General features: G+C 48.5%; 8 protein-coding genes across 10 annotated transcripts; 3 read left to right on the forward strand and 5 right to left on the reverse strand.

Annotated features, from left to right (window-relative positions):
• Positions 1–1,240: 1,240 nt before the first annotated feature.
• On the reverse strand, positions 1,241–17,387 carry usp49 (ubiquitin specific peptidase 49). Its single transcript, XM_088920709.1, has 7 exons — positions 16,812–17,387; positions 6,424–6,547; positions 4,767–6,235; positions 3,404–3,611; positions 3,036–3,144; positions 2,711–2,916; positions 1,241–2,425 (listed from the first exon to the last, which is right to left on the reverse strand). Exons 3-7 carry the CDS (start codon positions 6,189–6,191, stop codon positions 2,307–2,309), a joined length of 2,067 nt encoding a protein of 688 aa, XP_088776835.1. The 5' UTR covers positions 6,192–6,235; positions 6,424–6,547; positions 16,812–17,387; the 3' UTR covers positions 1,241–2,306.
• A 2,350-nt stretch (positions 17,388–19,737) lies between these two features.
• med20 (mediator complex subunit 20) lies at positions 19,738–22,371 on the reverse strand. 2 transcript variants are annotated; one of them, XM_088920712.1, is made up of 4 exons: positions 22,281–22,371; positions 20,947–21,101; positions 20,419–20,672; positions 19,738–20,317 (listed from the first exon to the last, which is right to left on the reverse strand). In XM_088920712.1, the coding sequence occupies exons 2-4, from the start codon at positions 21,047–21,049 to the stop codon at positions 20,093–20,095; spliced, it is 582 nt and encodes a 193-aa protein (XP_088776838.1). In that variant the 5' UTR covers positions 21,050–21,101; positions 22,281–22,371; the 3' UTR covers positions 19,738–20,092. The 2 variants fall into 2 exon arrangements, with proteins under 2 accessions (XP_088776838.1, XP_088776837.1); XM_088920711.1 differs by lacking the exon at positions 22,281–22,371 and adding an exon at positions 22,122–22,201.
• Positions 22,372–22,394: 23 nt separating this feature from the next.
• bysl (bystin like) lies at positions 22,395–26,852 on the forward strand. The gene is made up of 7 exons (XM_088920713.1): positions 22,395–22,829; positions 23,466–23,628; positions 24,149–24,287; positions 24,418–24,551; positions 25,077–25,237; positions 25,328–25,430; positions 25,720–26,852. The coding sequence occupies exons 1-7, from the start codon at positions 22,553–22,555 to the stop codon at positions 26,069–26,071; spliced, it is 1,329 nt and encodes a 442-aa protein (XP_088776839.1). The 5' UTR covers positions 22,395–22,552; the 3' UTR covers positions 26,072–26,852.
• A 657-nt stretch (positions 26,853–27,509) lies between these two features.
• On the reverse strand, positions 27,510–32,361 carry ccnd3 (cyclin D3). The gene is made up of 5 exons (XM_088920714.1): positions 31,724–32,361; positions 30,567–30,782; positions 29,192–29,354; positions 28,662–28,804; positions 27,510–28,427 (listed from the first exon to the last, which is right to left on the reverse strand). Exons 1-5 carry the CDS (start codon positions 31,967–31,969, stop codon positions 28,221–28,223), a joined length of 975 nt encoding a protein of 324 aa, XP_088776840.1. The 5' UTR covers positions 31,970–32,361; the 3' UTR covers positions 27,510–28,220.
• Positions 32,362–35,665: 3,304 nt separating this feature from the next.
• On the forward strand, positions 35,666–41,766 carry taf8 (TAF8 RNA polymerase II, TATA box binding protein (TBP)-associated factor). Its single transcript, XM_088921738.1, has 8 exons — positions 35,666–35,926; positions 37,630–37,789; positions 38,236–38,334; positions 39,021–39,083; positions 39,439–39,563; positions 39,849–39,996; positions 40,359–40,501; positions 40,743–41,766. The coding sequence occupies exons 1-8, from the start codon at positions 35,879–35,881 to the stop codon at positions 40,881–40,883; spliced, it is 927 nt and encodes a 308-aa protein (XP_088777864.1). The 5' UTR covers positions 35,666–35,878; the 3' UTR covers positions 40,884–41,766.
• Positions 41,767–41,945: 179 nt separating this feature from the next.
• On the reverse strand, positions 41,946–46,242 carry LOC148831099 (ciliary microtubule-associated protein 3). Of its 2 annotated transcripts, XM_088921602.1 has the most exons (6): positions 46,217–46,240; positions 45,543–45,685; positions 45,159–45,257; positions 44,436–44,569; positions 42,603–42,720; positions 41,946–42,333 (listed from the first exon to the last, which is right to left on the reverse strand). In XM_088921602.1, exons 1-6 carry the CDS (start codon positions 46,233–46,235, stop codon positions 42,265–42,267), a joined length of 582 nt encoding a protein of 193 aa, XP_088777728.1. In that variant the 5' UTR covers positions 46,236–46,240; the 3' UTR covers positions 41,946–42,264. The 2 variants fall into 2 exon arrangements, with proteins under 2 accessions (XP_088777728.1, XP_088777726.1); XM_088921600.1 differs by having other exon boundaries at positions 45,543–46,242.
• Positions 46,243–50,053: 3,811 nt separating this feature from the next.
• nuak2 (NUAK family, SNF1-like kinase, 2) lies at positions 50,054–63,597 on the forward strand. Its single transcript, XM_088921603.1, has 6 exons — positions 50,054–50,411; positions 56,506–56,626; positions 58,030–58,181; positions 58,654–58,719; positions 60,354–60,606; positions 60,733–63,597. Exons 1-6 carry the CDS (start codon positions 50,187–50,189, stop codon positions 61,782–61,784), a joined length of 1,869 nt encoding a protein of 622 aa, XP_088777729.1. The 5' UTR covers positions 50,054–50,186; the 3' UTR covers positions 61,785–63,597.
• Positions 63,598–86,671: 23,074 nt separating this feature from the next.
• tmcc2 (transmembrane and coiled-coil domain family 2) lies at positions 86,672–124,910 on the reverse strand. Its single transcript, XM_088922299.1, has 6 exons — positions 123,948–124,910; positions 121,098–121,625; positions 92,562–92,915; positions 91,690–92,282; positions 90,918–91,053; positions 86,672–89,837 (listed from the first exon to the last, which is right to left on the reverse strand). Exons 1-6 carry the CDS (start codon positions 124,134–124,136, stop codon positions 89,538–89,540), a joined length of 2,100 nt encoding a protein of 699 aa, XP_088778425.1. The 5' UTR covers positions 124,137–124,910; the 3' UTR covers positions 86,672–89,537.
• Positions 124,911–127,309: the final 2,399 nt, after the last annotated feature.

The following is a 127,309-nucleotide window of genomic DNA, read 5'->3' on the forward strand; positions in this document are numbered from 1 at the left end:
GGAAAATGTTATCTGTGCCTCTTCCACAAGGCACGGTGCAGCAGGCACAGCCCTGTGGTCTGTAATGGCTGCAGATACGAGGGGAAACACTGGTTGGTGCTCCTGAGAGGCAGAGCTGCTGGTACTTGAGCAGTGTAGCACAGCAGAAGTTTGTCAGCTGCACTTTGCCCAGAGTGGAGCTCTGCTGCGCTGGATGCTGATGGTGGCCACAACAGACGACAGAATGGCAAGTTAAGATGGGCCCAGTGTCAACCACAAACCGAAACACTAGGGGCTGGATTCCCACTCAGCACTGACCGAATTCACTATCTGGAACACTAATGGCAGGATGCCCAATCAACTATGATGGGATGCACCACCCTGAACACTAGGGGCAGGATGCCCACTCAACACTGACATGGTGCACCACCCTGAACACTAAGGGCAGGATGCCCACTCAACACTGACATGATGCAGCAGTTATCCCTGGAGCTCTGCATGTCAAGACTATTTAAAAAAACCCATCTCATTAAGCCCCACTGCCCCAGAAACAGAGAAACAGTCTAAAGAGTCAGTGGTGGCTAGGGCAAGCTGACAAGAGAAAAAACTTGCGATTTGTCATCCTGAAAATGGCAGGACTGTGTGAGAGAGCAGCAGAGGGAATGTCACACTTTCCAATGAACAGCCTGAAGCTCCGACTCGGCAAACTATACAAGTACACAGTCCTGTAAGAAAACAAACTGAGACTGCACTGCACTTAGAACTGGTATCCTGAGAGCCAGCAGAGCTAACAGCAGGTAAACGGGTACAGATGTACAGCCGTCAGAAAATGTATCAAGGAGAATTTGCTGCTTGGGTTAGAGAGGTTGCTGGGAAAAAATGCCAGCGACTAAACTCTTTAAACTGTGAGCCAGCCAGAGCGGAGGTGTGTAAACGAACGTCTACTGTTCTGTCAGCCACAGCGATCAGACTTTTGTTTACTCAGATTTGGAGTAAAAGCATGTGAAGATTGAGGTTCTGCGTTTTAACATTCCCATCGAGAGATAAAGGAGAGATGAGATAAATCACCTCTTTGTCAAGCACACACCCAGAGAAGAACACAGTAATGTAGAAAACATTGCAATAAAAATTTGCACAATTCCTGAATCTCGTTTTTCTGTCACAGTGCGTCACTAGGCTGCATGGTCACTCTTCTCCCCCACTCACATCTGGAGACTGTTGGAAAAACTATTCCTGCCAAAATAAAAGACAAACACAGACCTCCTCCCAGCTGCTTTAATCTCAAACCCATGAGGAAGAACTCTCCTCATCACCTATCAGTCTTCCTAACCCCCAGAGCCACCCATTTCCCAGTCTTTTCTCTGCACTCTTCATCTCATCAGTCTTCAGCTCCAGGAGCAGTCTCCTCAGCGCCTCACAACTTGTCGGCTCCTAACCGTTCAAGCCTCAAGCCTCTGTCTCCCCTTGGCCGAGGCCAGCAGCAACAGTCATACATCCAATCATGCACCCTGGAGACAGTCACGCCCTCCAGAGACAGTCACGTCTTCCCATCACTCCCCGCGGAGACACTCGCCCTCCGGAGACACTCACACCTTCCCATCACTCCCCACGGAGACATTCACGCCTTCCCATCACTCCCCACGGAGACACTCGCCCCCTGGAGACACTCACGCCTTCCCATCACTCCTCTCGGAGACACTCACGCCTTCCCATCACTCCTCTCGGAGACACCCACGCCTTCCCATCACTCCCAGCGGAGACACTCGCCCCCTGGAGACACTCACGCCTTCCCATCATTCACCGCGGAGACACTCGCCCCCCGGAGACACTCACGCCTTCCCATCACTCCCCACGGAGACACTCGCCCCCTGGAGACACTCACGCCTTCCCATCACTCCCAGCGGAGACACCCACGCCTTCCCATCACTCCCAGCGGAGACACTCGCCCCCTGGAGACACTCATGCCTTCCCATCATTCACCGCGGAGACACTCGCCCCCCGGAGACACTCATGCTTCCCATCACTCCTCTCGGAGACACCCACGCCTTCCCATCACTCCCAGCGGAGACACTCGCACCTTCCCATCACTCCTCGCGGAGACACGCTTTCCCATCAATCCCCACCTTCCCATGTCTCTAATTCTAGCTGACCCCCCCAGAGCGCCCCCAGTTGGCGAGATGACAGCGCAGGTGCCGGTGCTGGAGCAATCCGCTCGCTGACGGAGTCTGGCGTGCTGCTCTCCGCCCCAGGGGTGATGCTGTAGCAGGAGGGCCCCACAGCGAGTCAGTCCAGAGCGAGGTGGGGCAGGACAGACGCGGGTGAGAGGGTCAGGCCATGCTGGCCTCTGCGGATCGCTGAGTGTAGAACAGGATGTAGGCCTGAGTGTTGCACACCTCCTCCACGCTGCAGACGTTCATCTTGGAGTCATTGCAGTGAACCCAGAAACCTTGCAAGTCAAAAGATGGTAATTATGTTCAAATTCAGGGCATTTTCAACAATAATATAAACAACAATATAAACCAGCTAGCACAAGACCAATTAAGTTGTATCCTGCCATGATTTCAGAACTCACTGGCCTTTCTACCCCCGTCATGTCGCTGAGGATGGTGTGGGGTGTGTGCCGTGTGGCGGGGCAGTCTCTCTTGCTCTCATGACTCAGTGTCTGCCCTCTCCTTCCCCCCAGTATGCAGTTCAGTATGCAGTGTCTCGTTCCCCTCCCTCTCACACTCACCCCCCTCCGTGTTGTAGCAGTAAGCAGTGTAGTGTCCTGAGCCGAACCCCTTGCCGTGGTGCATGACAACAGCAGACAGGTCATAGGTGAAGCTCTCCCTGTGCAGAGAGGAGAGGGAGTCCTTGCAGCAGTAAGGCTCCATGTTCAAAACCTGGTCGAAGGTCACATGCACCCCAATCTTCTCTCTGTGATTGCGACCAGACCACCTGTAGTATGGAGGGTGACATCATGTATGTTGCACACCTGTGACCAACAGTGGCTGGGTGCCCCTCAGAGACGGAATGACACCCACAAACCTTGCCCTTCCCGCACCATATAGACTCACCTGAACCGTTTGAGGTGAAGCCGCAGGACCTGAGGTAGCCTGTAGATCAGTAACTGTTTACATGCTTCCGTGAGAACCAAGGGCTTTGGGGAGGATTTCCGCCTCTTACCTGAATCACAGTGAGAGGAAGCAGCCAGTCAGAAGCGTTATCTCTGGAAACGCGGAAAACATGCAAAGCAAAAGTCTACTAAAGGCTCATAAGGAAATACATAAGGACAGCGAGCGGCCGGCGCCCCGGTCCGTACGGTCCCGAACGGCGAGCGGCCGGCGCCCCGGTCCGTACGGTCCCGGCCGGCGAGCGGCCGGCTCCCCGGTCCGTACGGTCCCGGCCGGCGAGCGGCCGGCGCCCTGGAATCTATAGTACTGACTGTTGCACTGATCGCAGGCGTAGATCCTCCCCTCCAGAGCCTCCGTCTCGGTGAATTTGGCCAGCATCTCGGTGAGCGTGCAGTCGCTGTGGTAGGCCAGTGTGCCAGCACCCTTCTCCACACAGTGGTAGCGCTCCGGGAACTCTAGGGACAGGTCCCAGAAGGGCTCCACCGTGTTCGACTTGTAGTTGCAGGTCAGGCAGGTGACCTGCAGCACAGAGAAGCAGAGCAAGGATGAGTCCAGCTCTGCTGCTGGAGAGGGGGAGGAAGGGGAAGTCCAGTTCTGGATCTGCAACAGACGCCAGCAGCCACGGTGGTGCCGGTCCTCCCAGTTAAACAGCTCTAGTTCATCGCAGATGTCACACGATCACAAAACCCTGACTAAATCATACTTCCCTTTTACCTGAGAGATAACTGAGACCTTAAAACAGTGTTACTATTATTCTTATACTGTCTACATAGTTCAACCTTGTAGTGCAGACTACAGCTGTGCTTGTGTGCTTTTCTGGGGAGTGTTACATCATCGGTCATTTGGGTATGTAGCTGTGTACAGACGCAGTTTATAGTTTATCAGAAGAACAGAAACAGATTCCAAGTAGCTGCAGCTGCTTCAGGCAACACTGCAGACATCACTTCTTGTCTGGCGCAAAATTCATGGGTTCACCTTTTATTGAGTTAGGTTTTTAAAAAAACACCCTTCTAAATTTACAACTGTTCGTGTGAAGGGAACAACGGTGCCATCTGTTTGCAGGGACACAGCCCGCAGCGCTGTTGCACAGTGGTTTTGTGCGTGTGCTCCTTCAGCTCAGTCAGCAGAGTCAGATCTTCCCCACTATCTCTGACTAAGCAAATTACAAGGTATCACACAAAAGATTGCATTCCTCCAGAAACTCCAGGAGACATACAGCATCTTACTGTTCTCCGCTTTATCTAATTTGAGCTTCTAACCATGTCTTTCAGGGAAACGTTTCTCGGAAAACATCCTTAACTCTGCTTAACTGGCCCTTTAATTGCTCTCAAGGCTCTGCATGCAGTTACGATATGCGATACTCACATGCCAAAATGCCAGAAACACTTACAGCTGCAGAACGCAGTGCTTTACTATGTGGTTTTCTAACAACACTTCTTGTAATAACAACTACAGTTCTTGTGCACTGATCACTCACTAATCAGTGGGAACTAATGAAAGAATCTGCGTATGGCAATTCCTCACACCTGCTTATGCCTTCAGGACTTCACTTCACCTGAAAGTGAAACTAAAGGAACAGGGGAAGAAATAAAACACTGTGCTAACCTCCCTCAATCGAGGTTTGGATTCTTCCACTTAACCTGATGCCATCACAGACGCAGCCCGAAGCCCCACCTGACTGAGCAGCTGTCCATGGAAGATGGTGTTGACAACCTTGAGGACCTGCTTGGTGAGCTTCCTCTGGGAGATGGGGATGACAATCTTGCGCTTGGTGCCCTCGGACTCCAGCTCCTGCTGCACCTTGTCCAGCAGCTCGCAGAGGAACTCCTGGGCGTCCTGCTGGTCGTAGCCCCGGAACGCCGGGATCAGGTTCCAGACGGAGTGCAGCATGGCGAAGGGGGAGACCAGCGCCCAGCGGCCCGACCACATCACCCGGAACAGCGTGTGCAGCTCGTGACACAGCGACATCTGCTGGCGGGAGGAGGACCGCGGCTCCTTGGGCTGCACCAGCTCGGCCGCGTTCAGGCTGGGCAGGGGGCCCTGCTTGCCAGTGGCCGACAGGGCCCCGGCGGCGGGCTTGTCGTTCCGCCCGGAGACGGTGCCGGAGTGGGCCGTGCCGTTGACCACCTTGCCCGAAAGCCCCGCCCCGCCCCGGGGCCTGTTGGTCTTGGCCAGGAGCTCCTCGGTCTCGCACAGGTCCAGGGTGAGGAAGCACTCGCGGAACTTCTGCAGGTGGCTGAGCACCTGCAGGATGGAGTTCATGTAGCAGGTGTTGCCCAGATTGCGCAGCCCCGTCACGCCCGGAGCCACTTTCCGCCGGGACGTGGTGTAGGAGTAGTACTTCCGCAGCCGGGCGGCGTTCCCACTCCTCACGGACTTGCGGGGCAGCCCCAGCAAGGCGGGGGGCGCCTGCGGGGGCATGCGCTCCGGGGGGTCCCTGAACTTGCGGGGGATGAGGACGGGGTCCCGGGGCGCCTGCGTGAGCAGCCGGGCGCTCTTCCTGGGCGGGGAGCTGGCAAGCTCCTCCAGCAGGCGGCGCTTCACCTCGCGGCGCCGCCGGCGCAGCTCCTCCCTGCGGCGCTCCAGCTCCTCCTGCCGCCGCTGCTCCTCCTGCCGCTGCCGCCCGCGCGAGCTCCTGCGGAACCAGGCCCGCAGGGCCCGCCGCAGCAGGGCCTGCCGCCGGTGCCACAGCGCCGCCTGCATGCTGGGCCGCGGGCTGGCGGGCTCGCAGGAGGGGCTGTCCCCCGCGGCCAGGGAGCGCAGGCTGCGCCGGCCGGGGCACGAGGAGTCGCGCACCGTGGACAGCGCCCCCCGCAGGAGCTTCAGGTCGCCCTCGGCGTTGTCGTTCAGCACGTAGTCGTCGCAGACGTAGCAGAAGACGTCCAGCTCGCGCACCTCCATGGCCAGCGGGTGGCGCGACTCCCGGAAGTGCTGCAGCGCGTGCTCGTCCATGTAGCGCCCGCAGGCCACATGCGAGCACTTCAGGCAGGCCCACACCGACTCCGTGGTCCGGCAGGCCACACAGCGCCACTTCTGGGGGTTCAGGATGGAGTGGTCCTGGGACAGGCGCAGGCGGCCCACGTGCTTGCACCGGTCCATGGCTCAGTCAACGCTGCCGCCCGCCCGTGGCGCACAGGCTCATGCTGCAGGGGGGAGGAGAGCGGGACAGCACCGTCACTTCGAGCTGCCAGCTGGACACAGGCAGGGCAGAGACACTGAGCTCAAGCGGGCTGAGAGCTGGGAAGACTGAGGGAAAAAAAAACTTCCTCCGAGCTGTACTTGTGCAATTGCTTTTACGCAGAGGACAAAGAGGCTGCGACGCAGCACTTACTGGGACAGGGACCCGGTACGCTGAGACACCGGGGGCTGCCCCGTCAACATCGCACCCTCTCTGCAGCTTCAGGACGCGCTGGCTGGCAGGCCTGGCGCCCTCCTCATCATGCAGGAAAACCGCTCTGAAACACAGGCAAACAGGAGTCTCGTGAGAAATAAGGACCAGGACTTGCAAGTGAAGTTTAAAGGTCCACCAAGCACTATAAAAAAAAACTCAGGTATGAGCCCTAACCACTCCTTTCCTTGCTGGCATGAACATCTTGTGCCGTGATCCGCTGGGTCCAACGTCAAACACGCCCACCCCGATGGCCTGCAACGCCAGGCCTAGGAAACCTTGGCTAGCTCCACTAAATCACCCTGGCGACAGACCCAGGAGGGCAGGAGACCAGCCCTGGCCGATGCAGACACTGCACTTGATCTGTCCTAATGAATGGACTCCTAGCCTGTGACTGGGGGGGGGGGTTCCTCTCCTCCATGCTCAGTGGTCACCTGTTGCTGCATTAACTGCTGTCTATTCGATCAGGTGCACTGCAGCACGCTAGTGTGAAAGGCACAGAGGCAAATAAAGGATCCTGCTGCCATGCTCAGGCTTAGCTGCCATGTCCTCCAGGGCTGCAGCACGACCTCACAGCCGACCTGCAGACACCGCAGAGTGGAGCCCAGAGCAGCTCTCCATATTCCCACAGGGGAACGCCGAGATGAACCATGTTCAGCCAGGGAACACGGCGGTGCAGAGAGCGAGGGGGACAGACCACAGCGTTCTGAGAGATCAACCCCAGAGCCACTCGTGCATGATGGTGACAGCATGTGCTCCAGTATGCCTGCACAGATGTTGACTGCTCATATTTCCTCCACAGTGGTCAGTAGCCTCTGAGGCCTGGGGGTAAAGCAGGTTTACAGTCCCAGGGTCGGGAACACAGGCTCGGCCACACCTCACACCCTGAAGTCCAGAAAGGGCAGAACGAGCTTCTTGACTAATGTGACAGCAGCACACCAATGATGTAAACGGGGTGCCCTCAGTTTAGTTTGTAAAGACAGCCGGGTTAGTAAGAGTAAGTGCTGATGGTATTCCCCATCAAACAGGTTTACAAGTAGCTCTGCTGTCATACATTCCCGATACACCAAGGCACCCAGCCTCCCGCCTTCCACCATGTCCTGAGTGTGCAAGCGGGAAGAAACAGCCACGAAGCTGGATGGAAAAACCATAACTATAACAAAGTTTGGACGGATTTAAAAACCTGGATGAACTGCCGAGGAACAGTGTCCAGAGTGAAGCAATAAGATGAAATAACCCAGTTCTTCACACATCTTACTTAAAATTAAAACCAATCCGTAGTGTTCCTGTCTTCAGGGAGCAGGCATTCTCCCTCACATCTTCAGCACTATTTCCCCTCAGCGACTCCTTCACAAGTGTCTTGCCCGTGTAGTGAGAAAGAGGATCTCTTTCAGGCTCTACTGATTCTTCATGTTGAGGAAAATCTATTCTTTCCATGTTATGATATATATATATACAGTTTGTGTTTTGTTTTGTAAGATGGGTTTGAAAACTATTCGCACTTGTGATATGAAGCCACGACGGCCCAGCCCTGCTGTCCTACTGCGCGCGCATCAGTGTGCGCACGTGCTTGGGAGTGTGCTCAGGAAGGACCATGACCTCAGCCCCAGCCTCTGACACGGGGAGAGAAACCTGGAGAGTCCAGACAGAACACCTCTGAGTGGAATTCTCCTTCTGCCAGAAAGTTCTTTCCCATGCTGAACGAGGTGCACTCTCAGGCTTCCTGTTGCTAAGCAGATTTGAATTTAGCTCCTCCCTGATTTCTGGCCATTCAGCAGAGCAGCAACACTGAGGGAACAAGGGAACCAATCAGAGGGCTGGAAAGATCAGCCGCGCCACCCCCCTCTCCTCTCGGGCTGTGGAGAGCTTCTCTATTCTCACCCTTCGCTAACCTGCCCACAGCTGCCGGCTCCCCGGCAGCCATTGGGGAGAGCTCAGATCAAAGACTAGCTGGCTCCATGGGAACACTGTGACAGGCCATTTGCATAAAAGCAAGTTAATTACAAGGCCTCATTAGCATTTGGGATCCCATATTCCAGCCATAACCGGGCTCTTCATTTGAGCTCTTAATGCTCGGGCTCAAAAAATCAGAAAAACACCAATTTAAAATGATGGGTTTTTAACAAAATAAACCATTCAAGGAAAAACACATGAAATAGGGAAAAGGACCTAATTATGGCACAGTAAGAATCTGGAAATTATCAAATCCGACTTTTCACAGAATAGAACAAGAAAATACATCAAGCAATACAATAATAATAAAGTTCACTATAGTTACTGTTTACTTAAAATTCTGCATTTCCAACTTGACTAAGAAAACTGTACTTTTATTGTTATTATACATTTGGTTATTTCTGTTGGTATTACCAGCACTTGAATTAATAAAATGCTGCCCAGCAATTTCTTGATTTCAGATGCCCCTCCATCAGCAAATACAGATCATACCAGACTGTCACCGAACAGACCCTACAGACAACACACTGCTCCCTCCCGACACCGAACAGACCCTACAGACAACACACTGCTCCCTCCCGAGACCTAACAGACCCTACAGACCACACACTGCTCCCTCCCGACACCGAACAGACAACACACTGCTCCCACCCGACACCTAACAGACAACACACTGCTCCCACCCGACACCGAACAGACAACACACTGCTCCCACCCGACACCTAACAGACCCTACAGACAACACACTGCTCCCTCCCGAGACCTAACAGACCCTACAGACAACACACTGCTCCCTCCCGACACCGAACAGACCCTACAGACAACACACTGCTCCCTCCCGACACCGAACAGACCCTACAGACAACACACTGCTCCCTCCCGACACCGAACAGACAACACACTGCTCCCACCCGACACCTAACAGACAACACACTGCTCCCACCCGACACCTAACAGACAACACACTGCTCCCTCCTGACACCTAACAGACAACACACTGCTCCCACCCGACACCTAACAGACAACACACTGCTCCCACCCGACACCTAACAGACAACACACTGCTCCCACCCGACACCTAACAGACAACACACTGCTCCTTCCTGACACCTAACAGACAACACACTGCTCCCTCCCGACACCTAACAGACCCTACAGACAACACACTGCTCCCTCCCGACACCTAACAGACAACACACTGCTCCCTCCCGACACCTAACAGACCCTACAGACCACACACTGCTCCCACCCACCTAACAGACAACACACTGCTCCCTCCCGACACCTAACAGACCCTACAGACCACACACTGCTCCCTCCCGACACCTAACAGACAACACACTGCTCCCTCCCGACACCTAACAGACAACACACTGCTCCCTCCTGACACTTAACAGACCCTACAGACAACACACTGCTCCCACCCGACACCGAACAGACAACACACTGCTCCCACCCGACACCTAACAGACCCTACAGACCACACACTGCTCCCTCCTGACACCTAACAGACAACACACTGCTCCCACCCGACACCTAACAGACAACACACTGCTCCCTCCCGACACCGAACAGACCCTACAGACCACACACTGCTCCCTCCTGACACCTAACAGACAACACACTGCTCCCTCCTGACACCTAACAGACAACACACTGCTCCCACCCGACACCTAACAGACCCTACAGATGTCATACTGCTCCCTCCTGACACCTAACAGACCCTACAGACCACACACTGCTCCCTCCTGACACCTAACAGACCCTACAGACCACACACTGCTCCCTCCTGACACCTAACAGACCCTACAGACCACACACTGCTCCCTCCTGACACCGAACAGACCCTACAGACCACACACTGCTCCCACCCACCTAACAGACCCTACAGACCACACACTGCTCCCTCCTGACACCTAACAGACAACACACTGCTCCCTCCTGACACCTAACAGACCCTACAGACCACACACTGCTCCCACCCACCTAACAGACCCTACAGACCACACACTGCTCCCACCCGACACCTAACAGACCCTACAGATGTCATACTGCTCCTTCCCGACACCGAACAGACCCTACAGACGCCATATTGCTCCCTCCCGACACCGAACAGACCCTACAGACGCCATACTGCTCCCTCCCGACACCGAACAGACCCTACAGACAACACACTGCTCCCTCCTGACACCTAACAGACCCTACAGACCACACACTGCTCCCTCCTGACACCTAACAGACCCTACAGACCACACACTGCTCCCTCCTGACACCTAACAGACAACACACTGCTCCCTCCTGACACCTAACAGACAACACACTGCTCCCACCCGACACCTAACAGACAACACACTGCTCCCACCCGACACCTAACAGACCCTACAGATGTCACACTGCTCCCTCCTAACATGGAACGAGACTCTATGAGGTAATGCTTTTTTTTTTTTACACGCTACTTAGTTTGGCTTGCAAATTCAAGCTGGAACAAATCGCAGCCTGGCTGTGCAGGTCAGACTGCCTGCCTGCTCGCGCTGGGAGGGGCTGGGCTGTCCTGCTCCTCACCTGGACGGGTTCTGATCTCCGAGGAGATTCAATCTGTGCAGTACAGCCAGGAGCTGCAGGGAAGAGGAGAGCACGGGATATGTTGGGAATTCTCGGCGCGTCTCACTGCTGCTTGAGCACAGGAGGGTATTGATCACTGTCGGTGAAAACCCTGGGACAAGCAGGAGCAGCAAGGAGGGGCATGGAAGCAGAGCCTGTTGTTCATGGGATCACGAGTGAGATGATTTGAAATAAAATTTTACTGTAATGGATGTAATGGAACTTAAGGAGAAAGCCTGTGTTGTGATCTGCTCAGACTGTAAAAATTGCTCTGCACTTCCCTGGAATTAAAATACTCCCTGAACGCCCTCCTGTTCACGCTTATATGCTTTTGTTTCAACAAAGTCGCTTTGTGGTGGCCCTCAACTATAGTACAAATAAACAAGAATTAGACAAATGGAGCTAAAGATAATTTCTTCCGCTACAGACTCAGGAACTGCACAAGTGCGCTTGAAACACCTGCAATATTACAGACACCACATCAAGGCAATGAGCCGCCGATCTCCTCGCTGCTCTGAGCCCCCGGTTGAGAACTGAACACTGGTGTTAAAAAGCAGAGAAGGGAGCACTCTGCCTGACAGAAGGAGGGTTCTAGCCCAGGTCTGGTCCAAAAGGAAATTCCTGTCACACAAACATGGAGACTGTCTACATCTGTCCCACTGACACCCTGCACCTCGAGCCCTTCACCGCCACAGGTCCAGGATGCCGGGAAACAACCACACACCAGTAGTCCTAGCAGGTTCAAGCTGGATAATTTCGCACCAGAGTGACACTATCTGACTCCACTCCCTGTGCGGCCTGGGTACAAGGGGCTGCGCTGCCCTGCCTCTGCTTGGTCATGTACAGTACGTCGTAAAAATGAAGACTTCCTTGCAGAGAGATAAGAATCAGCCCAGCAGGCTCTGCTGTTCATTTCACGGCACCTCCATTCAGCACTGCCGGAGTAAATGGAGAAAGTCTTCTTACTTCTCAGATGAACTCACAGCTGGGGGAGGGGGGACTGGACACAGCGCTCACTCGCAGCTGAGGGAGGGGGGACTGGACACAGCGCTCACTCGCGGCTGAGGGAGGGGGGACTGGACACAGCGCTCACTCGCGGCTGAGGGAGGGGGGACTGGATCAGTGCACAAATAACACAGTTTAATTAAGGAGACTGAAATTTAAAAAAGGCATCCAACCCCACTTCATCTGTGTTGTCAAACAGCTGAGCAGTCTTTTCTTAAAGCTAAGAACACAAACCTTCCAGTGCTGAAGTATGGTCAATCCCACCCTGAAAATAACTAATTTGTTTGCCCCTGGGAGTAACATTTCAGGATTACTAACTACAATGTGGACAACATACACACTCTCTGTGGCCTGTGGCCTGTAGCTGAGCTGAGCTGTGTACAGTCACAGTGTTGTATTACACAGGCAGGACTCCTGCGCCCACTGTTGTCCACAGTCACAGTGCTGTATTACACAAGCAGGGCTGGTACCTGCTCCCACTGGTGTCCACACTCACGGTGCTCTATTACACAAGAGAGCAGGCAGGGCTACAGGTAAGAGTTCATTTCACCTACATGGCAGAGTAGCTGTCTGGTCTTCCTGCTGCTTTGTGAATGATCCCTCATGTCTCTGTGCCACTGGCAAGGTTGGACAGGCTGCTCCGCTCTCGGAACACGAAAGGTCCCCTACTTTCTTTCCAGAGTAGGCTGGGTTCTGTCATAATGTACTGCACACCCCTGTAAGCTACAGTTTAGGATCAAGAATGTAGGTTGTAGGTACTGACATGAGAACCATTTTATTTCTGGCTGGCTTTGCTTAAGTAATATTATCTTTCTGAACAGAGGAAACTCGGTCAGCTCTGGGTATCCCCCACACCTGGCGGGCACAGACCGCTCAGCAAAAAAACTAGCCCAGGTCTGGTCCAAAAGACAATTCCTGTCACACAAGCATGGAGACTGTCTGTGCTCTACTGACACTCCCACTGACACCCTGCACCTCAAGCCTTTCTCCGTCACAGGTCTAGGATGCCGGGAAACACCCACACACCGGTAGTCCCAGCAGGTTCAAGCTGGATAATTTCACTCCAGAGCGACACCATCAGACTCCACTCCCTGTACGGCTCAGCAAAAAACTCTCTGAAAAGACCGGCTGTACCATACAAACCCAGGAAGGAGGAAAACGCTTTGATTTTCATTGCCACGTGCCTGAACCTTTGCACAAGCTCAGAAAACAGTAAAGAAAAATGCCTGAAATATTATCTCTGGAAAAATGAAAGGAATGTTGTGGGATGAGGCTGTGTTCTGGGCACTTGTAGCTTCAAGACCACCAATATGCTGAATTCCATGATTCTGACTCAGGTCAGACAGACAGTAGGTGTTTTAAAGTTACAGCACATGTGTCAGAGGATGCACACACACGCACACCAACATGTGCATTTTATCTGAAGGTTCACAGCCTGGGCAACACTGCAACAAGGAGGAACAGACCAGGCTAAACACTAGAAACCAGGTGTACAGGTCTACAGCTGTGCAGGCTGAACAGAGCACACACTGGAAAATTTGAGCTGCCAACTCTGCTGGCAAGAGACAGAAGCAAGAAATCTGGACTTCTAGCTTCCAAAGAGTATTCTGCTCGCGCATCCTGAAAAATGATTTCATGCCCTGATGAGAAGAAACTTCGGATGCAGAGATTGCATAGCGCCAGCAAGAAAAATCACACTTCACTCCTCTTCACAGAAATGAAGACAGATCTCGTGTCAGTGCTGGTTTCTCAAGCAAATCTCCAGCTTCCATTAACAAAAATATAAATTATTTCACAGATATTCTCATGGACTTGCCAAGTAAAGGTCACATCACAGTTTGTCAGGGGCGTAGCACCAATTAGCACCAAGCCCTTCAGAGAGGCTGTTTTTGAGAGGAACGTGGTCCCCAGCCACTTACTCTGGGGATCACAGTCGAAGACTCAGCTCCCTCATGGAGGAACGAGAGCGCACAGCTAATAAACTCCACACAAGAAAAGAACAGATCCTTCGGTAAGATGAAGAATCTGCGTCTACCATACTTAGTCTGCTTATCGGCTTAAGGAGACGAGTGAAGAGAAAATGGATTACAGTCAGACCAGGCAAGGGTTTTCGCGGGATAGTGCAGATCCATGCCACAGTACAGGAACCCATATTCAAAATCTGAGGAACTCTCGAGAATTTCTTCTCTAACTCTAGCAGGCAAGGACTTTGTAGACTTTTTCTGGGACATGGTTCTGTCCCAGATCCAGTCAGACCTCACTGGTGCTGACTGGAAGACAGGATAGACCTCTGTGACCACACGGGCTTATGGAAACACAAATTCACAGCCACCCCAGTCAGCAGACAGGTAAATGCATCACATTAAACCACATTAGCAACCTGCCTCCTCCAGTCCTGGACTGTCCCAGCTCTCCCCCCTGCTGACCGCCACGCTGACAGCGCCTCGCACCCAGGGCTGGCCAGAGCCTGACCCATGCAGGGGTATGGCCAGGGAGCCCCTACACTAAGCTGCAGCTTTGGGACTGAGCGCCCCCTCCACCTGTCCTGCCCAATTCCAGCTCCTCCCTGTAGCTCAGAAAGACAGGACAGGCGGCCCTGGAGTACAGCCTGATCCTCGTCCAGCTGTGGGGAAAGACAGGACAGGCGCCACTGGAGCAGCCTGATCCTCGTCCAGCTGCTGGGAAAGACAGGACAGGCGCCACTGGAGCAGCCTGATCCTCGTCCAGCTGTTGGGAAAGACAGGACAGGCGCCACTGGAGCAGCCTGATCCTCGTCCAGCTGTGGGGAAAGACAGGACAGGCGCCACTGGAGCAGCCTGATCCTCGTCCAGCTGTGGGGAAAGACAGGACAGGCGCCACTGGAGCAGCCTGATCCTCGTCCAGCTGTGGGGAAAGACAGGACAGGCGCCACTGGAGCAGCCTGATCCTCGTCCAGCTGTGGGGAAAGACAGGACAGGCGCCACTGGAGCAGCCTGATCCTCGTCCAGCTGTGGGGAAAGACAGGACAGGCGCCACTGGAGCAGCCTGATCCTCGTCCAGCTGTGGGGAAAGACAGGACAGGCGCCACTGGAGCAGCCTGATCCTCGTCCAGCTGTGGGGAAAGACAGGACAGGCGCCACTGGAGCAGCCTGATCCTCGTCCAGCTGTTGGGGAACACAGGACAGGCGCCACTGGAGCAGCCTGATCCTCATCCAGCTGTTGGGAAAGACAGGACAGGCGGCCCTGGAGTACAGCCTGATCCTCGTCCAGCTGTTGGGAAAGACAGGACAGGCGGCCCTGGAGCAGCCTGATCCTCGTCCAGCTGTTGGGAAAGACAGGACAGGCGGCCCTGGAGTACAGCCTGATCCTCGTCCAGCTGTGGGGAAAGACAGGACAGGCGCCACTGGAGCAGCCTGATCCTCGTCCAGCTGTGGGGAAAGACAGGACAGGCGCCACTGGAGCAGCCTGATCCTCGTCCAGCTGTGGGGAAAGACAGGACAGGCGCCACTGGAGCAGCCTGATCCTCGTCCAGCTGTCAACAAGAAAACACTGATGCGTGTTTTAGCTGAACACATGTTTGGGAAAATATTCTAAAATGTGTGAACAGGTCTGACATATCAAGCACCTGGAAGCAGGTGCATGCAAGACCCAACACGGACTATACTGCTGCGCACTGGGAGTCCCTATAGAGCCAGCCAGCAGCAAAGGCACCTTATTCAGCAGAGATCTGCAGTAAGATTTCTTTTTCAATATAAGGGTATATTCATTTTTAATAATGAAAGGTATTCCACTCATTCGTTTAAAAGATACTTCTAAAAACAAGTCTTTCTGACGGACTAAACTCTCCTGTCTTCAGAGAGGACAGGACCCTTTAATCACTCTACAGAAAGCGGAGTGAACGAGCGCTCTCTGCTCTGTCTAATCCCTCCACACAAAGAGCAGAGGGCCCCTCCGTGGGCAGAGGTCCTGAACCCCAGAGACAGGGGTCACCCACACACCCAGCAACAGGCAGCCGGCAGCAGAAAGGGGCTGTTCGGGCTGACCAGGCTGGCCACGGCCACGGACCCACACAGCCCGGTCCTGCGCGAAGCAGGAAGACAAACCCGCAGAGACACCTCGACTGTAGACTGGGGAGGTCTGTAAGAGACGATAAAACATGTCACAGTAATCCACGTGGCGAGTCAGCAATGTCCACTGCCCCGAATCACGAAAACGCACCAGCCGTCCATATATCAAAAGTATATGAAGCACGCTTCTGTTTAAACATGGATGAAGAGAGGGCACCGAGCACAGGCGACCCCCAGCCTTGCCTCCTGATTTCCAGTTCGCCCGGGCTCTGCTGACAGCCACCGAGACAAAGCAAGGGTTCAGCGACAAAATGCCACAGTTAGCGAGCTCTCGGGCCCAGCGGCATCGCCACTTTGCCCACAACCAGCACACAACTGCGTGCCCATCCCGAGACCCACTTCCGTACGGCTGTCCCGACCGCCAGGACACGTTTACAAACAACGGCAGGGACTCGGCCAGCTGCTCGCCAAGTTCCGCTGTGGGAAACTAAAGTTTCTCCGGCTCACTGCAGCCCAGGCTCCGCGCACGACAATAAACTTTCTCTGTATGGGAAACGCGCTTCTCTTTCCCAGCTTTCACCTCAGTTTTTGCCATTTGTCTCCGCTTTTTTTTTTGTCCGTGTAAACAATTCCGGCGAACACGTCTAGGGGAAACTCGGGGCACGAGAGCTCCGCTGCCCGCTCCGGCTCGCGTGTTCGTCCCCGTCACGAGCTCGGCTCACTTACCCAGAACAAAGACCGCAGACCCGAGACGCGAGTCGCGAGACCCGGACTCCCCGGCTCCTGCGAGACAACTTCGCCCGGCAGCGCGAGGGACACGGGGCGCCGGGGCACTGCAGATCGCCAAAGGCAAATGCGCTTCCAGCAAGAAGGAAAGGGAAAAAAACTACAAGCACACGACCCAAAAACAACAGGAGGTCGGTCTCCCCCAAATTAAAAACCCCAGCCTCCCAAAACAAGAAAAAAAGATTTTTTAAATCGCCTCAAACTTTAAGAGGCTGTAAAAGTCGTACTGGAAATGAATGTGGTTAGGATTAGGTTTTCCGCTGTAAACCGTTGTTGCAGTGTTCCTTTTAAAGAGATACGTTTCTTTTTTAAGAAATCCTTGTTTTTTTTGTATATGTCTGTGTGGAGCTTTTATTTACCGCCATCATCTGCACGCGCGAGCTGTCACCGACCGCGAGACAACCGAACAGGAAGAGTCCCGCCCCCCTCTGGCGCGCTGATTGGACAGAAGTGGATCCATCGACTGGCAGGCTCGGTTCTCCATTGGCGGCTGGGACATCCATCAACCGGAAAGCCCTTAAAAAGCCGATTCACAGATGGCCCTACGTGAGACTACTCGATTTCTTCCGTAAGAAGGAAGGAAGTTACGACGAATACGTAAGCATGCGGCTGGGAATCCTCGGCTTCTCTACGGGAATTTATATTCCCAAACACTTACGCAATGCGCTGACTTCTTTACTAGCGCTAGTGGGTTTATATCGAGACGTACGCACCTTGCGCAGCTCTCCCCAGTAAGTTCGGTTGGACGGAAAGGGTAGTAAGTAAGGTATTCACGCACAGACAAAGAGAATTTATAAAGGCATAAACGTTTCGTTTTTTATTATTATTATCATTCCTTAGAGACTTGTTTTGATGCTCATCTTGCTACAATCCCCAAGGCCCGGGTGAGAAAATAAAGCCAGTGCCGAAGACGTTAATAAAATATTAGGACCGAATTAAAATATATGTAAATTAAAATACCATTGCTTGGGCATAATAGAAGTGGCCAAAATTGCTGGTTTCCGCTTTTCAAAGACGCAACCTTAATTTAGCTATATTTTACGACATTATTCTAACGGCGATTATACTGAAGGGAAGAAAAAGCACTTTTTGGCGTCACTATGTCTCGCATTTCAACAAGTTGCGGCTCATTGCTAGGGGCCGGAGCCGGGTACAGTCTGGCCCGATGGGCATTTCTTTCGACAGTTCACACCCGGCTGCGCGTCGTTACACTGAGCGGTCGATCGAAACTGAAGTACCTGCTGCATTTTTAGGGGTGTCCTAAAGGATTTCGTTTTCATTTAAAAATACAAATAGAAATCGTTTAGGGCACACTCTAAATATCCTATTTGTATTTTAGATATCCTACGATACATTTTTATATATTTCAGTCATGACGTTGCGCCATGATAAGGAATGATGATATTAAAACTTTCCAATTTGTCACGTCAGCTTCACCTGTTTCAGCGGACCTTATATTAAAAAAATAACTACTTTTCTACTCTGTTGTAAAACGACCGCATTTTTTCAATTTCAAAATAAACACCCACCTAAAAAGCCGGCGTGTTTTACTAGGTCGAAGTAAGGAACAAAACCCATACATTCTTTCTTCAGACATGCATTCCGTTGACAGACCGGCACCTTCAAAGGGTAGGAACAGATGCAGTTAAGCAACAGGCAAATTTTGCTCGGAAGCAAAAAACCCTCCGGGGAATTTTTCCCACATCGTCACCTCCACAGTCCCCACGGCGCCACGCTGGGGAACACGGAAGCAGAACAACGTGCTTCAGCTTCAGCTCATCCTTGGGAAAGTGTTTTCCCTAGAATCCTGCAGAACTCCTTTAGGAGACTAACACGGATTCACTCCACAAAACCTGTAAGGAGGCTAATTCCCAGACTGCGGTACGTCCGGATCAGAGCCTAGCCAGTGCACGAAAACAGCACACAAATCGCCTCGCCGCCTGTAACTGCGAGCTGCTGCCCTGCCCTGCCGTGCACAGCGACATTTTCATTTCTCCCTGCAGCACTGCTTCTCGCTCAGACTCTCCAGGAGTCGCGCTTTGGCGATAACTGCAGAGTTCAAAGTCCTGTAGGTGATGTCGAGTGGAAAACGGCTTCCTCGGGAGCAAAGCTTTACTTATGCAGCAGACACCATGTGGATCACAAGAAGCAGGAGGTATCCGCATGACTCCTGCGCCCATGAAAGCTGGCCTGGTCTCCATTCTCAAACACCCCCCACTCCCAGTTTCACAGAAGGAAGCACCGTTTATACCCTGAGCACCTCTCCCACAGACCTGGCTGCTTCTGTTCAAACACAGCAGAACTCGCATGAGTAGTGAAGAAACAGAGGGGGTCCTTACAGTTGTGACGTACCTCGTCTTTACTCATTTTTGTTTAGCACGTTGCGCTCCCTACAGCTGTATCTGGAGGAGGGGACGCAGTTTATCCACTGCAGAAGTGTGGCATCAGTCACCCGAGTGACACGCAGCAGATAGGGTGAATTACTGAGAAGAATTTGCTTCACCAGTAGGATTACAGAAAATGTTATGGAAGCCAGACTGTACATATTCATAGTGGATTATAGTTATGACAGCAGGGTTAGCAGCCGTCCTTTTGGAAACAGTGCCCTGGGGTCTTCTAATGACCAAGTAGACAGGACTTCAATGTTTTAATGTCTGATTCAAAGGAAGTCACCTCCTATAGCACAGCGTCCCTTGTTACCTTGTTACCATACAGAGGCACAGGTTTGGAAATTCTGGCCTCCTCAGGGCCACTGCCTCCCACCCCAGAACTGACCAGACCCAGCCCAACATACAGGGTGGTTAGCACTGCTGTCACATTAGTATTAGTGCAGAAGTACTGGGAACCAAAACACCTGAAACCTGAAAACTGACCAAGTTTTTACTTAACTTGAAGAAGGAGGATCACATTATAAGAATCATTTTCCTTGCAAAGGAAACACTTGAAAAGTTCTTGCGGCCCCCTGGAACAAGTTCTAGCAGAGCGCACAAACACCTTTAACCTTCAGTATTTGTCATGGACAAACAGCACACTGGGACGATTCCCTTGCTATGAGCTGGAACAGGAGGAATGTTTCTCCGGGCGCCAGGAGCTTTCCAGCAGGCTGCTGTGCCTCTCGCTCAGGAAGTCCAGTGTCCCACTCGGACCCGCGCACACACAAGCACAGCTGGCTCAGGCTTGCGCAGGGGTGGGAACCTGTTCTGGAACTCGGGGGCCTCCTCTCAGCGCATGCTGCTCCCGGTCGCCACCTGCTGCTTGCGCACCTTGCCGAAGAGCTCCAGGTACTGCGCCATGGTGTCCGAGCAGTCGGAGGGGCTGTAGATGCCGTCAGGTTTGGCAGTGAAGACCGTGGGCAGTTCGGGGGTGTGGGGTCCCAGGAATCCCTGCATGAACTCCTTCATCAGATTCCAGCAGTCGTTGGGCACCCCACATGGGCAGTACTCCACCTGCACACACGGGTACACGCAATGTTAGCAGCCCTCCACCTCCTCACTCCTGCCCCTTTCCTACGTCCACTTCTCCCACTGGGTGCTTTCCTGCTCCTCACCTCCACAGAGATGCCTCTGGCGCTGGAGCCCATGGTGATAGTGCCAACCTTGACCAGGAAGTCGCAGTACTGGAAGCGCGTGCCACGGCTCTCCACCTTGTTACCCTTGGCGTTCTGGAAGTGGCCCTTCAGCTTGATCATCAGCACGTCGAAGTTGGGGTCGGCCACCAGGCAGGGCCCGCCCTCGAAGAGAGCGAAGCAGCTCAAAGGCATCTCCGAGTTGTGCATTACGTACAGGAACTTGGGGGGCTGCCCTGGGGGGAGAGAGGGAGAATGCACAGGCCTGCAGGGCGCTCACATTTGTACCATCTCAGCCTGCGTCTCTAACACAAACATTTTACTTCTGCATCAAGCCTCTGTGCACCAGGGGTATTATCTATCTGCATCTTTCCCCCTTTCCTTAATTGGCTTTCTTAATACCCTCTGTCTCCAGCTCTCAGTGCTATTTTGTGTTGGGCAGCTCTCTCCACCACAATCTACCTCTCTCTTTATCCAGAGTAACCAGGCTCCCTCGCTCAGCGCTCTCACCTGTAGTGCCCATGGCACTGGCCCCCGCATGGTAGGTCTCACAGTCCACGCAGAAACTGCCCTGTTTCACTGCTCCCAGCTGCTCCAGCTTCCTGTGCAGCATCTCCACTGTCTGCTGGACACTCTTCCCCTCCACCACTGGCACCTGGCACACACTGCCAGAGCACAGGGTTACTGCTAACACTCCACACACACACACACTGCCAGAGCACAGGGTTACTGCTAACACTCACACACACACACACACACACACACACACACACACACACACACTGCCAGAGCACAGGGTTACCACTAACGCTCCACACACACACTGCCAGAGCACAGGGTTACTGCTAACGCCACACACACACACACACTAATTTCAACTAATCACCTTCCTAACTGAACAAATTATGAGTTTAACTGGTGTTTTTAACATACTGTTGGACTGTGTCAAGTCAAGACTGGAGTTGAGCTCTTATAAAGCAGATAGTTTAAAAACAAAAAAGCAAAGCATCATATATCAATTAGACCGTTTAAATTATATTTTTTTAAATGCATAAAAGTTTTAAATAAATTGTGCTAGGAACCGAGCAAAACTATTGTGTTATTTTAAGAGTTGGTTCAAAAGTGTCATCTTGTGACACAACTGTGCATAAAGCTTTTTAAAACATACTACTAAATTGGAAAATGCAATCGGTTCTGGAATAACCTGCACTAGCCAGGCTGCAGTTACATAATTCAAAACAGCTCCTTCCTCCAAACCACCTTTCTCCTCCTGCAGCATGATCATACTGTAATTGTAACGATATACCGCCGGACCAGAGACTCCGCTAATATAGCACACCCTGTCCCTGCACGTAAACAAAGCACGCTGCCTCCTTTCGAACTGCAGACCATTTAGTTTCAAATGGCTTCTACAAGTCCGCAAACTCACAGCTGTTGCTGTCGGCGCAGCCCTACCAGGGTCAGGGTTAATCAGTTAAAAAACTTCTGTTATCGTATTATTTAATATTTGTGGTAGGGCTCTGGACCTGAGGAACCCAGCTGTGACTATGTTGTTGTACACGTAAGTATGCAACTCGCATTGCTCCAACACCATGTCCAGCCGTGTAAAACAATACGCTCCAGATCGCCATTGTCAATGAAATGACGTTTCTGCTGCAATAAAAGATTCAAATAACTAATCTTACCACGTTACGCCCATGTTCGCCTCTGATAGAACAAGACTCCTCTAACTTCACGTTACTTCAGACAAGAGCTTCCTGATATCAGGAAGAGGAAGTGACGCCACGATCAGAGGTTGACAATAACAAATTAGTACAACTAATTTATATTCATATTATTCTTACCGTGAAATTAAATGATCATTTTCAAGACTTCCTATAAAGACGTTTTTAAAAGTTATCTTCAATTTTATTTTGTGTGCTTCGAGTGTCGCCATGATCGTGCGGGGGGGAAGAGAGGGGCGGTGACATCATTTCCGGTGAGTGACAAAGGGTCACGCGTGCTTGCTGACTGGTGTCTCTCCACATGTGCGGGCAGAGTTCTAACTCTGTTTTACAGGTTTCAGCACACAAGACAAACAGAACTCTGACAGCAGAGCGAATCGGCGCCTACGGAGATGCCGAAAGTGAAGAAGACGAAAGGCGGAGGGAGAGCGGAGCTCAGCCGAGCCGCGATGGTTCCTCTGGCCGAGCAGATCATGCAGAGCAAAGAGGTGAAGAGCAGCGGCCGGGTGAAGAGCCGTGGCCGCCGGCAGGAGGCTGAGGACGAGTACGTGGACGAGCGGCTGTCCCGGAAGATCCTGGAGCAGGCTCGGATACAGCAGGAGGAGCTGGAGGCGGAGTGCGGGCTCGGAAAGACTTCGGAGAGTAAAAAGCAGCCCACGACCGTGCTGGGTGAGTGACTAGTGAGGGTGACAGGATGCGTACCGCTTGTCACGGGCTGGTCCTGCGTCCGGCACGGGTGCGACCTATCTCGGCTGTGCGTGCCGCGTCGTTTGTAAGGAGAGTGACATGAGTGAGGCGTCCTGTTTGTGAGCTGTTCGTACAAAAGAGGTGGAAATCAGACACCGCTTCTCTCTGCTGTGCTTCAGCTGCTTGGTCACACACGGCCACCGGCGCGACCCCTAGCGAGTGGCCACAATCCCATCACCCCCCTGGCCAGGTTTTCATGAAGCCAGCTGTAGTGCTGGCACTTTGAGAGCACGTAGCAAACATTGAACCCTCCTTTGGTGTCTAGTGTCCTGAGAGTTATGGGCAGGGGGGTTGTCACCGTCTCATACTGTATTGCTGTAGAGTATTGCGACTTGATTCAGAATCAACAGTGAAAACTACTGGGAAGAGTTCTTAAAAAATGAGAGCAGGAGATACTTCTATACACAGAGGGTGGTGGAGGTCTGGAACAAGTGGCCCAGCCATGTTGTTGGAGTTCATTCCCTGGGCCCTTTCCAGAAGGATCTGGGTGAGATGCTGGGATCAGCTAGCTCCTAACAGCCCTGATGGGGTTTTCTGACTGTTCCTGTTGCCCTGCAGGCTCTGGCTCCAGGGACTCGGACTCGGAGGAGGAGGAATGGCCAGCGCTGGGGCAGGGGGGAGATGGAGAGGATGGGGAGGGGGCGGCAGGGGCAGAGGTGGAGGTGGACCCGGAGGATGAGAAGGCCATCCAGATGTTCATGAACAAGAACCCGCCGCTCAGGTACTGACCCGGACCGACCTGCCTCACAGAGCCAGGCTCTGGCAATGCAACAGCAAACCTGCTAGAATTCCAGCAGCGCAGCCGAGAGTTTACTCAGTGTTTCTCAACCACAATCCACAAATCGTGTGCAGTGCTCTCTTCCACACATACGGAACTTTGCTGGAAAAACTGCCTTGAATATCTGTTTACATCTAGAAATCCTTGAGATGGGAGCATCTTTTCTCTGGCAATGAAAAGACCCCACATCACTTCCAGCAGCAGAGTCCCTGCGTGTCCAGTAATAGTCAATGTTCAGGAGTGGTACAGGCAGGAGTCCAGCAGTCCAGACTGTTGAGGCACTCGGGAGTTCTGGGGCCTGTCTGCCAGGGTTTGATGTGGCCAACAGCAGACAAATGACTGTCTCCTTAAGCCCTGCATAGTTCCGGCCTGGAATGTTCTGCCCCCATGTGCGGAGTGCGTGGTTGCTATCCTCTGGCCTCAGTGTGTCAGGCTGCGTTCGCGACTGTGCTTCTTCCCCCAGGAGGACTCTGGCGGACATCATCATGGAGAAGATCACAGAGAAGCAGACGGAGGTGGAGACGGTGATGTCGGAGGTGTCGGGGCACCCCATGCCCCAGCTGGACCCCCGAGTCATTGAGGTGTACAGGGGGGTGAAGGAGGTGAGCGTCCTCTGCTGAGCCACGGTGTGGGCGGGGACACCCTCTCTCTCAGTCTGCCTTTCCTGCTCCTCGTCTGTGTGCTGCCATTCCCTGTCTCTCCCTCACTGTCCTTTCTGATGCACTCTCCCAGGTTCTGTCCAAGTACCGCAGCGGAAAGCTGCCCAAGGCCTTCAAGATCGTGCCTGCTCTGTCCAACTGGGAGCAGGTGCTGTACATCACAGAGCCGGAGACCTGGACAGCGGCAGCGATGTACCAGGCCACACGGTGAGATCAACACCCCCCTCACAGCTCCTGAAACGCTTGGCCGGCAGACCGCACTGCTGTTCTTTTGGTTTATAGCGCTGACATTGTGAAAACGGACAGAGGAGAGGCTTTCCTGTCGTCTCTGTAAAGTGGTTCTCTTTTTTAAACCAAGAAAACATTCTCTCATAAACCACTTCAGCCCCAAACTCTTTACGTGTTCGTAGGGCTATGCGTCCAAGAACATGAGAGCACCCATTGCGCAGCATTCTGATCCACTTATAGTTTTACAAACTGCAGGCTTTTATTCAGCTGGTAGCAGCTTTTGAATTTGTGATGGGAATTCATATGTGCCTCAATATGCACAGAAGAGCGTGTAAAGATAATTGCTACTGTTATGCTTAATCGGTGCAATGTATACAGTACAACCTGGTTAAACTCAGCCAGGTCAAGCAACAGCTGTCGGATGTGTCCTGTGTGAATTATTGTCCGTGTGCAGGTGTCCTTTTTCTACACCTCATCTTTCTTTCCCCCTGTTGCTACCTGCAGGATCTTCTCCTCCAATCTGAAGGAGAGGATGGCTCAGCGCTTCTATAACCTGGTCCTGCTGCCGCGGATTCGAGATGACATCGCGGAGTATAAACGGCTCAACTTCCACCTGTACAGTGCGCTGAAGAAGGCGCTTTTCAAGCCTGGGGCCTGGTTCAAGGGTGAGGGTCTAAGGCTTTATAATGGCCGTCCCTGGCAGCGTGGGAGATGAGCCGCATCGCTAACATCTCTCCCCCCTCTTTCTCGCTCAGGAATCCTGATCCCCCTGTGCGAGTCGGGGACCTGCACGCTGAGAGAGGCCATCATCGTCGGCAGCATCATCACCAAGTGCTCCATCCCTGTCCTGCACTCCAGGTACACAAGCAGGAGGGAGGGCTGGCAATATTATTTCGTTATTTGGCAGGCGCTTTTATCTAGCACAACCTCCAGAAGTTACAATTGCAGCACCTCTTTTTTTCCCCATGTTCACATGTTGGTGTCCATTTCCAGAGGTGTGTTGTCTTACTCTGGGGTAAGCAGCAGAGGCCCCACCTGGGATTCAAACCCACAGCCCTTTGGGCAGGGGCTCAGAGGTCCCCTCCATGCTGCAGGGGTGCAGGCAAGCTCTGCACACTGAATGGTCCCTGTCTTTCCCCTCCTCCAGCGCGGCCATGCTGAAGCTGGCGGAGATGGAGTACACCGGCGCCAACAGCATCTTCCTGCGCCTGCTCCTGGACAAGAAGTACGCGCTGCCCTTCCGCGTGCTGGACGCGCTGGTCTTCCACTTCCTGCGCTTCCGCAGCGACCGCCGCGCGCTGCCCGTCCTGTGGCACCAGAGCCTGCTGACGCTGGCGCAGCGCTACAAGGAGGACCTGTCGTCCGAGCAGAAGGGGGCGCTCCTGGAGCTGCTCAGGGTGCACTGCCACCCCCAGATCTCCGCCGAGGTGCGCCGGGAGCTGCAGCACTCTAAGTCCCGCGACGAGGAGACCGCCGCCCCCGCCATGGCCCTGGACTAGACGCCCTCCGACCCCGGCCCCCCGCCTTCCTTCCTCATCATGTTCTAGAGAAATCGCGTCGCTTCCCTGTTCCAGGGCAAACGGCAGAACGTCGTGCTTCCTCTTGATTTCAACAAAACGCAATGGCGCCTTTCTTCTCTTCTTTCCTGGAGCAGAAGCAAATGTTTCCCTGCGGGGGGAATGGGCTGGCTCAGTCCTGCCCTGGACTCAGCTCGACTGTGCGACTCGGGACGCATGGGATTGGCAGGGTCTGGGGAATGAAAAGGGGACGAGGTTTCTGACTGGGAGAGGACGTCCTGTCTTCACAGCTGGAGGCACCCTTCTCTGATAAACACACCGTCACGAGGGGAGTCACCCCGGCTGCCAGCAAGCAAGCGTTCAAGTAGTTGTCAGAGAGTGCTGTGGCATGTTGTGCACGCTCAGTGCATGCTGCTCTTACTGAGGAAAAAAGCTGGGAGTTGTGTAGAGCCAGTTAGCAGAGCTGGGAGGGCAAGGGGTGTTTAGGTCCGGAGACCGCTGCTGTGTGGAGCTGTCAGCTTTCTAAAACTGGCCATAGACGTTCCCAAAAAGCTGTCTAGACTCGTGAAGGAGCCCAAGTGGAAAACTGAAATTGAAAAGACAGCAACTGCAGAACCACACTGTTTGTTTACTGAACTTCTCGCCCACCAGAGCGGGCATACTCTGACTCTGACTCACAGGCTGCTGGGTGAGTTTCTGCCAATCAGAATAAACAATGAGGAAGTTTAATGTGAGCTTGCAGCATTAAACGTACTTGGTTGGTATTTGTGTGCATTGTTTTGAGTTCATGGATGTAATCCAACCTGAGTGTCAGGAACTGAACTCGAAAGGTTGAGGATCTTCATGAGGGGTTTTCACTGCGTATAGCACTTATTGAACTGGAATAACATTTTAAAAGTATTGATCACTGCATGCTTAATGTTTTATATACCGAGTAATTTACGGTGGCTCTGCTGCTTTAGTGGCTTCTTTCTCGTATTAGGATTGAACAGATCCAGCTTCACTAAAATAGACTTCATTTCTGATCAGCCATCACATGCTCCCAGTTTAATCAAAATGATCAATTTCTATAATTTTGTGTTTTACTCAGCTACGCATTTTCAAATTGAGATCCAGGCCTGGTATAGGCCCTTTTCCTATACTAAGTTCATAATTTGTATTTGGGACTTTGGTGCTTGTAATTTGGGTTTGTAGAACTACATGTTCTAGTTTAAATATTTTTAAAAACATCTGTGGAGTACAACATACTTCTTATAGCTAGAACATCAGTGAGAATGCGTGATCTTCCAGTGACCATCAAAGATAAACTGTCCTCAGTGTGTTTCTGCAACAGACAAGAGCTATTTGTGCACAATGACACATTCCAGCTGCCCCCAAGACCAGAAATGAGACATCAACACCACTGAACAGCCACAAAATACAATTCAATACTTTAATTTTCATCGTTTAAAAATCTTTTAACAGCAGCAGTTTTGTATTTCATTTGAAAAGGTGACATTTTAAACTCTCCAACCAGGAGCGGTTAGTGATACTGTTGGCTTGTTGACAAACACTCACCCCTGCAGATGCAGTCTTTGACACAGCAGTCATGCTTCTGGGACAAACAGGCTTAGAAAAAATAATTCTCAAAATTCTCAAACAAAACTGTTGAACAGATGGGAGGAAAGGGATCCATATCCGTTCTTTCTCCATCAGAACAGGGCTACTCGGCTTGCATCCTCTCTAGTAAGATGCAGTGCAGAATTCTGCTACATTTATTTTACTGAAAATTAGCAGGATGAATACAACAGTCGTGGTGCTGTATCCAGTTTGGCTGCTGCAGTGAAATGTACTGGAAGGGCTACAGGTTAGGCTCTCCAGCCCACTGGAACAAACAGGGTGCTTTCAGCCATAATTGAAACAAAACTGCACAAAACAGATGTGCAACAAGGAACAAACAGTTGATCGAATGCATTTTTTTTGGAATGTTTTAAATACATTTCAATAAAAAACAGTATTATGAGACTGAACAGCTGGAACCCAAAATGGAAGGCTGAGAGCTGAGCTGAGCTATGTGTCCGTGCTTACGGCAGAGTCTCAACACAGAGCTCAGCTTGGGGTACGTCCATGCCGGGATGGGTCTCCCTTCTCCTCAGTGACCGTCCACTCCTCCCCCAGCTGATCTCTTCGGTGGGCTGTGGGGTGACAGGAGGGAGCCGGATGCAGTCAGGTGGACATCGTGGATATCTGTGGGGGTGCCAACGGGACTAGGCTCGGGAGTCCTGGGTTGGCAGGATGATTTAGGCAGGTGGCGCTGCAACATATCCTCCATCTGCTCCAAGCAGGATCGCAGACAGTCCTGCCAGGACAGAGAGGGAGGAGGGGGAGCGACAGAGGAGGGGAACAGGAATAGGAGATTAGCGCAGAAGCACCACTGCAGAACAGGAGTAAAAAAAGAACTGTACTCTTGTACAGGACTGCCCTTAAATTAACAAATCTGTAGGACGAGCACTCTGTACTTCGTGCAAGAGCAAAGGGAAGCCACTTCACAGACAGCCAGACGGAAACACTACACAACAGGACACACACTCACCACATCAGTGGCAGTGATTTTGGCAAGCTGCTCCATGAGGGAACTGCTGGAGAGGGCAGGATCTGGCACCATCAGGCCACGGATGGCAGCTCCCACGCTGGCCGTCGCGATCATGGAGGGCGGGTACATAGAGAACTTCAGATCTGAAACCAGAACTGGCAGACTGAGTGCCCCGTACCTCAGACCACACCAAAACACAGGTCAGCTCATAAAACCAATCCCAACTGTTCATGTATTTATACATTATAAGGACTGAGAAATACTAAGTAGTTTTATATACCCAACCCACTTGGAATCAGTCATGCCTTTACTTTGCAACTCTTGCAACGTAGAGGAACCCTGTACCCACTTGGGGGAGTGAGGACTCTCTGCCCGCACTACTGTCAGGCTCTGCCTCACCAACGCCACCTTGGGCCTGGAGCTCCAGGGAACGTGCAGGGGTCACTTTCACCTGGAGTTCAGCTACAGATCACTGTCAATCCCAGCCCCCGTGTCTGGCGCCGCCGGTGTGCGCGCGCGGCGGCCCGTACCTAAGGCACACAGCGCCATGAAGAGCTGAGTGTGCTTGCGCACCAGGTCCCGGCCGCCGCAGGGCAGGCAGGGCAGCCGCTCCAGGATCAGCTCCAGGAAGTCGGAGGGCAGCACCACCGCCAGCTCCCAGCGCAGCCTCGACGCCACCACCAGCTCCCAGTCCTGCAACACAGCACCCTGTCACCACAGCACCGAACCCCTAGTGCCCCCCCACCCCATGATACAGCCCCCAGTATATGCCTGCCCCCCCGAAGTTCAATCTCCTATTTAATCCAGTTCCAGTCCTTAGTACAGTCCACTACAGGCCACCAAGGAGCTGCAATACACCCCAAGCTTGGTACAGAAAAGTGTGTGAATGTTAACTGCAAACCTGTTATTGCAAAGACACACAATGCACCTGTCTTTCCTTGGCAACTTAACCAAAGACACGGGAGCTAAAAAGACTAACGAGCTGGACACAGATGAAAGCAGGCGCAAATTAAGTTATAGATGATAAATATATAGACATTAATGGGGCACGTGGTTAAATAAACTAAATGATCTCAGTTAAGAGAAAAATATGTTCTAAGGCAGGGCATTCTTTATAGCTGAAACAAGCCAAATGCTCAGCCCAGGTCAATATTGGTAGGCGTCTATTGTCTCTTCAGACATCCCTGAGTGATGCCACAGTTCTCCAGAGGCAGTGAATGAGCCCAACTTTAAAGGTCATAGAGAGGTTTTATCACAGTAACCAACATGACAGGATAACTTGAGTGATCAGAAAGTCTGTGGTGCCACACTTTGACCAGCCAGAAATGAAGACTATAAAGCTAAAAGTAGGACAGGAACAACTGAAGGAAGGAAAGGGACAGATTTGGTGAATCTTTAATACAACAAATTCAGCCCACCTTCCCACAGATCAGGTTGATCAGGTGTGTGACCCTCAGCAGGGATACCTCACCTGCACAGCTTCAGCTCCCCCTGCTCTGTCTGTCATTCGCTACAAACATGACAGCTTCCTGAGAGAGTGACATTGACTGCAGTGTGCTGGTCAATACTGGAATAGTAGTGGTGTTGGTGGGCCAGTAGGTGGAGCTCTTAATTTCACACCAGAATTTTCAAACCAACCAGTATGGTGATCAGGGACCCTGTCGAATAGAGGTGTCAACCCCACTGTCCTGGATAAATTCCACCTTGTGAGCAGTTTCTCTCTCCTCCCCTGCTCTGCATCACCCAGGTGGGGCTGCTGGAACTGGGTCTCCTCTTACAAATCAAGTGCTTTGGATTTCTTTTGGATGAAAAACTATACTGATATAAGCAATTATTTGAGTATTAGAGACAGCGAGTCTTGGAATGGGATAATTACTGGTAATTGCCCCAGCCCAGTGTAGTTACCAGCAGCTCGGAGGTGGTGATGGAGTTGTCAGTGTAGATGCAGAGTTTCCTGGCACTCAGAGGGACGGTCTCGCGCAGCTTGGAGGCCAGGAACATGCAGACGGAGCCCAGCAGCTGCAGGTGGGATCTCTGCACAGGGACTCCGGACAGGTAGCGGTCGAGGTAGTGCATAGCCAGAGGGAAGACCTCCTCCTCACACTTCTGCTCCTCACACACCTGGGCCGTGACAGCAGAGGCAGATATTTCACACACCACGCTGCCCACACAGGACACGGCCACGTTCCACACACCAACTTGATCTACACACTCAATGGATAATTTCTAGTCCGCCTGGAAACCAATGGCCCTTGTGCAATTGGAGTGTGTACCAGCAGGGGGCAGTGTTGTGCTTCCATACTTGAGCCCTTCAGCGGGTGGGGGGCAGCAGAGGATTAATGAACAGTGACTGATAAAGATAAAAACCTAAATATAAACACAGTCAGATGCACATTCCTTCCTCTCTATTACTGTATCATCCCCAATGTTCAGCCTTGTGGTTTCTGATTTATCCGGTGTAACAAGTGCAAAAAATAGGCTGAAGACCTAACTTTTTACATAATACAAATTATCTGTAAACTGTAAAACTATAAACTATCCAACTGGAAAATATTTACCCACATCGCCTATTAAAAGTTAAAGGTTCGGTGTGGAAGGCAGACAGCGGCGAACAGTGAAACCTGTTACCTACAGACCGGGTCTAACAGCACACACAACCCTTACGAAGTGCAATGCCACCAACCCCGCCCGTGCAAGCCTGACAACGACAGGCTAGCTTCTCCGGGACACCGGCTCAATCCTGTTGCAGTGAAAACGCGAAAACGAAACGAAAACTTGGAGTAACTTAAGAGGCTGCTCTGGCAAACGGAAACTGAAGTGTCACCTTACAGTCAGAGGGGAAGCGTGGGCAGTTCAGGAGAACTTTTGGGATATTTACTTTTTCTTTGTGTGGGGGGAAAAAAAGGCAAAAAAAAGTTGTTGTTGTTGTTTTCCCACACGATACAGAAGCTCTTACCCGCACGAACTTAACAAAAGAGAAATGACCCGAAGCAGTCCCGTCCCGGGTTCAGGGACAGAGCGGGCCAGTCCTTCCAGCCCAGAGCAGAACATGGGCCGCTTACCTGGAGCATCCACTCGGCCAGGATCTCCCGCATGTAGGGCTGCAGGTCCGTCTGCACGGTGCCGAAGTAAGGCCGGCACGGCGGCATCTTTTCCTCCAGCCACAGGAGGTTCTGCAGGACCCGGTCGTCCCTGGTCAGCGTCGGGTCGGTTCGGGCCCGGGCGACGGACACGCCGCGGGGGAGGGACGCCGGTTTCGGGGAGCGGCTCGTTCCGAAGCGCAGGTCCTCCAGGCACAGAAGCTCCATTCGGGTGCAGGACCGCCGAAAGGGAGAGAGTCATCAAGCGGAGCAAGCCCACAGCCCACGGCGGCGCGCTCCTTGTGTGCGGGACTTCCACTCCGAGTGACACTGGCGTGGGCAGCGTGGGTATACTCCGTTACTGCTGGCGTTAGGAGCGGTAAGACGGCTTGTCGTGGTAAAAGTACTCAGGGTGGCAGGCACTCCAAAATCAAGAGATCCGGACTCTTTTGTGTAGGAGCTGGGAGGTAGGTGGTTCGGGTATTCCCACGACTGCCCAGTCTGGAGTTACTTGTCTTGGCTATTTCAGATGGAAAAACTCCAAGCGCCAATGGGTCAGTTCGTGTGCGCCTGAACACCTCACCCCGTACCTACCGCCACCGAGCCCGGCCACCGCTGACAGCCCGCCGCTGGCATCTAGACGCTATATACGCCTGTGACGTCAGCTGTCGCTGCACCAATGAAGGAAGCCGCCGCGGCCATCTTTGTGCGGGGCAGAGAAAGCTAGTTTGGGCGGTAGATGTGACGCTGCAGGAAGACAGTTCAGGTTAAAATAAAAAAAATAAAGCTGCTGTCCTTTCTCCAACATATCGTTATGTTTTTCCTATACTCAAATAAAATATGATATAAAGAAAACCTCTAGAGTTAAATGATTCCTCTTTATTGTGCAGCGGTAGATGAAATCTGTGACAGACATACTCAAACACCAGGCCAGGATTCATGCAAATTAAATGAGCTGTGTTTAGATCAGAGATCAGAGGAAAACTAGAATGTGAAACTAATAAATGTTCTATAATGTAATGTTTTTATGTTACATTTTATTTAACTGAAAATATACATTAACACAAGATGAATTGCATAATACCATTAGGAAATAAAGTTAACAAAGAATGATTAAAGTACTTATGCTGCAAGGGCCTAAACAGTTAAATACATAAAGCATGTTGACTGATTAGTAACAAACTTGAAAATGTGTCTTAACATTAGGAAAAAAAAGTCACTTGAAGTTGACCTTTTATATAGAAATCAAATTAATGAAGTGCCCCACTTAGAGATGGCAGAGTACTGCAAGTACTGCTCTTAGTGCCACACACAGACACAGCACACACATTCTCACTGACACACTGAGTCCAGTACTGCTCTCTCACTGTTGCACACACTTCACACACACTGAGTCCAGTACTGCTCTCTCACTGCTACACACACTGAGTCCAGTACTGCTCTCTCACTGTTGCACACACACTCCATTCCGAGTACAGTACTGCTGTACATCACAGCACCAGAGATCAGAGCTGACTCTCTTGTTTTTAGTTGTTTTTGTCATCTGAAGTTGAGTGTAAAAGCCATTTCCTGCAGGAGCGGGTACAGTAGAGCTGTGAACTGAAGCCCCAGACAACATTTTCTGAGACACCTGGCAAAGACATTTTGTTTTATTTTTATCATTCTGTTTTAATGGATGTGGTCTCAACTGTCAGCCCCACTTCACTCCACTGCACACCAGTGTGTGCACACACAAGTATACACTCAGCACACATACACACACCACACATACACTCCACACACACTGCGTACAGTACGGCTCTCTCACTGTCAACATACACGCTGTCTGTGCCACACACACACTCACTGGCACACACACAAGTACACTCTTGTCACACACGCACAGATAGACTCTCACTACTACACACAGTCAACACAATCCTCCTGCCCCACTGACCTGGCACTGGGGATAAAGACACCTGCACCCCCAGGTGAGACGGTGACAGGGCAAGCACAGCAGCAGGAGCTTATAGTACGGCCAATTATTTAATGTTTCCTGTTAGCTTAACACATCAAGCCACAGATGCCCACAGTACAGGCCTGACTCTCTACTGATGATATTTAAACTGTGCCTGAGTAGAAGCTGCCTTATCTAAACCCATAGTTCACAAGGGGGTACCTTTACATGCTATTAGTTTACCATAGTACTGTCCGATGGTACCAGTAAACTCAGGACATAACATAACTTCGTGTGGCCACAGGGGAGAGAGGCAATGAGACAGGTAGATGAGCTGCCTTCCTTGTGGGAAGAAACCCTAGTGGGACAAGTTATTTTAACATTGTGAGTATCTTAGTGAGGAAACTGCAGCACCAGGACAAATCAGGAGTGAAAGAGATGGTCATGCAAAAGCAAATGTACATCTGAAGCCCTGTAGCTCTGAAATTCTCTCTATTCTTCCAACCAATCTGCTGAGTCAGGGTGGAGTGGCAATGCCCAGGCTGCTGAGTCAGGGTGCAGTGGGGATTCCCAGGCTGCTGAGTTGGGGAGCAGTGGGGATGTCCCCTGCAGCTTCATGCAAATTCACCCTGACCACACAGCCTGTCTTTTCCTTCTTTCAGTTTCTTTACTGCAATACAGGTGAAGAACCGAATAGAAATACTGCTCTCCAAAACTTTTTTGGGAGTGAAGCTTTATACTCATTACTTGTGCATCTCCTTGCATCTTGGGCTTTATCACTCCAGCAGAAGGGAGTTGAGATGCCCTCCAGCACACTTCAGCATGTGCACACCCAAGCGGGACGGTGTGAGATAGCATGGACTCGCTCCAGCGAAAGTGTGAGACAGCAAACACACAATCCAGCACCACAGAGTGAGACACCCCAATCACTCTCCAGCATGAGTGTGAGACAGCTCGCACACACTCCAGCGTGAGGGTGGGAGACAACACGCACACACTCCAGCGTGAGGGTGGGAGACAGCATCCTCTTGCTCTTTATCTTGCTCCATCAGTGAAAATGAAGAACGTTTTTTACAGAGCAGCTCTATATGTTAGTGTTTATTTCTTATATTTGCTATTTGATTACCTTTGACAAGGTAAAAATTCAGTAGCATAAAACCTGTCATGCAGCTCTTTCACATCAGTCGCCTAACGAATGATGGAACATGCTGTAGCAGAACTGGGCCCTACAGCACTTACCAAAGCAAGCAGCTTGCTGTACAGCTTCTCTCTGTGCTGTAAACCCATCTGTGTGCATGGAGAGGAACTGGGACTGCATTGCTGAGTCAGAGAGCGACAGAGCAGCTCCGTATGGCGGCCTGTGACACTGACAGACATACTGCGCCACTGTGCTTCCTGGCACCAACCTGACCCCAGCTGAGCACCTGAGTGCGAAACCACACTGAGCACGCTCGCTCTCGCACCCATGCCGCTGGCACACCGCCCAGGCTTCCTCTCTGAGCGTGTCAGCAGCAACCGCATCGCAGACTTTCTTATATTCATCTTCTCAGCTTTGCAATTGAAATGTGTTCTCAGTGTCAAGGCAGATGTGTTGATATGCGTTATAAACTATTTTGTCATGTTATGAGCTGCATGGTCTTTTCTGTGTTTATATGGCCTCTTTATATTTTCCATCTTTTAGCATCTATTAACTTTGAAACCTGAGGTCATAACTGATGTCTTCAGAAGCTCAGGTTTGATTCCAGCCAGAGCCACCTATAAGTGTGGAGTTTGCATCATCCAGGTGGGGCTGCACAGTGGTGGTTGTGGAGGGGAGTCCCCATTACCTGTAAAGCGCTTTGAGTGGAGTGTCCAGAAAAAGGTCTATATAAGTTATTATTATTATTATTATTATTATTATTATTATCTCCCTGTGTGCTCTATACACCTCTTGCACGAGTTTGATCTCAAGGACATGCACGTCACGTGTCATTGGCAATGCTGAATTGAGCCACTGGAGTGTCTGCCCCATACAGGAAACAAGCAGGTCTCTCCACGTCAATAACCCTTTCATTCTTCCGGATACGAGACCGACAGGTACTTCCACCTACTTGTTTTATTTAAATTCGCACGGATTAGGGCTGCTTTCACAAGGGAATAAACTTCTCCCAGCCTCCCTTTCGACAGCCGTGCATGCGCACTGTGGCCAGTCTGGCCTGAAGATGGCGGATCCTAGTGTTGTGGGCAGCGGATCGTTGGGCTCCGTGACGGTAAGTATAATAAATTATGCGAGTAGGACTTCATTTAAAAAGAAAAATCGTGAGAAATGCTTGTAATATGTGAGTCCGGACCATTTACACTACAGCGTGGAATCGCTTTGCCCTGGACGAGGAGCTTAGCTCAGCGCTCGTGCGCTGGGTCGCTGTTGTTAGCATTTCTGTATGTCCCACCTACTAGCTGCGGTGATTAGCGGAGGCATGGAAAGCTTCTCACTCATTGGCTGCCTTTTTTAAGATTCGTTTCCAACGCTGCTAGAAATGTAAAAAAAAAGTTTGTGAAAATGAAACATAGAACCTTACTTTTTTTGTGTGAAATACAAGTAAAATTTGTATGCAGTAATGCAACAGTACTTTTGCTAGCCTGAACATGTAATTGTATCAGATATCCCAGGGTTAAAGCGGAAATACGATTTCGAATGATAATCTATTTGATTGTCCGCATACAGTGGAAAATTTCCGTGGCCTCAGTGAAACAATAATCAAAACACTGTATTTACAGAGTACATTCCGTGGATTTTACAGATGTGCACAGTGTTATAATACATGACAAAAACATAAGACTCAAGCTGCAGGCATGTACTGGACATGCTGTCAATGCAATGCTGTGATGGGATTAATGAGATTTAAAAGAGTAAGAGCACTCAGAATGAATGATTTAAATGTGTTTTGATACTCTAAAATGTCTTCCAAATGCTAATTTTTCAAATTGTAAATGTAGTGGATCTGAGGCATCATTTACTATTAACATTGCTTTCCTGTAAACACTCCTGGTATACATGTGGTTCAGCGTGGTCTGTTTCTGGCCATTGATTTTGCTGCCCATGTGTAAAATCCTGTTTATAAACAAGTGGAGATGATACAAGAGAGCACACTCTACCAGCTCTAGAGCGAGTCTGTTTACAGAAGAGCTCCTGAACCTTCTCAAGAGAAGTCGGGGCCTTTTTAAAAACATACGCCGTGCTGTCTGAGAGGTTTAGTTTATCAACAATGTATGTACCCAGATATTTAAAATAAGGAACAGTCTTCACATGCTGGCCATTTAAGTGTGGATGGCTCGATTCTTCCGGAGTGTAGCATTTTGCAATTTAGAATTGCAAGTTGTTTTATTAAAATTGAAATGGGAAAAAAACCAGCTACATTAGAAGAAGACATTCTCATTTTTAAATCATTACAAATGTCACTCAGTTATTTTCATTGGCAGAAAAACTAACTTTTAAAAAGAAGAATATAAGTTGGGTATAATTTTACTGAGGTTATTGTTTCTTTCTGTTTGTGGACGTGGGAGGTTTTTGTGTATTTACAGAGCATGTGAGTTTCTCTCAGAGCTGAGTAAAATGGTCTCAAGAGTTTGACCAGGGCCAGCCTGTACATCAGAGGAGTGCGAGTTTGGCCAAAATAAAAATGGTTCCCAAGATTAGCACAGCCAGGGAGCAATAGGTGTGATTTCTTCACCAGTGAGTCTCAGGTGAGCATAGCAGTGAGTGAAGCCAGCAGTGTGGAGGTGCGCGGGGCAGGTCTGTAGGTACACCTGGTAATCAGTCAGTGCCCTGGAGCAGCTGGGAGACTGGGAGCAGGGTTATTGTACACTCCTGCTCCAAGTGGGGCATTCGGCCTCAGACAGGGTGACGGAAGTGAAGCGTGCGAGATCAGTGTCCTCAGTCCAGTTTGTGAATGATCCCCGTCTGTCTCCCCAGCGCTCCTCCGGGGGCAAGACCTCCACCAGCCCCGCGGAGAACTACTACCTCGCTCGGCGGCGCACCCTGCAGGTGGTGGTCAGCTCGCTACTGACCGAGTCCGGGTTCGAAGCCGCAGAGAAGGCTGCTGTGGAGTCTTTGACAGAGATGATCCAGAGCTGTATGTACATCAGGGAAACACCCTTCTCATTCTCCTTGTGCTTTTTACAACAAAACTCTTGTGGTTCTGTGTGAGGGAGCTGTTTATTTAAGCTCTGCACCCCAGGTCTGCCCAAGCATTGGATTACATGCATTTCTATGAGAGCTTGTTCAAACCCTGAAAATCCCTAGCTAAAATTACAAGTAAAGAAAAATAGTACCCCTGAAAGATTAATTTGTTCTGCTTCTGGTAAATTCAGATGTGCAATGAGGGACAAGGGGAAACTTTATTTTAGTTTGTTTTTCATTCTTGCTTGAAATTCCTAGTTGCCTTTCTTTAGCAGGGTGTGAGTGGGAATAGAGCTCTTCAGGATGAATGGTTGAAGAACGCTGGTGCCAGCGCTCTTCTTGGACTTTACTGCTGCAGGGGGAGCTGATGTGAGTGGCTCTCTCTCTGTCTCTGAGCAGATATCTCGGAAGTGGGCCGCTGTGCCAGGGCGTACTGCGAGCACACTGCCAGGACGCAGCCCACACTGTCTGACGTGGTGGTCACTCTGGTGGAAATGGGTAAGGCCCGGGGCAAGGGGACATATGCAGGCCATGGGGGTGTAGAGGTAGTGACAATGGTGTTGCTCACCTGAAGAGACCCGTTGGGGAGGGTGACTGGCTCCAGATTGATTGCTGACTCCTCCCTGACACTTTGTTCTCTAACCAGTGTGAACTGCCTGGTGTCTTGACACTGTGCATCATGAAAACCAAGTGAGCTCCTCTCCCTTACCTCAACAGTTTGGGTGAAAGGCGCTATATAAATGCAAGAAATGTAATTCTGGATGAACGCTGCAGTGCAAGGGTGTGCGAATTTACATATACTTCAGCCTTGTGCTCATGAGTAACTAACTGGGTCACAGTCAGTGGATCTGAGGAACACTGTGAATGTGAAGAGCACGATTCTGAGTCAGTCTGGAACAAGCTGCCCAGCCATGTTGTTGAAGCCGATGCCCTTGCTTCTTTCAAGAAACGTCTGGATGATCTGTGGATTAATTTGCTACTAACTGGCTAAGTGGGACAAATGGCCTCCTCTTATCTGTAACTTTTTTAATGTTGTTCTCTTTTTATGGCTATTTTTGAATGTTAGAATTCTATTAATGTTGGTCATTTTGCACCTGACTGTGTGAAAGTTCAGTTTCAGAAGGCTGTCGAACAGTTTGAACCTTGAGGCTGACCTGTCCTGTATCTGCGCTCTCATGCCACAGGCTTCAACGTGGACACGCTGCCCATCTATGCCAAGCGGTCGCAGAGGATGGTCATCACTGCACGTGAGTGCCTGGGAGCGAGAGGGCAGGCCAGGGGAGACCAGGAGCACCCAGTCAAGATAGTAATCGCCTGGCGTGAGGCGAACTTAACCACATTGCGGAGAGCTTGGGCATTTCCTTTGCTTGGTGCTTAATTCGGTTACCCCAAAAACATTTTGTTGGTTCTGATGTTATTGTACAAGCACACTGAAAGTTGTAGAGTTCGTACCTATCATCTTTGCAAAAAAAAAAGGTTTTCCAGCCCCTCAGCAATGCAGAGTCTTAATCTTTCGTTTGCTGTTGTGTTCCTACTCCAGTCTCGTGTTATTTTGGCTTTTGCTGTGCATTGATGCGTGACCTTCTTCTTTCGTCTTGGCAGCTCCTGTGACGAACCCTCCGGTCATCCCCAAGGCGCTGACAGCCGGGCAGAAACGTTTGCATCCATCCCACATCCCCGGCTACTTCCCTGACTTCCCCGACCCCCATACTTACATCAAGACACCGGTGAGTTCCTGGGCCAGAGCACACTGGCACGTGGCAATGCAGACCTGATGCGTTTGCTAAGAGAGAGGTCCCAGGTTGTCATCCTGAAAAGTTCACACTTCATCTCACACTCACAAGTGCAGGAATCCCAGTAACACTAACCTACCTCCGAGGGTTTCGGCAGCTTTTGAGCAGAGTTCTGTAAAACTTGGGGTGGCGGTGATTGTGGGGGATCCGGACTCTCGTTCCTGTCCTCTCCTGTGTGTGTAACAGCGCTGTTGCTCTTTCTGTCTTGCATGCGTGCAGACTTTCCGGGAGCCGGTGTCGGATTACCAGGTGGTACGGGAGAAGGCGGCATCACAGCGCCGGGATGTGGAACGTGCTCTCACGCGCTTCATGGCCAAGACTGGAGAGACGCAGAGCCTCTTCAAGGACGACATTTCCACCTTCCCCTGTAAGTGCCTACCCTAGTTCCAAGGATGTCATCAGTGGCAGCCTCACTGCTCCTGGTTTTAAGCTGCTGGGTCTGTTCAAGTTATAGGATCTGTGCACTTTTCTAAGTGAGCATGCATGTTTATATGTAGAATAAATACTCTGAGGCCTTGATTGATGTTGTTCTTATTCAATATGAGATGCTATACTTAGACACATTCAGCACCTGGTGTTGATGTGAATATGTACTGTAAATGTCTATATAGAGTGTATCAAGCTGATAGACAAGTAGGGTCAGTTACTGTGGTCAGGGCAAGAAGTCCACCTCCCTGTGTGTTAATCTGTGCTGTGGAGTGGTAATGCCACCTCTCTCCCTCGGTGTAGTGATCGCTGCCCGGCCCAGCTCCATCCCCTACCTGAACGCCCTGCTCCCCTCCGAACTGGAGCTGCAGCAGCTGGAAGAGACAGACTCCTCCGAACAGGATGAGCAGACAGACAATGAGAATGCCTCTGTCAATATCAGCAACGTGAGTGTCTGTGCCAGTTTGCGTTTCATACATGTCCTACGTGTCCACTATCTGCACATCAAGGCTACGCAGTGTTAAGTGACAGGACCTGCAAAAAAATAACAGTATCCAGAAGTCTTTGCAGAAATGTAATTCTCTAAAAACATCTAAGTCATTCTTTATGTATATTATAACTCTTGCATTAACAGAACGCTAAAAGATTCCTTTGTTTTAAACTCCCATTTAAACTTTTCTGCGGCAGGACGAGTCGGGGGCAGACAAGGAAAACTCAGTGCTGCCACAGGGAGGCGCTCTGCCCACGGTGAAGGCTAGTGAGGAGAATGTAATCGACAACCCTTACCTGCGACCTGTCAAGAAGCCAAAAGTGCGGAGAAAGAAGTAAGGCCAGGCACGATACTGAGAGCCAGAGACCTCGACAGCACTCCTGCCGCAGGGCCCGCTGAGCCAAGGACAGGGAGCAGTGGGGTGAGAGGCAGCACTTCGCCCATCCCCAGTCCTGATGTTCGGAAACAACCTCCATCATGTTGCGTTACTGAAGAAGGGTTAAACATGCCCCAGAAATAATTTATGAAACCCTTTTTTATTTAAATGAAGCACATCACTCATTTGTAGCCCCTTTAAAAAGAAACGGAGTTCAGGTTTCAGTAATTTTGGTTTTACACATGAAATGCTACTGAGGAAACCCCTGGGGAGCAGCCCGGCATTCTTTCTCAGAGCTTTAACTTAAGTAGTGTGTCCTCACAGCACATGGGTGTCCCTAGGCACCGAAGCTTAGAAGCCTCAGCTTTCTCCATCAGCAACAGTTCTTGCAGTGCTGCTGCAGTTGTATTTTTATTCAACTGCTGTGTGATGGCATTTGGATTTGAATTCTCCTTGGATTTGAATTCTCTCTTGGTGTGTTTTTGCGGAGAACCCTGGTTGTGAACAGTGGTGGGAGTTGGGAGAGAGGACTGTGCTGTGCCGCCACGTTTGTGTGACTGTAGAAAACAAGGGCGGCGGTGCCCCGCTCGGGATCAGGGCGAGATGTGCAGTTTCACTTCTTTGTAACTACAGGAAGAAACAGGCAGCCACTTTAATCACTTACATGGAACAGTCCGGCTCAGTAGTGAAGCTCTCAAGCTTCTTGTTTCTGCCAAAATCTTAACTTGTGTTAAGTTTTGTCTTTTCAGAACTGTGTAAATATATATTTCTTGTGTTATTTTTTTCTGATTTGAAAATGTCATTTTTTTGGTAATTTGATTAAAAAGCTAAATATTTGTACAAAAGTTTTATGACTTACATTTACTCACAGTTCTGAGCATTAGTCACAATTTGCGGTGTGTATACACTGGGAACACTGTGTTAAAAGGGATCAAAGTGTAAGAAAATTAAAAAGGAGTCTCCTAGAACTGGAGAGCTCTTCATTACAGGAGTCTCACTGCACAATGATGACAAATGCAAATGAATCTAAAATTTATTTTGTCCCTTTAAGCAAAAAACAACTGTGAAATAAGACATGTTAAGAGGTGTTATAGAAGGAAAGCAGATGCCTGGAGACATAGGTGGAAACTGGACATCATGTGAGCTGATCAGCATGCAGAGTGTGGTGGGACAGATCAGGAGGCGACAGTCCATTGGCAATATATTACACAGGAGACTGGAGAGGAATGCGAAAGGAAAGGCAATGCCGAATCTGTTTTCCCTGTGAACATGTATATGATGTTCCACACTCTGTGATCTGAGCGAGTGACAGACGGTGCTGACCACAGCCCAGGCACAGAGGCTCAGCTATAGAACAGGCTGAAGTAAGCAATCCTATTCCTGTGTTTTCGGAATTCTTTGTCACAGAGAAGCTAGAAGAAAAAGACAAAGTATGTACTGTAAGTAGTATGCAGAGCACCTCTTTTACTTCATAACGATAATAATAATAATAATCTTTATCAATGATGGCCCAGAATGCATTTGATGTTGTTCTGTTTCCTGGAATATACTTTAAAATGCAAATGGTAAACATTACTTGACAAACATCCATTCATCCATTTGCTTAATGGACTCTTAATTGTAACTATACCAAATTACAGAGCCCTGGTCTCTTACGTCTGGCACTGTGATAGACACTCACCTCTGTCCTCAGGGACCTTTTCTCCAGGGATGGCACTTGACTCCAGTCTGGAGAGCCAAACTTCATTGGCCAGGACACCTTCCTGTTCTGAGCAGTATCATGAGCATAAGCTCCTGGTCTGGACCAATCAGAAAGAAAGTGCCCTTTAGTACTATATTTATCTTCAAACTATCACAGCCTGCGACTCTGCCCTGCAGTGTTCCCTCTAATTTTTAATGGCCTGTGTGTGCAAAAATTTCAAGTTGCGCAAATATTTTCCCCGGTGACAAAAACTTGTAAACCTGAAATTACTTTTTGTTAATAGTCATTCTCATAGAAGCACAGAGATCCAAAAGACCAGGACAGTGATTCAACAAGCCCAGTCATAGAGACCGAGTGTCGAGCGAGCATGAGCTGTGAGGTGTGAGACTACGAGAGCATAGATATCGATTATCGAGTAGCACACAGCCATTGTCTCGTGGTCAATTTAGCATTTCTCAATTGACGACCGTGTTTGTTTTATTATTTTTTTTGGAATTTAATTTATTGGGCACAGTTCAATTTCCTCTGTGCTCAGATTTCATAACCTGTGTGCGCGCACAGCTTAGAGGGAACATTGCTGTCATGCCCTGTTTTGTGCTCTTGAGTTGTAGATTTCATCTCCTTGCCTTTTAATAATCCTTCTACTGAATGCTTTCTTACATTGGTATAGCACTCTTACTCTTCATCCCAAATGATCCCAAAGCACTCTACCAACGGGATACAACCCACTTTATCCACCCCCAAAATGTAGTCCCCGCCAGTGAAAAACTGCTGCACTGATGAAATAAGGGAAAACTTTTAGCTTGAATAACTCACAAATGGAATTTAATTAGGTGTACAGCACAGGAGGTATGAATGGTTACAAACAGTGCCATGGGATCTTTAAAGACCAAGTATTTAGGATCTCATTTTAATGTCTCATCGAAAGGACAGGAGCTTGTCCCCGTCACCATACTGGGACATTAGATTGAAAATTGTTTGCCCAGAGGGAACACACCCCTCCTGCTAGTCCACCAATATCACTTACAGCTGCAACTAAAAAAAAAGAGCAGAGCGGTTGCACTGCAGCTAAGGATCTGCGCCTGTGGCTAAAATTTTGCTGGTTCAAATCCCACAGCCAGCATAGGAATCCTACTCCGTTGGGCTCCTGAGCAAGGCCCTTAACCCCAACTACTCCAGGGGCGCTGTACAATGGCTGACCCTGTGCTCTGACCCCAAGCTTCTCTTTGTCTGTGTGTCTCATGAAGAGCAAGCTGGGGTATGCGAAAAGACAAATTCCTAATTCAAGAAATTGTATATAGCTAATAAAGTGATCTTATCTTATCTTAACCTGTTTCCTTTAGAGGTCTTGTATTCCACTACTAACCAGGGCTGACCTTGCTCAGCCCCTAAAATCCAGCAACATCAGGCTACAAGAATGTAATGATGCTGTTAAGTGATTTTAATCAGCAAAAGGGGTGTTCTTAAAGTAGGTTTCAGAAAAACTTGTGTCAAAGTACCACATCACTGTGTTGTATTAAGAAAAGGAAAAAAAATGTAGAAATGTAGCATAGTGATTTACCAGTAGACTCCTGTTTCACAATAGGTGCAACTGTGAGTCTTATCCAGTATAAGCAAACAAAAGGCACTTGAAACTGTATTACAGTTACCTTATTTTGAGTACATGTGTTCTAACATACCGTATACGTGGATTAAAATAACATTGTGTATTCTACGTCTTCCTTTCAGCAGGCTGTTTTCCAGTGAGAGACTCCTGGTGTGTGTGTGGCCCAGAGCAGCGAGAGCTCTGCAAAGGCTGTGCTGTCCTCTTACCCAGGATGGGAGTCGCACAGGGCATGCCAGCTCTGGAACCTCTGTGCGCTAGAGCAGAAGGGCGCAGCACTGGGCAGGAGGGGGCGCTGGCGGGTCCAGTCTTTCTGGTAATGCTGTGGTGAGGGAGTCACAGCCTGGCCACAGAGAAACAATACCAACATGTAACTCGGCACAATGACACCAGGGTTGAGGAGGCTTTGCTACAGCCTGATGAACTCGGCACCAGGGTGGCCCAGCTGTTGGTTCATTTTCACTTGCAGAAGGGAACCACAGCTCAGTTTGAGGAAGGAAATGTGAAGGGTGTATCAGTATGTTGAAGGGTATCATAAATGAGAAGTTAACCGCTTTATCTTATACAAGGTCAAAGGGGAGCTGGAGCTTATTCCAGCACACATAATCATACCAGGGCCAATTTACCCAGAAGCTAATTAACCGACCAGTATGTCTTTGGACTGGGAGAGGAAACCCATGTGAATATGAGGGAATATACAAACTCCACACAGACAGCACCCCAGGTCTGGAATTGAACTCGGGGCTCCAGCGCTGCAAGGCAGCAATACTAACCACTGAGCCCTCCACCCACACATCCATTTGTTTTAATCTATTCCAGATCTATAATTATTCATGTGTTTGTTTCTAATATTGATGTACTGGATCTAGAAGATAATTCACTATGCCATAAAGGCAAGAGCACCCCCCCTGCTCAGCCTGAGGCTGTGGTACCTGTGCAGTGGGCAGGAGGCGGGGGGCAGTCCGTGCAGCCAGGGTGTACCCCTTCCTGCTCTCCGGTTTCCTTTCCAGCTCGTAGACGATGGTGCCCACCTTCAGACAAGAGAAAGAGGCAGAGCGACAGTGAGGCAGGAGCAGGGAAAACACTGCCTTTATTACATTTCCTGTTGGCATTAACAGGCTGTTAGAAACGTGTGCAAAAAGGATGACGTGTCTGTGAAAGCTGGCCAGCTATGCCAGGGAGCCACCATCACCACTTCTTGCTGTACTCTGAGCAGCTGCCCCTGGTGGGGTGCCCGGGGGGAGTCACGCGGAGGGTTCTGTTCTGTCGTGTGTTTGTACAAGGGGAGCCCTTGCCCAGCCCGCCCAGCGACTCACGGTGTGGTTGTCGTAGCAGCCGGGGCCGAGGTGCGAGCCCCCCCGCAGGGGCGTCAGCTCGTTGCCCAGCCGATCGGGAGCGCAGTGGGACGGGAACAGCTTGCGCTCCTGGGAACTTCCGAAACACACATTCCTCAGGGGTGCTGAGACGGAGAAGCCCATTAATACTGTTGCCATCAATTCAGGTATATAGGTATGACTGCAGACTTTCTGTGTATGTGTACATGTATGATGATGATGATGAAGATGAATGATGTGACGGCAGCCATAGTGCGCCAGTCCGCTCACCACACACTAGCTATCAGTGGGGAGGAGAACAGAGGGATGAAGCCAGTTCATAGATGGGGATTATTATTAGTCCATGATTGCTAAAAGCCAGGTGGAAATTTGGTCAGGACACCAGGGTAACACCCCTACTCTTTTTGCTTTACTGGGGCATTAGGACCCACACAGACTGCAGGGTGAGCGCTCCTTTCTGATCCCACTAGCACCTCTTCCAGCAGTAAACTGGAGGTCTCCCATCCTGCTTACTGCTTAGCTTCAGCTGCTTCATCTGCCTGTTTATACCGTGTTTCTAAAGTGCCCGAGGAATACTATATTTGTATTATTCTTCACAAAATTCTGTGATAAAAATGCAGGAAAGTGAAGGGAAATATCGGTGTCTCAGTACTTACCCATCTCCGGAGCGGCCATGTGGCCCAACTCGGTAAGCGAGAGGGAATGTTTACCTCAGGTTGCCGTAGAGACGACGTACTGCGACGGTCGACCTTCACGAGTCCTTCCGCTAGCGTTCCTTATGACGTCACTGCGCCAATGCTACTGCATGAATTCGACCGCGTCTTGAGGTCCAGCAGTGAATAGCCAATATAAAACGCAGATTTGTTTGACTTCTAAAATTTTTTCTTACAGTTTTACATCTTTTGTGAGGAAGCATTGCGGATATATCGCCATTTGTACCTGATTAAAAAGCGTTCGTTGTCATTTTTGATTGAAACACTGTCTTTCCGAAATTCAGTGCATTTAAACGGTTCTTTAAGGGCTAAGGAAGCAATAAAACAGCGGCACTTAAACACCAGGGGGCGCCATCCCCTCGTGTACGATAGATACGGCGCGGGAGTCAGCAGGCCAGCGCGTTCCAGACCTGAGCATTGTTTAACTGTTGCTACTCAGAACAGAGAAAGCTCAGCACAGTTGACCGTTGCTCGGTTTAAAGCAGTTGCCTTGGTTTTCATAACCCTGATCAAATAAAAGGGCCTTACCCCATCAAACACACAAGCTCAACAGCACCTTGCCTCCTGGGCTTTGCAGGCTTCTTGCTTTGTGTTTGCATGCACTTTGTGTTACAAGGAGGTGAATTGTTATTCTGTGATTTGAAGTTCTCGGCATGCTCTACCCAGACTCTCATTAATGTGAGACACAGAGCGCAGCATAGCTCAGGCCTGGTGCACATTAAGCATGTGTGGTCTAGGGTTCGAGTAGAGGGGAGCTTTCAGGCTAAGGTGTGGTGTTTCACAGTGTGGGCGTTTCGACAAGGATGGATGTCCTGTGGCTCTGATTCCTCATTCCTGTTGATCTCCGATGTCTCCAGGGAAACACACCTGGCACATATCTGCACATTTCAAAGGGAACGGCACAGGGCCAGAATAATGGTCTTTCAATTTCAAGGTGTATTGAATTTCTGCGGAGCCCTAAAAACACAATCCAAAGTGGGAATTATGTTCCCCGTTGTCACCTCTCCCCTCTGCGCCGTGCTGCCCTACTCCCACCACCTCGTTTCCTGTAATTTCCCCTTTCTGTCAAAGCACTAGGTGTTCCTCCACCTGCCCTCCAGCCTCAAGCAGAAGAGGCCCAGAAACTGCCTCATTGTCGGGCCGAGTTCCTGCAATGTGACCCCTCTCCACGCACCAGCACGGGTGGGACAGTTCATCCTGAGGCTCATCGGATAGGCCCAGACGCCCCCTCACAGTCGTCACACAGAAGCACACACACACCGCCTCACGAATGTGTGTCCAACCCAAGACATTCTGCAGGGGACCTGGTCACGCCGAGAAGGCCGCATAGTGTCATGCAAACCAGCAGTGGCATCTGCCCAGCAGCGCTCTGTAATAATTGAATCGTTACACTTTTATTGTTACGTCCTGCGTGATTGCTGTGGAAAGCCACATCTGGCTTAACAAGATTCGTTCCTTTATCAGGACGAGCTGATCTGTACACAATAGGCATGCCACACTGTTCACCAGAACCTCCAGTTATGTAAACGAGTTTAAAATCCTATCTGCCAAGGCAGTTTAGAAAAAAAACAGTAAAATTCTGTCTAAAACTTTTATATAGAAAAAATCAGGCACTACGGGTTTCAGAATGGCCTTCTGTACACTCCATTCATCACAACCCAGCTCTTAGTTAATTAAAACAATTACTGTCACAGCTGGTCAAGGTCCAGCTACTTGAAAATAACTGCCAGCTGGAATGAGCCTCCACAGGACCAGGGCTGCAGATCAGCGTCCTGATCAATGCACAACCCCAGCAGTTCACACGTACTGTACACCCGTCCACTGCTGCACCAGGGCCTGAGGGAGGAAAAGGACATTTTCACTGGCCTTGGTACGTTTTGCTCTATCAGGCTGTTTTGCCAGGATGTGTCTTAACCTGAGATCTACTTATGTGATAGTAGATTGCACCGATAAGTTGTTTAGAAAGCCTTTTCCCTCCTCCTAGCTGATCTTTTCCCGCCTTGTCTCTCATCAAGAGTGTTTCCTTTGCGGCAGGACGTTGGCGAGTAGAGAACACAAGCGCTGCCAACAGGCTAGAGCGGCTGGCTTAGCCAAGGAAGCTAAAAACATAGCCCCAGCCGCATTCCTCAGGCCTGCAGGGCGCCGATCGTCACCGCCCAGGCTTCTCGCTGGCTGCTGGCGGGGGGGCGCCCAGCTCTGCTACCCCGGCTGAAATCCCGCCGAGCTGAGAAGGGGGGTCAGGGGTCGAGCGGCTCAGGGCGAGCCCTGCTGCAGTCTGCGGGCCCAGGTGTCTGAGCTGTCTGAGGGCGCTGGCGTGTGTGTGAGTAAGAGCTGGAGAGCTGTCCGTCTGAATACCTCGCCAGCTAGGTCAGCGCGCGTGCCAGCCCAGGCAGCTCCTCACCTGCGCGGCTTCACCACAGAAATGCTTTGCTCGTTGCCTACGGTTTATATCTGCCTTCCCGGGACGACGCACTCCAGAGCGAGGGCGGCCGAAAAGAGCAGTAAAAAGGTTTTAACTGACTGGATTTTTACGTGCAGCATGAAAATCACGTTCTGTCGGATGTTCGCGAGGTGGTGTCTCTTCCACGCACTCAGCTCTGCCGTGTCGCGGCGGCCTCGAGCCTGTGTCGCAGCGCCGAGGGAGCGCGAGCCCCGAGAGACTTCCTCGCGGGCTCGGTTCCGCTCCGCTCCCGGTTGCTCGCGAGCGAACAAAGGCGATGTGGAGAATTTTCACGTCATTCACTTCCTGCTCTTCCTTGAACCGCACTGTCCGGCTCGCCTTCATACTCAACTGAGCTAAAGGTGTTAATTTTTAATGCGACAAGTTTGTTAATGTTTTGCATACTGCTATGAAACCCAGCTTGACACTTCTTAAATCCAACAAACCTGCAAAGATAGTTTTTAGGTCACTAGCAATGGCACTGCGCTGTCCTACAGACTCGTGCAGAAGCGCAAGAGCAAATAATAATAATTTAATAATAATAATAATTGCTTACACGTATATAGCGCTTTTCTGGACACTCCACTCAGAGCACTTTACAGGTAATGGACTCCCCTCCACCACCACCAAATGACCAAATGACTGCTAAATAGCCAAGTTGCAGTTCCTTCAGCAAATCACCCGTAATGGCTACACGGACATACAGTTTTCACTGTATTCGGCATAGTGCACTACTTGGACATAATGTATTGCACCCTGGACACATCGCAGCTCTATTTATATTGAGCTCTGAGTTTATTTTATTCAATTTCTATTGCACTATTATGTATTATTATGTAACCTTATTTTGTAACTTTGATTTTGTGATTTTTACCGCCCCCGGTGAGCTCGCAGAAAATACATTTCATTGCCAGCAACTACTGCTGCACGCTGTATTGTTGTGCATTTGATAAATAAACTTTGATCGACATGCTGTGTGTGTAATTTACAGCGATTTCTTCCAGATCCGAGCTCGTTTTTGAACACAGATGGTTAAACCATTAATATCCGGTATCACTGATTTTACAACATAAAACATAAAATGTGGTTTTGAGTATGATAATTAAACATCAGCAATAATCAACACCGAGGACAGATTTATTAATGATCAAGTCCAAATCCGCAAGACCACCAATAGAAAAACCGAGGTTTCAGCACATTCCAAGAACACGGCCCAACAAGTAAGACACGTGGTGTGAGCTGGCCAATCACAGCGTTCCGCAGCCAGGGCTACTGAATTATTCATGAGGGGGCGGGGACTTACCTGCCAGGTTGCTATAGTTCGCTGAACCACAAGTAGAGAAACTTAGTAGAGTACAGTGAAGCCTTGAGAAATGTTGTTCTTGTGAAAAATAGATTTTAGCGCTTATAGTTCAGTCATTCATTTCAGTTATTCTTTTAATTTAATATTTATTAACGGCTCGCAATCCCGCGATGGATCAGTGCACTTTAAGAAGCAGCGGTCGGTCTCTCTCGGCTCTGCCGGCCGAGGGCTCTCTGTCAGCCGGCCAGGCTGCCGTGCAGGTCTCGCTCAGACGCCACGCTGTGAAGAGGCATCACCACAAACACAACCTCAAGCACAGATACGAGTTTTTAGAGACTCTGGGGAAAGGCACGTACGGTACAGTGAAGAAAGCAGTGGAGCGATCAGGACGAGTGGTAAGTGCGCCCTTCTACTTCTCATTACTATAGCTCGTCTGTGACGGACTACGGAGCAGGACGACGCGCGGTTTCTGTGACTACCTGGTTTAAAAGGGTGCTTATCCCGGTACTCCACAGTCCAGCTGCGACACTTGCCTGCAGTTTCTGTCTCGGGCTGTGGAGGTTCGCTCGAGGGTGTCGCTCATACGGTGTTTGTCTTTCAGCTGGACGGTTTACAGGACTAGTGAGACGAGAATATGTTTAGTCATCTAAGCAATTGTTTTTTACCAACATGCTTCCACGTGTATGAGACATTTGGGGCGTACTCTAAACGTTGTGTGTCGCTCACACACTGTAGAAATGTACGCGTATGAATTTTGGAGATCTAGATGCGAAACATTTATATTATTAACAGAATACTCTTGTAGCTTGTAGCTTCAATTCGTAAAGAGCACACAATTTGAACATTTATATGCATATAATATACACTGTATATTCGGGGTGAACTCTGCTTCTTATCGGCTCCGCTCAAGTTTTGTGCGCTAATATTTTCATTATCTTTCCGTAGTAGTTAGCGCTCATTGTTTTTATTTGTAAATGAAACAAAACATTCGTGACGGCGGAAAAACCCGGGCTCTTCCCGGCAGGTGTTGATAGGTGAGTGAGTGCGGGAAGCGAAAGTAACAACAACAATAGAAACGACAGTAAAAACCTGTCTGAGTCACCGGTCAGACGACCAGAACTCACACGAGAAGTGTGTTTGCGCTTTAGTCCCGGAGACGAGCCTGTTTCAGAGTCATTCCCTCTTGAGAGCTGGTCTTCGCCCACTCGAAAATACTGCACGAGGCCACCACCTGCCAGCAGCACGAGTTTTATTTTTTTTCTGGGGCTTCACACGAACTGCTGTAGATAGTAGCAAACGTGCGGAAAGCCAAAGGGGACGTTGAAAAAAAGATACGCCGCACTGCCAGATCTTCCTAACCACGACCTTAGAATGACGTTGTGTATTTAAAAGGCAAATCAGCTGAGATCGTGTTTAGCATCCCGTTTGCCTCTGTAAAAGGACTGACCCGCTCAGTGCCGCGGTGTTGCATAAAGGGGTCGCTCCGTGCAGAACCCCTCCGGTCCCCCACCGCCAATCCCCCCCGTCAGGGAAGAGAAAGCTCTGTCCTTCCTGGTCAGCCCCGGGCTCTTAGATTTATATCACCAGAGCGGGCTGCTGGAACAAAATCAACCCACAGAGCTCGGAAAGAGTTCGAAATGACTTTTGAAGCTGTCGGGGCGGTGTTGCGTGCCAGGAAAGCGGGTGGAGGGGTAGAGCCGAGAGCTAGCCGTGGTCTCTTCTATTCTGAATCGTGGAGATGGAGAAGGCACCACTTGCATAACAATCGTGACTGCTGGATGAATTAGTTCCACTTCATCAAGTAATTTCTGGCTAATTAAGCTCCGACTCCCAGGACATAGCTCTTTGTGAAAAGCATTGAAAATGTTAGGCAACGACCCCCCCCCCCCCCCCCCCACCTATCCAAGACAAAATCCTGGCAGCAACAGGGACAGCTCAGTGCACGAAGTACAGAACCCCAGCAGGGCACTTGTTGATAAATATACAGTTCTCTAAGGAGGCAGGGTGGTGGAGTTTTAAAAGGGACAGCTCTCTGCAGGGGGGGGGGTTCTGTTGCCAGTTCAGCTGAGCAAGAGAGTTGCCAGGGAGATCTGCTCTGAACCTGCTGGCTGATTCCTGGACATGCAGGATAAAAGCAACATGGCTGCCTAGTGTGTTACAGAGTTCATCCTGTCAGATGGCTGTGAACGCCTCATGCGAGTCCATGGTAAAATCACAATACACGAACTCTTGCTCTGCGATTGTCAGTGCGGCCACTGTGGACGTTCAAGACTCTGGTCAGGCGGTTTGCATTGTGGATGCGTGTCTGTGGGCTGTAGCAGTTGCAGCCTGGGGTTGTGCTGCAGCCGAACAGGAGGCTCTTGTGTCGAGAGGAGCCCGTTTCCTCAGCTGTGCAGCTCCGTGTCCGGGTCAGGTGAATGGCAGTGCAGCTCGTCAATCATCAGCCAGTGGTTCCCTGAGCCGTGCTTGTCCTGACCGCTGACGCCATCCTGGGCCAGCGATGAGGAAAGCCAGCGCCTCGAAAAGCTCTGTTGCACATAATTCGATCACAAAACAAAATTCTTAGGAATTGCTGGGTCACCTCCAAAGGACTGGTGTTGAAAAGAATTTGAAAAATCAGCTTTGGTGTCCCCTAGCTCCATGTAGGTGCCACTTTCCAAGTGCTTGATAACGTTGGTGAAAGGTATCGGTAATGACCGGCTTGAGGCAGGTGGAGGAAGGCCATAGACAAGCAGGTACACTGTGTAACTCGTGCAGCTGTATATTATCGTACAGTTGAACCAGTAAGTGTCTGGAATGCCAGCCTGATCACATGGGCGAGGTGTGTCTTCGTCTTGCCTGGCAGACACGGGAGTCTGTTCCTCTGGTGTCTGATCATCTCTCAGTCCACAGAGGGAGCTGCCTGGAAAACCTTTCAGAATGGCAGGAGCGCTGCTGGGCCTGCTGTTTCCCAGCAGTGTGGCGGAGGTCCCCAGCCTCCTCTCGGAAACGCTCACAGTGCTTAGAGCTCTGGGATCTTTGCTTCACGTACACACAGCTTTTGTTGTGGAAAAAGCAGTCTGACCGGGAGACTACTAATGTAAAGGACAGATCTGCGGTTTATGAGCTTTATGAGACCGTACCATGCACATAGTTGCTTATTCAACATCCACAATTTTTCCTTAAAGCCAGAAAACGTAGAAAGGGAGATTCTGTGTTACATATGAGCCATATTACTGTTTGTAGCTCTACAGTCCAATTAGCTGTGAAAGCTGGATTTCGTACTAATGACAAATTTAAAACTTGTGTTTACATTTAAATTGCTTAAACAATATTGCAAATAACACTTAATGAATCTTCTGTGAGCCACGGCTTTAACTATTGCATATGTTGTATAAAGGGTTATGTTTTTTTGGCTTTTCCACGTAACCACAGCCCCCACTGTGGCCTGGTCTTGTGCTTCGTGTGCTTCTGCGGCTGTGGGCGTTTCTCCTCCTGCTGCTCCCTGTGCTCCGCGTCGGCTGCCGGCGTTTCCCACCGGTCGGGCTCTTTGTTTGCGGGAGTGTTACCAGGTGCCATGGGAGAGGGCCCGCTTCCTGAAGCGGGGCCAGTTGGAATTCCTTTCCTGGCCGCGCTCCCTTGTACCTGCCAGTTCTTGCTTCTCCCTGTGGGAGCTGGGCCTGAGCTACACTTGACCCTTTGAACCTCTCGGGGAGTTTAAACAAAGCCAGCCGTGCTCTGTGCACGTCGCTGCCTCTCGGGAGACACTCCTGGGACACTGGGGCAGCAGAGCTGAGCCGTCACGCGGGTGAAGGTTTAAGCAGGACAATAGATGGGCAGAGAGAGCAGCACAGAAACCCACAATGTTTCCAGAGTGAATAAGCTTCCCTTCTTAGCCCTGGTGTGTTCAGGGCTGAACCTGTTCTGGTATTATTGTCTCTTGAGCACACCAGTGCTAAAAATAAACTACAGATCTTATGCATGATAGAAGAATGAGATGTTTTTACAATGTCTTGATCTGTGTAATAAAAGAAAACACAACGACAATAACAGCACTATGTTGACCTGTGTGATTTCAAAGTGAGAGGAAAGGGTTCAGTTTTCACTTGTGGTCTTATTTTTCCCCGCATAACAAGATGTGAGCTGTTGAAAAAAGTAACTTTTAATGTTGGTGTTTAAATACAACAGCGTTTTAACCTGTGGCCTTCAGTGTGAGGCATCGGGAGGAGGCTCTCTGTTTTGGGCTCTGATAACGGTGTGTCGAGATGCCCGGTGTGCTGTGTGACAGAATTACCGGCCAGCGTATCTCGTCATGGCGAGACTGTCGGAAGTTTTCTGAAAAGCTGATGTAACGAAGGGAAAAAGCCCGATGGAGCGGTGAAAAGCGGTGAAGGAGTCCGTGTGCGCAGGCGGGCTTCATGGAATCTCCTGTGCTGCTTGTTTTCGAATCGGCAGTGGAAACAGCCCCGCGCTGTTTCCACAGCACCAGCACAGCGATCAGTGATATGTTAATGAGGCAGCTGGCACTGCGTGTTGAAGGTGACCCAGAGAGGCGCAGGCTGACAGAATTCCACAGGCTGCCTGTCTCCACTCCCTCCCTCCCTGCCCCGGAGGTCCCGGATCAAAGAGCACGGAGATGGAGATGAAGATGGCGCGGCTGCACGCGGGCGAGGGGTCAGCCTGACGGGCACCTCTGCCCCTCTCGTTCCCGGAGGGGTGCTCGTGACTCAACAGCTGGCTCCCGAGCGTGGCTGGCAGGGATCAGAGCAGGGCTTTTGGTCTGTACTGGTCTGCCTCCTGATAGGGGGGCTTCACAGGCTTCATGTGAGTGAGAGTGAGACTGGCGCCGAGCGCCGAGGTGCTGCAGCTGTAAGATCACATGGGCAGGGAGCGCTGTGTATTTACACGCGTGTCCCTGAGCACAGAGGTGAACACTCGGCACTATGTCTTTTTGGAAAGCAGTGATGACGAGCGCTTCTAGCCCATGTTCTCTGTGCTGTGTGGGCGTCTCCCTGGTCTCTCCCCCCCAGCTCTCTTGAAAATGAAGCGGAGGTTTATGTGCAGGGACTGATCAATCATCTCGGCTCTGTGCCAACGTCGCTGCAGTAACTCTAAGCCAGCGAGCCACAACCCAGCTCTCCCTGAATGTTTTATACTAAACAGTACTTCTTATCTCTAAATCATTAGTTTGGAGTTTGGAGACTAACCAAGGCTGGCAAATTCAAATCATAACAGGAGTCACTATAGGCAGACAAAGAAGATTTTTTATTTTCAAATGGCAATAATAAACATGCAATAAAACACAGGAATCTGAAGTATAAATAATATGAATTAAAGTCTGCCTGCAGTATTTTTGGAACTGTTTCCTATGCATTGTGATTATTCTATAGTGGAAATGTTAATCAAACAAAACAACCTTTAAGCAAAGTCTGTCCCAGGCATTGTAGGCTATATTTCTAAAACATCTTTCTACATTGTTGAGATCAGTTGCTTTGGAAAATGGGAAAAAATACTGTTAACATAACAGATGTTTACACTGCCTTCAGGGTCCTTCAATTTTCATTGTCAATTTCCATTTAAAGAAACAGCTATAAAGATAGTGTGGTGGTAAATGTTTTATGAACATGCTGAATACAGCTCCAGCCTCTCCAGTTACATCAGCACGGTCTGACATCAGGGGTGTGCTTATTTTTGGAGAACAATAACAGAGGTCTGTAGAATGAACCCGAGCCGCACGTCTCCTACGGGAGCTCTCTGCTGGCAAGGTAGAATATCCACACGGGCTGTTCCTGCAGTTCCTGAAAATAGCCGCAAAACGTTTGAAGGTGCATATTAGATAATCATTGTTGCCAAACAGGTTTTCCTCCTGCCAGGAGTGGCTGTGGGTAAATGGGCTGCAGACTTATTTTGAAAGTTGGATTGGTTTTGCTCTTGTCCTGGAGCACTTCTGTGAAACCGGGCTTCACGGTTCAGGAAACCTCTGCAAACGCCCACCAGCTTCTCTCACCTGGATGAAAGAAACAGCCTGAATGATGGACGGATTCCTGTTAACAAAATATTCCTCCTGCCCCACCTCTCGACCCTCTGCCCCCTTCCCTGCTCACTGTCCGTGTTGGACAGCCTATGCCAGTGTCCCCAGTGACGGTGATAGTCTGTCCCACTGGGATTCCCGGGAATCCTTCTGGCATGCAGGCACCTGTCCGGGTCCTGGTGCAGAGAACTGGTGGGGCCTGACCTGGCCTGGGACTCACCTGCAGTATTCTGGGTGAATCATCAGTTATTCCTCACTGAAGAACTTTCAGGTAAACAGGAAAGTTCTTTAATGCCACATGCTTGAGTTATTTGGGGGGGAAAAAACTCTAGCTAATTTATAAATACAGGCTCCTCATATTGCAGAAATGCTTTTAAAAAAGTACTGCAGGTAAAGTACTTTGAAATTGAAATAAAGGTGATGCATATGATTCTGTTTCTGGGAGCTCATTTAAGATTTATTTATTATTTTTTTACCAGGTTGCCATCAAGTCCATTCGGAAGGATAAGATAAAGGACGAGCAAGACCTCATACACATCCGCCGAGAGATCGAGATCATGTCTTCCCTCAATCACCCCCACATCATCACTATCTATGAAGGTATTCCCCAACTCTCCAAACACTAACTGAACACCCTGCAGCCCTGAGCTACTGAACACCCTGCAGCCCTGCACTGTAGCACTGAGCAGCTCCAATTGCAGCAAAACTGATTGTTCAATAAGGTCATTACAATTTTCTGCAGTGTGTTTGTGCAGAGAACAGACTGGAGACGTAATCAGTTTACTCTGGGAACATACAGGATCCTGTTAGGAGTTCTGGCTTCAAACAGAACAAGCTGGGTCCTGTTGTTTACCTTCATCTGTGACTCAGCACCAGACATGCCAGTTTGTCAAGGAGCAGAAAACCTCAAAAAACAAAAAGACTGACTGCTGAATGAAGCTGTAATTGCTGGCAAAAAAGGGCTTGCGTGCAGGAAAACAGAGCAGGGTGGAGGAGCCAATCCCTGGACACTGCGTCAGAGGTGCACGGGCTCTTGTGTGCAGCTGCATGATTGTCTTCTCATGTTTGCCTCTTCCATGCGTGTGTGTCATTTCATTTAATTTCATTTCAACACTCCGTTTCACCACAGCAATCACAACTGCTCTTGCACAGATCTAGCAATCACTTCCTGGCGGGGTGCTGCACAAAAACTCTTTTTTTTACTTTCCTCAAGTAAACCCATGATGGAAAACTTGAAGCAGACGTGTCCGTGAGTAGTATATAGTTCCAGAGCAGTGTGTGATGTTGCACAGTGTACTGCAGTGAACTGCCCAGTAGAAGGCAAAGCTAGTCAAACCTGAAAGGAATTGTGCACATGGACACGAACTGGGTGGAGAAAAAAAAACAAATGCTCTTCCTCTGTGTCCAAAAGAACATGAAGTTCATATAGTAAAAGCAGAAGAACTTTTTAGTTAAAAAATGGCTCTTCAGTCCAAATCTGAACAGTTACTCACCCTTTGTCTATCAACCTACATAAGAGTGAGCATTAAAAAAAATCAGAAAGCAGCAAGCATATTAAAGATCCATGTCAAATAGTTTTACACACAAAAGATTATAACAGAAATCCATTTTTAAAATTTTGACTTAAGTCATTCTACGGTGGTTTAGCTCAGTGAAGGAACAGTGAGCCTCCAAGCTGTGCTGGCACCAGCTGGCTCGCTGTGCTTGAGGCTGTTTGTCAGTTTAATTTCCAGTCCCGTACTTGTGACAGCTCTCTGTTCTGCTCTGTTCTTGCTTCTGTGTCTGTAACAGTCTCCTAACAGTGCTGCAGTTGTTTCAGCTCGTAGAGGTGATGTGAAATAACACAAAGAACCTCACACTCGATCAGCTTATGTAACCTGGCTTGCTCCAGCGAATTATGCAACGAGTGCCCATGGGCTCCAGCCCTGTGCCAGGCTGCAGCTCGGGCAGAGGGCACACACAGCCCTGCCCACCCTCAATGACCTGTCCCTGTGCGCCCGCAGTGTTCGAGAACAAGGACAAGATCGTGATCGTGATGGAGTACGCCAGCCGCGGGGACCTGTATGACTTCATCAGCGACGGGCGCACACTGACGGAGAGGGAGGGGCGGCACTTCTTCAGGCAGATCGTCTCTGCCGTGCTCTACTGCCACCGGGTAAGACACAAAGCAGAGTCCCCAGCACAGTTACACAAGTGACACCCCCGTTATAGAACAGCGTTCTTTGAGAAACATCTCAGGGGCAAAATAACAGGGTCCTGGCTTGGTCAATGGCTGGGACCCAGACTGCAGCACTGCAGAGCTTCTGCAACAAGATGTAGGCCTGTACCTTCATCATTTCAGGTCCTGGAGTGGACAGGAAGCAACTGCTGCCAGCCCGAGCAAGATATCAAAAACCAAAATGTATTTCCCTGTCTGAAGTAGGATGATTTCTGCTACTCTGCAAGAAGTACTAACTGATCTGAGTTGACCTTGAAGTGCACAGTCACGTTACGTGGGCAGAATGGTCTCCTTTCGTTTGAGACAAGTTCTCTGGTCTGCTACAATAGCACAGAGGGTTCTGGTGAAGCTTGGTGCACGCTGGACCACAGTGCTCTTATCAACACTGCTCTCGTGTTGTTCTCTCTAGAACGGGATTGTGCACCGGGACCTGAAACTGGAGAACATCCTGCTGGATGCCAACGGCAACGTGAAGGTGAGTAATGAGGGGTGCATCTGAAAGTGGGGTGCTCTCTGCACACACTGAAGCTCCTTCCATTGTCACAAGAGCTGCCTACAGTAAAAAGCGAGTGTGGAGTCTAGTTTGTCTGGAAGCTGTTACGGGAAAGAGAAAGTAAAGGTGTGGAGCCGTCGCTCGCTTGCACAGCCAGTGCGTCTGGGTTTCCAGACGTTAATGGCAAAGGAGAAGCAGGATGTCCTGAGGGAGGCCAGACTGTGGCTCTGTGTAACTGTTTAACCCGCCAGTTCAGATTGCAGTTGCTACAGATCCTTTATTGCCCTACATGCTGGCTGCTGATAATGGAGTTTCTGTGGAACAGCATTGAGGCAGCCTGCCAGTGCCTCTCGCACAGTTACTCACGCACACACATTTGCTCTCACTCTCCAGCTCTGCCTGCCTGTCAGCAGCCCCTGAAGATACAGTTCCCACATTTTCACTAGATCAGGCTGAAAAATGGAAGATTTTGACATGGTTCTTAGAAGAGCCTAATTGACCATTTAAAAGGAGTGAGCATCTCCTCACAGGAGCAGCCCCCAGTTCCCCGAGAGTCCTGAACTCTTGTTGGAGTTAACAATGTACCAGTACCAGTTTAAAACTTCAGTCCATCCTGCAGGGTGTCAAGAGAATTATTGTATTTTTAATCCATTATCTTGGCTCCACACCATGGAGTCTGTTAGGAGTCTTATTAGAGAATGGAGCTTGGAGTGATTTTGCCAGAAAAAGAAGAGAAAATATAATTATAAGTCTTAATCAGTTTCTGTCCAGGATGCTTCTGGTGTAAATTCCAGTGATATTTTGAAGGTTACTCCACTGAATCTCTCTTGGCATGAGATTCATGAAACTGGTTCCCAATTTGTCTTTGCCCGCCTAGAGACGGAGCTGCAAATATACCAGATGTCAGGAGCTGCTGGTCTGATCTACTGTCAGGTGTACTTTGCAAACCCACCCTCTCACGAACTGCATGCCATTGTGCTCTGTGCTGTGGGACGGCTCTGATAGCACACCTGGCATGCAGCAGATGGCCACTTATCAGCTCGCATTTTCTGTAATTTAGATAAGGCGACCTGGGAGGGGTGGGGGACTTAAATAAGACCTTTTTTGTTCATTGTCTGGCAAAAAGATGACACATTATTGCTTTATTATTGCAAGATCCTGTACTTTAGTCAATACAGCTCAGTTCCTCAACCGCTGTCACAGTTGAGGTTTTAACCCTCTTTCTGAAAGCCATTGTATTTGGCCGACAGTTTTTCCTGCCCAGTAACTCAAACGAGCAGCTGCCGATAGCTGGTGTGAGCAAGGGGAAGACAGACTGTTGGATGGGACTGAAGTGCCTGTTGTTCAATCCAATACTGTCATACATCGGCAAAACGTTTTACAGAATTCTACCGCATTCCACCTCATCTCTGTGCATTTTTATAATTTGATTTGAGGGCTGAATACTGTCATTTCCATTAGAATCCAGAATTTCCAGAATGCAAAACCGGCTGCTATAAATGGGCGCGTTCTTTCAGCTTCATTGCTCAAAAGGCCAAGCTTTTCCCTTCTCACCTAGGTAGTTGCAGTGATGAAGCGTCTGCTAACGATGCCTACATCTGCTTGTTTCTCCCCAGATTGCTGATTTTGGGCTCTCCAATGCGTACCGGCACGACACTTACCTGCAGACGTTCTGTGGCAGTCCGCTCTACGCGTCTCCAGAGATAGTGAACGGGCGTCCGTACCGCGGGCCGGAGGTGGACAGCTGGTCTCTGGGCGTGCTGCTCTACACGCTGGTCTATGGCGCGATGCCCTTCGATGGCCAGGACTACAAGAACCTGGTGCGGCAGATCACCAGCGGGCAGTACCGTGAGCCGTCCAAGCCATCTGGTAAGACTCTGCTCAGAGCCAAATTTAATGAAAGAAGTCACGGATTGAAGGTCATCATGTAGACTGTGTAACTGCTGCACTGATAGTGCTGGTGAGCCTCTCTGACTCTTCCCCTTTGCTCCCCAGACGCCTGCGGGCTGATCCGCTGGATGCTGATGGTGAACCCGGAGCGCAGGGCCACAGTGGAGGAGATTGCAGGGCACTGGTGGCTGAACTGGGGGTACCGCTGCCCCCTGGTGCCTGAGGGAGAGGCTGCGAGGGGCAAGCAGGGTGCAGAACCAGCCCCAGAGGGGGACTCATCCGCAGGGGGCCTGACGGGCCTCACCGACTGGCTGCGCCGCACCTCCCGCCCGCTCTTCGAGAACGGCTCCAAGGTGCGCTGCCTGCTGCGGCCACACGCCGGCGGCGGGGGCCCCGTGACACGCCAGCGATCGCTGCGGAGGTCGCGCAAGGAGAACGACGTCTCCCAGACCATGCAGGAGGGGGGCTCTAGCGCCAGCCGCCAGCCCAAGGGCATCCTCAAGAAGAGGGGCAGCCTGAAGCAGAAGCCTGCCAGCGAGCCCAGGAAGGAGGAGATCAGAAACGTGGCGCCGGACTCGGAAAAGCATGTCCCGCCCCCTCCGGCTGTGCCCAGGAAAGGCATTCTGAAGAAGCCGGCGAAGAGGGAGTCTGGCTACTACTCCTCCTCCCCGGAGAGCAGCGACTCTGCCACCTCCTCCCGCCCCCCGCCCCCCCACCCGCAGTGCCCCTCTTCGCACCACAAAAGCATCCTCAAGCCCAACGGCAAGTTCTCCTCCTGCGCCGCCGAGCCGTTCGGATCGCTGGACCAGCTGGCCTTCCGCGAGCGCGGAGCCCGGGCTCGTCCCAGTGGGGCCGTCAGTGAGGACAGCATCCTCTCCTCCGAGTCCTTTGACCGACTGGACCTGCCGGAGCGCGACAGGGCGGCGGCGGCGGCCCCTGTGGGTGAGCCTGCAGCCCTGATGAGAGGGTGCGTTTCTGCGGATGATCTCCTGGGCCTAGGAGACGGAGAGCTGGAGGGCCGGGGCAGGAGGCCTCTGCTGTGGGACATGAGGTGCTACCAGCACAGGGTCGGCGACAGCACCTTCTCCCTCACCGACTGCGAGAACGTCACCGAGGTCTACAAGCGCACAGCGGGCATCTGCAGCCCAGCCAGATGAGGTCCTGCTTCTGGGACATGGGGAAGTTTTGTACTGGAGAGGAAAAGCCCGGATCTGCGGCTTCCTTAAAGGAGAGCTGAAGATGACTTTGAGACTGGAACTGCCTGCCAGGCAGGCACATTGACGGGACAGAGGGATGTTTGTCGGAGAGGGGCGAGCTGTTGAGCTCAGAGATTGCAGTGATTGCTGCTGGATACAGGAAGGGTTAGGATTTTGCCGTGTATGAACTGACTCCAGAGTTCATGTTGCAGTGTACAAAGCTGAGTTCCTGGGTTTAACTGGATCAGAACAGTCCCTTGACCAGAGACTGCTTTGCAAACCCCCTGTATATGTAGAGTAAGAGGTTTTCTCAACTGTAAACATTTTCTGTAAACCACACCCCGAGCACTGAATGTGGCAATAGAGGAAGCAGGCTTCTGTACTAACAAGCCGTCCTCGTTGATGTCTGTTTGTTCTGTTTAGTGTTGTATAGGGAGGCTGGGGTCTCCCCTGAACACTGGGCCTAGTGATAAGGGTCACTGGCTCGCACACAGGTGCCACACCAGTGCAGGATGGTGGGATACAGAAAGAGGATATGGATTCTCAAGGGAGATCGAGATTACTTCGAAAGCAGAAAGGAAGGATTTAGAAAAAAATAAGGAAGACAAGTGTTGGAAAGCAAGGCAAGCATGACAGGAGGTTTAACGAGGAAGGTCGGGTTGCATAGGTTGAGTGCCCCCCAGTACCAATGCAGGCTGCGGCTGTATGCACTGTTACGACGGGCATTGCGGCCCTGTCATTCTGGCAGTGAGCACTGGCACCTCAGCCCAGCCCCATGTGGACATGAGCATGATGCCAGCCTGCAGTTACACAGCCTGTTTCTCTGGCACGGGGTGGAAGGGACAGGGTCATGGTGGTTCATGGTATGTTGCCAATAGATGGCCAGAGAATGGATATTTGTACTTTGTACCACAATACGCTATTAAATAATGGGTCTGTGCCTAGACTACTGATGATAGAAGTAATACAAACCTGTATCAGGTTGCTTGAGTTGTAGCATGTCTTGTATTCCTTGTCTGGATTGAAATGGTACGAATGAACACTTCAGTGCAAACTACTGTATTTGCAAAACCTACTGCTGAGTAAAATGCCTCATGAAACATTTCAAAGACTGGAAGAGAACAAAAATGTCATATTAAACTGGATTAAAGTACTACGTCCAAGTACTGAATCCTGGGACTGCTGGACAGCAGAGGGACAGGATCCCCCATCCCTGCAGTGACACTCGTGTGCCAGACTCTGTCCAAGTCAGCGCGGGCATCCTGTGTGGCAGCTGAGCGCAGCGCCTGACGGCCTCTTGGCCAAGCCTGGACGGTGCTGCTATGAATCGGGAATTGTGGATCTCGGAGAGAAGGACACGCGTGCACCATGTTAGCTGGGCCTGGGTTCGCCACACAGGGTACCGACGCAATGTCACTGACCAGCAGCTGCAGGCAGGTCCTACTGCAGTTACAAAAGGGGCAAGCTTTAGGGATGAGCAGTTTAAATCGATTATTATTCAAGCATAAATAAGAGGAAGAATCATGAATATGTTGCAGACAGGAACAGTTCTTCATCTTCAAGCTAGATATGCCGTCTTTCTTTTCTGTTTCATCCCCAGCTGCCCTGTTACTGTACCAATTGCTGTGAGTCAGCAGGCAAAGGCTGACTGTAACACTTTTTGAGCAAATAAGCGGGTGTGTTAAGTGCCTAAATTATTTTGTGCTTTGTTTTTAAATCCCTTGTTTGAGTTTGATCTACAATGGGTCACTTAATAAATACAAGCAAATGAAAACTGGCTTGATCCTTCTTGTTGTTCTTGATTGTTTACGTTGTCCTTTGTCCCTGCAAGCTAACGTTGTGAGAAGCAGCCATCTGCCGCTCAATTTTTAAGCAATGCAAACAAACCCGTTTGTATTCCTATGCTGGTGAGGCCCTCCCATTGACTCTCATTCTATGCTTATTGTGCTCTGCCAATTTTTATAAGAAAACCTACAAAGGCTGAAATTAGACCCTGACGTTTTGGCACTGTCAATGAACAAAACACCATGTTGTTTAGAAACAAAAGTAATTTCTTGAAGCCATGGGAGAGGTAGCTCACCTATAAAAGATAACCTCTGTTTCTCAGGCACTTCTTAATTTTTTCATAGTTGGTCCTTACTAATACAGACACGTAGAAACTCCAAGCGCCACAGAAGGCACGATCCCAAACAGATCTCAATCCGAGACTCAGGCAGACCTTAAGAGTCTCTCCCGTTTCTGAGATGTGGAGGCCAGGGCTGAGAGATCTCTGAGAGCAGAGAATTTGGGGCGGGAGAGGAAGAGCTTTGGTGGCGTGTGGGTTGCAAAGGAAGGAGTGGAGATAAATACCACAGCAAAAAGTAAAACATAGTTTCATCTGCAGCAACATGCAGCGCATGTTGTAATCATTGTAAACACAGGGAAATTTCCTGCAAGCTGCTGGCCTTGAAACCGATGCAAGTTAATCAAGACACATTTTTTCTTTGTTTTTTTTTCAATATGCCATTATTGGACCCTTTTCTCTGTCCAGGCATGGGCCGGTACATCTCTATATTGTGGCACATTTGGTGTGTGGTACTGCCACAGACGTCCAGAACTGGGTCTGCAGATGGAACTGTAATTCAGGACAAGGAGGCAGGATGTGACAGAGTGGAAAGAAGTAGAATTTACTCTAATCACAGGTTTCTGGTGGCTTTGTGGTGACTGATAATCTCATTGTGAACTTCAGCTCCCCGAAGCGTTAATTATAATCGCACCATCAGAAATGCTGTCAGACCACGCATGATGAAGCCCGAGAGCTCAAGAGGAAAGAGCTGGCACAGACATGACTCCGGTGTGCAGAGGAGGGGGCTGGGCTGGCAGTCAGCCCACATTCACATTTCACTCTTCATGTCAGAAGCACGTTAGCAATTCTTGATGAAATCGCTTGGCACTCGCCAGTGAAAGCTGCCGGCCCCAGCGCTAAGCCATCTGCACCAGGAATCGTCAGTGCATTAACCATTGCAGCAGCAGCTGTTTGTGCAGGATAGGAGGGCTGCAGAGCTCTGAGATGTTTCATCAGCCAACTAAGGTCTAGCACCAGAGATCAAGAGATTCCTTCGATTTCTCCAGGAAAATAAAATCAAGTTTATCCTCACTTGATGAAACACTTGAAGACTGCATTTCACCAGTGGAATGCTTTGGCCTGATTTCCCCTCTCCAGGACTGTCCGCTGCGGCCACATCATGAAGAGCTGCTGCTGCACACAGACGCCTGCCTCCAGTATTCTGTGGCAGAGCCTCTGAGCCCAACTCCCGATCTTACCCAGGATTGGACCTGCCTACATATATCAGGCGGATGACTGAAAGAATTAGGTTCTTTTGTGTTGTGCACTAGGTTTAAATAAAAAAAATTCAGACAAAGATCCTTTTTCACCTTCTACAAATACATATTATTATAATACAATAACTCAATATAATCTCAAATATCCTGAAACAAATGATTTTTTAACCATTTAAACCTTGTATACAACTTAAAAGCTTCCTTTACCTACCTTCTAACCTTTGGCTTGGACAAAGCATTACAACATATATGAATATTACAATGCACACCATTTGCAGTCTTGGATCTGTAACTTTATTTCATCCTACTAAAATATTCTCTTGCTGTCATATTAATTCATACATGATGGACCATCAAAAATAGCAATAAAAAAAAGATTGATCATTTTGATATACTAGCCTTACTGACAATGCATGGATCTGGACTAAAAAATAACTGTGTCAAGGATTTGTTGACATCTCTAGTAACAACGTTAAGTCAACAATACAGTAAGAGATAACAGCTGCCCTGTCTGAAGATGAGGAATAAAGCTACCTTATCAGCAGAAGCAGGTTATTGGCAACACTGCTATCAACTCAAGCGCTGAGAGAGATCACGTAAATGAAGATTAGATTCTGCTCATGACTGCAATAAAATGGATTTGTTTTCTCCTATAAGACCCATTTTCAGTTAATTATTGCCAGGTGGAAAAGTTCAGTTTCGTACAAGTGTGGGAGAAATATGTACCATCGTCCCCTGGGTCACATTAAGACAACTGCATGATGGGATGAAGTCATAGTGGGACAGATAATAGACATGCAAATTCAACAGAAACACCAGGAGCAGAGAAAACACATATAACGTCAGAAGCCAAACTGTACAAATGTCATCTACTGTGCCATTTACTGTATAATCTAATGTTTATATGATATGAAAATCTGTACTGCACAGGTTTTATCTTTCTTCCAAACTGCCAAATGACAGTCCAGAAAACATTAACAGGAACATTTTATTCTAATGTTACAGTTAAAGTTTAATTAAAAATATATTATATTTCTCAAAGTTATCCATGTACTGTACTTATTTATACTCTGATGAGTGTTTGTGAGGAAGACAAGACCCAGTTTTCCAGACCGCTATAAATTCCAGTCAGCTTTGCTGTCCTGCAGCACTGCCCAGCAACCTCCTGGCAATAACTCCAGGTAGACTCCTTGGTCACACAGCCATCCTTAATCCCTGCAAACCAAGAGCTGCTGACCAGCAGCTAACTCTGAATCTGAGGACAAAAAGATCAAACTGGATGTAGCTTTAATTTCAATATATTTTAAAGCTCTGAGTTAATGCAGTCCGCACTCCAATCTCCTCCTCTTCGTCACGAGCCAACCAGCCCACACTCCTGTCTCCTCCTCTTCATCACGAGCCTATCAGCTTGTGTATTTCTGATGCCAAAAATACAGTACATGCAAGAAATCAACAATAACAGACAAGCAGAACAAAAGATAAAATCCTTGACTTGAACAGATTTGTTTAATATCAACCTTCAAACACAAAAGCAAACACTGGAAAGATAAGGATCCACTACAGAGAGAGCTCTACACATCCTCTTAATGCAGAAGCACACAGTGTTTTACAGGTAAAGATTCTTATGACCAGACTCGGTTATCTTAAAAAGTGACTCTGACCAGAGAAATCCTAAAGCTGCTCAGCAGACACATCTGACCCAGAATTCAATACACGTCCACAATTTCCACTACACACAAAGCCGCCTCATATCTTTCCCACTGTTGGTTTCTCTCTGCCTTATTTGCAGAGCTTCGAGCAACACCCTCAAATACCATTTTATCTGTTCCTGATACTACAAGGTTCTTGAGGGTTTTCTAAAAAAATCCACACGACAAAATCCCCCGAGACATGACGTGTTACAGGAAGAATGAAAATCAATTTTGATAAGGAAGGAAAGTTTTCAAAGCATCCAGTGTCCCTGAGAGCCAGCTTTGCCTTTTCATTCTTTTTTTTTCTTGGCTTGGAATAACGCCTGTAAGGAATCTTCAGGAATCTGCTTCGCTCGTTAGGGGATTTTGCGGTCAGGGAAATTATCTGGAGTGTTGAACTCAGGATTTGAAAAAAGGATTAAAAAAAACGTTTCCTTTTCACGTCCACACTTCTAGCCCAGTCCCCTGGTCGCTGCCTGTGAATTTCCAGTGGAGAGCTAATCACTCTGGACTCCTGCCAGGTGGCTTCCAGAGTACGTGACTCTGATGTTCAACCATCACTCTGCTCCTGCACATCCTGATACACTGACATCTCTGCCCTTTTCTTTTAATCAAAAGTCTACTGGGCCTACCTCTTCCTGGTAACAGCATAAACTTTGATATGTTCACTATGATCTGCAGTTTCTCCGTGATCTGACCACATGTAAGCCATGCATTTAAATTGCTTTCCCACACTGTCCTACAGTATGCCATGCACTGCTTTCCTGTGATTTGACTGCATGACTACACTCTCCTGTTTTACCTTGATTTGAAAGACAGAAGGATCAAATTGGATCTGGCTTCAATTTCATTATGTTTTAAAGCTCTGAGTTACTGCTACCCACCTTCCACCTTTTGTCACAGAAACCTTTTAAAAGGGCTGAGCTCTGGGACCAGGCATGGGGGCAGTACTGACTGTTGTAGGGGGAGGAAGGGGCGTGGGGGGCACAAAACAATTACAATGCTGACACTAATAATGAATTGTGAAGATCAACTGTGAAGAACAACAGACTAATAACAGGGCCACGACTCCCACAGCTCTGGCCAGAGCAGCGCCTGCCTGGCTGCAGACAGAGGAAATGGATGCTACTTCCCACCGCCTTTACAGTAAGAAACTGGACCAGGACTATAAACCGGTAAAGTGACGAATTCCTCTCCCAGGAACAGGACTCACACAGGCCTGCGAACTAGGTGGTGGTTGTTAGCAGGGAGACCACATCAACGTACATGGCGCCCGGGTGTGAAACTCACGACAGCACACACTCACTCACACGCTCACACTCCTGCTGCTGGACGCTTCCTGTTCGCAGATCGGCAGCAGCACGCGGGTCAGTCCTGCCAGCCAGTCTGCGCGCTTGCTTCTTCACTCCACTGCTTCTCTGCTCAGTGGCTTATTAACTTAATCTCTGTCCGTAATGACAATGTGTTAAACAGTGCGAAAACGACAAATACCAGTGCACTAGAGAAGAGGAAAGAACAGCGGGTCAGGCACAGCTCTGGTGGACCGGGCGGAAGGATGGGCGAGCCTCAGTAGAATCTGTAACCACCACTAGCAGGACGTGCGTATTTGGAGTGGCTGGTGTTCACTGAAGTGTGAAGGAGCAGGGAGACAGCAGCATTATCGGCTTCCCCTGTCAGCTTCCGGTCTGGCCGCAGTCTGGGCCCCGACCCCAGTGACCCCTGGACTGGAATGCGGTGGAGCTCTGAGCTGCCTGTCCGGTGACTCATACATTCCAGCACAAAGACCCCCCCAGACTCCCGCCACCCCGTCAGCACACTGCCTAAACCGCCGGCAGCCTCCACACTTATTCTGATCCTTTCATTCGCTGGTATCTACTTGAGTGTTTGTCAGTAAAATGTTATCAGATAATTACCTACTTGAAAAAACAATGTCATACAGACAGGATGCAACAAATATTGTTGCCACTGTTTTTTTATTTGAAAAAAATTAGAGTCCTTTAAGATGACCTGCGGCAATTTCTTTGAGAGGCATTTTGACTGAATATCATTTATAACTAGTTTATAAATTAGTTATAAGTGATATCTAGTGAAAAGAAAACGATGATGCACAACTGAAATGTTGAGCATAAAATGTAGAAATGTGGGGTATTTTTAACTTTCAATACAACAGTACAAGACAAAAACTACAAAGGAGCACAAACACAGGAGTGTTCGGTCTGGAATGACCAGTATTTACTTGTTTATCTAACTCTGTTAAGGTTAAAATGGAACAGGGTGGTGCAGCCCTGTAGAGCTAAAAGCATGCAGGGAAACAACTGTCTCATGTACATAAAAATACTCCAGATATATCATCTCTGCCTGGTCCTGCCACGCTATCGGCATGGCTGAGAACTATGACCTTGGGTCAGTCCTGAAAATATCACCGCATTCCAGATGGACAATTGCACGACAGTGAAAAAGGAAGAGCTGTTTCAGCATCCGCTGACGTTCAGGCAAGAAGAAGAAGTTCACCGAGTCAGAGTGGGCCTCACTTCCTATCAGGGTGAAGGTACTGCTCTCGCCTCACTCTCTGTGTGAGGAGGGACATGGCCTTGACTGCGTGCTTTCATCTCCTCAGCCCGTTAGCCTCCCAACGTCCAGCGGAAATCCTCAACCTGCAACCTGGGAGTGTGGGACAGGCCTTAGCTCTTCACTGCCAGACCTCCAGGAGTTCCGTCGAGCTCCTGGATTAGACCTGTCCCAGGCCATGCCCTCATCTAGCCCACAGAAAGCTCCTTTGAGCTGTGAGGGTTATTCCACAGAACAACCGAGGACAATAAGGTTCTCAGTCTTAAGCTGACTAAACATGTAAGTAAATCCAGTGCACACAAAATAGCAAAATGTAAAATATTTCCACCTGGCCTGGACAGAGCCCATAATCACTCAATTCAATAGGCTCTGGCCTCCTTGATAAATAAAGATGTGGCCTGTCCTGTTCTCCTGGTTATGCACTCAAAACAGTTAAAACCTCAAGGTATTATAAATTTATCTAATGCTTTTAGCCAAAGTGCCTCACATCTGTGTCCATTTATACTACTGGTGGTTTGTTGAAGGGTACAAAAGCCCTGGCCTTCTCTGGGTAATTGCCCCAGGTTAATTATTTTAAATTTTATTGGTTGTTGTTTTTTTCTTTTGAAGACACAACAACAGGATAACCCTGATAACCCGGGCCAGCCCAGACCAGTCTATTTAGTCTAAAAGGAAAAACCCACATGCCTCCGACATACCTCACTCACCAACATCACCCCAGCCCGTCCAATCACAAGGCTGCCTGGTCGCTGGCAGGAGACTGGAGGTGGGGTTGAGTCACACGACTGATCTGGGCATGTGCAGACATGCTCTCATTCTGCTACATCGCTCTCAGTTCTTATCTACGTATAGCTATTAAGTAAATAAAGCAAGATCAATAGAGAAGTGAGGAAAGTTTACCGCAATTTTCTCCATTTCCTTCTCAGTCTTAGACAAAACCATTCAAAATAGTCAACATGAAACAATGGAAAAAAGGCGGACGTTTTTTAGCTACCACATCTTTAGAGTTTCTCTTTCCAGCCTGAGGCCAGATTTCAATCTAATTACAGCGCAGGCAATGTCAAAGCTCCAACACTAACAAGGGAGGGCTCAGACTGGAAAGAGAAACATCCTTTGAAGAAATTAGTCGATTTAACAATGTGCCCTCTGGCACTTCAACAGTCTGAGAGGGGATTTTGCTGATTAAATTAAACCTCACACCCTTTCAATCCTGAAATTAATTTCGGGACTGAATTCCTGACTCAGAAGGTAATGGACTAAAATTACCTATATAACTATAAAATAACTGGGTTCTCAGGAAGTAGGTTACACCATCATAATCCTTACCGATGCAAGAAATAACTGAGATAGAGCTGTTCTAAATGATGATGATGAACTACCTACATGACGTGACTTCACAGCAGGGAACCAGCCTTATCCAACAAGAACAGCTGGTTAATTTTAGGTACAGAATTGCTCACATGAACTAATGTAAGAGCTTTCCTTCTGTCCCGTAATTCTGTCATCATCATTACGCAATTACACGCTCAAATAGTCACAGATCATAATGATGAAACAGCATTCACCTCTAGAGGGCTAAGGAATACATTGTTTTACTTCACCGGACGGCTAATTCAGTCTGAACAAGGCAGCCAGCTGAGACAGGAGATGGCTAGTTGGGTTCTGGAGTTTGATTTGCTACATCAGATCTGAATGTGTAAGGTCGGCTCAGTGGCCTCTTCTCATATTCTCGTCCCAGAGGACAGTCAGGGGTTGACTGTCGGAGTTCTGATGATCTGGGACACTGGTGTCATGTTCTTATTGTGCCACGTCAGCTCATGACATCATGGTACATCGAGCTCTTAAATGTACAGCTCAGAAGTCATTTAAGTCAGCTGAGACAGGCCCACTGGATTTTCTTTAGAACAATAGGGGAGTCCCTGTTATTAAAAAGCTTTGTGATCAGTAGAGTGTGCCCCAACATGCTTCCTTTCCCCCCAAAAAAATATAACCGCTACAATCATGCCAACCAATGAAAAGCTCAGTAAATCCCCCTCTGGTGAGGACAGGGTCAGGGTGAGGATGAAGCAGGGATCTGTCACAGGTCTGCCATGCTCAGCCATGTCAGAAGGCAGGACTCATCCCTTTAATCCGATGCCGTCATGACGACCAGCAGACACACGCCCATCTTTCACCTCCTGGCTGCACTCATATTCCCACCCCAGCTCACCTCTCAACCCCCAGCGCTCGGTCTGTCCCTTGTCTCCTGGAAAGCAACAGTCAGGCCCTGCAGAGGGTCTCTGGGCTGGAGGGGCTCTGTGACTGGCTCACCATTTCAGCCTCCCACACACCCCAGCGCCCCATCTCATTCAGACTGTGAGGCAGGACACTGCGGTAATAATAAAGAATGATCTTTGGACTCCATCCAAAGGCACCTGGTCTCAAAAACCACTATAAAAAGAACAGTTGATGTTTGAAGTGAATTGTTCGGGAATTAAGGGAAATAAACAAAACGTGTATAAATTCTTTCAGGTGCTTTACTGCATGAGTAATGTCTGGGTGCATACAAAGAAGACATTCAAAACATCACTGCACTGACTTCAAAGCTGCTGCTGACTGAGCTGGGTATGGAACTCACCTGAATCTCTACCTCTGCTCCCCATATCCCCATCTCCGACTCTCCCCCACTTCCCCACATACCCAGAATATGTACTAATGCGAATGTATTAATATCCCAACATCATATAAACTGTGAAAAAGTAGGAAAATGATCGCAATGAGTTGCCAGCTGTTCACTGAGACACAAGAGGTCTTAATCTGTGGAAATAACTGGTTTGGTCTACTTGTGCCGTGAGAAACTGGACACAGGGGCAGAGGGACAGAGAGACCCGCAGGCCTGGACACAGGGGTAGAGGGACAGAGAGACCCGCAGGCCTGGGCACGGGGGCAGAGGGACAGAGAGACTTGCAGGCCTGGACACGGGGGTAGAGGGAAAGAGACCCGCAGGCCTGGACACAGGGGGGCAGAGGGACAGAGAGACCCGCAGGCCTGGACACAGGGGGGCAGAGGGACAGAGAGACCCGCAGGCCTGGACACAGGGGGGCAGAGGGACAGAGAGACCCGCAGGCCTGGACACAGGGGGGCAGAGGGACAGAGAGACCCGCAGGCCTGGACACAGGGGGGCAGAGGGACAAAGAGACCCACAGGCCTGGACACAGGGGGGCAGAAGGACAGAGAGACCCGCAGGCCTGGACACAGGGGGCAGAAGGACAGAGAGACCCACAGGCCTGGACACAGGGGGCAGAAGGACAGAGAGACCCACAGGTCTGGACATGGAGGGGCAGAGGGACAGAGGGACAGAGGGACAGAGAGACAGAGAGACACACAGGAGTCCTGCCCCATCCCTTAGTGGTAACTGCTATGGTTCTTTCATCTGCTTCATGTCATGCCAAGCGCACACGTGGGAAAAACAGTTTCCCTGTGAATCAGCGCTGGGTTTCATTTTCCCCAGAAAAGGCAGCACAATGCTGGGAAGCTCTGCTGGAGGCAATCTGCAAACAGGGACTGCTTTAATTACTCATAGCTCACAACCTCAGATAAGAACTGCCTGTTGCAGAGAAGGTTAATAAAGATCTGTTAATATAACCGATAAGAAAACGTTTGTTTAAACCCTGTTATCTGCATTTTCAATTCACCTACCTGAGAACTACTTTAAAAAACTCAATAGCTTAAAATAGTCTTTGGAAAAAAATGTACTTCCAACATGCCAGGCCCAGGGCTGTGTGATCTGTTTTTGATACCTCAGATGATCTGTTGGAAAAACATGTCGGTAAATCTTTTCACTCATGCTTTGTATGAACTGGAATATTCTTTGTAATTATCATCATCTGCCCTGACAGCCCTGTTCGTGCTCAGAGTGTGAGTCGGCAGCCATGAGAGTGAGCTGTGGGATTCCCACACCAGTGGGGTCTGTGTGTGGGCTGTCTGTGGGCTTCGGAGCAATGGGGTAACAGAAGCTCCACTCATTCTGACTACCGAGGTCACGACCCTGTCTGCGGCTGTGCAGGTGCTTCACTCGGAGGATAAAAAATGCCAGCTATGCTCTTATTTCTTTTGTTCCACCTCTGCTCAAACAACAGTCCCACCAAGGGCAAGGAAGTGGTGCCAACAGCCAAAGAGACAAAAAGATTCCCAACCCCTGGAATTTTAAAACGCAACTCCGTGGGATTACGTGCAAGTGGAAATAAAAATGAAAATCATTCTCAATATCCATGTTTCTATCAAGCCCAGACAGGTATGCGGTAATGCAATCTGCCCTGTGATTGTTATCCATGTGAAACGGTGCTCTTCAAGGGAACTAGTGTGGAGAGGAAAAACGTAAATTACTACTGCACTATGACGTATTCGCGATTTAAATACTGGTGTTCCCCGGAGCTGTGATTTGTCTCCTTAACCATTTTCCAATGATATGAATGAAATGCAAGTGCAAGGCCCTTCTGTCAATCTATTAAAATACACAAATGATACGGCCCTAGTAGGATTGCTTACTGGGAATGATAGAGAAAAGGTGGAGAATTACTTTGAACAGACAAGTAAACTAGAAAGGTGGTGTCAGTCAAGCATGATTCATATTAATGTTGATAAAACCCAAGAACTGGCTACTTGTGATAGTAATACATCAGATTTTCAAACTCTCTCCCTTATTGATCAGCCTGTGGGGGTTGTTAGCTGTTTCAAATACTTAGGAACAGTAACAGGAGAACATTTAAACTTTGAAGAGAATACCAATTACATTTTTAAGCAGGTGAGGCAGCTTATATTTCAGATCAGGAAGCTGAAAGGGTTTGGGGTGAGTCGAAGCTTTTTAGAGAGGGTTTATAGAATGATAGTAAAAAGCTTCTTTACTTCTGGGGTCATGGTATGGTAGCCTGAGAATTAAAAGTAAGAGGAAATTGGCCAGAATTGTTAATATTGTCAACACCCTCTTCTTTCCCATTACCAACTGCTACCTTCAGGAAGGCGGTTTACAATGCCTGTGGCCAAGAAAAACGTGTCCCAGAAACTCTTTGTTCCCTTTGCAGTCTGCATATTAAATACAACTAAGTGACTGTTTCCTGTATGGAGCTATCAGGTTATGTGTAACGGTAGTGTAATATGGGCAGAGCGAGCCGTGTGTATATGTATTGTTGCATGTCTAAGACTATTGTTTGTCTAAACTGTATTTTGTGTTATTTGTTTTTTGTAGTTGTGTATGGTGAAACACACAACTACGCCAGGAGACAACCAGTGCATATCTGCAGTTAGGATCCCATTTAAATGTCCAGGTTGCCTCTGTCAGTTCCTTTTCACATTATGACTTTTTGGATGATATGAACTAATTTAAAAAACAAGAGATTAATCATTCCATGCAGAAAACACACAGAAAGAGAATGAAACAGACAATGTTTTAGCTTTAGAGCCTTCTTCAGGTGTTACCGTACATGTCTGTGGGCATTCTCTCTCGATAGGCTTCTTTTCTATTGTGCTTCACCAGAGAAAAGCATCTCTGTCTCGCTGCTTCCTGACCCCACAGTGACATCTGCTCAAGTCTCCGATCCCTCAGGGTGAGCATTACACATTTCCTATTTCACACAGATATTTCGGCCTCTGCTTCGGGATGACTCAAGGGTGAGAAGGCAAGTGGTCTCTGGTAAATAATGGTGTGTCTGCTCCCGACCTGCCTCCGTGAACACAGCCTATATGACACAGCGCGTCCCAGCACTCTTACTTCATCACTGCTGAGGGACACGACTGAGACTTACCTGCTGTGTGAGGCACAGGAAGTGCACTGTTAGGAAATGCAGTCTATCCTATTTTTGCCTTTTAGGTTTGACATATGCAGTCTCTTCCTGCTCCCCGCCACAGGGCAGCATTGTAAATACCCAGACGATTCTGCAACACCGGGGTGTCTGAACCAGGAGCATCCTGTTCTCCCAGCAGGAGATGATAAAGGTTATCTTCTACTGGTGTAGCTGTTTGACCTCATCCAACCAGGGTGTCAGCCTTAACAACATGGCTGTGTAGAGCACCGTGTAATTTTAATGTAAAATCCTCTGATTTAAATTCTACATTTTTAACTATATATCCTAATATTTGGTTTGCCTTTTAATCGATTCTGCACTTGTTCACTTTACAGGTCATCTGCAAGGCATTTGCTTGGTCTTTTAAGTTGTTCTAAAACTCCTTTGCAGTTTTTACACTGTTTGCTAATCCTCATCCATTTTTGGAAAAATCATCAGATTTAAGTAGTGTACCAGCTACACCATATTCTACCCTTTTCATTTAATAAAAAATTATGAGGAGCAGTTGTCCTCATATAAATCCTTCTGATCATAGAATAAATACCACATCTAGTTTTAAACATTTCTCCTCTTCATTTTCTAGCCATTAACCAATTCTTAATCCACAATTCTGAATGCCTGCTTCCTGCAATTTGAGAATTAAGATTTTATGATACTCATTAGAAAAAGAAACACATGCGTGACTGTATGCCTTGTCATATACCGTTTGTGATCATTATAGCTGTTGCTTGTTCAAAGTCTAACAACCTAGCTAAGCAAAATGTAGCTTTTCTAAATCTATGCAGACTGTCTGACTCAGCGCGGATGATCCTCTAACCTAGTTCTAATGATCATTTCCATAAAGTCACTTGTAATAGAATTGTACTTGTCTACAATTGCTTGCTTTTGTTATGTTGCCCTGAATGGATGGGTGATACATTATATCCATGAAAATTAAGACACCAATCAAATCCAGCCCTATATGGGACCTCAGACACCTTTCAATGGATCCTGGTAAAAAAAACAAACTGATGGAATGAATAGCAGAGTTATCCCTTCAACTTTTAGTCTTTCAGTTCTTGCTGTTTATAGACTAGCATGTGCTACAGCAGCTCCTTGACCGATCCTAACTCCCTTCTCAGGAAGAATTGTGCTGTGATTCCGTAGGAAAGGGAACCTCGCACACACATATTCGTGCTTAGTAAATAGAAAGTTTCCAAAGTCAGCTCTGATCCAGATCTTGTGCTTTAACAGCTGCCTTCTTTAGAGATGCTCATATAAGATAAGATCACTTTATTGGCCATATACAATTTACAATTGGTCTTTTTTTCCACATATTTGCAGATGCCAGCAGCTCAGGTCAACCTGGCTGATTAAATTAATCTGTTTCCACAGCTGTGCGCAGGACCCCAAGAGCCTCATGTGAGGAATTAGTGCTGTATTAAACCATCGTGTGATTACAGTGGTCTGTGAAGAGCGGGTTTACAAAGCAGGGGAGTGAAACCACATTAATGAACCGCACCTGTCCTCTGACACTCTTATCAATTCAATTGGGCTAAAACTGCTGGATGAGGCTGCTAAGGAATAGTGAAACTGATGGGCCTCCTGTTCATAGAAACATAGCAGACAACAGTCCAGAGTTCCAATACAAAGACATTACAGAAATGTCTTTTTATTGCAGCATACAAGGAAATAAGCACTTTATTGCACTTGTGCACATGACACATAAACTAAACAATTGGAGTAAACAAAAGTGAAAGAAATTTCAGGTCCTGAAACTGTTAATATGAAAATGTTACCATTAGTATTGAAGTTAGGTTAACACATTCCAAATACCTCGAATGGAAATTCCCCTTCTCATAAAATTTCTCGCTTGTTGTGTTTGAGGAAAGACAACACAATAGGAAATACAGTTGGAGAGGGGAAAGCCAGGACCTGCAAAACTGGATTTATCCTAGTGAATCACCCAGACCAGTACCAACCTGCCACACGGTGGGGGGCATGGGTGCTGGGGCGCACTGCGAGCCACACACTGGGCTGGCACACGGCACGGCGCAGGAGTGCCAATCAGACTGGCTTCGCTCACAGTCTGCACAAGAAGAAAGGGGCAGGAGATCTTCCTTCAGTTTCTTCGACCAGCAAGCCAGACTGGTGTGTGCAAGGTGTGCGGAGAGGATGTTGACAAGTCCCTCTTTTTCGGAAATTGAAAGAGCTAGCTAGAATGTCCTGTGAAAATTACTCTGCAGTGTGGAGCACTGTTTTCCCAGACAGGGCAGCAACACAAAATACAAGCCTGTTAACAAACACTTCCCGTGGAAAAGAACAAAAGTGCACAGGGGGGTTTCTGATGGTGTGACCTGAGCTACCATCTGCTTTTTTTAGATCCAGGCGTAATTACACGCGCAACTTTAAATCTAATCCAAGTATTTAAAATATGATCCTTTGTGACTGGTTTAATTAGAAGTTGAAGAACTATTCTTACAAAAATGCAGGGAAGGTCTGGTGTAAAACCAGTGATAACGTCACGTGTCCTGTAGGTACAGGATTTTACTTTTTATCTACAGCAGCAACAGGCCCAGCACTGAGCCACCAACACAGAACGAAGGCTCCGCATGGCTGACGAACCGAGACAAATCACTCACTGCTAACAGCGGCCCATAAAGCCAGCAGCTGAGTCTCAAGGTAAACTGCACGATAATCTGGCTGCATTATCTACAGCAAAGCTACTTGGCAACTGCATTCTCAGGTGCAAACATTATGCTGACCTCTGCATAATGTGCACTTGGCAACTAAGCACCAGTCCAAAGCTGACTTGGCCTCTGAGAGACATGTTCTTGTTTCCTGTTCGGTCTGATGAGGCCTGTGCTTACTGTCCACAGCCGGACGGCTCATATTCTGCGAGAACTCCGGGACTTCAGCACCCAGCACTCATTCCTGCGCCGTTCAGAGTGCAGACAATATGGCCGCAGAAGACTGAAGAAATGACGGCCAGCATGACTGACCAACAAAGAGAAGCTCTTGTCAGTACCCGGCCAGCCCTGTGGTCCTAGGATTGCCTTCCCTTGAGAGAGCTCACCACGGAAAATTCCCGTGGACTTTGGGACTCTGGCCTCTGCTGTGCGGGGGGGATTCACAGTAACAGCCTCTGAATGTGTGCGAGTCAGCTGTCGTTTAATGAATAACAACACCCCTGCAGGTCCGAATATAGGACCTCCGCGACACCGAACTGGCGCAGCACAGTGTGCAGCCAGAGCCGCACCGCCAGTCTGGGCCCTGGACACACTCTGTTACCCCAGTCAGTTCCACCCCATTCCCAGTCACTACCACAGGACAAGCAGAGACAGCGGCTTCTCACAGACCCCAGGGAGTGACTCTTGGATTTAGCTGCACACGCTGGCCTATTACATTATTCTGACACTTTTTTGTCATTTTTTTACCTTACTTCTGAGACTGGTCCCTGGGATCAGCGTCTGCCTGCATGCGTTATTGACAATAGAGGACAACACACGCCCGCCCTGGGTGCAGTTTTAATAACTCAGAATACAAACAAGAAAAGACAAAACATAAACACACATCCTAGGAGGTTTGTGCAGAACGCTGGCGTGTGCAGAAAGGGCAAAGCGTGACTCTGAACTTTGCTGCAGGCTGGTATCGCTTGTCCTGTAGCTGGTGGGATGCGGGCTGGGATCACACATGCAGGCAACACCAGAGCTCACACACACACGCACATACATACACACACAGACACACGTGCACACATACAGGCAGGAGGTCTGCCTGTCTGCTCTGTAAGGTTGACCCATTCCAGCAGGGACAGCGATGCAGGCAGGATATGGCCATTAGGTATTAATCGCCAATCAGGGATACAGTGCGCACAGCAGATCAGGGAAATAGAATCAGGGCTCTTTTGTGCCAGCTGTTTTACTACTATATCATAAGTGTAAAGGTAATATTTAGATCCCAATGGGTCTTGACCTGGGCAAATTCACAGGTACCCACATACCTGAGAGAAACAGCTTCTTGGCTGGTCATCACAGGTCGTGTTCTGTTTGCCTACAATCTTCTGCATTTTTATAAACAATTACATGCACGTTGTAAGATATATATAGTCTTTCAAAAAGGGCTACACACAAACGAGTGGCTGCCAAGGTCTCTCCTTGCTCCGTGGTTTATAAACCCTTTGTTAGTGCGCTAGGACCCTCCCTGATCTGGAACAAACTGTTCTCAAAGTACAGCCGGGATCTCGCCAGAAAACAAAATGGGACACCACTAGGCTGGGGAAACAAGGAATCACAGAGCCGCTTACATAAGACACCAATTAACCGCTGCGACAGTAATGAGGAAACAGAAGACACCAGTTTTTCGGGCATTTTTCCTGAATGTGTGACGTCAGGGCCCCCGCTGGGATGTGCACGCTGTACACAGCACTGGGCCCTGGCCCTCGTGGAGATCGGCAAATTAATTCCCTGCTTTCGTGCTGGTGCTGAGTGACTATCATTTCATCTCCTTTTTTAAGATGACACTTGACTATGTTTATGTGATGTAATCTTGATATGTAAACTCTGACCATGAATTTTAATTACCTTAAACCAACAACCGCTTCAGCCACGTCCGTCATCAGTTCCAAGTCAAATAATGGTGCCAAATGCGAACACAGACGTGATGTACATGCCTTAGTCACGCCCCGTTATCTTTTATGAGGCAGATTTAAATTTAAAATTATTCTCCTTCACAATCAGTAAAAAACAACACGATAACCAGGACCGCGGAGTACGTGTAGGTCTATACACGCTCGCCATCTGCCGTGAGTTTTCCATCTCTCAGGACTTACACTTGGGCTTGGCCTGCTCGTTTCCTCTCCGCCGGCATCCTATAACTGAATCCAGGATGTTTTTTTTTTAAAGCACACCGCCGACTTAGACAATTTCACCTGTTCATGCAAGTCGCTGTGGTCGCAAAACAAGACGGATGGTGCCCTCTGCCGGGAAGAAATATACTCAGCAGGCACCAGGTGAATCGAACAACTTCACGACAATGACAGCCAGGGAAATAATCATCGTATTTTCACAGGGCGCCTTCGATTGAATGGTCATATACATGCTAAATTGACAATCCCTGTTTGGAGCAATATTTGCAAAAATGCAAACTTGCATTAGAACTGGAAGACTGCATTCAAAAGCCAATGCAGCAACCCTATTTGTGGACGACACTGCTTGAATTTTAATCAAAATTGAAGAATTTAGTGGTGATATTTGTGCGTTTGTGTGAGCAGGAAAATTAAATTTGTCACGAATATCACATACCCTAATCAGAAGAGTTGTGGGTGTAGTCTCAAAAAGAGAACACTAGCAAACAATTGCATGTTCTTACCAAGAGGCTTTAACGAGCACGTCTTAATACTTCGTACCGGTGTACTTTTTAAAAAAATCTGAAGAAGTGATCAGTTTCTCACTGCCTCCTTAAATACACACATGCACCAAGGGACGTGTAAAGATTCGACCCGTCAGTCGAGCCACGCGTTCAAAAAGGCTTGAATTTGCAACTTTACGAACAACAAGACCACTGTTGCACTTTTTACGCAAAACACATTCGTTAACGTGAAAAAGAACCAGGGTGTTTTTTTAAGGGGCACTACGTACAAGGTTGTCGCGGGTAGTAAATAACACATCCGAGAAGCAACACTGGAAAGTCCACCGTCTCACACCTGCGACAATTTTGGAAACAACTTTTTTATTTTCACATAACAGAAGTCAACATATATCTGAATTCTTAAATAAACTGTCATTATTCGTGTGTTTATATTTACAGGGGTCTTATGCGCAAACATGAAGCGATTTACCTTTGTGTTTCCGGCCAGTCCTTGGTGTAGAATACAGCACACACACCCGCCCTCTGAAGACACCGGTATGGGTGCCTGTGTTAGATCCTCAGGTGAAGTCGAGTCTTCTGCAGTCTGCAATGTAATGACCCAGACATGTTTGCTTGTCCTGCACCATGAAGTTGCCCACCCGCCCGTCGAACAACACAAACGACGAAACGCACCGCAATCGTTAGTGCCGGTTTGTCGCTGTAAATAGCGTTTGTGCTGCTTTCGTTTCCGAGATATAGCGCCTGTTTTTTTCGGGTAATCAGGTGACTACAAAGAAGTTTACAGGTACCAACAAACTCGGTACTTGAACTCCTGTTTGTGATGAAAACAACTGGGTCTGTCTGGTCGGGTGGATGTTTCAATATATTTATATATATTACATTTAGGGAGGAGTTACTATGTTAGTTCATTCGGTTAGGTGTTTTCTTTTAATTTTTAACCAAGTTCTCGAAAATGTATTGCTTGTGTACTCCTTTCATTGGTGAAGAGACAAATTACCGCTGGTACAACACGAGAGCCCATATTCACATTTGTAGGTTTTAGTTTCAAGATCGATATAATTTAACATTAAAAAACAAAATTGAAAGCACGAGCATAATAATATAATGATCATAGACTTTACATTTCTATTCATTTTTGAAGTACAAAGAAGATGTTTCCCCTAACCTAAATATACGATTAAAATTGTTCAAATACAATGTATTCAAGCAGCGGAGACAGTTATATTGCAAATAAAAAATGTATTTATTTCGAAGAGCACGGGACATTGTGAATCAATAAAGACGTAAAAAAAAACAAGCCGATGTAGTTATTTTGCAAATAAGTAAAGCATTTCAAAAATAGGTTCTCATTGACAGCAAACAAGCCGATCCACCTGGCGCTGCTAGCTTGAACAGCTCTCAGACCCGTGATTGGCTAAACCCCCGAACAGCTCGGGTCGCGATTGGATGAAGAGTGAGAACCGACACTCTGATTGGGTAAAGCGTCACAGCGGAAGTTCAGAGAACATGTAGATACATAGGTGATGGATGTTCTTCTTTGTCCAAATACTATAGCCCCGGTTAACCGCGTGTGCTGTATGAGCACACTGGATATACAGTAACACATCCATTGGTTTCCAATTACTAATCAATCTAAGAGAAGTCGCACTGAGTTCAAAACTGAATAGCAGACAAAGAATGTCATGGCATCCACAGCGCGTTCACGACTCCAATAGCATGTCACGATAGGAGTGCGCGCATCACGGTCACACGGCGATACCCATTGCGACTGGCGCATCACTGTCATGGCGCCACTGTCGCGACATTAAGTCCATGTATTGCGATATGGCGTACCCCCGACACATGCCCACTACCATGTCGCAACATGGAGTCCACATATCGCGATATGACAAATGAACCCACGCCCATGTCACGACATGAAGCCCGCATATCGCGGTATGACATACCCCGGCAAAATGCCCCGCCCCCATGTCGCGATATGGAGCCCACATATCGCGATATGACAAACGACCCCACCCCCCCCCCCACGCCCATGTCGCGATATGAAGCCCGCATATCGCGATATGACATACCTCTGCAAAAATGCCCCGCCCCATGTCGCGACATGAAAGGCCCTATATCGCGATATGACATACCCCGACAAAATGCCCCGCCCCCACGTCGGGAAATGGAGTCCAGATGCTGTGATAAGACATACTCTGACAGGATATGCTGACCCCATGTCGCGACACAAAGTCCATATATCGTGACACGTCCTATCTGGGTAAACGATGTCCTGATATGAGACCTTTGTTGCGACAGCGGTGCCAGGGTGGCATGGAAGCAAGGCGCCAGTCGTGATATACACTGCCGTGATATACATGCGATATACATGGGGTCCCTATCATGACATGTGCGGAGGTCTTGTCGTGATCTGATCCCACAGTTACGCGTTTGGCAACAGCGTGTCAAGGTAGGGAAAGAAAAGGAAAACGCGCCTTAGAAAATAAAAACCATAGATCTTACAATCACGGTGATTTTACATACATTACAACCACAGGTTTATGTCATAAACGGTTAACTGGTTGGCATGCGTCATGTCTTAGTATTATTCACATCTAAGGAGGCTCATATGTTTATGGATATTGAATGTTAAGGGTACGAACTAAACTGTAACAGAGCGCTTGAACTCTGCAGACGGGGTCACTGGAGGTCAAAGTCACCATGCATGGTCACGTGATCACTGGAAAAACAAGGCGCTATATCTCGGGAACGAAAGCAGCAAACGTAGCACTAACGAATGAGACCGGATTGGTTTCCCTACGACATTGTAGGGGGGCTGAGTGACGTCTCGACCCCGAAAAAACAATGCGCTATATCTCGGAAACTAAAGCAGCACAGACGCTCTTTCAACGGCACAAACCGGCACAAACGTAGCACTAACGAACGAGGTTTCATCGTTTGTGCTGTCTGCAGTGGGGGGCAACTTCACGGAGCTTTTACCTTGCCTTTAAATATTGAGCGGACTTAAGCATAACATACCAGAAGAACGTGCTCGCACGTATGGGTTTCAGAGGCTGGAGTAAATGCATCGCCCTAAGGGTAATATCGAGTGAGGCGGCATGAGAATAAAAACTGCGAAGGTATTAAAATAGTAAGTTCTGAAGATCTTGTTTGATCCTTCATGATGCTTTTAAACTTGTATGAAATCCACGAAATTAGTATTCTATTTTCGATGTCAAAAGACACCTAATTTCGGCTCCACGGCCGAAACGTTGTGTTTTCTTTCTTCTTTTTTTGAGCATGGAATAAACCTATTACTTGTTCCTTTGCAGCCTACGCATGCTGACGCAGCTACCCACCTGAACTGTATCATAACAATAACACATTCTAATTTCTCTGTTTTTTTCTTTGTTGTTGTTTGTGTACTCGCCATTACTACACTCACCAGCAATATGCGATCATATCTCAGATCCCCCGAGACCTGGAAAGCTCTGTTCCGGGAATGTTGTGCTGCTGTGGCTGTGGGCAGGAAAAACTGGAGTCAGCGCTTTCGAGTGACACCCGGCAGAGAGCCAGAGCCAGCAGCAGATTTGGCGACCGAGATGAGGGAGAGCGCCAACGAAAGATGAAGAAATAACAGTGCGAAGCACACCAAGTCAGCTGAAGTGAGACCAGAACGTTAGTTTCCAGAGCAGCACTGAGCAGAAGGCGAGCCCACGGCAGTCCACGCGTGTAACAGCCGTTCCTGGGGGGACACTGACCGCTCTGCCTGCGGCCCCTGAGAGAGGAGGCTTCCCCCTGAAGATATTGTTATTGTATGATGTGTTCATTCCCTTCACTCTCTTATTTTTCAGTGTACCATGACAGTAACAAAGCTTATATTTGTGGTTTTAAAGTTAAAACACGCTGGGCTAATCTTCTCAGTAAAATCAGGGGCAGTGAGCGGGAAAGCCGCCAGCATACAGCACGTTTTTAAAGTCACGTTTACATCAGCGTTTTCTAAACACGCGGACAAATTTTGTTTTCACCACTTACAGTATGTAAGGAAGCTGATTAGAGATCCTTTGAAATTAAAATTGCACAGATTCTGCTGTACGGGCAAGCTGCCCCACCTCCAGACACGCGCTGGGAAGGAACACTGCGTGGACACAAACCAATTCACCTGTGTGTTCTGTTCCCATTTTAGCCTGTCTATATTCCAGATTTTCCTGCTGTCCTGTGTTGTTTTCTTCCAGAGTGTGGGTGATGGAGATGATTTGTTCCGGAATGGAATTCCAGGAATGCTCCGACTACATGCACTTAGTGTGCCGTGCTATTCTCGGGATGAGGGAGATTTTTATCAGCTGCAGCTCCAGGCGGCACAAGCACTGGGTTCCCACAGAGGAAGGGTGGGGGTGATAGCGGGGCGAAGGGACATCAGGACTCAATGTTCAGCTCCGTCCTGTGACAGTGTCACTTATTTCTTCACAAGGAAGCCACCTAGGGCTGAATCCCAATCACCTAATGCCCTTCCCAGCTGTGTTTGTGGAGAGTGAACATTATGGTGCTGTTCTCCCCCAGCAATCTGAGTACCCTTGAGGACCAGTCTGACCACATCACACGTCACCCAGGAGGCTATGTGTGTTTTATCAGTTTCTGAAAGTGTTGCCCACGGAGACAAATTTACGAACATTCTGTACCTTCCACACACTGTCTTCTTAAGTTATTTTTCCAGAGTATAGTCACATGTGCAGGGCTGTCAGATGGTTTTGTTGTTGTTGATAGGGGGGCATTACCCACGATTCTTAGAATTTAACGAGAACAAAGCGAGAGCAGATTCGGCGGCAGTTGTGGGAACAGGCCTCCATGAAATAAGAGACCATCTGACACAGCGATGTTCTGTGCTTTGACCCAGAGTCAACAGGCAGCCCCAGGCTGCTACAGCACAGAGCAGGAGAGGAGGCAGGGAGCGAGCAGGGGGACCTACAGTAAGGGGTGGAAGTACAGAGGATGGATGCAGGCCACTTGCATTTGCTACTACCTTGTAGCTAACCTGGTAATGATGGACACATCGCAGGGAGTGAATAATGAGCACGTCTCCTGTCTCTGTGAAGTCCTGACTGGCTGCCTGGCATGAGGCTCCAGTCAGGTTGCAGCACTCTGGGTCGGTGTGATTTGGACTGATTTGATTTGCATGCTATTGCGTTATTTCGTCTGTATTTTACTTGTAAAAGTAATTTTGCTTTGGATTAAAAAGGGTGTTTTCTTTGAGAGAGCATTGCTGTCAAACGGATCACCGTTCACATGGCCTGCTCTTCACAGACACACACAGATAGACAAGCGCTCACACGCTACCCACTCTCCCAGTGTGCTTCATTCCTTCCTGTCGCCCGTCTTCCTAGTGGAGAAGTCTCTTCCTGCGTGAGCACATTTCTGTTTGCAAGGGTAAAGCTCGGTGAGGCCTGTGAAGGCACCCGCAGTTTCACAGTGATCTCCCAGCACCTCTCTCCTCTGTTGTCACACAAACGCCTTGCCTGTTGTGTGAGGTGGAGGGAGTGTGTTCAGCACTCGGTGCTCTTTGTACCCTTTCTTATTGTTTTGCTGTGCTGTGTGATCTGTGTTTAATTCCTCTTTCCTTCTCTTGAGGGCTGATGCCTATTCGTTACAACTCAATAAACACTCCCCCTCTTCACCCTTGAGAAAGCAGCAGCCTTTCATCTGTGCTGTTATATAACCCCACCCCTCTCCCTGGTGTGGATAACGTAGGCAAGGACAGATCTGCTGCTGTTCGAGCCCTGCGTGAACACAAGCACACACACGAGAGAAGGCCATTCAGCCCAACCTGCCCGTTCGGCAGTCAGTATTTAACTAACTGGAGGATCTCATCTGGCTGTGTCTCGAGAGAAACCAGAGTATCATCTTCCACAACATGACCCGCCTCTCGCAATACAAAGACCTCTTACGTGCCAGTGTCCTGCACAGCTCACACCTGTGGTCTAACCATTACACTGTTTGGTTTCCCCTTAAATCGTGAAAAGCAGGAAGCCCCATGGAAAAGCAGAACTACTCCACAGGGCTATGCAAGGACTGGCGTGTGTTGGAAAAGAACTGAAAGATGAGGGGAAAAAACGAAAAATGATCGTTCTTTCTAATTTTATTCTTCCAAAAATTAAATTTAAAAATAATGATAATAATAATAGTAATAATAATAAAGTGCCACTTTCATTTTGAAACACATGACTGAAAAACAAACAACAGATTCTTTCTTCAGCATTCAACACTGGAACGGCAGTCATATGAGCATGTGAACACGATTACACGCCTTCAAAGCAAAATGCAGAAACACTTCACAAAAAAGCCACCAGGGGGCGGTCGTTTATAAGAAAATACAGTGCAATGGCCTTTCTTTATTTACAGTAAAACATTCTCCAGTCACGACGAATCTTTACAGAGATACTTTTCTTTTTTTTCTGTCAGACTCTTCAAGAGCTTACATTCAAGGTAATCCAACCAACAGGCAGGAGGCAGAATTCTACACATTCTTGTCTCTCTCTCTCTCCTTGCTCTCCAGACCGGTCTGCATTTCTGTGACCCACAATACGGATTCCCAGTGTTCGCGACATTCTGCCCCTTCATCCCTGTCAGCCTCAAGAAGGCAGGCTGTCTTCACACTCCTGCTGCCCCCAAAGCCTGAGCCACAGTGTCCTACAATAAATCAGTCCATAGCTCAGGCCACAATAAGCATTTGAAAATAAGTTAAAAAAATAAAAATACTGTACAACACTGTAGTTTCCTTTGAATAAGCTGGTTTTAGCCATTTTCACCCTTACCAGTAAATAAGCCTCGTCCCCCCCTTTAATTTAATATCAAGGTCACCAGACAGCTTGTCTCAACACAAAAGAGCTTTTATTGTTTGCTTACTGAGTTAGCAAGCTCTTCAAAAAGTGAGGCTTAAGAAAAATCTTGGATCATTAGCAAATTTTGACTGCTGTTGTGATGTGACAGGTTCTGAATGGTGAGAAGAAAGTGCTGCAGGACTTGTGAAGACATCTTTTGCACAGACTTAAAATCACCCTGGCCAGACCAAAAGAAGAAGAAGGAAAGAGACGGACGAGGCAGGACAGTGGGACAGTCACAGCTGGACCATTACTGGAGCGGGCTGGACTCAACAGTGTCAGCGCTCTCCTGTATCAGCTCACCCTGTGCAGTCCGTGACGGTTCAGTATATACAGTACAAAGATAAAACACAGTGACCCTGAGGGCAGCAGGCTGGCTCAAAGGCCCATTGGTCAGGTGTAGATCTACCCTTCCTGCTACAAAGGAGAAGACGAGTGGACCGCGATGCACCTGCCAGGTGGGGCAGACCTCAGGGACCCTGGTGACCCCACAGAGCAGGCAGGCAAGTCGCCAGCTATGGCATTAGCGCCTTCAGCCTGTGACCCGGGCTGCCGTTTTGCGAATGTGGTGTGCTCCTGATAGCAGCAGTGCTGTGGCAGGGAGGACATAGGAGGGCAGCTGGTTAGCTGCTCCAGCTGGTGCAAAAAAAAATAAACAAAAGAACCAAATTGCAGATAAAAACAATGATCTTTCCCAGCTGTTCTTTCGCCTCAGGCTTTGTAAGACATCAATAAATCTAACAACTGGCTTCAGTTTGATCTTCTTCCCTTCAATTTTCAGAGAACACTGAATGGTTTTCTGAGATATTTTGCCCACTGGTTTGAGACAAGGTCCTCGATCTTGTCAACAGGTTATTTGTAAGTGTGTGAGGAACACCTGCTGGACTCTAGGCTGTGAGCTAACCTGCTGCCTGCTGCCCTGCTGCCTGTCCCAGGACAGTCTGAGCTCCAGGGTCCGAGCAGCACCCTACAGGCAGAACAGGCAGCTGATACAACAGCAGCTGTAGTATCACTTTTCTTCAACCATAGATTAAGAACCAGAATAAAACATTTCATCTCATTACAGGATGATAAACTAAAAAAAAACCAACAGCAATTTAATAAATAATTGCAAATGAGGAAATGAACTCCGAGAAGCACTGCGTAACAAAACTGTCAGTGCGCAGGAGGGCGTCGTTTCCGTGTCCAGGTTCATTTAAATCTGCTGAACGTTCATACATAAAAATACAAAAGCATCTGAAAAAAAAACTTTATATACATGTGTTCATTGTATCTCCCTCAAAACACCTGTAGTAAAAATGGTAATGATGATCAATTTAAAATCAAACAAAAAACCAGGAGACACCCAAAAAAACAAACTTGAAGTAGGCTCAGTTTGGACTCAGCGTGTTGCTTGGCTCTTGGGGCAGCAAATACGAGAGGAGACCATTCTGAGCGGCTTGACAGAGTCCTCACTTTCTCACGGTAACGTAAGAAAGACAAGACAAGGCCATTCGGCTTGTTTGATAGCAAGTACCTAACTGATCCCAGGATCTGATCCACCTCTGCCCTGCTGTCTCCAGTCTCTTCTCCAGCGCGCCAGGGCAGCCCTCTACTTGCAGGTCCCCAGGTGAGAGCCCAGTGCCCGGAGAGCACACACGCACACTCGCTCACCCTGGCTGTGCACTCTTCCTAGCTCGAGATGGAGAGCGCCTTACATGCGATGCAGAGTTTTCCCTCCTGGGTGTGAGCTGATCCACCTGGCAGAGCCGGACTCCGCTCTGCCTGCACAGGGTTCACCCTGGGAGGGGGCAGTCCTGTACACCTCTTCTCAAGTAAGACAGGGAGGGGAGCCAAGCCCTCTTTCAGAAATCTTCAGAAAAGAAGCAAAGAAAAACATATCTACACCCCTGTCCTATAAAAACGGCGAAGGACGAGGTGAGGATGCAATATGGTCTCATGGAGAAGTAGAGATCTGAGAAACAATAAATACATCAGTAAATAACGGGAACAGCGGTGTCCTTCTTGTGCACGACTGGGAGGAAATTCATAGGCCCAGCGCAGCCCCAGCCTGGCGTGGGGTGGTGGCAGGGTGCAGGGGTGCTGTAAACGGGCAGCACAGTGGGCCGATCAGCTGGGCAGCAGCCACAGCTCCAGGACGTCCCAGTGCTTCCAGAGGGAGACCAGCAGCAGCACCAGCAGCACGGTGCCCGCCACCCGGGCGCGCGTCTTCATGAGTGGCGTGATGAAGTTGGCCAGCGTGGACACGAAGACCAACAGCACGGCCATGAGCGCCAGGATGACGTTGATGAACTTGCCCAGCAGCGCCCGCGCGTTGGCGTTCTCCACCCCCTCCAGCTGCACCACCTGCTGCTGCTGCTGCTGCAGCTCCAGCTTGGTGATGCGTGTCAGGCACGACTCCACTGCCTCCTACAGGGCAAGAGAGAGAGAGACGCAGAGTCACATCTCCTCAGACGTCTCACTGGGAACAGAATGCATAGCCCCAAACACTCATTCATACTATGCTTAGGAAGAAAAAGTATTGTCGTTTTATAGCAAATAATAATTCAGACAACATTCTAGTTGGTTGTGAACTGTTCTATTGGTAGGGATAACAGGCTTACTTCTCCTCGGATGGTTCATGATGTCTGTCCATTATCTCAGGCCTGACGGAAAGCGGAGGAGACTGTGCCAGAAGACTTATTTTTACCCAAGTGTTATAATACACACAATAGGAACATCTAAAGGCAACAGCAGATGTTCTTGAGAGTTCCTATATATAACAAAGCTGTCTAATATAATCCCTTGTGAGGATGTAACTCAGCCCTTCACCAATTCTCTAATTAATCAACTAATTCAACACATGAACTTATATACATGTGATAGAGGCCTGAACGAGCTCTAGTGACAGGTCAGCTGGTTGTCAGAGCCTGTCTTGGCAAGCAATGGACATAAGGCTAGGATACACCGTGGACCCAGAAGTCAGTTAACCGACCAGTATGTCTTAAACAACCAATATGGGAGAAAACTGGAGCATCTGGAGGAAACTCACATGAATATAGGGAGAACATACGAACTCCACACAGACAGCAGCCCAGATCTAGAATTGAACTCAGAGATGTGAGGCAGCAATGCTAACCACTGCACCACCGTGTCACCCTCAGCTCCATTCACCATCAGAAAATGATTCAAGTCTGCAGTTTCTAAAGGTTTTGTAAAGACACTGATTAAAACCAACTAATTAGGTTTAAATGTACTTAATTAACCTCACCTGCACGTATTAGTTAAATTAACTTACAGCTGCAGTCCTCGTACCAGACCACACTTGATTAAAAGAAAGCTGCCACAGGTGCTGTCAGACTGAAGCCCTGAAGCCATGTAGGACGACAGGGGGCTGGTTTTGTTTGTAACAGAGTCCTGGGTGCGACAGCAGGGCAGCAGGACCCAAGTGGGTCCCATACGTTTCATGGGCTCTGGCTTGGTAGGGTCTGTGTAGCCCTCACCGCTCACCTGAATGTCCCTGGCTCTCTCGTATGACTGGTATGCCACCTTCTCCTCCATGCTGGCCAGCTCCTGCTTCAGGTTGGTCATCTCGTTCTGGTGCAGCTCTGTCAGGTCATTCAGCTGCTCTTCTAACCGCTCATACCTGCACACAGACGCAGTGCGATGGGGTAGACTGCCTTACGCAGACAGTCCTGGCCCACTGCACTGTCACATGCAGTCACAGACAGCACTGGGCCCACAGTGCAGACACATGCAGTCACAGACAGCACTGGGCTCACTGCACAGTCACATGCAATCACAGACAGCACTGGGCCCACTGCACAGTCACATACAATCACAGACAGCACTGGGCCCACAGCGCAGACACATGCAATCACAGATAGCCCAATGCTCTGTGGCTGGGCACACAGTGCCCAGGGAAACAGGTCTGACACCATGCTATCTGAATCTGGCGTACATGCAATCACAGACAGCATTGGGTCCACAGTGCAGACACATGCAGTCACAGAAAGCACTGGTCCCACAGTGCAGACACATGCAGTCACAGACAGCACTGGTCCCACAGTGTAGACACATGCAATCACAGACAGCACTGGTCCCATAGTGCAGACACATGCAATCAGACAGTACAGGGCCCACTGCACACATACTCAGCCCACATAATCAGGTTCCTATCACACATACACAACGACTCAGCTGGCTTCTTGAAGAGATGCATAGACATGCTATTCTGTCAATGGACAATAACCTCAGCCACTGGTCCCCTCAGTCTGTGTACCTGTATCTCTCCTCCTGCAGGCACTGCGTCATGTAGCTGTAGTCCCTCTGAAGCTGGGTCTTCATGTCCTCAATGGCGTCCTCCAGGTGGGCCTGGCTGGCCTTGATCTCTCGCAGCTCCTCCAGCAGGGTGTCCCAGGTGCTGTGTGTGTGGTGCTGGCTGTCCAGGGTGTTGGACTTGGGGCTGCCCATGCCGGGCGCTAGCCCCGCCCCGCCCCCAGCCCCAGAGTTGCTGCCGCCGGCTGAGCCAGAGGTGGCGCTGGAGCACTCGTCGTCACTGTTGTACTTGGGGCTGGACACCAGCGTGGCGCTGCCGCTGAGTGCGCGCTGGGCCTCCTCAGGGTGCGGATCGTCCAGCGTGTCCTTCAGGTGTGCGATGTTGTCTGCGCTGCCGAACTTGTTGCGGATCAGACTGGCGAATTCCCGTGGCTTGGACACCACGGCCGTGTGGGACAGTGCGGACACGCCTCCCTTCACCCCCTCCACCACGCCCCCCCCGAACCCACTGATGCCTGCACGCATGTTGGCGCCCACGTCCTTCAGGCCCTGCTGCACGTCCCGCAACACATCTTTGGGCTGCCGTGACGGGCCGTTCTGTAGGACAAGAGAGTGAGAGAGTGAGGGAGGGGCACAGGGATGAGCACAGGGGTGGAGGGATGAGAGGTGAGCAAGGAGGAAGGAGCCAGGGTTTCAGACACAGAGGGAATGAAAGAGGAAAATGGAGAGAGTGCAGTTAGGGGGAGGACAGGGACAGAGTGGGATTTCAGACAACCACAAAAAAAACATGCAATACGGTCCTCACACTGTGAAAGTAGCATCTGAGGGAGCCCTGAGGACAGGTGGCTCATCACTCTTCCTGTAGGGGGCGCTCACCTGCTCGATCTCCTTCAGCTTCTTGTGGTAGTGTTCGAGCTTCTTGTGCAGGTGGGAGATGGTCTGTGCGGACTTCTGGTTCTTCTTCTCGAAGACTTGCTTGATCCGGGAGGCCTGCTGCTTGTCGGCGTTGTGAGCCAGCTTCAGGTACTCAGCCACGTTCTCGTCCCGCGCCTCCTGCTCGATGCGGATCTGCTCTGTGATTTTCAGGATCTTCTGCTGCAGGTGGTCGATGGCGGCGCGTGTGCGCTGGGGGTCCGGCGCCTCGGGGACGTCCAGACTGATGTTGCCATCGGAGCCACCATGGGTGGCGGTGGGGGGTAGCCCCAGCGTGCTCACCTCCCCCTTCTCCAGCTGCAGAGACATTGACAAAGACCAAGCAAGTGAGACTCCAGGCATCCAGTTCGAACAACTCACTTTGACAGAGCTCCCTGGCATCCTGATTTGCTTGTACAGTGGCACACATAAACTGTACCAGCAGTGTTCGTACTGCTGCAGCAGATCTGCTATTTTCTTCTCTTATAGGAGCTGGAGTATAGGACACATCTAAGCCACACTGGTCACCTCTCTGAGCTCTTGTCAGAAGGTGTCAGAGCACGGGGCATATGTTTGCAAGGCATGATTCTCCTTTCAAGACCACAGGGTTCCTGCAGAGTTCTCCCTGGACGCTACCCAATTTTAAAGTAATAGGCTCCCCTGTTGATGATAACATGTCTGGTATGACAGAGCTAGAGCTATTTCTTGATGGGCTACATTTTCAGAAACATGCTCACAGATTCAATTCATTGCACTCAAACAGCAGGAAGTGGTCAGGTTGGGGGAAGTGTTATTTAAGACAAGAATTTTAAATGAAGCGAAACTGCTGACCTGAACCACCACAGATGCTGGGCTTCACACTAAAACTCTGGTATCTAGACACTGTTTGCTGAATGCTCTGCAGAGTCAGAAGGGGAATCTATTATAAAACTTTTAGTTTCTTCCAGCGCACTGCCGTGACCCCAGAATTTGTGTTATTGTGTTGTGCCTTGTGTTTGCTCCCCGTTAGAGAAGAGTGATAATGTATCAGCCACACTGACAGTTCTGCTGGATCTTGACAAGTGCTTCATCCAAGTAGGTTGCACTTGAACTTGAACTTTATTGCCATATGTAACCGGTACTGGTACAATGGAATTCTTACTTACAGAAAGTCTCTCGATTGTAAAACAAGTGTAAAAAACAGAAAAAAGTGCAAACAGTGCATCAAGACAATGTACAAACAAACAATAGACAATGTGCAAGTAAACATGTAGACAGTTTGAATGTAAACAATACAGACGTGTAAACAATGCCTGGAGATGTGCAATAGATAAGAAATCATAAAGAGGTAGATGGTGATGGTGTAGGTGTGGTCCGAGGGGGATGGCTAAATGTGTTCGCCAGTCTCACTGCTTGTGGATAGAAGCTATTGAAGAATCTAGTGGTAATTGTCCATATGCTCTTATTTCTCTTCCCTGAGGGCAGTGGGGTGAAGAGCTCATGCCCGGGGTGGTGACTGTCCTCTGTGATGGCCAGAATTCTACCACGGCAGCGGTCCTCATAGAGCTGTTTAATCTCGGTGAGACCGCAGCCGATGATCTTCTGGGCCATATTGACCATTCTCTGCAGTGCCTTTCTTTCTCGCGAAGAGGTGTTGCCATACCACACGGTGATCCCGTTGGTGAGGATGCTCTCGATGGTGCAGCGGTAGAAGTTCACCAACACATGTATTGGCATCCCCCATCGCTTGAGGCACCTCAAGAAATAAAGGCGCTGCTGAGCCTTCTTCATGATAGAGTCAGTGTTCACAGTCCAGGTTAGATCTTTAGAGATGTGAAGAGGTGTCTGTGGCTTCAGGAAATCCAAATAAATATCAAGGCCCTGTTCTGAATTGAGAGTCTCAGAAGAAAACTCACAGGAGACCACAGTGCAGAGGGTGCAATCTAGGCACAGGCTCAGAGATGACTGCCTTGCCAGCCTGCTTGAGGAAAGATATGCCATCAGCGAGCAGCTGATCTCTCTCTGCGCACTTCCCCCATTGGCCTGTCTAGAGCTGTAGCTCTACTGGCTGCCTGCCCACTGTGACACTTGCTAAAGAATGCAGACTATAAAGTTTGTACAAGAGAGCCATTAGAATAAAAGCTGCTTCACGCAGCTACCTGCACTAGTAACACATACTACACTGTTTATGCAACCTGCTATATAGAAGAAATCTATAAGAAGAGGCAGCTACCGATAAGAGTGCTCAGGGTCAAGTGATTCCTCTGGGTTCCTCTGACGTTTCACTGAGCCCAGCATAACGTCCCTGTGATTGTGCACAGCATGGTGGGAGAGGGTTTGTGTCTTTAACATGCCCACCAAGGGCTACAGAAGCCACCCACCACTGAAAGAGCGAGATGAGTTAGACAGGAGAGGACCAGCTTTTCAAGCAGAAAGGAAACTGGTAAGAGAAATGTTTGCAATTTAATTGCATTGCGTGATCATTTCATCAGACTAAGACTTTAGAGTTTAGACTTTCATCAGACATAAGACTTTAGAGTACCAAACGCTGTGAACACTAAATAACAAAAGAAACAACAATTAAGCCTAACAAAAATAAGTCTAATGGTGCACTCTCCACTACACCCCTGAGACAGGGCTGCTCAGGGTCCTGGCACAGGCTGAGGTAGCCCAGGGTAATGGCGTGTGGCTGCTGTGCAGGAAGACACTCTTCCATCTCTTTTGGCCACTGGCTGGCCATTTGCATCACCCGTCTCTCTGTCTCACTCTTTCTTTTCTCTCTCACTTGCTCCGATCTACTGAGGGCCCTGAGTGTTCACTTCCTGTGAGCTCCTCAAGCACAAGAACGTGCTGTGCTCCGCAGGATGAAAAACAAGAAATAAACAGTTGTGTGCTGAATGCCTGATGCAGCCTGAGCCAGGTGAGTGCGAGACGTGAGTGTAGTACATTAATCTGCATCTCCTGAGACCTGAACAGACCATACTGTTCCCGGAAAGGCAATACATTCTCCCTTCTTCTCCGGCAAGGAAATTTAAAGTGTAGGTTTAAACCTGGCAACTGACGTGCTTGTATTGTCTAACTTCATTTCCGAGAAAAGAAGGCACTTCTTTCACAGTGCTGTTTAGCAAAGAGTCTGCAGGGGCATGCTGTGGACGCTGAGTCACTGAACCATGTGGGACGGGTACCCAGCATGTGCGTGTGGACCCCGTCCTCGCTAACCGAGTCAGAACAGCAGCTCATCTGCAGGATGTGCCTGTGTGCTGGCACTCTCACCTCACACAGGATTAACCACAGGAGAGCCTTGGCAGCAAGTGCCCACAGTCTAGACATGCAGACTTCTGTCCTCCTGATGCCAGCTGAGGGAGCTCCCTGCTCACAGGAACAGGGCAGCAGTGAGGGAGTGAAAGGAAAGCTTCCTGTAAAGCACAATGCCTAGATCCTGCGCTGCAAGACAGTTCTACCACAGTCATTAATGACTTAAGTTGTCTGAATCATCGCAGCAGTGGACAGGCGAGTTATTGACTTGTGTTCAGTCCTGCTCTCTAGGCTGCAGGAAGCGTGCTGTTAGCAGCGATCCACTCTATCACATTATGAATACGGGCAGCAGGCTTTGCAAGATGAGCAAACTTCTGAGGGTTTCTGACTTTCCCTCGAGAGAGCAGCACCGTGCTGTCATCACCCAGCATGTCAGCTCTTCCCCGCGGGCTTGGGCTTCGCAGTCTGGGCTGAGCGTGTCTGAGTGTGTCTGACAGACAGGGCGGTGAAGGAGGCCGAATCTTCCTCTGCCCCACTCTGAGGCGCTGGTGACCCCACATTCACATTCAGAGGTGTCTCCTTCCTGAGTCTGTCATCACCGCACTCTCACACATGGTCAGGCGCAGAGCACAGTGCTGGACTATTTAACAGACAGAATTCATACATTTCTCAGTTGGCAGCATCTCAATTTTGTTATGCCCCATACTCTTCATAATTTAATATGCAATACTTTATCGAATAAAACAATTTTTTCATCATTCCAATATGGAAATATTATCTGCTAGTAAATACAAGGATCCATTACTTAAACTACGTAATGGATAAATCTATAGCTGTATCAGCTTAGCGCATCTTATAAGAATCTTTGAGAACCTTTTTCCATGAGGTGTATAAAACGATCGCAATAAAACAGATTTTTGTTTATTATACAAAAACACTACGTGATTTTAGCATCAGAAACTGGCGTACCGATAATTAATCAAATGCAAGAGAAATATTTGGGGGATATGGAAATAGCTTGGTATTTGCAGCTCGGCTCCACTGGGAAGCTCTCCCCTGGGATCTGAAGGAACAACAGCCTGGAAAAGGACGTTTTGCTCACTGTCTATTCCCTCTTCAAAACCTTCCCAACACTGTCAGCCTTTCTGCTGCAACCCTGTCCCCTCCCCCTCTGCCCTGTGCTTCGAAGACGGGAGATTTCGGCTGCCCTTCACAGCCCCACAGCGGGGAAGAAGTCAGCACCAGCATGTCGAGGGTCTGCTCACAGGACCCCGATGTCTAACAGAGCACATAGGGTCGGATTTGGTTCAGCAGGAGACAATGAGGTTGATTTACAACACAACAGCATGAGAGAATACTGGGTCAATGCAGACCGCAAGATCATGAATTACACAGAAAAAAAAAAATCAGCCGACAAAATGCAAAAATTTGTAGGTCTACTGACAGTAAAACACGCCAAATTAATCCCCACATACACATGCCTGGTGGGAATATAGTTTTGACATAATATTCTCGTAAAATGCGTTTGCTCACAGAATTACAATGAGACCACAGCACCACATGTGTAGTATCCGAATCACCGGAGAGGAGATAATCCATCTTCCCCTCTCTGCGATCATGGCTGGGCTGAAGCAGCCCAGCAAACTGTGTATCCTGAGGCTTCTGTGCAGCCTCAGCAGGTGTGTATTCAAACGGAAAATGACATCGATGTCTGCCACCAGGACATCTGCGGATCAATGAAACCAGAACACACCGCGCTCGGGGTCCGCAGACAGCGGTCCAACTCAAGCAGGAGCAGCTTCCACACTGGGGCAGGCTCCGCAAATAACAAGGACAAAAAAACCTACTTAAAAAGGCATGAAAGCAACACAGCCACAGGAATGTGGAGCTCCTACACACACAGATCACAGAAACACATGCAAAGGAAAATTGACGCATCCCAGTTCAAGCACAGTGAAGCAGGCAGGCGCTGGGAGAGAGACGTTACCATACTGTTTAATCCTGGGCTGCGGCTCCTGGGCTCTTAGGTCCGTCAGCTGCTCCCATCACCTTTTCTGACTCTGCAGGTGCCCCCGTTTTTCCTGTACCCCTCTGCCTGCCGCTCCGTCTGTCTCCAACTGCCTGCCTGTCTGCGCGTCGCTGCCTCACATCCCATTCAGGGGAGCCCGCGTGTGGAGGCCCGCCTCCTCCTCTCCTGCTCTCTCTCACAAGCTGCACGCTCGCTGCCCCACTCCTGCTCATCCCCGCTGTGCATCTCCCAGCGCGGTGGCGGAGACGAGCTGGGAGGCCGGGGGAATCGCGACTGTGAGAAAGTGTGTGTGCGTGCGAGTGTGTGTGTGAGTGCGGGGAGGGGCAGGCACAAGGGAGTTTCTAGGAGTTCTCCTGTCACACAAATGGCCCAAACACTCGGAAAGAGCCCACTGGGCCGGGAGAAGGTGACGAGCAAATTCTGATACCTTAGAAACTCAGGGTCGCAAAACAAGACGTTGTGCCGGATTGGTGCATGTGTACGAAACAACATGCCCCGTGTGCCATCTATTAGTTAAGAAGAAAAAAACAAGGAAAGTCCACTGAAGAGTACAATTTAACAAGAAGTGAAAATGCAGTGTTCGCGCCGTGAGCCTCACTCCAGCTCCTCTTTCGCCATTTGGTCTCTAAAGAAACACATCTGAGCTTTGCATCCTTTGTCTGTCTGTAGCTGGCGACTGAGATGTGTTAATGAATCCATGCTCGGAGAGAGGAAGAGAAGGGGGCGAAAAGGGGCTTCTTACAGCACAGGTCATCATCTCCTCCCTGCTTCTGAGCTACACTAAAGCGACTACGCAGACTTAACCCTTCGCTTGCCTGCAGATCTCAGGCCTGCCTTGAGCCTGGCCACTTCCCTGCAGCCCAGCACATCATGCCTCTCTCCCTCGGTCCAGCCAGGAGCTCTCACCACGAGCTGGACTTATGGAACGTCAGTAAGGCGAGTGCTATTGGACTGGACTGCAGCAAGCCCAAGGTCAAAGGTCACATGGCGCTCAGGAGCAGGGAAGGAGGGGTGATTCTTTCTGAGCCAATGATGCAGAAAACGCAGCCAAGCTGATCAGCATTTTTCAAAGGGCAAGTCAGCTTTGAGATGACTTGATATTTATTTTAATATCTTTCATGAGGATAGCACATATGCTCAATTATTTAACCACTCAAAGGAGCAGAAACATTTTGAAGTCTTCGGTGTGAGATCAGCAGTGCTGTGGTTTGGCCTGGCTAGGAATATTCTCACAGCGATAGAGAAGCATTTCCAAGTATCACTCAGAAACCCCATGAATTTTATGAGAACAGATACGAAGATTCATGCGGAAATAAACATATATATATACTGTATCTGCAGCACCGCTGTAGCACCATTGAGTACAGGGAGTCACGCTCTCAGTCCGAATGGGGTTTGAGTCTCTGAGACGAATGCGACCCTCTAAGGGTAAAGAGATGACTCTTTTATGTGTAAAGAGAAGATGAACATGTAAAATCACTTTCTTTGGTGCTTAGATTTCCCTGCACCCTTGGGTGTAATGGGTTCTTTAAGCCTGCAGCAGGAAGATATTAACATTCAGGCTTTCAGAGCTGCTGCTGTGGAGCTCTGACCTCTCGTCCCTTCTTCATCCTGCCTGCTTCACTGTGACGAAGCTGATAGGGATCTGCCCATCCCCACTCTCTCCCCTCCCCGTCCCTGCGTCTCCCAGGGGGGCTGTGCTAGTTAGGAGTGCAGCGCGCCAGTACTGGAGCTGGGAAGCACTTGGAGATGCTCTGCGCTGCGGCCTGGATCCTTGTCACTCTGTCCTCTGGCGAGGAGGGCGAAGGGCGAGGAGTGGAGAGAGAGGGTAGAAAGACGAAGTGTGAGGAGAAGGTGAGACAGAGATGAAGACCCTGGGAGGCGTCTTAGGCTGGTGTTAAGCTCATTAATCTGTCCACGGTTCACACGCTAAGGAGGATGTTTAACAGAAGCTCGTGGAAACAGTTACATGTTCCACCTCTCTCCCGAGTACAAGGCATGTGCCCTGAGGAATCCTGCCTGTCATGAAAAGCGGCGGCTACATATCCACTTCAGCAATTACAGGAGGAAAAAATGTTTCTACAGATGAAACAACCCTTGCGGAACAGGAAAGCACTGAGAAAAGCGATCAGCTGAAATATGGCATCTCAGAATCACACAGGATGTGATTTTGTTAGGATGTTCTGTATGATGGTCAGCAATAAGGACAGAAGGCTAATTGCTTTGATGGTTAATGAAGCCATCTGCAGAGAAATGTTTTACACATTGTTCTTGCCAATTTGACAACCAAGCAGTCAGGCTTTATATAGTCCAGAAGAATCATCTTTATGAGAGTCTTGTGCAGGTGGAGGAAAACAAACTGACGAGCCTGAAAAGGGCAAGTCAGCTGTCATAACAATCCTGCGACTTCAGCTTCATTTCACAGGAAATAAAGGTCAACAAAGTGCCACACAATACTTTTCTCAGCTTTGTTTTGATTTTTTTAATAACTTTCCATCCATTACGAATTAGTATTATTATGGCCAATAAATAATTTTGTCAGAGTCTATACTTTCATAGAATATTTTAGTGAAATTGTGCTAAACACAAAACATGAAGTTCCTTCTACATTCTTTGTTATTCTTTGCTTCTACATTCATTGATATTATATTAACAGTTATCTTTTAAATTAATTTTTGCTGAATTATTATTACTGTATTTTTATTTGTGGTACAAGAACACTCAAGAAATGCATATCAGTCTCATTTTCAGTTTGCAGTTCTGCAGTCTGAGAATTTTTCTGCAGTCTGGGAGCTGCGCTGTTCTGCAGTCTGGGAGCTGCGCTGTTCTGCAGTCTGGGAGCTGCACTCTGCATTGAGTGTGTAAAAAGTGCCTCCTGTTCTACGTTTTACACTAAAGACAGTGCAAGTCTAGAACAGCCTTGTTGTCGAAAATGTATTAGCCACTAGCGCACAAATGAGCTGAATAGCCCCTTAGTGTTGAGGGCTGCTCTCTCCTTTCACACTGACCATGTAAATAAACCACTCACGAGCCTTGTTAAAAAAGTGTGGTTCCATCTGTGTTTTCCCCAGATCCCACCAACGTCAATGTGGGAATCCCACTAGGATCAAGTGGCAGCTGTGTGCAGATGCCAGGCTGTGACAGCAATGCAAGCTCCCCTCTGAGCTTCAGAGGCTGAACAGCAGGAGAAGCAGACAGACTTTGACAGACTGAGACACAGTGCAGTCTTCCTTACAAGCAGTAGAATGACCACATCTGACTGATCCGATTAAAAAAAAGGATCCATCAAAAAATAAAATAACGTTGTTTTCCAGGTACTGAAATTTGAGATAGAAATAATTTTAATGCCAATGTTTTCTAACTCTCTATGACAACTTTCCAAATATGTATATTATGACTGGCTAAGATATTGGGGGAATGGCTATTTTGTAGGCCTCTTAACCTAAGTGAAGGCATGCTCTGTGTTCTTCTCTTCCTGACGAGGCTGGAAACTGACTGCCCATCCTGAGGAACATGATGTCTTAGAACCATAATGCTACAGGCTGCCCCCCTGGAGGCGTTTCTTATCGAAAACACAGATGAAGAGCTCTGTGTCCGTTTCATCTCCGGAGCCTGACAACACTGCGCTCCAAGGGTGCTGCTGGCATTGGTCTCCCAGCCCAGTGCCCACCTGCTCAGTGCGCAGAGCTGCCACAGGAAATGAGACCAAACAGCATGTGGAGATTTCAAGACACACAGATGAGAAGGCTGCAGAGGGTTAAACTGAATGCACTTCATTTCCCTGAAATACAGCCCCTGATCTCCCTTTGCCCTGGTCTCAAACTCCTCTGATCCTTCTTATAGCTGCTTCCATCTTCTACCTCGGTCTGGCTCTTCTGTGCTGGCAATCGCACACCGGCTGCCATTGCATCCTCCTCCCCCACATAAAGAGAAAAATAAATCCCTCCTTCACATTACGATAAAACAACAGACTGCCGCCCTATTCAATTCCACTGATGGGGTGAGTGAGGGGTGTGAACAATGCCCCATGAGTTGGCACCTGCCCCCCGTCCATTCTGGAACCTCACTGGTCCAGCTGGGACTTTCCAGAGCCTCGGAGTGCTGTGCTAAAGAAGATGTGCACTCAGAGCATGAAGGAATGGTGCTGAGGTCTCTGATCCAGGAGACAATTGACCCTCTCTAGCAGGTAAATTTTCACACCACAGATAATCCCCCTCCCCTCCAGCACACATCAGATACATGAATAACCAAGCAGAGCTGCCAAAAACAAGGAAGAGGCACTAAAGGCTAAACTCAAGAATCAAAATTTCACAGCATCACAGGAATCGGAGAAGAGAGAACCTGCCACGAACTGACTCTCTTTCATTCTTTCTCTCTCTCCGCGAGCCCCTCCTCGCGCTCCCCTTGCTCACTGGGCGCCTGCTGACTACAAAGAGAGCCGACGGCATCTACATAACAAAGCGCTGACGCAGCCTCGACAGCCCAGTGCCTGCTGCTCCCCAGCTTGCTGTCTGTATCGGATCGGCGTGCCAGGGCTCTCTAGCTGTCCGTGCCTTCTCCCACTCAGCCTCACCATTCCGACTGGGGTTTTACATTGGAACGGGTTTGCCTGGGTCCATCTCGTCTGGATTTGGGAGGTCTCATATTTCAGTAATGCGTGTTGGTATCCTATCAGTCAAGGTGAAAATAACTCACTCTCATCCTACAGATCTGCACCTCCCAAACTACTGCATCTACAACTGCAGAGAAAAAGTGCTAGCCACTAGTTTCAGAGTGTGAAGGCTTGCAGAAAATGTCCAAAACCCCTCTTGGAGCTGGAGCTGTTCACAATGACCAGTGAGTCACGAAAGCACAGCGGGGTGACTCTGATTTGTCACGGCTCCTTCACGAATGCAAGAGGAGAGAAAACAAGCAAAGGACAGAGTGAGTGGGGGGGCAGAGGCAGAGAGAAGCTAGGGAGCAACTTGTTGATAGCAAACACCCCACAGTGCTCGAGGGGTAATTTCAGACAAACGCCCCAGAGGCCAGTGACTGCAGGTACCCCCTGTGCTAAAGTTAGCCTTGGCTGCACACGCAGCTGATAGATGGATGCGATTTATATAGAAAGTACAGCATGTGTGACCATAAACATCGCTTGCAAAAGCCTGAAGTCTGTGGTAAGAGGCGAGTAAACAGAGTGTCTTCGATGTTCAGGAACTGTCTGATTCTGAATACCCGAGATCCCACCTCAAGCCCATGAGAGAAATTCTGCCAGCAACCAAGAGTGAAAATGAGCTTTTACAGCAACTAGTGCAAAATCTCCTTGGCTTCAGTTCACAACTGACAAACAATGAGACAATGAGCAAGACAGTTCTGCAAAGACCTGAACAAAAATAAATTCAGTCAACCTGCTCCATGAACAGCAGTAGTGGAAATGTACAGGACCCTTGTCTGCAGTGGAAATTTTTTACTAGAACTATTGAACCTGGTAAGACATCGACAAACAGAGAACTAAATTGAGCTGAGTTATTGTACTGCCTTGTCCTAACCTCCTTCCCCCAAAACTGCATTAGCTAGAACAGAATTTACCTCAATAAAGCCAGTAATCGCCAGAAGGCTGAGTAGAGCTTGAGGTGCCAAACTGCAGCTGACCTAGCCAGCACTCTGCCAAACTGCGACAGGATGGGTCGGGCCTGACAGCTGCTCCACACTGTCAGCCAATTACACGATCGGCATCACTGCGGCAGTGCAGACGGAGTCAGGACCCGTCAGACCAGGCAGCAACACCACTCGCTCAGCCAATCGGACGCTTAGCATCACTGTGGAGGTGCAGACTGTGTTAGGATGTGTCAGGCCCACCTGCAGCTCCACTCTCAGCCTCAGACTGTTGCATTACGTGCTTCCTATCTATGTCTCCACCATTTCTGATCTACAATTCAGTATTTCCAGGCCATGTGGGGACTAGAGCTAAGCACACTGTGAGCTTGCAGCCTTTGTGGTGAACCTTTAGGAAGTTAAACTCCAGAATGACACCTGGTTCCAGAGGGATCTACAGGTGATGGTTTGGAATGCAGGCCTCATAAGCATCTGTGGTGAATATACCCCTTTACAGCGCCCTCTCCTTGCAATACCACATGGCCTTATTTCGCTTTCTCTCAGATCTCTCTGCCTCTGGCACGCGGTCTGTGCATCGGAGAGTACCTGTGGAGTCCCACTGTCCCGTTCCAGCTGGCCAGGTGCTAAGTGGTTGGATTATGAGTGGGGGTGTCTCTCTCCCCCAAAGCCATTAACAGCTGTTTCTCGCACTTCACCCTTTACCCTGGGTTTTTTACAGGATATTGTACTATTCAACAGCTAAGCAGAAGGGGGGTGGGTATCTGGTACAGTGCTCTGGTCTGACTCAAGAAGAATTTGTACCAAAACAGTGACTGTTTAAAAGTATAGAAGTCTGAATTTCTTACTACAATCTGTTTTGTTAAAACGAAAGCTGCAGAGGAGGAAAAATTCCATAACATTCCACATTATATCATTAGACTTTCAGTCTGCTTTTGTGTCAGTTCTTTCACTGCTTCCTCCTGCCAGTCATTCTGACAGCTATCAATCTCAGCAGGCAGCACTCGTGACTAATTTCCAGGCGATATCAAGGGGCTGAGAAACTGAATCAATTTCACCTCTGGTGGCTGGTGCTCGTCTTTAGGACTCTGTGTTATCCTGCCATGAGGTCAAAGCTGATACCCTGGATTCTTTCAAGAAGTGTCTAAAGGATTCTTGGATCAATTAGCTACTAGCAACAAAATGAGCAGATGGTTCGTGTTTGTACCTTGCATTACCCGTAAAACACAGTGCTTGCTCTTGGAGTGGTGACAAGTGGGACAGACAGCAAGAGATCCAGACTACACAACAGGAAAATCTCATATGCCGCTATGTAGTACATCTCATGACATGCACTCTGTCTGATAACCCTAAATGTTTTTTTACATATTACTTTAAAATGACTTTTTTCAGCCACCGCCAAGAATTGCGTTTACTCATTCAAGATTCAGAGAACTGACAAGGCAGTGAAAAATGAAAGGAATTAAATACACCGAGGAGAAACAGCACTGTGACAGCAGGAAAGGTACATGAAGATAAAAGCAAAAGAAAGAAAATACCAAATAACACTGCATTCCCATACCTCTTCCTGATAAAACTGACACAACAACCAACAAAATCATTGATCCTGCAGTGCAATGAGCTACATAAATAATGCAGCTCCCTCAGCACTAAACTTGCAGTTCAGCTGCTACCAGACAGACTGAATCATGGCAGGATTTCTGTCACAACGAGACCCAGAGGAACAGCAGCTGCCCCTCATCACAGCCCAGACACACGCCACACAGCCCCTGTCCTCTCCCCGTCAACACGCCGTGGCGCCCGGCGCTGTGCTCTGCACGAGGACACAGCACTCCGATACTCACGAAGACTCCCAGCACCGCGCTCAGCAGGAACGCTCTCCTCCTGGCCAGGGAGTCTGGGACCTGGACTTTGGGCACCAGGGCAGAGCCACCCTCGGAAAAGAGCTGCCCCTCTGTGCGCATTGGTGGGCAGCGGGACAGGCGTGCAGGAGCAGGGGGCACACAGCGAGCTCAGGCTGGAGCTAGCAGCCCCCAGCTGGCCTCATCAGTATTCGTGGAGCAGAGAGCTGCCTGCCAGTCTGCAGGCCTGCGCTGGGGCGTCTGAGGGCTCTGGTGCACTGTGACGTGCTGTCATGGAGACGTGCAAAGCGCCCAGCTTGTCAGACTCAGACTAGCACCCTGCTTTGATTTGGTTTGCAAAGAGTTTCAAGAGCTCCTTCATATTTGCTTATTTCATTCCAGCATGACCCAATTAAATTGTTTTATCTCTCTGGTCTTGCTGAGCTTTTCTGAAGCTTGTACGTTACATTAAATATAAACAAGAAACTAACAGTGCTCTACATCCTTGTTGCATTTTGTACCTTAAGTTTCATTTAAAAATTAACATTTGTCTCTCCTAGACCTGTTACTTCTAATCACCCCTAAGAAATTATTGGGTTGTGTTTTAATACAAATGCTAGAGGTGAAGAGCTTCAGCAAAGATGCAGGGAGTCCTCTGGCTGTCAGTGGATGGAAGGGTCTATAGCCGGAGGTAACAGTGAGTCTTCCTCTGCATCTTACTTGGGCAGACCCATAAATAAAGCCCACATGGTCTGGGAATCAGTGGGTACTGATGCTGTGAGAAGGAGCAAAAATCTGTGAGCTTCCCCGCAGACCTGTGTCTGCCTCACACACCCCTTGAGAGTTCTCCGAGCCCTGAAGTGGACTAGGGTCAGCACCCTGCTCACTGGAGCACCCTCTACTGTTCACATGCAAACACTATAACACTGCAGATGCATCAAAATCAACAGCTGCAATTCTTTTACTGGACATGACTATTATGTATAGGTAAATACACACTTGCTCTCTCTGTATATTTCCATGTTTATTTTGTCCACTTGGCGTTTAATCAGTTATCCAAACAGAAGAAAATAGTGGCTTGATGCCTGTCAGTCTCGTGCGCCATTAATCTCTAATGCTGTAATCGGGTTATGGGCTGTTGCTGTCCATTGTTAACAAGTATAACCAGCTGATGTTTACAAGGAGGGGGAGCGCCACTGAACTCCTGGTGCAGTCTGCGCTGTGAAGCCGCAGGCTAGCATTAGTGTCTGTCAGTGTGATTGAGGACACAAGGATCTGAGGTAGAAATGTAGGACAGACTCTGCACTTCAGACAGCCTCTACAGCACAGTGCCCACAGCCAGGGACACCTGACCAAATACACTCAATCCCCCAGATAGCACCATAAAACTGGGTATGCAGCAGCTACAAGGTAAATAAGATTTTCTTTAAGTTTCTTACACCATCTTCCAGATCCTGGTCAATTGTGTTCAGATGACTCTGCCCTGTCAACCCTGAGGCCTAGAGCAAACCTGTCTTGCCCAGCTGCCCTACGGCATTCCTGCCCACCCCTGCCTGCCTGACCCCCACTCTCTGAAATAAATGTCAAGTTCACAGTTCAGCACTGCTATCACTGCCAGTGGGCTCCAATAGTGTTTCCCTACTGTCGTTTTTCTCTCCCGTAATAGTGGCAATTCAGGATTCTTAGGACACAACAGAGGATAGGAACAGGATTGCACTATCTTCTGTCCTCCGTTGCCAAAAGACTACACAGAGAGAACACCCCTCTTTCTGGGTTCAGAACTCATATCTGTCTCCCCAGTACTGTCCAATCTCTAATGTCTCCAATCATTAAATTAATGAATTATTTAAAGTGCAAGTTTCAACCCAAAGGATCCCAGAGCGCTTTACAGATAGGAGGTGACCTACTTCATCCACCTGACTGCACAGCAGCTGTTCTTCACCAACTGGTCCACTGCACAGCAGAGCAGGGGACAAGGTAATTCAATGGCAACCGTAGGGGGGCGAGATCGTTAAACCCCTGAGTGGATTTTAGCCAGAAGACCAGGGTTCACAGCACTGCACTTCCAACATCAAAGTGTCACATAAGATCATCACCTGATACTCTAATACTAAAAGTATTGATTTTGAAATTCTGGTCAGGAAACAATTGTGCCAACTGCTGGTCCACCTGGTTTTCTCTGGAGGTCTCCCAGCCCAGAACTGACCAGTCTCAGCCTTCCAGAGCCTCTGATGAGATCAGACAACAAAGTGGTAACTGCTGTAAACCTATTGCTGTATCACTGCCAGTAAAGGTGTTTCAGATGGTATAGAGTGTAAAATGCCCAAGAAAGCACCATATCTAATTTGAAAGAACTGCTTAATGAGTTTGAAGCAGAGTGTGCAGGACTGAAGTCTCCATGAACCTGATGCACTAGTGAGCCCCTCTGCCCCTGTGGAATGCAGGAGTGCCTGGAATAGCAGTGGAGATACTCAGACAGGCCTGGTTCCTTTGTTTGCTTTATTCCCCTTAATCACCGCAACTAGAGAGCTTCCCGGGTCAGTGTACATTCCGAAGAGCTGCAGCACAGCAGCTGCTGCACTGCTATTTCAGTCACATCCTGTTTGGGAGAACAATAAGACAGACACACCAAATCTCTCACAGGCACACTCTCAGACACACACACAGTCCCACAGGCGCGCACACACAGCCACACACCAATTCTCTCACAGGCACACTCTCAGACCCACACACACTCCCACAGGCGCACAAACACAGGCACACACCAAATCTCTCACAGGCACACTCTCAGACACACACACACTCCCACAGGCGCACACACACAGGCACACACCAAATCTCTCACAGGCACACTCTCAGACACACACACACTCCCACAGGCGCACACACACAGCCACACACCAATTCTCTCACAGGCACACTCTCAGACCCACACACACCCCCACAGGCACACACACACAGGCACACACCAAATCTCTCACAGGCACACTCTCAGACACACACACACACTCCCACAGACGTACACATACAGCCACACACCAAATCTCTCACAGGCACACTCTCAGACACACACACACTCAAATGGACAGACAGACATACAAAATCTTTCAAAGGTGCACACAGATTTACAGATACACAAACACATACTAAGAATCCCACAAAGACACACACTTTGCCATCAGTTATCTTTACGGGGGCATCCCACCTACTATATATACATTTAACTGCACAATTCATCCAAAACTCAGGAGAGAAAAAAAACTAAATAAAACTGCCTTTGTTTAATTCAGTCTGACACAGAAATCTCCAAATTTCCACAGTGTTATTTTGTTCTGGGGTTACCGTCTCTGTGCAGAGGACAGAGGTCCTTACATTAAAACTACCTAAATAGATGACAGAGGGAACGAGAGCTTGTCTTACTGGTGGAGAAGCACTCTTGCAGCCCACAGTCTGGCACCACTGCAGCAGAGTGCCAGAAGACACTGTACTCAGAGGAATCACCACAACAGGGTTTCTTCAGCTACCGTACAGTAGGTGTATTTTGACATGGTGGCACTTTTAATCTTAAAGACAGCAGAGATATGAGCTACACTGTATCACTACAGAGGTGGTCATTCTGTAAAAACACATGCCAGGCTGCCTGCTGATGCAGGTCCACGGCCCACAGTCAACAGCTTCTCAACCCTTTTACACCAGATTGAAGTCCAGAAACACAGAGGTAAAGACCCACCGATCCCTGCAGCAGGACAGATATGGCAGCACACGAAAGAAGCCTTAATTATGCATGTGGTGCTGTGAACAAAACGTCACCACATCAGCAGTTCCCTTCCAGTCCCTAGACCCAGCACACACACAGTGCAAAACGTTCACATGCAGAACAGCTTCCTGACAAAGTGCTACTGCTCCTGAAGCTGGGTGGACTAAATACTTGACTGTTGGCTTCAGTGCATGTGAAAAAGAGGCAGATCCCACTCCTAGATGTTTGTAGGGCCAGTGAGACCAAACACAAGAAACCTTTATCTGCTGCTTCCTCTTAAGAGTTCAGTAACCTGAGCCCAAGAGTTATCCTAGAGTCTGAAAGGCCAACATCACTGAACAGCATCGCTTAATATCAATATGATATAGAAAAAAATGAAACTATTGAACACAACAAGCCTCAGACCTGGATCGCGTGTGTTAATGTGATTAGGAGATCCACCTGTTCCTCTGTTTCACTCCCTGTATTTCCTACAAACCTGACTGTCTGTACTGTGTTTCAAATCCTTATTAAAACTGCGAACAATCCTCACCCACAGCAGCCCTTTACCACTCTTGGCTTCTCTTACCCAGAACAGCCGCAGAGATGGAGCCATGCAGCGACACATATACAGGTAGTAGCTGTTGCCTAGCAACAAGGTCTCCAACTGCTGGGCCGGAGTAGTTTGAAGGCCCACAGCAACAGAGGTCTTCAGAACACAGGTCGCTGCCGGAGAGATAATAAAGCCCCCTGCTTCTCTAGTCCGTCAGACTCTACTCCACAGACACACTGCCCTTTGGGCTGGCAGTGACACTCCTGCTTCTGTGCCACGTCCCCTCCACCCCCAGCGTGAGCTGCTTGCGATTGCTGACTGAGACAACTGTGCTGAAACTGGAGCCTGCTGGGATATTGGGGTTGAAAGGCACTGGGAGAGGAGCGACAGCTGGGGAGAGGAGGAGGAACACTGGGAGCTGTCAGTCAAGCTCCTGTGTGTTTGCTGTCAGGATAAGCGACCTGCAAACCTTAGCACAGGAACTAGTCCGAGGAAGCTAATTCAGAACCAGGAACACAGATTCAGGTTCTGACATGACCCAGTGGAAATCTTCCAACACATGTCAATGTGACTAAACCTGTACAGCCCCTGTTTCATTGTTTAATTTCCTTGTTTCATATCCCTGAATACTTGTTTCATTTTGGACCTTCAGCCTGAAGTAGCTGAGAAGCAACATCCTTAATATTTTATGTACACTTCTTTCTTGATGTGAATATCTGAAAATCTAAAACGCTACTGGGACTTTGATTGAAGCTCATCCTGAGGGATCAGGCAAGAGTGACAAAGAGTGACAATAAATGCACTAAAGATGTTGAGCATGAATTACCTGTCGCAGATTATCTAGCTCCCTCTGGTGGAATGTACCATCATTACAGCCTTTTATTCATAATAAAAATATTTTGTCTCTTACTGTGTTTACTGCCATCTGCTGTTACAATTACGTCACTATAACCACAATTACGTCTGAAACTTGCTTGTAATAATCACAACAGTAGATGGACATAATTCTTCATATATTCTACAGCTCATATGGTGTCAGGGCAAGGTACGCTGACACACGGATCTGTGCAGTTGGCCTCTCCTGATACCTGGCTATGATTAACTCTGAATATGTCAGGGAGAATTTTTTTTCCATTTTGATACAATAATGTGGCTTTTATTCCTATTATATTCAACTATATAAGTTATTTTTTTACAAAACATGCTAATTATTCTTCGCTTGCTTTCTAACAAAGTCTGAGGTACTAAATAGCATAACCAAATCCCAGCATTCCTTAGCATTAAGCCATTCAAAGAAAAATGCAGAATATGCACACTGAATCTCTGCACAGTAAAGCCTTACTGAGCGGAACAGAAAATCCAAATCCCGGGAAATTATTCATGACCTTCTTTCCACGCCGTTGTCTGGATTAGTGTCCTTGGCTTGCAGTGCAGCCACAAGCAGCTCCTTTTCTTCACTGACTGTTCTGACTTTGCACAGAAACACAACAGAGTGTCAGTCAGGTACAGGTTTGCTTGATATAAGCGAACAAACTGTAAATATGCAAAACTGAACAGCTGCTGTAAACTGGGAAGCCAAGCAGAGACATGTTCTAGAGACCTGCTCATAGAATTTGAAAGCAGTGAAGAAGATAAGGAAAGATTAACAGAAGCCCTGGAGGAAGAGTGGAAGATTTCACTCACCTCTGGATGCACCATGCCAGCCCAAGGGGGTGAAACATGAACAACACAGGTAATCCAGCGCAGGCACGCACAGAGGAGCTGGTGCCGAGTTCCCCCTGCACGCACTTGCGTCCTGAAGCTAGTTCAACACTGAGACACACTCACTTACTGTCCACATAACCCTCTGCCCACAGGCACTGCTGTAGGGTCCTGACTGAACATAAGCTTGGCCACAAGGTCCACGCAACAGACAGGGGCAAGCAGAGCTGCCGAGCCAGCAGAGTAACAGGAGCCTCCCCACCCCTCCCTCAGGGGATGCTCAGAGCCCGCCCTGGGGCCAGCCTGCAGCCTCCTGACGGGGTCAGCCCGTCTAGTGAGAGGAGACCATAATCCCCTTCTGCCGCCAGAGAGGCACATGCGCAGACAACGCATTGCGAGCTCCCCACGCATGAGGGAAAGGCAGTGACCACTGGAGTGCATCAAGCTGTTCAGGCAGCATGAATCTAAAGTGAACACATTACGTGGGGAGTAATATCAGGTGGTCCTCCGTGCCTTATTTTGTCACGCAATACGGAAACAACTTGTACTGTAAATGCAGCAGATGCTTAAAATATAGGGAGCTTATGAAGTTAACTGACCTGTTCTTGCAACTCCATTGTTAAAGCTATGGACTGTGAAGAAATGAAATGTGCCCCACATACAAATCTGACCACATACATTTCCATGGATAAGGACAGCGCACAGCAGAGGACACTATCATCACCAGCATGCTAGTAGACACAAAATGGTGGTCCCAGAGACACCGCGTTCCCTGTTGGGAAAACACTATCTTTTTCTCTTGTCTTTGAATGCCACTTGACATGGCAGGCTGGTATTACTCTCCCTCCTCCCTTTGAGGAACATCAGGAGCCTTTAGCACGGAGCCACCCCAGCTCTGTTGTGCTGAGGCAGCTCCTTCTCTCAGCTCAATGTCTTCAAGCAGATTAAGGCAACCTAGCCAACTCCCATCATGCACTATGGCCGGGCAGCATTGTCAGCTGAGGGCTCCCTGATTGGTTGTTGCTGTCTGGCCACCTGCGTCCTTCCCCTGTAACCTCAAACAGCCCTGTGAGGACCAGACTCCACACGCAAGACAGAGAGAGAGGCGCCAGTGCACAACCAGGACTCTCTGCATAATTACGTTCCGATTTAGCCAGAAATATTTTCCCACACACAAATTTCCCAACTTTGACCATCAACAGGGTAGAATTCTTCATGAGTACAAACATATATTCCATGTAATTCTGGGCTAATGCCATTATTACCATCTCAGACAAGGCTCAGTTTTCCCACTTCATGGTAAATAGGTCAAATTCCATTCATATTACACAGATTCTGAAGTATCAGGTTTAAAAAGAGAATTAGGTTAGAGGAGTCCTTGTAATAATCAATGTACCATGAAGGTCACATGGTAGCCCTTATTCTTTGACTCGCTCTGTACAACTGGGATTCTGAAACTCTATCATGGTTCATTGTTCTTGGTGAAGGAAATACAAAACCACAGCAGAGCACAGCGAGGCTGGTGTGAGAGACATGTGATCCAGACACTGTATCTCATATAATGCATTTCCGAAAACTGCCTCTCGGATGGGTTCTAGTTATCAGCACCCTCCTATCAATGGCACCATTCATTCGGCTCAGGATATCATTGCTGTTCCTCTCTACTTATATTCCCTCCATAGTAGTTACATCTCTATGGCAACAGCACAACTGCTCCCTCGTGTGGAGATTTGGTCACACTACAACAATATTCACTACATTCAAAGTGTGCTCAAACATCAGTTCAGGTATCTGTTATGTCTATCAATGAAGAACCTGTTAAAATTGTATTGATGAGGTTAAAAAATATTACAGAAACCCAGTCCTATGGTTTGGGTGATGGTTCAGGCTATACTAAGGGCTTCCTTAGTAACAAGCAATTAATATGAAGCAGGGATTGGCTATCATCACATTTATCACTATATTTTTATTTCATTAATATAGTTTATTTACAAAATATAACAAATAATAAAAATGTTATTTACAAGGCATAATGTGAAGAAATAACACAGCCCCCCCACACTGCTGAAGCTGATATCTTGTAATACATTGTATCTTGTATCTTCAGGTAATGGCTGCTGGAATTGGAACATGAGAATGGTCACAAACGAAAGCAGCCATTCAGCCCTTCAAGCTTGTTTGGTAGTTAATTGATTCCAAGATCTCATCCAGCCGTTTCTTGAAGGAAGCCAGGCTACTGCCTTCTTCCAGACTCCTACCACTCTTTCCACACAGTTTCCTCTTCTATTCTCTGATTTGTGTTTCGTTGCTGATAGGTTAAAGGACTTTGCCACTTGTTAGTTGAAAAGTCGATCGCTAGGAAACACAAACTAGATGAGCCATATGTTCTAATCTCCGTAACTGTTTTTATGCTCTTAGGAGAAATTAATATACAGTGTACTTTTTCCTTCTTTTGCAATTTATAATTGAATGACTGCTGACTTATGCCTATAAAATTTTACCTGCAGCAATATTGTGGTTTACACTTCACAGAGTCTGTATGATTGATGTTTAGTTTCACACCCCATCTTTTCTGTTGCCCAACTTTCAAAAGAATTGTGGCTGGACCTGTGACCAGAAAGTCACTGGAAAGTCAGACCACGTGTGAACATGCCCAAGTGTCTACAAACAGCCATTATTGAACACAACACTTCAAAGAGCTCTGCCAAAGCCCTTAATTAGTTGCCTCTGTACACTTTTTTTATGAAACACCCTACAAGACCAACACATTATGGCACAGCATCTCATTTTAAAGTTTGTTGTGAATTAGCTTGCTGTTTTAAAGGCATTATTCCTATCAACTTCTGAGTGCATGACCACCGCACAATCACTGTGTTATGTTTTATATGCAGTGATTCACAGTACTAGATTCTCAGGATGTGGTTTTAAAATGGAAATGAGTCATAACTGTCCCTCTGAAAAATGACTTCCAGGAAGCAGTGCTCACTAGAGTTTTGTGCTCATATCTCCTGAAGATCAGCAGTGATGCAGATGAGAGAATCCCTGAAAAAGATAGCTCAATTACTGGATTGCCACAGAGAAAGACAGGGAGAGTATGTGAGAGAGAGGAAGACTGAGAAAGAAAGGAGAGAGAGGAAGTGTGAGAACAGAGAGGCTTCCGGAAGGAAGTAACATTTATAGTGAATGCTCCCAGAGAACACTGCACTGAGAAAGGCTGCCCCCTCCCCCTGCAATCCTGTGGTGAAGCTCTGAGCCCCAGTCTGTACACACCTCCACCTCACTTAGAAGCAACATCTCCGACCGCCACCAGAGAGCTGCTGAGTTCTGACGAGGCTCGTGCCAACTCAAGGCCTGTCCCAGACATACAGTACAGGAGGATGGGCCAGGCAGCACCGCGGGATGCTTGTATCACAGTCAATTTTAATTCTTGAACAAATGCCTATCCAAAATAAAAGCATTGCATTCCTGCCCACATTAATTAGTTCATTTTGTAATACAGAGCAAAAGAACACTGTAATACCAAAAAGTATCTATCTTTATTCTTAATCTAGATTTTATCCAAATTAGCCACACGCAGAGCAGACTCTGCAGGTAGAGACACATGACAGCATCTGACAACAGTGCCTCTGCTACACAAAGGGCTGTTGTTGCAGCCCTGGTTCCTCAGCTGACAGCAAGAGCTTCAGCACTGCTGACACCACATCCCACTCCAGTTGTATTAGACCACTGCACACCTGGCATGGGAGGAAAACAGAAAATGTTGTCTTTTAGGAAAACAACTTGAATGGCAAGAAAGAAAATGTATTAACACCAGGGCAATCTTGGCAGCCTCAGCAGGAAGCAAAGCAGCACTTTCATATATCAAGCAGGCGTTGCAACATCAAATATTCAGCAGATATCGATCCCTTCTTGATTAGCAATGCATGAAACAAGCTTAGGCCATGCAGCTAACATCTGAAGGAAAATAAAATCCTGACTTGTGCATGTTCAGGTCACCTATGTGCAGCCATGTGGATCCGTATTGATTTTGAGCCCTGTGTCTGGGCTGAGAGACTGGACTGGCACTACATAGGGCCATAGATCCCCAGGAATTGAACAGTTAATAATGTAATTACTGCTGTGTTACTACTGCATACCTCATTCATGTTACAGGAGAATGAATACTCGGGTACGACAGAATGTCGCAGCAACAACAGTGATGTGAAGCAAGACTTTTAAATGAACAGAATGGATCAAACAGTGTGGACGGGACTGAGACCACCAGAGTCAACCCCTGGCTTTATCACTCCGACGTCACTCCTGGGTGTGTGAAGTCACCCCCTGTCCGCTGGCCAGGTCCAACACTCTATCAGACTTGTCAGCAGCCACAGCAGTGTGGTAAAAAGGCCACCAGCCTGCTGAAATCTCAGTCTCTGACCCCTCTGCGGTTTCCACTTCCCTTAAAAACACCTCTGAAATAAGAGCAGACAAGCACTGCTGCACCTCTGCTCTCATTTAATTAGTCCAACGACTCTGAGACAGAGCAAGCTCATTCAGCCGCACAGTATTAATGTGGCTCTGATCTGGCATGAAACATCGTTTCTCCTGCCAGTGAGGCCCAGACTGTCTGAGGAAAAGGAACAATGGCAGCAGGAAGACCAGCAGGCAGGAAAACAGAATGCAAGACAAAGGACTAAACTAGGGCAGGACAGAGCCACAGTAAACAATAAACTCCATGTTAGTCAGTTCAGACGCATCTTTTTTTGAAGGGGATTATAAGACTCCTAAGCCAAAACGCTACATGAATTCTTAACAGAAAGACAAGATTTTTCCAATACAGCAGAGCTTGAAGTGAAGGAAGGCTGTAGTGATGGGCTGTTCTGTTCGTGCTGTTAAAGCCCCTCCATGTATACTGAATTTACAACCCACCACACACAATAGGCTCATAAATAAAATCCCTTGTGGACGAATGAGCTGTTGTAGTCTTTCTCTCCCAGCCAGCTGCTGTAATACAATTAGTTTCACCCCCAAACAGCCCCCTGGTGTATAATTCACCCCTGACAACAGCTCCTTCACCACCCTCACCGAAGCGCCTTCCACCCTTATTCACTACTGCGCCACCTTTGGAAAACATCCCACTCCACAAAGGATGAGGGGATATGGAAAAGGGAATGCTGAAAGGATGGATGGAAAGATAAACAAAGAGCCCTGCTTTACAATAGGTGTGGCAGAACATGCAAGGCGCAGGACAGCTGTGAGCTCTGTGGCGCGGCGCGGCACGGCGCGCCACTGCCTGCCAGCGGAGCGACAGACCTGGCGAACAAAGGACGACACTGATGCGCTCCCTCTCTCTCGTTCCTTGTCTCCTCACTCCATCTCGCTCTTTCTCTGTCTCCCTGTCTCTCACGCTCCCTGTCTGTCGCCCCGTCTCTCTTGCTCCCTGTCTCCCTTACTTCTTTTATTTCTTCTGCTTTGTTTTCAGCAACAATTCTTCTTTCCTCAGGGGCTGTTAATGCACAGAAAAGTGGCTCTAGTGTAACACAATACAGATCAATCTGAGCGCTGGCTCTTTGATAAACTCACAGCTGGGTTGTGCGACGATGTGCCTCTACCTGCCCTCTGCCAGGAAAGGTTACTAACCCTGGCAGCAACACCAATCAGCCTACTCTTTGCTACAGAGCAACACCAGTGCCCTCCAGGCCCGGCGCAGCCTCCACTTAGACCCCCCGCCAGTCCGCTCTCCCTCGACTGCAACACTGCCAAGACTTCACACAATTAACAGGCAGAGCCATGATGACTCGGCTGAGAAACACAAGAGCCAATTGCTTCCTTCCCCCTCCTCTTCACAAAAGTCTGTACACAAGCTCCTCTGAGCAAGGGGGACCTTTCTACCCCTGTGAAACTAATACATAAGGACACATTCATAGCTGTACATGCTATGTTAAATGTAGCATCAATACAACTTCATGATGAGTCTAAGGAACTGTTTCATACTTAGTATGCAATAAAGTCTTACCATAACACATAAAATAAAACTGTTACTGAATTCTCCCGGAGCAACCTAATATCTCTGTGTATGACTGTCCACAACAGGCTTGTTTACTCCACCAAGTTCATGTGTGCTGAGTGTCTTACTGTACCTGTGGCAGTCCCCAAAAACCACTGAAGTTTTTCTTCTTTTAATGTAAGCCAGCACCAAGATTTTTCTAAAAAAAAAACTTTCAGAATTACTTTTTAAAATGAGTCCAGGACAACAAAACTAAAAAACAACATTTTAATGTTTATATTATTGTATATTTGGTGGGTCTAAGAAGCCCACTCCCACCACCATCCTTTCTGAAGATGGGAGTTAAATTTACTGTCTAAAGATAAAGTCTCTGACACAGGCAGCAATGTACAACAATACCTGCTTATGTCCCCACAACTAGAAACACAACAGAGATCAAAGTCGTGACACTTCCAGCACAGAATGTATTTCTTCCTCACAATATCCTCACCACTTCATCCCTATAGATCCTGTTCTTGTACCAAGCTGGAGGCCCTGCTCCTGCAGCAGGAAGCCAGCGACAGCCAGCTGGGGTGCAGACACCCCTGTTCTGCTGCCATTCATTGGTATTACAAGATATCAGCTCCATTCATTGGCAATGAATAAAATATGCAGAAGATCAGTCCGCATTCACATGCTCTATATGCCAGGCACCCCTTCTGCAGGTGTCCCTGTATGTCTGTGGGGTCCAGGTACATTTGTATTTAGCTCTGCTCAGTGTAGTGTGCAGGACCCTGAGAGACCTGTCCCTACCACACTAGTACCACTGCTTCCCAGCGAGTACTACAGCATCTTCACACTACACTGGGAATGCTTTATCAAGAACTCTGGTGGGACCTCAGCCTGCCATGGAGCAACTCTCCAGTAAAAGGCTGAATCTGTGTCACCTACACCGCCTCGCACAAGGTGGGAAGTTCTATGTGTAGACTTTGCATTTATTCTGTATTAAGTCATCCTGCAGCACTCCTGATATCAACTTTTTCCCATTTCTGTTCTCTCTCTAAGAGGGGTGGAGGGGAATTGAGACTCTAAAGGGCCTGCAATTGCGTTACAGCTCTCTTACTCCCTATACTGTGCAGAGACACAGCCAGACCCAAACAAGTGCTGTAGCTCTCTATCCTGGCACAGTAGGCTACAGATCTGTATGCTGGAAGACACTGGACTGTAGGTCAGTACAAGGCTGCATGTCTTTACAATGGCTTTCTTTACACTGTGTGAAAACAGTTGAAGAAATAATGGCTATAGATCATAGATAATATTCTGTGAAGCAGTGCTTTCACAAACTGTAGCTGTTCCACATGCTCCTACTCGAGTCCCCATCTAGTCTGTATCAGTCAGATACTGCTCACAGCAAACACCCTCAGGGAGCACAGTGTGGAGCCGCGCCACCCTCACCACAGCCCCCACTGATAACCAGACCACAGCCCTTTCTGCAGTTCATACGCAGGAAAACAAACACTTAAAGCAAAAGTTGCATCACAGTTTCCCACCCTAAATTCACTCCATATTTGCTCATGGTGGTGATGATGACAAGCTAACATTTTCATAGCCCTTCTGCAGACCCTCTATAATTGACTTTATTATTCTACCAGAGGGAAAGGGCAGGGGCAGGTTCCCACTGGGGCAGACAGTCACAGAATCCCCCCCCAGGCTCCACTCTGAGACAGCTGATCCACCTCCCCTCTGGCAACACAAGACGCCCCAGTACAGGAGCGGAGGCACAGGGCATCTGCATAGGAATGTTTGTCTTTGAAAGCTCCGTCAAGTAAATATTTTTCTTTGGAAACTTGGATGGGAGCCTAGAATGTCCCATCTCTCTGGGAAAATGAATCTCAGTGCCCTCCATACTCAGATGTTAGCAGCTTTAATTTCAGAAAGCAGAACCTGTTTTGGACGCCCCACTGCGAGCGAGCAGCCTGCAACAACACCAACTGACTCTTCACACCACTGCAAATCACTTGCTCAGTTTGCATCTCTCACACTTCAGCCTCATGTGCTCCTTACTGCAAACTCTCGACCTTCCGAGCTGCATGCCAAGTGGAGAGGCATGAGTGCTGATCTCCCTGTCCGCCAAGGAGCAGGTACAGTAGGACTGTGCAGAACAGCTTAACATCTCACGCTCACTCCTGTTGTTATTGAGGGAGAAAAAAATCCACCGGTGGATGAGCCATCAGCTAAATTTAGCCTATGCATTAAACAGCCTGCTGTTAGTAGTGGTCCTCCTACACTACGAACTGTGCTGGGCTGCAGGAGAGCACAGCCAGCCTCCACAGACCTGTAACCAAGGAGACTCTGGGTGCTGGAGAGGACGAGAATGCTAAACATCACCCTATTGCTGCTGTTGGTACAACTCAGCACAGCAACCTTCATTCATTTGCCTGAACTTCTAAACATGCACTGAGGAACGGTGCAAAAAAAGCTCATTATCAAAAAGTCTGTCTTCCACATTCCACTGATTTGGATATATCCTAATAACAATCCTAACCCAGAGCTTTACTATACCTAGGGCTCTACAAGATCCAGAGACTACACCCATACAGCCGGATACATCTAGCATCACTCCCTCAATATCTAAATTTTTTAACTAATTCATCAATTTCCCTTCGGGATCAATCAAGTCTTATCTGTCTAATTGTCCTACACTTGCCTTAGAGTTCATGAAAAACCCTAAAACCTAGAAAAAAGGGCAACAAATACTGCCATAAGGATCAAGAATGAATCCCAAACCATTTTACCAGTGTTAATCACAAAAAATCATAACTTTGACAATAGACATCTTCTAGGCCACACTCATCCAACATGTATCACCATCTTACGTGTACAATATGTACACCCTATGTACTGTTTTCTTAAAAAAATAACACAAATTTATAAGAGCTAAATCAGTCTTTCAATAAGCAGACTTAGAAGTTCGCAATGATAGTTTCATTATTCTTTATAGTCAGAACTTGTTCCTGTACGAGTTCTGACAGCAGCAGAGGAAATTGAGCTACAGGTCACTCAGGCAGGTTTTCTCTGATTATCCGCCTTGCAAACTAATCCCTGGGACCTTGGATCCGCTGTGTATCCCACCTATTATCCTTAACATACACAACTGTATTGCTCTCCCTAACACACACAGACACCAGTACTACTCTCCTTCACACACACCAAGCACTGTACTCTCAAATGCACACAACAGTGCATTCTAGCACACAAACACTAGAACTGCTCTAATGCACACACTAATACTCTTGTTGTCAAGAAACTGAATCATCTAACATGCATTTAGCAATGATGAGTGAGCAAGTCCAGCATGGTGTTCAGAAAACCGGTGGCAGTATACCAATCTTGTAGCCCTGGATCTCAGGAGCTCAGCAAAGCTGGGCCTGGTCAGCGCCGAGATGGGAGACCCCAAGGAAACAGGAACCAGATCGCTGCTGCAGGTGATGTTGTGGAATAACAGGTGATATTTTTTCCTTTGGAATAGAATCTGCCAACCAACAGCCCTGCACAGAGGCCCAGGGCACTGCTATAGGAGGCACTGTCCTTTAAAGGAGACATTAAACTGAGGTCCTGACTACTGGTCATTAGAGATCCCAGTGTACTTTTAGTCCTGGTTAAATTCCTCTGTGGGCTTGTACAGGGCAGATCAGCGGCAGATGGAGTGGATCCCCTCCGTTATTGATGTATTTAAGGGCTTTGAGATCCTGAAGTTCAAATGTTGCAGAACAAAGGTGTATTCATTGATTCCTAATTGGGTTTGACTAGAACAAGACTTCTGCTGGGAGTTTTTCTCAGCGGTCTCACCTTGTCCCCGGAGCGGTCAGCATCCTCCGAGCCCCAGGGCAGCGTGGCGTCCGCAGCCAGGAGCGCCGTGTCCGTGGTGGAGGAGGATCGCGGGCGGCCCTGGTGCAGCAGGGCGGTGAGGGAGCTGTCCTGGGGGCCCCGGCGGCCCATGTGGGGGCTGCTGCTCTTGGGCCCTTCGGAGGCCGGGCCGCTCTTGGTGCGCCGGCTGCTGCTGTGCAGGCTGGTGCCGCGGCGGATGGAGGGGCGCGCGCGGATCTGCTGCAGCACGCGGTTGAAGGCCGTGGGGCGGGCGGGAAGGTCGTGCAGGGAGACGGCGTACGACACCCGGTGCATCTCCGGGGAGCGCTCCTTCTCGTCCGCCGAGTCGTGGTCGGAGTGGCCCCCAGCCGCCCCCCCGGAGGCCAGCTGCAGCGACTGCGCCGAGTCCTGGGAGCCCTGGTGACCCCGCTCCCGGGAGCGCCGCCGGCTGTGGAAGAGGTGCTTCAGGCCCTGGCCGAACATGGAGCCCTCCGACAGCTGCTGGATCTTCTGCCGTGCGAGAGACAAGTGCCACGTTAGGCCTCCTAAGAGAGCGGCCACAGACCAGGGCTTGGCGTGTGCAGGCAGGCAGTGAAAAAGCCAGTGTATTTTAATTCAAACCCCTCCCAGACCTTTAACCGCCTGGTAATAAAGCACACAGCTGCAGTCAAAAAACACAGCTTCACTGTGCTGCCCATTTTAATGGGACAGTTATTCAGCAGCAACAGATTTTTGATTGATGTAAATAATGTGAAAGGTGTACAATTCTAAAAGTAATCTAGACATAAGTAAGGTTTGTACATTTTAATTTGCAGCATTTTGTTAAACCTGACATTAGAGGCACGTATCACACTACACCACAACAGCCCATCAGTGGGTCAGATCAGTGATTTTAACGGACACAACAATCATTCATTAGGAGAACTGCACTGTCCATGCCACGGGAATCAACAGGTGTGTGCGACTTCAGACTGTGCTGACTACCACGCCAAACCAGAGAGGTGCACAACCCACACACAGGCACGTCTGCCTTTAGTCACCATGTGCGTTTACCAAGATTAGTCTTTACCTTCCAGGACTGTGGATGGGCTACCCTTACAAGTAGAAATAAATTCGGGTGACAAAGGACCGGCAGAAGTCCTGGGCCAAAACCAACTAACAACCCCACAGGAGTCAAGAGAGCAGCACCGCCTTGTCACAGTTTGGGAGACACTGCCATGTACCAGAGGGAAACCACAAACACAGTAAATGGCAGCATATTTAGAGTCCCTGAAAATATGCTTTTTAAGCAGTGCAGCATGCAGCAGGGCTCAGTACTTGCTTCATCACAATGAGGCGCTGTGTCATGGTTCAGGATTCAGAGCTCACAGGCATGCAGGCGACGTGCGACGTGTCTGTACAGCCACAGCCAGGGCGGGTGGGCAGCTGGCCTGGCACCCCTGCAACCACATCATCCTTCATACAGCCCCCCTTCAGGTTAACAATTCAGTGTAACTGAAAATTATATTAGAACACATACAATCGGAGAGTGTACAAGAATGTCTCTACAGGTAGCACAACGTGTTCTTCCTCTTACACGGTTATGTGGTTTCTGATAAAATTAGTGCTGAATTATGAAAAGCTATTCCTATACTATCCTAGTGTGCAGGATTCAAAAGATCAGAAAGGCTGTGAGGAGCCAAGTGGATTGTCTTTGGATCTTCAAAGTGCCCTTTCCATGGAGTAACGCACATGGGTGATTGTAAAATTGTATATTGTATATATTCTGACCTGAGCTGTACGAACTCACCATAAGTTCTCCACATAACTTGGTCACAGCAGCGCTATAGGCAGGCCTGCACCTGTGACACTGGCCATTGGAGCTACATGCATGTAGACACCTAGTTTGATTTCTGTAGTCACAATGCCCACATACAGGTATCAGCACAGTACAGCCCAGAGGACTGTAGTCCAGTCCAGAGCAGCTCAGTCTACTCTAGTGAAGCTCAGCATTGTTAGGTACAGTTCCAGTACAGTACAGTCCTGTTCAGTCATGTAAAATGCAGTGTAAGACTGCACCATCCCGTCTGATCAAGAACAGTATAGTCCCGTCCAGTGCAGCAGATTGTCCAGTACAGCCAGTCAGTTCAGGTTCAACAGACTGCTGTGTAGGTCAGTACAGTAGCCTCTTACTTTCTATTTTTGTAATATTCATTTCTAAGCTTTCTCTGATGGTTGACCACCTTTAAACAAAGATGGCTATCCTTCAGTACACTTAGGAATGTAGAAGTGAAAAGGACAAGTTAATTTGAATCCTTTCTCTATTTGGTAACATACACGTTTGCAGCACAATATTAACCTGAGCCCTCTTGTATTGTGAAAGCAGTGCAGGAGATTGTGCTGGAGGGTAGAAGTTGGAGAATGTATGATGAGCATATAGGTACTTTGGCCTGTAGAATATGGGTTTTCTAATGCTAAGCTAAGTCTTTATCATGTCTTGGTTTTGAAAGGAGCCTGTGAATCCGAAGAGCCCTTCGCACGGGGGCTGTGGTGTGCGGCCAGAGGGTTGTGGAAAGGTGACAGCAGTAAAAACTGAGTCAGCAGGTGCTCGCACGATGGAAAACACATCACAGTAACCGGACTAAGCGGAAGTGCTTAGAGACAAAGCGTGCTCTTTCTTGTTGGTCTCTTGCCGTGATGTGGCTACATCGCCTTACTGCAGGCACTGAGTAAAAGAGGGGCAGCTGCTTCGATGTCCCTGGTCAGAGCTGCGATGTGCATGGTGCACCACGCCTTAGGACCGCTGTGCGGTATCTCACATGCATGCAGGAAGCGGCGGAAAGAGCGAAATACCTTCAGATCTGGTGGTTTACTCCTGGTTACAGGGGCTTGCGGGTTCGGGCCCTCGCTGCAGGCGTCATGGGTGCCCCCCGCTGTGTCCCCGGTCTTCACCTCCACAACGAACACACTCGGGGTGTCTTCTCCCCCCGACCTGCCGCCGTCTTCAGCTTGGCTGAAATCGTCAGACTTGCACCGTTTCATCTCCGGTTATTGTTCAAAACACATGAACAGGAGGACAAAATATCCCCGTGTTTATATCCTCCAGCAGTCAATAATACTCTCTCCCTCTGCGGTAGCTACATCATCAGTGGATGCGCCTACATTGCACAATCGTATCTTCTTCCGTTGAATTTATGTACTGTATCTATTCAAAGACGCCTTTTAATGGAAACGGCAAAAATTAAACCGAATCATTTAGATAAGTTTCGTTTATGTTGAATATTTTAAAACAAAATTTATACTTGGAAGTCCATTAAAACTTTCGTGCAGTACAGACTAACTACAAAGAATTCCATATCCCACAAATTAACCACGACTGCCTGACAGCTAGGAGAGCCACCGAAGTCGAAACGGAATACCATGATAAAAATATATATCCCCCAATTTTAAAAGATGCCGCCCACATCAGCCTGAAAACGTACAAAATCCTGCGGGCGCGCTGGATGGGAGATCGGGAAGCCTGGAAGGGATCTGCTTGCGGGTCTCGGTTTTATACGGTCACTACGAAGCCTCCCTCCGGCCACAAGCACCGGTAAATTAATACTATTTCAGGTTGCCAGGACACAACCGCAGTGCACAGATCAGTTCCAGTTATTTTAAAACCGAAGGCCCTAACTAAAGCTTCTTCGACTTCACCTGTACAAAAACATCCATTTAAAGTCTAAAATGCATTGCTTCTCAAAGCCGCAGGTTTCTATGTTTTTAGTTCAATATCTGTGACAATCCTGTTCACAGCAAGCGGTTCTTTCCTCTCCTAACTGCAACCACAGGGAAGGCGGAGACAAGCGAAGGAGAGTGACAGCTGCAGCAGCCAGTGAGCGTCTTGACAGGGTCAGCTAACGGTTTTTTTCGTCCAATGAAGGCCGAGTGGATCTGTTGTCAAGTGTGGTTGCTACGTCTCCGCCTCGTGAGAGCTGTCAGTGACTGGGCGTGTGGTGCGGTGTGGGATGTTTCTCCGGTTTATTTTACATGAGGAGACCGGAGGTCGAGACCAGTGCCCACGAACTGGAAACCAAATGGAATTACATTTAAGACCGAGAACAGGTTTAATTTAGTTTTAGAAAGGGGTGCGAGACCTTTTAAGCTTTCGAATCGGACTGCTTGAAATCCTTCAAGACGACCGTATAATGTCAATAGATTCTGACCAGTTAGTGACAAGCATTTAAGTCTGTCTTTGGTTTTGTATAAAATCATTCCAAAGAAACACAGGCAATACAATATAATGCTCTCTTTCCCGTGTAGGAATGTCTTTAATATAATGTTGGAGATGCGACATAAACTCTGAAAACGCTTTCAAGTTAGAAAACATGACGTGAACGCAGTCTGAACGCACTGTCTGGTGTAGCTCCTGCTCCGAGTGCACTGTCCGGCATCACACTACTCTGTACTCTTAGAGTGCACTGTCTGGTGTCACACTACTCTGAGTGCACTGTCCGACAACACACTACTCTGAGCACACTATCTGGCGCCACACTACTCTAAGCACACTATCTGGTGCCACACTACTCTGAGCACACACAGACCTGCAGATCCCCCAGGTTTCTTTAAATCATGAAGAATTAAGATTGGAGGAGATGGGTTATTACGACAGTACAATAAAAACCAGTTTAAATCTTCACACTATTTCTTACACTGCTGTTGATTTATGGAGACGTCATTGAACTGTGCTCCACACACCCATTTCCTAGGCTTGTTTGCAGAGGCTGTGTGCTGCCTGGACCTACAGTACTTTGCATTCCTTTAAAATTCCTTTAAAACAATTTCAGTGGTTGAGATCCCATTGAACACGGCTCTCCTTAGTATTGTTCATAGTGCAATAAGGTTTTAAAATCTTTTAAATGTAATGACTTATTTGGAACATCTTAAAAATAAGATTGTATTTGAGTGATCAGGAATAAATGTAAGAAAGATATTTCTCAAGTCCTATAACATCTAAATATAACATTTTGTTGTTTAATCAATATATCAATGTATGTCTATATATCAGTGTATCTATGCATCAATATATCTATGCCTATATATTCACTTATGTGTATACTTATGTGATATCTAGAAGATTTATCTGTATTGATGTAAAAAATGCTGATTATTATTAAAGCATCACATATATAAGAATGCTAAATGGATGTTATTTAAATCTGAATAAATGTTTGTGTTTTCCTGTTCTGTAGTGTTCAGTGTAGTGCAGGCTGGAATGTCACTTTCCACCCACTGGAACAGTATAACGAGGCAGAGGCAGAAGCAGAGGCTGGAGTCTCAATATGGTCCAGCTGGGTATTGTTCTGTATGTGTGTCTGAGCCTGTATCTCTGGTATCGTGTGTGTATGCAGTTAACCTATTCTATATATTTTATTATATAGTTAGGACAGATCATAGGTTTAAGGAACTGACCCACCTCCGAAATATTTGATAAGGGGTGCGAGAACATGTTTTGAGAACCAAAGGGGTGCAGGCTGCAGTAAAGCTTAAGAACCGCAGCTGTGAGGACAGTCTCACAGTCTCAATTCAGGAAGCTCTGTCCTGGCCTGTAGGTCTGACCAGTGAAGAGGGGTGAGGAATCAACTGTTATGGCTCCAAAAATGTAATTCACTGAAAAAAAACACAGTATCCTGCCAAGCCTGCCAAGAATGAAACTTGTAGTTACAGAACAGCCAAGCCTAATCGGTGACCATTCTAGTGAACAGCACGGGACTGTTGAGAGGGAACTTGGCTTTTTCCTGTAGCTTTAATTAAAAAAAAAGTATGATCTATCAAAAACATGTCTGCATTAAAAAGGAAGGGAATAAAAGCAAAAAGAAAAACGTATAGAAATTTACTCACGAGCTTTGAGCAGCCTATGAGGGTTCAGGAGATGATGGACATGAAGGGTGGCACTGCAGAGGGGTGCCAGGCCCTGTGCTGTATGCCAGGGCTGCTGCAGGGCCCCTGAGGCCCCCCCCCCATTCCTACCAGCAAGCTCTGCTGTTTTGGAGATCAGCCTCCCTCCTGAACAACCCTGGCAGGACAGGCTAATCTTATTAATCCCGTGCTCCATTGAGGATGAGGTGCGCTTGTAATTCAATTTGAAAGCATGTTGCTTTCACAGAGGCCACATGATTCCTTGGACTGTGTCCTTTTTTAGCTGCTCTGGTAGCAGAGAAGTGGAATCAGAGATT

The sequence above is a fragment of the Atractosteus spatula genome, chromosome 7, assembly GCF_055471065.1.
Source record: "Atractosteus spatula isolate fAtrSpa1 chromosome 7, fAtrSpa1.hap1, whole genome shotgun sequence".
Lineage (NCBI taxonomy): Eukaryota > Metazoa > Chordata > Actinopteri > Semionotiformes > Lepisosteidae > Atractosteus > Atractosteus spatula.

Bases quoted from the DNA above. Each gene is read 5' to 3' on its own strand.
- ccnd3 (XM_088920714.1), bottom strand. From the start codon at position 31,969: ATGGAGCTTCTGTGCCTGGAGGACCTGCGCTTCGGAACGAGCCGCTCC. The intron at 29,355-30,566 runs GTAACTACACTG...GCTGTGTTGCAG, and splicing joins TCACCACCTCCGAGCTGCTG to GACTGGGAGCTGGTGGTGGC. The intron at 28,428-28,661 runs GTGAGTGTGTGT...CTGTCCTGGCAG, and splicing joins AAATCACTGCCACTGATGTG to GACTGTCTGCGATCCTGCTT.
- bysl (XM_088920713.1), top strand. From the start codon at position 22,553: ATGCCGAAAGTGAAGAAGACGAAAGGCGGAGGGAGAGCGGAGCTCAGC. The intron at 23,629-24,148 runs GTACTGACCCGG...TTCTTCCCCCAG, and splicing joins AACAAGAACCCGCCGCTCAG to GAGGACTCTGGCGGACATCA. The intron at 25,431-25,719 runs GTACACAAGCAG...CCCCTCCTCCAG, and splicing joins ATCCCTGTCCTGCACTCCAG to CGCGGCCATGCTGAAGCTGG.
- med20 (XM_088920711.1), bottom strand. The intron at 20,673-20,946 runs GTGAGAGCGCTG...CTCTCCCCCCAG, and splicing joins CAGTGCCATGGGCACTACAG to GGCAGCCCCCCAAGTTCCTG. The intron at 20,318-20,418 runs GTGAGGAGCAGG...CCGTGTGTGCAG, and splicing joins CCAGAGGCATCTCTGTGGAG to GTGGAGTACTGCCCATGTGG.
- usp49 (XM_088920709.1), bottom strand. From the start codon at position 6,191: ATGGACCGGTGCAAGCACGTGGGCCGCCTGCGCCTGTCCCAGGACCAC. The intron at 3,612-4,766 runs GTGGGGCTTCGG...TCTGTGCTGCAG, and splicing joins ATGGACAGCTGCTCAGTCAG to GTCACCTGCCTGACCTGCAA. The intron at 3,145-3,403 runs GTCAGTACTATA...ACTGTGATTCAG, and splicing joins CGCCTGCGATCAGTGCAACA to GTAAGAGGCGGAAATCCTCC.
- taf8 (XM_088921738.1), top strand. From the start codon at position 35,879: ATGGCGGATCCTAGTGTTGTGGGCAGCGGATCGTTGGGCTCCGTGACG. The intron at 39,564-39,848 runs GTGAGTTCCTGG...GCATGCGTGCAG, and splicing joins ATACTTACATCAAGACACCG to ACTTTCCGGGAGCCGGTGTC. The intron at 39,997-40,358 runs GTAAGTGCCTAC...CCCTCGGTGTAG, and splicing joins CGACATTTCCACCTTCCCCT to TGATCGCTGCCCGGCCCAGC.
- LOC148831099 (XM_088921600.1), bottom strand. From the start codon at position 45,719: ATGGCAACAGTATTAATGGGCTTCTCCGTCTCAGCACCCCTGAGGAAT. The intron at 42,721-44,435 runs GTAAGAGGACAG...TGATTGGTCCAG, and splicing joins CTGTGCGACTCCCATCCTGG to ACCAGGAGCTTATGCTCATG. The intron at 42,334-42,602 runs GTGAGTGTCTAT...TTTTTCTTCTAG, and splicing joins AAAGGTCCCTGAGGACAGAG to CTTCTCTGTGACAAAGAATT.
- nuak2 (XM_088921603.1), top strand. From the start codon at position 50,187: ATGGATCAGTGCACTTTAAGAAGCAGCGGTCGGTCTCTCTCGGCTCTG. The intron at 50,412-56,505 runs GTAAGTGCGCCC...TTTTTTTACCAG, and splicing joins TGGAGCGATCAGGACGAGTG to GTTGCCATCAAGTCCATTCG. The intron at 58,182-58,653 runs GTAAGACACAAA...TGTTCTCTCTAG, and splicing joins CCGTGCTCTACTGCCACCGG to AACGGGATTGTGCACCGGGA.
- tmcc2 (XM_088922299.1), bottom strand. From the start codon at position 124,136: ATGAAACGGTGCAAGTCTGACGATTTCAGCCAAGCTGAAGACGGCGGC. The intron at 92,916-121,097 runs GTGAGACCGCTG...ATGTCTCTGCAG, and splicing joins CTGACCGCTCCGGGGACAAG to CTGGAGAAGGGGGAGGTGAG. The intron at 92,283-92,561 runs GTGAGCGCCCCC...CTTGTCCTACAG, and splicing joins AGCTGAAGGAGATCGAGCAG to AACGGCCCGTCACGGCAGCC.